Source organism: Paroedura picta, chromosome 7 (assembly GCF_049243985.1).
Source record: "Paroedura picta isolate Pp20150507F chromosome 7, Ppicta_v3.0, whole genome shotgun sequence".
NCBI classification, from domain to species: domain Eukaryota; kingdom Metazoa; phylum Chordata; class Lepidosauria; order Squamata; family Gekkonidae; genus Paroedura; species Paroedura picta.
The window spans coordinates 89,683,341-89,827,519 of NC_135375.1; the positions used below are offsets into that span (position 1 = coordinate 89,683,341).

General features: G+C 44.0%; 1 long non-coding RNA gene across 1 annotated transcript; it reads left to right on the top strand.

The window, feature by feature from the left end:
- The first annotated feature begins 14,747 nt into the window (after positions 1-14,747).
- LOC143841852 (uncharacterized) lies at positions 14,748-97,402 on the top strand. Its single transcript, XR_013232896.1, has 5 exons — positions 14,748-14,835; positions 35,521-35,613; positions 40,057-40,136; positions 41,112-41,246; positions 97,324-97,402. It is a non-coding gene; the product is annotated as an uncharacterized LOC143841852 (long non-coding RNA).
- Positions 97,403-144,179: the final 46,777 nt, after the last annotated feature.

A 144,179-nucleotide genomic window follows, 5' to 3' on the forward strand; every position in this document is an offset into this window, starting at 1 on the left:
CTTTATTTCCAGTATGTTATAGGATTATTTGCAGTATGCTATAGGATTAGATGCAATGGATGAACATGAGTGGTCGGTTGACGCTGGGCACTTCAGCGATTCAATGAACGAGAGCTTCAGCTCATGAAAGCTTATGCTGGAATAAATTCTCTTCATCTTTAAGGTGCCATGGGATACCCATCTTAACATAACACATCCTAACATAACACAGCTATCATCTGGCTTGAATAGTCTGCAGTGCACTTCTCCTGCCACAGCTCTGCTGGTCCTGGAAGAATGGAACCAATAAATGATCTCAACAGGAATGGTTTCAGGATTTGTGGGGCCTGTTGCACCAGAGCCAATTTAAAGATTTGTGGGGCCCTAGTAGAGTACAATTGCAGGGGGAGCAGCCACGGTGAGGGCAGAGGACCCCCCTCCCCCACAGTGGAAAGGGGTGTCTTAAAACAAAAGGGGAGAGAAGAGAGGTTGTGGCCCTAATCCATGGGGGAAGGCATTGTGCGGGACCCCTGGAACTGCAGAGCTCGTAGCTTGTTCTACATGGATAACCTAGCCCTGGATCTAAATTTCTTTTGGTTCTGATGTATCACCAGATTATGTACACAGGGCATGGTCGCTACTCACTATTCAGAGCAGACTTGAAACAAACAGGAATGTGGATATTAGAGTCTGAACTCACAGAATGGTTTCAGGAAGCCATGCTGAGCTTGTGCAAGTCTTCCTAGGATCTGCATGGGGCAGGGAGACATGTCTCTTCCCCACTCAGATCCAGCTGCTCTAAAGCCTTTTGCCTGGCAGCAAAACTTGTTCCTGGGATCTGAGGGTCTGCTGGGCCACGTAGGTCTCCACACAGGATAGGCTTGGTGTCTGCTGGGGACCTTGCTTTGAACTGGGGCCCCTGCAGAGCCTGACATCTGATCCTGCAGGGGGAACTTTGGAAACTGACAGCTCCTGATGCTCCAGCTGATTGCTATAGCTTAATATTCCTGAATTAAAAAAAATTAAATGTGTTTTTATTCTGGGAAGCTGTATTGGTCACCAAGGGAGATTCTCTAAACCAAGTCAAATGCTTTTACCTACCAGGAAACTAGAAAAGGCGGTCAGACCCAACTAAGAAGCAAGTCAAGCAGATTGAGCAGCTAAAACACAGTACAAAATGCATCTATTTATTACAAAATGTACATTGACAGCAGATTAAAACAATATGTAGAACGTAGATAAAAATTAAAATAAAAAAATCCTCGAGGATTCACATCATGGATCTCTTGGTCTGTATCCAGAATGGTTCCAATGTATAAGTTAAATAGAGTTAGAGAGACAATAATTAATACTGATACATAAAACTGCATACAGAGAAGCAAGCCGTATTTAGGATCACATTTCAATCTAGTTGTGATTGTGGTGAATCAATTATCTAAGTGAGTATGAGTATTACTGAGGAATTTGAGAAGGTAAATTCAAACATATAGACAAAGAAGTGCCTAATTTAGCTCAAGGAGTTGAGAGACGTAGTTTTCTGCTGAAGAGCATTTGGAGCAAAGGGCAGTTCTGAGTGATTAAATTGGGTTCAGTGAGTCACAGCTGCAGGCTTTGGAAGCTGAGACTGATGTCCTCGCTAGATGACTCTGAAATCTCTGTTCCAATTTTGCTTCTTCATCAGCAAGCTAAATCCATGATTCTTTGATTTGGGGCCATTTTCTGCTTCCTTGTGCCAGATCTTCCTTGTAAAATGCACACATTTTCAGTAAACAAGAATTAACCATAATATCATCCATCTAATTCTGAACATGGCCTCAATGTGTGGATTAAAAAATCCACACCATGAGACAAGATACAGAAAGTAGACATGTTTCTGTTAATGGGAAAAGACCCCTCTGCTTTATGTAGAAAGCAGGCTAAATCTTCTCTCATGGTTCAGAGGAACCAAAAACTCTTTTGCATGGAGATGAGAAAAGCATATAAATATCCCAGTTGGCAATGTTTATATCACCAACCTGGCCATTTGTCCCCATAGGTTTTCTCAAGGCAAGAGATATTCATACCCCTTTTACTGGATTTAGGATAAGTCTTCTTAGGACTGTATTGTATGTCATAGACTAGGACAGTGATGGAGACCATTTGGTGTAGTGGGTAAGAACAGTGGCCTCTAATCTGGAGATCTGGGTTTGATACCCCTCTCTTCCACGACATGTAGCTGGGTGGGTGACCTCGGGCTAGTCACAGTCCTGTTAGAGCTGTTGTCACAGAGAAGTCCTGTCAGAGTTCTCTCAGCCCCACCTACCTCACAGGGTGTCTGCCGTGGGGAGAGGAAGGGACGGCGATTGTAAGCCACTTCTTCTTTTTCTTCTGATCTCGAGTGTGGTGCCCATGATCACCATAGGGCTCACTGTTATGTTTCCTAGTGTACTCTTATTTTTTCTCAAAAGTTCCTCTTTCCCAAATCAAAGATCCACCTTGGCCAGGGCAGGAAGTGTATAAGCTCCCAAGCAGGAGACTGATAAGTGACTCGGTGTTGTCTTGTGTAACCATTCATCATTCATTACCTAAATGTTTCCAGACAAGAAACAGAATCCTTAACTCATTTTGAGCACAGTGGACAACTGCCTATTAGGAGCCAGCTTGGTATAGTGGTTAAGGGTGGCGACTTCTAATCTGGCGAGCCGGGTTTGATTCCCCACTCCTCCACAGGGAAGGCAATTGGAAGCCACTTTGAGACTCCTTCAGGTAGAGAAAAGCAGGATATAAAAAACAATTATTCTCCTTCATTATGAATATAAAAAATGTCTTTCCCAGAGCTTGTCCATGCACTTTGGGAAGTGTGGAAAAGACGCTACATAAGGCCACAGGACTATCAATAGACTAGTGGCACGAGTCAGTGCTTTAGCTTAGTAAATTCCAGCATGCATAAACTGCAGGTTTATGTACAAGCTGTGACTCAAAAGTCAGTTTCCCTGAGTTGAATGGGATTTATTCCCAAGCAGAGATGTGCTTCAGTGCAGGCTTGTATCTTTCTTTTTGCCTACCTTGTTCTTCTTCCAGGACAGATACGAATGGCACCACCTCTGTGTCTTCACCCCAGTATAGAAGTCTGGTTCACAGTGGTGATAGCTATCTTGGCAAGGAGGCATTTGCTGGAAGGATGCCAATGGTGGCAGGTACTGCCCAGCAGCTGGACAGGTACTTCTCATGGATGCTTCCCAGGGTCTGCCCCCGAAGCTCCAGGAATTTCCCAACTTGGACTTGGCAAACTTAGCACTAAAAAGATTGTTCTATGGGTCATGGAACCCACGTGGGACAAAGCAGGGCAGGAGAGGAAGAGAATGGATGAGACAGCAGGATCTAACCCTTAGATACACCCTTGTATTCTGTATTTTAAGAAACCTGTTCTCCTGCCAGATTCTGTAATACAGCCCTGGGGGAAAAAGGTAAATAATAGTTTGTCACAATGGGTAACGCTGAGACCGCTCAAATGTATAATGGAAACAGTCAGAAATATTCATTAGAGCCACACATATAAAAAGCCATGAGGTAGAAAATGCAGTGTAAACTGCAACTCAATAAACCCTTTTGCCATTGTACTGTGAAGAGACATTTTGATTTAGATTTCATTAATAAATGTTCTCGTGAAACTCAAGGTGTTAGCATGCCAGTCCTTCCACTGCTGGCAACCACACTGCACAGCTGGAGTGAGACATGAAAACTGGGTAACAACTTCATGGGGATGTGCACAAAATAATTTCACAGCCATGATGTGATTGCTGTATTAAGTGAGCTAGAATGGACTGCAGCTTACAGTGCTGTCTTCTACTGCTGTTACCAGGTGGTGGAAATTTGTTGCATTTAGGGATTCCCCAGTGCTACTCTGAATCCTCTTGAATTCCTTTTTAAGGTGACCAGATTTTAACACTGGTAAAGCGGGAAACCATTGACAGGGGGGTTTTTTGATTAAAATTTTGGTCTATATGGAGCAACAAAAAGTTTAATAGAACACATAGAACGCAAAAATAGTATTGTAATATATATTTTTAAATTTCAACATAAGTACAATTTGCCAGGTACCCCTAGATGTCCCTCCAAAAGTGGGACAATCTGGTCACCTTAACATGTCGTGTTTAAAAACAGATTCAAGCATGGGAGAGGCTCAAGTTCTAGTTCCAACATTTTTGACACACAATTTATTTTATTTTATTTTATTTATTCTATTATATTTATTATATAAGACTCACCACCACCACCATTATCTAATCATCAGTTTTTGGACCAAGCAGTGCCCACTGACTTGCATGTGGATTGTACCGTACAAGGGAAATGCTCTGCCTATCCAGATACACCACCCATTGCAATTCATAGGCAATGTTTGGGATTGAATAGTGGGCTCAATAAGGTACGGAGTCGCTCATAAGCGACACATCAGCTCTTTATTGATCGCCAACAACTGTAGCAACCCAACAGCCCACCACCCAAACATATAAACAGTTGAGAGGTCCTCACCAAAGCCTGTGATTGGCTGTAAGCAGAGCCCCCTGACTGGGCGGAAATAACAGCCAATAGCAGATTGGATCCTGCATGCCAGCCAATGTCAAGCAAACATCCCTGAAACCCTAACTGAGATCCCCGCTCCTGGTCTCCATTAGATTGCCTACACAACATTTGGAATATAAACATGTGACAGTATATTAAATAAAGCAATTCATATTTACATAGGTCAACTCTCAGCAAGGCTTTTACATCAAGCGCTAGCAATATACTCTTTGGGTCAAACATTGTGCATCATGTGTTTTTATTTCGGATGTCCCATGTCCAGTTGGGAATTGGACCCAATAGGTCTCCTCTTGTATTGCCAATATGTGCAGTGGTGTATAGTGGTTAGAGTATGGGTAGCATTTGAAAGGTGCAAGTTCCAGTCCCCACTCAGCCATGCAGGCTTGACTTTGGGCCAGTCAACACTTACAGCCTGAGTTACCTCCCAGAGCTTAAGTGAGGATAAAAGGGAAGAGAAAAGAATGATGTCATCCTCTTTGGATCTCTGTTAGGGAGAAAGGTGGGATATAAATTCAATAAACAAATGCTATTAGAAAACATGTTTGATTTATGTCACAAGATTAGGCCCTGTTCCTGGAAACAATGGATCTACAGACTGGATTGGAGGCAGAAGGTTGGATTTTATTTGCCTATTTGGATTGTAGCTGCTAGTTGAACAGCAAAAGGAGCAGCAAAAAGATGAGTGACTGGAATGACCTGGTCACTTGATGGTCCTGAGAGCTGGCAAAGAATTAGGCATGTCAGATAGCTGTGCATGGGGCAATGATGAGGTTCTGAGAAAGGTGATTGCTGAATGGATCCTTCAATTCCTTAAGCCTACAATTAGACTCACCGAGACACTGCTGGAATTTTAAGTGGGGTAGGGGCTGGTAGAATTTTATAGAATCGTAGAATTGGAAGGTACCTCCAGGGTCATCTAGTCCAACCCCCTGAACAATGCAAGAACTCACTACCTGCTCACCCACAGTGACCCCAATTCCATTCCCAAGTTATCCCTCTGCCAAAAGTTGCCAGAATCCAGCCTGGCCTGGAGGAAATTCACCTCCCCACAGCAACAATTAGCAATTCCCTGGGTATGCAAGGAAGGGCCACAAGAGATAATCACAGGTTTATCTTCCTGCCCACCCACTCACAATCTGCCTCAGTTCATAAAATCAGCATTTCTGTCACATGACTATCTAGCCTCTGCTTAAAAACTTCCAAAGAAGGAGAACCCACCTCCTCCTGAGGAAGCTTATTCCACTGAGGAACTGCTCTAAAATTCTTTTGAATTAATTTCATCCCATTGGTTCTGGTCTGACCCTCTGGGGCAACAGAAAAAAACTCTGCTCCATCTTCTATATGACAGCCCCTCAAGTATTTGAAGATGGTTATCATATCACCTTTTAGTTGCCTTCTCTCCAGGCTAAACAGACCAAACTCCCTCAGCCTTTCTTCATACGACTTGGTCTCCAAACCCCTTACCATCTTTGTTGCCCTACTCTGGACATACTCTAGTTTTTCTACATCTTTCTTCACTTTTGGTACCCAAAACTGAACACAGTTCTCCAAGTGAGTTATAATAAGAGTAGAGTAAAGCGGTAACATCACCTCACATGATTTCCTTTAAGTAGACCCATTTAGGCTGCTTCCTTTTTGTTATGCTGGAAGAGCCTTTGGGCTGCTGGAATGTTACTGGAAATCCCATCTTAATTTTACTGTGCACATTATCAGGACCCTCTGGAGAATCTAATCATGGGGCTGAAACACAGAGTTCCCTAATGGAGGTCTCTTCACTGTGATATCAGCATCTTCGCTGAATGGAACAGAACCTCTGGATCTGATCCAATATTTTGTTTGTTCATTCATTTGGGTATTTTTAATAAGGAACCTTTCACCAAGCTTCTCCCTCTAGCGTGCCCAAGAACCAAAAATATGGGATACTTCATAATTGCATGAGAAGAAGCAGTCACACATCGGAAGAGAAAGGATATTGACAAGGATCTAGGTTCTTGGCTAATTATTTTCCTGTGCCATTGGGACTTCTATGTATTTACTTTCTATGGGGCAGAAGTCCTGAATAGTCAGACCAAAAGGTAAAGGTATCCCCTTTTCAAGCACCGGGTCATGTCTGACCCTTGGGGTGAGCGTTTTCATGGCAGACTCAATACGGGGTGGTTTGCCAGTGCCTTCCCCAGTCATTACCGTTTACCCCCCAGCAAGCTGGGTACTCATTTTACCGAGCTCGGAAGGATGGAAGGCTGAGTCGACCTTGAGCCGGCTGCTGGGATTGAACTCCCAGCCTTATGGGCAGAGCTTTCAGACTGCATGTCTGCTGCCTTACCACTCTGCGCCACAAGAGGCTGTAGTCAGACCAAAGCACTAAGAAAAAATATGTGCAACTAAATAACACATCCATTTGAATAGGTATTTAGAAGCTCACTTTGATGTGGAAAATAAACACCTCAGCAAACCACAGTTAATTTGTTAACTAGAGGAGTCCAATATACTGTTTCCTTTTTTTTTTTTTTAAAGATGAAGACCTGTTTGCCAGATTTTGGCTGTCTTAATCCTTTTAACTTTTTGGGGCTGTAGTGAACACCTCTTGATTCCATCTGGGAGCTTGGCCAAAGCACTAAACATTGAAACATTTGCCAATGAGCCTCGTTTAGGGAATGATTTTTATGGGATAGATCATTTCATTGTGTTTGCACTTTATCCAACAGTTTATACGATGGCCTATTGATGCAGCAACCTGCTTTCTGTACCCTGCATGCATGTGTGAATGAGAAAAGCCAGGCCTACTGCGTGTAATACGCTGCCACAGATTTTATTTGCTTGCTGGATGTATCCACTGTGCTTAGATTTTTGCTAGGAGTGTTAAGATGAATCACTTATTCTTCTAGAGAAATTTTTATGTATTTCCAATCTACCCATTGCTGAAATACAGCCATCTTGGCTTGTGTGTAAACTAACTGTGAGTTTTACCATCATCCTAATAGGTCAGAGTCAGTAAAACTGACCAATCATAGAGAAGTAACAGGCTCTTTTGAAAGGAATTGGAAAACATAGTTGAAGTGCCTCTGGAAGGAAACAGCCCCAACTCAGCCTGAATAATACTATAGCATCCTTGTGATAATGCAGGGGTTAATATACAGTCAAAATAGAAAAAAGTCTTGCCTAATAGGAATGGGCACAATCCGTTCTCTTTGGTTCTGTTCGTGGTTCATGGCCTGAACCACAAACCCATATGAACAAGGAGTCTGGTTTGCAAACTGATCTGGTTCATATTGGTTCATGAGTATTTAAAGTTTAATCCTTTCTTTCTGCTCCCTGTGAAAAGCCCCAAGGAGCAGAAAGCAAGGGGCCATTTAAACCTCTGTTTCTGTTCCTCATGGCTTTTTGTTGGGAACAGAAAACAGCGGCTTAAATTTAATCGTTCATTTAATCAACCAGATCAGCTGTTTTTCATGAACAGCAAAAAAAATTCTGCTCTTTGTGAACGATCAAGAATTGCACTGAATTGAGGAAAGCCCCTTACAAGAAAGTGCTGTCTTGGTTCTCAGTAGATCTCACTAAGATCTGCTGGAGATCGTAAATGGGCTATGGTCAGCTAACTTGTATTTCTTCCCTGATTTCCTCCCAAGTGGGTACTTAAAGAGGCTTAATATATAGAAACTCACAATGTAAATAAACGGGGTCACACCTGGTCTCAATAGTTGTAATAGAGGAAGATTAGCCCTGGCAGACAGTTTGGTGCGAGACCCACTGGTCAGAATTCTCTCAGGTTCACCTACCTCATGGGGTAGGGAGAGGAAGGGAAGGCAATTGTGAACTGCTTTGAGACCCCTTGGGGTAGTAAAAAAGTGGGTATAAAAACCAACTCCTCTTCTTATGCTACTGTTCCTAATCTCCTTTTCCTTGTCAGCTGTCTCTTGAGAACTATGTGTCCAATTGTAGGTTTCCAAGGCAGTGTGCCCCAAAATGGGTCTATAGATGAGGTCATCCTTATCATGCATTTCCATCAACATTCCAAAATCTCATTTGAATGCCTTCTGTGATCGGCTTCTTGGTAAAACCCTACTCAGTTTGACAATCTGTGGTGGGGACAAGAGCTGCTTTAATTGTTTGTAACTCTTCATTTTGAAATTGGGGGCTGGCTAAATATGGCATGACCTTGTTTCTTTGTCTGCAGTTGAGCCATGCAGTGGATTCCATCCTTACTCATTATGGTTGAATGGAATGTTGTTAAGACTTCTGCTAGTCTTGGATGGATGGATTTTGAGATGGTTTAAAGAATGGTGGTCTGAAGCTGTGACTGACCCAGTTCTTCCCACAGAATGAAGGAAAAATGCTTATGAATTTGTTTCTGTGTGTGCTTTTTACTATTTTTATAAGTGTGCTGCTTCTTATAATCTCATACCATGGAATTCTGATTTCATTTATAATATTAGGATTAAATTATATCTCCATCCACCATATTCTGCTTGTAAGAATAGAGAGGAACAGGATACCAAATGGACAATATAAGGAATGAAATAGTCAGGTCAAGTCAAATACCTTTATTGGCATAATAGCAAAACATGCATATAAAAGACAAAGCAATTCAAATACCAGATCACTTGCAGAAAATCCCGTGGAGGAATTTTGCAATGCCTTCGGTTACTTGAGGATTCTGATCCAGAGGAATGAAATAGTAAAATGTGATCCCTGTTTTGGGGGGAAATGGGGCGAAAACATTCTCCTGTTCTGAGTGAGAACATGACATGGCTCTCCCTCCAATTTGGTACCGAAGTGTTACCACTTATATGTTTAAAATGTTTATGTCAAGCTTTGCTAGGCAGACTTAAGGCATCTTATGAACAGCCATACAGGCTAGGTGATTACTCATTGGTTGGACCATCTAGCTAACCAGAATCTTCTTTTAAAAATGGATTCAAACTAGAAACTTGCCAAGTGGGCTGAAATTGAGCAAAACAGTTGTTCACAAGGTGATTGTTTATGCAATTGCTTGTGAGGTCAAACAGAGAATAATAGTTCTCTCATTTACAGTTACAGCTTTGTCTGACTCAAGATTATTGTGTGTGCTGTTTGGTCTGGATCATTAAGGGTGTCATGCAGCAAGCTGAGAAGGTCATTAATCTCAAAAAGGACAGATAAGCTTGCTAAGGGAAGGAAGGAGGCTTTGATGGTTTCCATCCTGGAGCAGAGGGTTGCTCTGAGATATTAAAACCAGTGGGGCCAGATCAGTCATAAAGTATCTTTTAAGAACCAGGGAGGAAGTAAGTGATGTGATTACAAAATTGAGGCAATAGTGGTTCCACAGGGTAACCACCACTTCCCCCCATTTATTTATTTATTACAAGATTTCTATGACCACTCCTCTTGGCACAGTCTCAGAGCAGTTTGCAACAAATATAATATCCAGTCATAATATAACCACTCAACATTAACCCATTAAAATATATTGTCACTGTAGCTGCCAGGTTATTGCTTAAACAGCTTCCTACTAGTCCAGGATGGAAGAGAATTATGGAGGAGGGCCCTAACCAGCATTTTGTCAACTCATTGGTCTAAATCAAATATCTGGTAGAAGAGCTCCATTTTCCAAGCCTTTTTGTAGTTCCTGTAAGGCCCGCGGTTCTTCTGGAAACTCATTCCACAAGGTCATGGTCAGGACTGAGAAGGCCTGGTTGAGATCAAGCACATGTCTCTTTGACCAGGGATCATGCCTTGGTCATGCACAGTAAAGGGAGGATGTGCATCTAAGATGTACAAAACTCCCATTGCACACCCTCATACTTGTCATGCGCAGCAAGGCACTCAGGGCAGATGAACAACCTCTCACAGGTATAGCAACACCGAAATTTTAAACTGGACTCTAGCTAGAGCTTTCACTTGCAAAGCTATGCACTAAGAAAAGCATTTTTGGAGAACAATTTGCCTCTTCAGCCTGAAACAATGCACACATTGATGACTATTCCCAAACACATGATTTGTGTGTGAGGAGAGATAACCTGTTATCTGTATCATGAAAATAGCACTTGCTATTGAGTTACTGTAATAACAATATTGATTGGTTGATCAGTTAACAAAAAAAGAAAAGAAAAGCAAGATGGTTAATCAACGGAAAAACCTTTTACTTGGCCGACAGCCCCGCTCTGGGTTGTAATACAGTTCTTTTAAATCTATAAATGCAAACATTAGTGCGCCGCAAAGAGCTTTTTGGAACATTCACTTGAAAATGAAATCCAATTATTAACAATATTTTATTGAACCAAAGGCAAGAGTGCCTTTGCAGACATTTGAATAAAGTAGCTCTCTTCATCCATGAAGTGAGCAGAAACGTTCATGTTGGAAAGGTAGGAAATCACTCCTATTCAGGCTTATAGTTGGCCCTGCTCAGGAAGCTTCCAAATCATGTCAACAATGTAAGGCCAAAATTGAAGAAAGAAATACTTGAAACAGAACCCAATATCTTGAAAATCTGAGCTGTCATGTTTGAAAAGAAAGCTCAGTTTCTTTTCTGCTCTTGCATGGAACTAGTAAGTTGTTGCAGTGAGGGGATGGGGGCTCCTGGTGACCTCATGCTTTGGAGCTCTGTGGGAGAGATGTCAATAATGAATCCATCTCCTCCCTATCTAGTGTAGGAATTTTCTGTGCCCCACTGCCCACATTGCAATGAAAGGCAGGATTACCCAGTGGTTTTACAGATGATAAGGAATTGTTCATGGTAGGAAGTAATCTATTTTTCCTCTTTTGACTGAGGTTGGTTTTTGGTCTAGCTAGGGTAGCTGGTTGCCCTCCTCCCCCTGTGCTCTATCTCCTGCCTCTGCTTAATGCAGCAGCAGGAGCACAAATGGAGGAGATGGTGCCACTCATGGTGGTTGTGCTGCCCTGCTGGGCTGTACCTTCCAGTCATTCAGTTTCCCATAGCAGACTATAGTCTACATCTGGCCCTGATTCCCTCTCCTCGCCTTCCCGCAGTAAGAAGCTTCCCGGGCCGCAAGATTGCGGCCTGGGAAGTTTTTTACTGCGGGGGGAGAGGGAGCAGCGGCCCGGCGCCATGGCCTTCACAGCCTGGCACTGGGCCGCAGCCTGCAGGTTGGGTACCACTGCTCTAGAAGACTATACCGTTTATTTTACATTCCTATTTGAATTAAAATGTCCATTTGATTTGTTTCCATGTATGAATATTCCTTAAAATTTTAGATCTTGAAAGGAGGGCTAACCATCATAAAACTATTGTCTTGCTAGGTATAGAAGGATATTTCCATTGTCAAAGGACAATTTTCCATGTACATACAGACATGTGTATGTATGTGGATTTTCTTTAGACATTTTTATTTTTAGAAAATCAAGTAGAAGGGATTGTATTGCACAATTATATCTATATAAGAATAATTACGGATCACAGAATATATACAACAGGGAGCATTTTCCTCCAACCACCCCTTCATTATAGTTTTTAAAACAATTTCTATAAAAAAGAATAATACTTCTGTTGAGCTACGTTTATATTCAACAGTTTAGATTTCCAATTTTATAACTAATTGTTTTACAACTACATGATCATTTTCATCTTTACAGCATATTCAATATTACATATTTTCCCACTTTTACCTACTCATGATAACTTTTAATAAATAGATAATATATCAGAGTACAGAAATAAAATCTATTATATATTTCATAATGAGAAAGTAGATCTTTCTGCTCAAGATCCACTTCCTTATACATTTATAATCAAGATGCTACATTTAGAACTTATTCTCATTCTGCTTCTAATATCGTAATACAATATATTATTTTTATGTGTGCAAAATGTATTATAATATAATTTTTAAACTGTTTCTTATTCTAGGCTTATCTTCTGCTTGCATAATAAACACACCATCTTTCCTCAAATTGCAAAATTGATTTATTTCACAAATAAATTGTTAATTTTGTCATTACTGCATAATCAGCAAGTTTATTTTTCCATTCTTCTAAACTTGGACAGACATCTGATTTCCATTTTGCTGCATAAGCTTGTTTCTAGTATGGCTGTGGAATCCTCATTGTAGCCTATGCATAATTCCTCCATTTTTATGTATTTCACCTTGTGATAGTAACCTTTTTGCTATGTTTCATAACTTTTAACTGATTTTATTGTGGACAAAGTGAGACTGGGGTTATTTGTTATCTAGTGTGATGTGTATTTTATGTGTGATTGTTTCTTTGGTTGTAGCAGTTTTGGCTTCAACAATTGCTCAAGTCACTAGAGCAGTGGTACCCAACCTTTTTATCACCGGAGACCGGTCAACGCTTGACAATTTAACTCAGGCCCGGGGGGGTAGTCTTTTGCCGAGGGATGTCGCTGCCGCCTGAGCCCCTACTCCCTGACTTCCCGCTGCCCACTGGGGGGTGCTGCCAGCAGCAGCTGTGCAGTGCCACACTCAGTGGGAGCCCCAGCCATGGCGGCCACTGGAGAGCACCAAAGGTGAGCCAGCAGCAGAGTGGCAGAGCAGCCCCCGAGGCAGCAGCCAGGGAGGAGGACGAGGAGGAGCTGAGGCCCGGTACCGACTGATCCACGGCCCGGTACCGGTCTCTGGACCAGGGGTTGGGGACCACTGCACTAGAGTATGGAGGCTCAAGTCACCAGAGTTGCTCATCAGGCATTTTTCCATCTGTGCTAGGCTAAGCTACTAGCATCCTACCTAGCCAGGATTACTTAGCCACCGTCATCCATGTAATGGTCACCTCCAGAAGTGACAACTGGTCTGAAATGCAGCTGTCAGAGGCCTCACCAGAACACCATGGAGGGCTCATACATGCCCTGTACTCAGGCAGCTACATTGGCTTGCATTGAAATACTGGATAAGTTCAAGGTGCTGGTTCTGATCTTTAAGGCCATTTGTGGTCCAGGCCCAGCATAACTGAGGGCCGTTTATCTAAATATACCCCCAAACAGCATTACGCTCAGCCAGCTCCAACAGGCTACTGGTCCCTGGCACAAGAGAGGTCTGCTTGGCCTCAACCAGGACCAGGGCCTTCTTGGTTCTGGCCTGCACATGGTGGAATGAGCTCCCAGAGGAGAAGATGGGCCCTGTCAGAGCTCATTGAATTCCTGCAAGACAGAGTTTCTTCCACTGTACATTTGATTGAGGCAGGCTATAAGTAACATCTAGGGAACCCCGTCCCCCATAACATACTTGGGATTGGAGCAGGAATTATAATGATGCCAACTGCAGTTCTGGGATTATTTTAAATAAGTACATCCATTTTATTGTATCACCGGTTTTTAAATTGTAGTACACAGCCCAGGGATGGCTGTATTGAAAGGGGTGGGTTTATCAATCTAATAAGTAAATCAAATCAATCAATAAACATAAATGAATGACTCATTCATTCATTCATGCTAGCTGTTGTCACCATGTATTCATATATCTCTTCCAAAACTTTTGGTAATTTGTTTGGCAATATACCTAATTACGTATTCTTAGCTTCCATAGGGACTTTAAATTTTAACATATCCTGAATTTCCCTATGGATTTCCTTCATTCCCAACATTCTCCTTTATATTTCCATCTTTTTAAATGTCTTTTGCAGTATCTTTGAAAATGTTTTGCGCCAATTTTCTCTTAACACCTGACTGGTTGTAGACTTAATTTCTTTATATATAAAAAGATTCCCCATGAACTTTTCTAGTTCATGGCCTTGGTTAAATACGCATTTTGAAACGCTTGAGTGCTGTGAATGGAAAAAACAACAACAGCTTAACGATTTCCTATTGGACCAATTCCTATTTAATCGTCTGCCAGCATCACAGTCACAACCTCTTCCTATTGAGTTTTCAGATACAATTCCATGCTTTCAGCAACTGGTCCTTGCCCATCAAAGGAATAGCTTGTTGGGAAATGACATCTTGCTATCAGCTTTTGAATGACATGACAAGTGCTGTGTCTTCATTCTTTGCATTATACGTGCACGGAGGGCACCGAGTGGGTTTTAAGATAAGATTATTAGAGGGGTTTTAAAAAAAATTGCTATCAATGTGTTGAAAAAAGGTCACCAAAATGAGATCTGCAGTTCATTGTAAGAGGCTGCATGCCACAGTGTAGAATCTCAGTTACTAAAAGGAAGTGACAAGGTGACATGGCTTGGCTGATTGCACTTTGCACCAGAAAGGCCTTGGTTAAATATTTAAGACACCCTTGGATGGCCAGGATTCACTTAGAGAACAGTCTGTACAGTAGTGTGCTTTCTCAAGATAAACAGTGTCACGCTGTAAAGAAGAGAAGAGAATAACAACCCCCAGCAAATCATATCTCAGTAAGTTTAGGTGGGTCATTCATCTTTTGAAGATTTATTTTGATTGTATCACACCTTTCTCCTGACAGGGGACTCAACAACATTCACCTGTATTTTATTCTTACAACATCTGTATGAAGTAGGTTTGGCTAAGGTAGGTTAGACTAAGAGTATGTGATGGACTCAAGAATAACACAGCAGGCTTCCATGACAGAGTGGGGATCTGAACCTGTGTCCCTAGATCATAGTTTGACACTCAATATGACCACTCTGCCACATGGGCCATATTTATACTTCCTTTACTTGATCACTACCCACTCATAACTCCACTGAAAACTAGGGATTGGGATGAAATGAAAAATTTGCAAATTGAGCCATTTAACCTCCTGCTTTTTGTTCCCTGCAGCCTTCAGCAATCAGCAAAAATCAGGTTTTAAATGGCTTGCACTTATTTAACTTCATGCTTTCTGCTCCCTATCACTTTTGGCAGGGAGCAGAAAGGAGAGGTTTAAATAGATTGGAGATATTTAATCCCTGCTTTCAGCTCCCCATAAAAAGTGGCAGGGTACAGAAAGCAGGGGTCACAGACTAATATGCTTTGGTTTGAAAACCAACCTCCCGGTTGATATTGGATTGTGGTTCAATGTGGTTCATGCCCATTCCTACTGAGAACTTCCACAGAAATCATTGTATGTGCCTAGTACTGTCAAAAATATAAAGGTGCATTCTGAAGACTAACTTCAGTATGGTACCATAAGCTTCTATGAACAAGAATCCACATTGTTATGGCTGTCTCATAAAGTTTGCCTCATTTAATTTATTAGTCTTTAAGGTGTGGAGTGATGAATGCAGTGTGGAGTGATGAATGCTGATGTAGGGCTAAGAAGACCTAGGTTGCAATCCTTGTTCTTACATAAAACTTTCTGAGCAACTTTGGACCTGTTACTATGTCTTCTCTTGGAAGATGGTTGTGAGAGTAAGGATCAGGTCAGGGGAGCTTATTTGACACCACGGAGGACTGGGCACGAGGAAAACATGCTCCTGGCACTGCTCTGGCAGCTGGGTAGGTGGGCACAGGGCACAGGGCACAGATGGGGCATGGGGGCGTTGGTTATGTTGAGTTGTTGCAGATGAAGTTATGTTGGCCTGGGATGGCAGGCTTTCTTGTATGAATCCGTCACAGCTGGGGAGGTGACAGTTTCAGCATGGGATGGAGCTAGTCTTGGGGAGAGTTCGGTCAGGGGCATGGAACTCCCTATGGTTAGGGGCCTCCACAAGAGGTGGATCGGTGTAAGCAGGGCCGACCCAGCGGGGCAAGGCAAATGGGCTCACAGGACCGGGTGGGCTGGGGTGGGTCCATAGGAGGTCTGCATCTCTTTTTGGCACCCCAGGTGGGTACATCTCCCTTGGATGGGACCCAGTGGCAAGGGAACCAATGTTTCCAGGGGCAGAACCGGGTGGCTCCCAACATGTTGTTGTGGTCAGAGTTCTCTTGGTTAGTTGATCACATATGCAGCCTCCCTCTCCCATGCTGGGCCAACACTCTGTTATGCTAATAAAACTGGTCTTGTTTTAAGCCAACCAAAATGTGTGCACATTGCACTTAGCCCAATATGTCCTCTTACAAGTCAAGGTTTTTTCCCCCATGTAAAAGGATCTTATTTAAGGTACCAAAGTTTTGTCTGTGCTATTATATCTGTAATATAATAAACTGTCTCTTACTTTCCACTATCTTTATAGCCTATAAAAGTAAGATCGATATGGCAGGATAAGGAATGCCTTCCTCATCCCAGCAACTATTCTATGAACATTATTTCAGTAGTTTGGAATATTATGCAAATTAGAATTACAAGTCTCTTTTACTATTTTAAACCCTTTCAAATTTCCTTTCCAGACTTCCCCATGTAGACAGGCCCACCATTAATCACATAAGGAGTGACACCTTAACAGTCCATTGATTTTCTATTCATTTAAGTAGTAAGACTTAGCATTTATAGAGCATGTTTGAATGTTCTATCACCTACATTACCTGGTTCTTATCTTTATAATAGTTCTCTAAGATATGTTACCCTAACTCAGCCAGCTGGGCTGGGAGAAAGAATCCAAGAGAAGGGTGCTGAGAAGATGAGTGGTGTGGAGTTTTGTTTTGTTTTTTTTTGTCTTTACTAAACTACTGGAGAGGATTAACTGAGATTGCTTTGTGGGGTGACAGCGTTTGAAGGTAAGTGGCTGCTTGTAGCGTGCTGGAGAGTGCTGTTGTTGCATTATATGTGGCTGGGGCATTCCTGGAGATTTTGGGGTAGAACCTGGGGAGCAGAGGCGCCACTGTGGGATACAATGTCATAGACTCCTCCCTCCAAAGCAGCCATTTCCCCCCAGGAGAAACTAATTCTAGAGTTGAGATGTAATTCCAGGGGACTCCACCTGGAGGCTGGCACCCCTAGAATATATCTATGGACCAAAGCAATCTTCCCGACACAAATGTGGGCAGAATAGTGCTCCCTGACCAATTCAAAGAGCGTTGAGGAAGTATGACAGTGTAAGGCCTACTGGACTAGGTCAGCCATTTTACTGAATCTTCAGGCCTTGCTGTGGCTTCGCTGGAGTAAAAGATGCTGCAGTTCTGTGCTAAGTCAAGGAAGGAACCTCTTCAAGTTTCACAGTTTTATAGGTGTGTTCTTGGTTAATTATTTTAACTGTTGTTAGCAAGGTTTCTTTCTTTCTTTCTTTCTTTCTTTCTTTCTTTCTTTCTTTCTTTCTTTCTTTCTTTCTTTCTTTCTTTCTTTCTTTCTTTCTTTCTTTCTTTCTTTCTTTCTTTCTTTCTTTCTATCACTTCTGAGGAGGCACAGTGGCCAGAATAGCAGCCATTTTAGGAAATTATTATTTTTATTTTAAATCTGGGTCATTCTTGCTTCAGCTCCCCTGTAAAAAGGGAAACCATTGCAAATGGAATGTTTTGGCATAAAGAAAGATATATCTTTAAAATAGTTATTTATTTTAAAAATGTGTAAAAGGGACAACATTCAAACTTTTCTTTCCTCTCTTAGCTATTATCCCTCTAATAGTTCATGATTTACTCTCCCTCCTCCTCAATTTAGATCACCATTTCACACGTAGTTCTAATTTAAGAGTCTTATTGCTGTTCTTCCATTCCAGTTTATAACAACCTGGCATTTCCACCCTTGGCTCTCAACAGAAAAGTCATAGTCAAAACAGGGAGGTTTCTTAGTGGTGTCCAGGAATGAAAATAAAAGAACTTTAAAACTACTGTGCTCTTCAAAGGCAAACATTATCAAAAAACCAAATGTACCATCAAAGGTCATGATATTGGCATGTATCCATCACAGAAGATTGGAAAAGTGCTTCAAGCAGGCATGTCACCGGGTGATAAGAAATCAAGTCATTGTCTGAAGTCTGATGATGGTTCTCTGCTGGAACTGGGTCAAACCACTCCACAACTTTCCACTTGCCTTCCTGTGTTATTCTCGGTTGGGGCAGCATTCCAGCATTAAACTACCCACAATTCAAACCATGACTTGGGTTAGGGATACAGTAATAGCCCATATCACTTTTATTTGTCTTGTCTGTATGTTCACAATTTGACTCTTTTTGTTCTGTGAATATTTGTTCCTGGTATCCCACATTTGCCTACTTCTTTGACTACATTGGGTACCACTTTGTACTATTGTTTCTATCTATCTATCTACCTACCTACCTACCCATCCATCTCCAGCCAGCCAGCCATCATCTATCATCTATCTTTCATCATTATCATCATCAGTCTGTATCTGTATATATTATAGTAGATATTTGTGTGGTGCATATAAATGCAATTGACACAAAATTAAATTGAATGGGGGGAAAATTGCATAAAAATGCAGCCTCACAAGTTTCATAAGAAAAGAGAGAGTGAAAGAAGAACGTTCAAGTCAAAATATGTTATTCAACATATATTTATAAATGATTTGGATGAGGGATTAGAGGGGATACTTATTAAATGATACTAAACTGGGAGGGGTAGCAAACACAACTGAGAACAGCAACAGAATACAGGATGCTCTTGATAGGCTCAAGAAGTGGGCTAAACCGAATAAAATGAAGTTCAATAGGGACAAATATAAAGGTCTGCATTTAGGTAGGAAAAACCAAATACACCAATATAGGATGGGGGAGACTTGTCTTGGCAGTAGCATGTGCGAAAAGGATCTAGTAGTAGACCATACATTGAACATGAGTCAGCAATGTGACTCAGTGGCTAAAAAGGCAAATGGGATTTTGGACTGTATCAAATGGAGTATCGTGTCCAGATCATGGGAGGTGATGGTACCGCTTTACTCTGATCTGGTTCGGCCTCACTTGGAGTACTGTGTACAGTTTTGGGCACCCCAATTGAAGAGGAATGTTGACCAACTAGAACGTGTCCAGAAGAGGGCAACAAAGATGGTGAGGGGTTTGGAGACCAAGACATATGAAGAAAGGTTGGGGGAGCTTGGTCTGTTTAGCCTGGAGAGGAGATGACTGAGAGGGGATCTGATAACCATCTTCAAGTATTTAAAAGTATGGAAGATGGAGCAGAATTGTTCTCTCTTGTCCCACAGGGACAGACCAGAATGAATGGGATGAAATTAATTCAAAAGAAATTCCATCTAAACATCCTGACAGATGTTCCTGACAGAGCAGTTTGTCAGTGGAACAGGCTTCCTCGGGAGGGGGTGGGTTCTCCATCTTTGGACATTTTTAAACAGAGGCTAGATAGCCATCTGACAGAGAGGCTGATTCTGTGAAGGCAAAGGGGTGGCAGGTTACCGTAAATTAGCAAGAGGGATGTGAGTGTCCTGCATAGTGCAGGGGTTTGGACTAGATGACCCATGAGGCCCCTTCCAACTTTATTATTCTATTATTCTAAAACCCTAGGGTGCAAAGTTCAATAGTGTTCCTATTAAGGTACAGCTGGCTGTGTCACTAAGATAGCAGCTAACTCTCTGACAAGTGTGGTGGATTACAGAGCATAGGCCTTTGTTTAAAACACATAAAAGAATTATCTTGTGTGTTTCGTCAAATAGGACATCCAGGACAAAATAATAGCCCCTATAAAAATCATGTCTGCTGTAATTTTGAGTATTTTTTTTCTTAACATGAAATATTAATTCAGTCTTTGGTATAGATCATATTCCGTACCAGCGGTAGCTGAATAACTGATTAAAAGTATTCATTAAAATATACTTGATTTATTAAGAGCCCTGTATTATTCTTCACATACAATTTTCAACAGTTCTGATCTTGGAAGGATTTGATGTTCTTCTTCTATAACCCGGAACTTACTGAAAAATGTATAGTTGTAGCTCAGCTCAGATAGTGTATAATGCAAACATAGATAAGGTGAAGGTAAAGGTATCCCTTGGGGTGACGCCCTCTAGCATTTTCATGGCAGACTCAATACAGGGTGGTTTGCCAGTCCCTTCCCCAGTCATTACCCATTTTAAAAAGCTACAGAACAAGGTCCAGTGTCACCTTTAAGACCAACAAAATATGCACTGGATATAAGCTTTCATGTGCATGCACACTTCTTTAGGTTATGCTGTAATAATGTAGAATCTTTTGGCATCTTGAAAGCAACAACATTTAGGCAGCAATCCTTAAAAAAAACACTTTTCTGTGAGTGGGCCCCACTTAACAGCCCTGAGTTGGATTCTGAATAAACCTACTAAAGAATGCTCATTGTGAGATAGTTTTTAAATGACTAGTAGATCATTAAGCATTAGATGCCTGCATCTCCACAAAACAGCTGATACTTAAATTATAGCATATGTCACGATCAATGTGTTAGCATGTAGATATCCTGGGACTCTTTGATTAGATCTATGCCAAGGACTTATGAAAATATTATGGCTTTGATTATCACAATTTCCTCAAAAGAATCATGGGAACTGAAGTTTGGTAAGGTCGCTTTTCAAAATCTGTAAGATGCCTCATAGAATCGTGGTTCCAGGGGTTCTGCAAAGAAAGAAAGTGATTAACAATCACTTTATGTAAGCAGTTTACATACATCCCACAGTGACTTTCATTGCTGATCTAAATAAAGTCACATGTTCTTCACTGAGGTCAATGGCTATCAAAGGGTGTAGAGCAGGGGTAGTCAAACTGCGGCCCTCCGGATGTCCATGGACTACAATTCCCAGGAGCCCCTGCCAGCGTTTGCTGGCAGGGGCTCCTGGGAATTGTAGTCCATGGACTTCTGGAGGGCCGCAGTTTGGCTACCCCTGGTGTAGAGGGTATTGAAGGGATCTTCTTCTTCCTAGAACAGCACTGCCTTTTACACCCTTCAGTGCCCATTGACTTCAATGCACTTGGGTATAACTCTGCTTAAAATGGTCAGATAACAGATTTACTATTTGGGGCTTTCAGCTCCATATTCTGGTTTTAGAAGAAAATTGCCCTATTTAGGAGCGATGTGGGAAATAGATTTCTTTATCAACATCCTGCCCCCTCCCATTTCAGTGAAGAATACCTATTTGGACCATTGCCCTTGCATTAAATGAAGCACAACAAATGCAAACTACTATATTAAAATCTCAGATAAAGATCTGCTATGTGCTGTAGAGCCAATCATTTATAAGGATGTCTCAAGTTACTCCCTCCGGCTTAGAATAAATGTGTACACAAAAGAGGGGTGGGTAATTACTTTTATATGAGATTGCTTTGACATTATCATGTCTATCAGCTTTAGATGACTATTATCCTCTGGCAACAAGTAAGTTTCTCTTTTTTTGAAGCCAGACTTCCTTAGCACTAGCACTGAAAAAGTATCTGTGACTTCCTCGAAACTGAGTGCAAGGATTTTGTTATTAAAAATATAACACGCACGGCTTTCAATCTGAAATTTCGATTCAAATGTGGCATCGGAGCTCAAAGATTTATGAACCTGACTTTGATTAATTCAATATACTTTTATTGCTCCTAGTTAGTTAAATTTAAGTTAAACTACCTGTCAGAAAAATCTTATTACTCTTCTTTCGCTCCCCTTTTCATCATCTACTAACTGGGAATTTATTGCTGATGAAAACTTATTCTCTCCTAGTGGCAACTCAGTAGGATGTCTAGAACTTATTGCTAACACCCACTTTTCTCTCCACACTCCCACTAGCGATTATATACGATATGAACAAAATAAATTATGCAAATAGTGCAATTTGCATATTCTACTGGAGTTATTTTTGGCAGAATTTGCCATGTTTAGCAATAGGTGTCAAAGGATGAAGCAAGGCAAAGGAAATTGGGATGGAAATAAACATAGGGAGAGGCATTGTTTCATGATGGGACCAATGTAGACAATTCTATGTGCTCCAAGTTGTGGAGGGCATTTCCTCCCTCCTATGTCTCACAGGTCCCTGAAATCCACCCCTTCCAATATCCTGGTGGGGTCCCCTGTCCTCAAGAACAGAATTTTGAGGGGCATTTCAAGCTGCTATAAGGGTTAGGAGAAAAAAACATGGTTTGTGACCTGAAATGCTTGCAGACATGGAAATTTTAGTGTGGATCCAAACCATGCACACATCTATCATTATGGCCTCTGATCAGAACTTGATTAGTCCCCAATTTTACTGAGCCTGCAGAGAGCCTGAGAATTTTACTGAGGATGGGAAATGGCATGGAGTGGGGTAGAGAAGGATGAAAGAAATTCTGCCTGTACAGCATGTTTGCAAGAGAAAACTTCCAATGAGTGTCGAATGCCAGATCTTTGTGTCATCTGCCAACAAGCTCAAGGATTTTTTAACATACCAAGTAGCCCTGCAAGGCATGAGTCAGTCAGGGATAGCTTGCTATTGGCAGCCTCTGCATATTGACCATGGCATGCCCTTTTGGTTTCCAATCCAAATATTAACCAGGGCCAATATTGCTTACCTTCTAAGATCTGACAAGATCAGGCTAACCTCAGCTACCCAGGCAAGCACATCTTCAAAGGCTCACAAAACAATCTATGCGGGAAATCCGTGTAAGCAGTTCATGGACTGCACAAGAGGTTTTCAGTGTGAGCACAGTGTAAAGCATACAGATAATCTGAGGAGAGTTTGGCTCAGTGTAAACCATCAGGTCAATCACGTTGAGCTGGTGATTGTGTGGGTGTCCCAGTCCTCAAGCTGCTTTACAACACAAGGTAAGAGAACCGGATGGAGGAGAATTGATGTGTTGCTTTGCTTGTTTTACCAGATTCCCCCTTGAAGAATTAACTACTAAGCCTTCCCGTTTTTTGTACCAAAATGCAGCCCAGAACAAATGTGTCCCCTGAAGGATTTCTGTCTCCGAAGTGACATAGCAAACGTGAAATCATTTCGAAAGTACCTTTCTGAATAAATGACACTCTCTCGCACAGGTTTGCTTCCCCGGTGTCGAATTCATCAATTCAGTTCAAGCAGTGAGGTGTCAAAAGCAGATCTGAACTGGCAAATTATGACAAAGTGGGAATTGGCAAGATGAAATACCCTTTTGGAATTAATACATTTCTTCAATGGCTTTCTACAGCGGCTGGCAACTTTGAAGCACTTGGCTTGCATTGTATACATATGATAGACCAGAGCAGAAAAGCAAACAGTGGGAAATAAAAAAGAAGAAGGAGCCCAGAACCATGAAAATTGCTTTGCAAGATTTCTATATCCTGTTTAGGCAAATGAAATGCAAGGGACTGAGTTGGGCAGTGCAGATTATGTTCATCATCTTCTGACACATTCAAATAATAACTGGGCTGGAAGGCAGGCAGAACATCTGATAACTGGCGAGGTCTGGTTTGATAGGCAGGGAAATATGGAGCATTTGAGAGATTCAGTTGCATATAATTTGGCCTTATTTACTGCTGTGCTTTTATGAAAGACTCACTCTTCCTCTCCGTTTTATTACTGTGACAAACAAAATATTTTTTTAAAGGGGAGTGATCGGGAGAGATGGAGAAAAAGTTTACCAAACCCATCCATAGTTCACCAATTCATCTTTCAAAGGAAGACCAAATTGGAATACGTCTTTGGGGAGGGCCAGTATGCTGTCATCTAAATCCCGTTTTGTCTTCTTCTTCCTCTGTATTTATTATCCAGTGTTCCATTGGCCTACTTGTCACCCTGCTTGTGACTGTTTGGCAGATTACCACGTTATTTCCTGGTTACACAGTAGAGTCCAATCGGCTTCTTTGTGCGTGGGCCTTCTTACACAGTCTGATTGAGTTATATTCCCCATAGCCAGCTTTGCTGCATGACGGCTCCGCTCACCAGGAATTTGTTTAAACAGTTAAGCCAGTCGCAAACCATATAAATCAGTCATAAATAAATGTAGCTTTCTAATGAAATCCTACTCTTCAGTGTCCATCTCAGTAGTCCCCAGCAAAGGTAATGACTGTGGGCTTTTCCGCATGCCATAATTTTAGCGTCATACAAACCCTCTGAAGATGCTATATTCCGGCCGCTCCACAAGACATTGCCAACTTTTCCCGTCCAGCCAGCAAACTGCTTGCTATATCTGCCATTTTAAAGTGCGAATTGGTGTTTCATGTTTAAAAATATCAAAGGACTCATGATCCCATAAGGAGTGGCATTCAAAAACCACTATGCATCTATGCGTAGGCATTTAAATGGAGAAGTATTATTTTTAAAAAAATAGCGGGCATTGTGACACCTTTAAAATATGGAGAAAGGGGATTGTCTGGCTAGACTTATTGACAGGCAGAGGAGAGTTGCGTATAAAGCTTGTTGCTCTCTTCCGCCATTTCCAGCAGCACTTGTGGAGGGTGAGAAGCGTGAAAAGGCGGCAGACTACAGCGAGGCAGCAAAAAGGTGAGGAGTGGCTGGGAGGTGCGATAATATTCAGGGCTACGCCTTTCAGCTGGCATAACACGATTTTTACCGATGTGCACAAATATCCTGTCTATCACAACAGGGCCATCAAAAAACCCCAGGGTTTCACGAAACCCTGGTTGAGAAAGCCTGGACTATCAGTTTGAATCTGCTTCTTCTTTATGTATGTGCAGTTTGGTAAAAATCTGATCTAAACCTAGTTGGTAGTCATTTGTGTCTGTTCAGCATGAACTAAACAGACTGCAAGGCGAACAAACCAGTCAGTCCTAGAGGAGATCAGCCCTGACTGCTCTTTAGAAGGCCAGATCCTGAAGATGAAGCTCAAATATTTTGGCCACCTCATGAGAAAGAAGGACTCCCTGGAGAAGAGCCTAATGCTGGGAGCGATTGAGGGCAAAAAAAGAAGGGGACGATAAAGAATGAGGTGGCTGGATGGAGTCACTGAAGCAGTTGGTGCAAGCTTAAATGGACTCCGGAGGCCTGGAAGATCATTGTCCATGGCAGGGGTAGTCAACCTGTGGTCTTCCAGATGCCCATGGACTACAATTCCCATTTGCTGGCAGGGGCTCATGGGAATTTTAGTCCATGGACATCTGGAGGACCACAGGTTGACTACCGCTGGTCCATGGGGTTGCGATGGGTCGGACATGACCTTGCAACTAACAACAACAACATGTATATGTACTGAGCCAAGAGGTTTCAAAGCCAACAGTCCACTTACATATGTACGTATTTAATTGACTTGGTTTATACCCTGCATGGTTCCCCAATGGAGATCCAAAGTGATTTATATTATTTCTCTGTTCTCCATTTTAGCCTCACAACAGCCAGTGTGATGTAGTGGCAGCTTCTAATCTGAGGAGCTGGGTTTGATTCCCTGCTCCTCCTCCATATTTAGCCAGCTGGGTGATCTTGGGCTTGTCACAGCCCTGATAGCACTGTTCTCACAGAGCAGTCCTGTGAGAGCTCTCAGCCTCACCGACCTCACAGGGTGTCTGCTGTGGGGAGAGGAAGGGAAGGGGATTGAAAGTCGCTTTGAGACTCCTTCGGGCAGTGAAAAGCAGGGTATAGAAATCAACTCCTTCTGAGTGTGTGCGGCTGGCCCAAGAGCACCAAGCAAGCTCCCATGGCAGATTATAGATTTGAACTGGCATCTCTTAGATCCTAGTCTGTCATTTTAACTACTATACCACACTGGCTGCTACACGAGGCACCAGAGAGTGACTATAGCCCATGAAAGTCTGTGCTAGCAAAATAGATGTGATAGAGGTTTTTGTTTTGCTTTGTTTCTAAGATGCCACCAGACTCTTTTTCTGTCATATGACAGAGACCCTCTCGATGACTTCCCTATAAAGGCCGTTCAAATGATCTGTGGAACAGCTTCGCGGTTATGTCTCCCCTACCACCTGCGGAGCCTTGGCTAGCGTTGCAACCATTCTTTCTTTTTGGATGGTTTTCCAGAGCTGTGGCTTGTTAACACACTGGCTTGTTTTAGTGCAAAATAGTCCCACTCCTAAAACTCTGGAAGAGGTAGGTTAAAAATAAATATTTTCTTAAACCCTCCCCCCCTGTCTAAGACCAGCTTCTTTTCTGAAGTTGATGTTCTAAATTCTCAAAGACTGCTCTTGAATAGTCCCAAAGAAACCAGCAGGTGGCTGGGAACTAAGTGATTTTAGGGCTGAGCTATAAATGTTTAAGCATAGTTGGCTTTGGATGGGAAGCTGTATTGCCAGCCAACCATTTTCCCTCAGAAAATAAATTTTGCAGCAACACGAAATGACAGAAGAAAGTGTGGTGACTATTTAGAGAGAAAATCACACTCACATGTCACTTTGAAATGAATCTTCCTTCCCCAGCCAGTTTTTAAAACATTTCTCTCTTTTTTTGTTATTACTTATTTACTTTGGTGACTGTATGTGCATCAAACATCCCAGGGTAATCCCAAAGGAGGCCACCAGCTAATTATATGAAAGATGCATGTGAGTGACAGATCTCTTGCCTTCAGTAGGTCTATCCCCCCCCCCCCATTCTTGATTTATTAATCTTTCTGCCACAGAAAATGAAAGACACTAAACTTGGGACAGCCATTTGTTAACAGTACAACTGAAAAATGGTCATCTTCATTGCCCGTAAAGAAGCCCAAAATACAGGTTTTGGGAAGTTCTGTGAACATTTCATGACTGTGTTGAAAAATTTGCTGTGGCAGAATCCCAAAGTGCCCACAAGTTTTAAAAAGTTGGAGAACCTTGTCCTATAGCCTGTGCTCCAGCATGGACAGGCAGAAAACATTTCATTGGATTCCGGTGGCTAATTGAGGCTGATGATGAAAACTGCATTTTAGGAAATAGTAGAAACATCTGTTCCACTTAAGATTTCTGGTAAGGCCTAGGAGGATGAGCTTTTCTCATGGCTTAAGTGCCACTCTGTATTTAACACCCACTCAGGGCGACTGTCCCGCCTGAGTGCCTCCTCCTCCAATCAGCTTTCCTGTCTGTCCAGCAGCCAGCCAATCGCCTTCTGTCCGTGGTGTGGTGGCTGTTGGCACTGGCAGAGCCCAGGGGCCATGCTGGGCCCAGCAGTGTTGGTGGAGCCCAAGAGCCACTGTGGAGTTGGTGAGAAAGCATGGGGGAGGTGGGATTCCTCTCCCATGAGTCTCATGGGTCCACACTTGTATAAATCTACAGCACAGTTCCACATTTACTGTATTGCAGGGGTAGTCAAACTGCGGCCCTCCAGATGTCCATGGACTACAATTCCCAGGAGCCCCCTGCCAGCGAACGCTGGCAGGGGGCTCCAGGGAATTGTAGTCCATGGACATCTGGAGGGCAGCAGTTTGACTACCCCTGCTGTATTGTATGCAATTCCAGATGCCCCAAGGTCTGGACCCTGCGTATATGAGGGACTACCTCTCTGAATATATTCCCCAGAGAGCACTTTGATTGAGCAGGGCCACACTCTTCTGCTGGGCCTGTGTTTGAGGCCAGTTGGATAATTAACATTATATCCAAATCTCAGGCCTCCCTCCACCCCAGTTCGAACTACGAGTCACTTATTGCTTCTGCTGATGCATCAGTGACAATTGTGATTTTTAAATTATTTTAAAGTATCTTAAATTTATATTTGTTATATGTATTGGTCCTATTGAATTTTATATTGTGTCAACTGCCCCGGGATGGTATTACTGAGAGGGGTGGTATATATACCTCCAAATAAACAAAAGACAAAACTCTGCATAATACGTGCTTGCATTTGCACATTGTAGGTATCTGGGATTACATTTTAAATTACATTCCTTCCTCATACTGAATGCTCTTCAGTTCACTTCCACCCTCACAATGGAGCATGTTGACCAACAAGCTGTGTCCCTGCACTGTCAGGATTAACACCGGCTGACATGACATGTGAATGCATCCTCTTGATTCTTGTAGACACTGACCTTCATTCAGCCTAGAGGAAAAGACTTACCAGTATCAATATTTAATAAACATTTAGAAAGCGGGGGGCACAGACCACCAGGGCTCTTGAATATTTTAATGGTTGGACAGGTTGATATGGGAGTAGGCAATCCTGAAGACAGGTTTGGTCACTCACTCACTAGGCTTTTAAGGTCAACAACCCATGCTTTGATTAGGGTCTGGAAATGAATTGAAAGCCAGTGCCACAGCAAACTGGAAGTTCTGTTCAAAGGCAGCCCACATGAAACATATTGCAGTCACCTAATAACAATGAATACAAATAAGAGAAATAGCTCCTTTTCTTTTTGTTTTCCACTTCTGTTTTTAAAATTAGTGTTAGAAAACACCATTAGATAAGGCATTATCACATTTTATTCACTCAGATCAGTTTGCTAAAGTGGTGGAAATTTTTACATGTAAGCCTCCCTTCTCAAACACAGAGTTTCTTGAGGTCTGTTTGTCACAGCCCACAGAAAGCTCGCCGAGAAGTTGACCTTCTGACCCAACAGAGCAAAGTCCCAGAGCATCAGACACTTGATCAAAGTTGGTTTGTTAGAAGGAACATATAGGAACAGGCTTCAATGGAGTTTCATCGCAGCAAGGAAATTGAAGACAATTTGAACACAGGGCCTAAGGGGGTATATATAGGGCCATTCCGCCTGACTTAAATGTAGCCAAAGTCTTACCTTTCGTAAACACTATTAATTTAACGTTCCACATGACGTCGTAAACAAACCGCAAAACCCCCGCCAAACTCCAGGAACAATCGGAATTTTATAGCGCTTAGGGAGAAATCCAGAGAAGTAGATTTCCCCTGAAAAAACCGCTACACTTCTGAGCACAAGCCGAAACCAGGGAGAGACATGTGCGTTCTCAAAATAGCAGGAGAAAGAATGTCCCTCACTCGCTCTCACCCCCGAGCTTCCGGAGACGCGATCACCATTTCCCCCCCTTAAACCAGCGAAAGCAATGAATAAGCGAGGCTTCTCCGGCTGAAGTCTCTCTACATAAGTGCTTAACAATAAAACAAAGCTCCCTTCTGCAATTGTCTTTAAAGTTTCCAAACACAATACCGACCCCTGTTCGACACTGCCCATAATTTTGGCCACAAATCACGCCCATCGGGGGGTTACTTGAAGAGCATGGAAACGATTAAGCGCCAGCTCCTACGCCAACAAAAAAGGTCTTTCTGAGACAATGACTGAACAAATATTTGTTGCGACTGATGTGTTTGGGTTTTAATAAAAAACAGTTTTTAAAGGGAAAGGGGCTTTTTGGGAGCACGAACACAACAGTTCATTGGCTGTTCTGTTTGATTGACGGCCAGGGGAGGGAATAAGCGCAGAAAAATATTGCTTCCTTTGTTGCGATTCCAGCGAGACCGGAAACCTGTGGGGAATGAATAGACCACTACTGGGATTCCACTAGAATTGAAGGTATGTGGAATGATGAAATTCCACTATTAAATATAACGTTTCTGCATATTGCAAACATTTAGCAACATTGGTCATTGTGCAGAATGGCCGATAGGTTTGGGTTCCTGCCCCTAAGATCCAAGCAGGAAACCAAGTTCTCAAGAGAAAGCATTTGAACTCTGAGGTGTGAATATTGGTGCCAGCCAGGCTGGGTTAGCTCCCAAGCTGGCCTTCCACTCCTAGTCACTAAAAGGGTTGTTTAACATTTGAAGGGGGATTACAAAGATTCTGTTTGCTGTTAGTGAGGAGGCAAAGCATAAATAGGAGGGAAGGGAGGGGTGGAGAGGTGGAACCCAACTCCAGCCCTGGACAAACACCCAAGATTGACATGGGGACAGGATACTGTTATTGCAAACTGGTTGTTGAGCTAAATCTGTTTCCATCCATAGTTGTGTAAAAGTTGAGTGTAGATCTTTTTATAACATATCAAACAAAGCCAATAAAAGAAATCTATTTAGAACACTGTGGAAACTAATTGCCAAATTGTTGGAGACTTCTGCAGTTCAAGATTCCTGACAAAATATGGGCAGATCAGCTGAGTCTTGCTAAATTTATTTGATAACTGCCTTCTGTCAGTATTTTGTAGGTTGTATATATCCTGGGCAGTTTCCATACAGGCTGGGGAGAACCATTTTGCTCAGTTAATTATCGTTGCTACTTGAGAAAATTGGATTTAATGGAAAGCCACTAAAATAGTGGAGGACTTATTTATGTCAGGGAGTGTGCCTAATTGAGATAAATAAAAAAAAAACAGGAGTATGGATTGTAACATTGTGGACTCTTGGGAGTCATGCTCATGGACTGTTTTATTATGGTGTTTATGCCATGTTATGGTTGCTTTAATAATTTTATGTTTGCAGAATACCCTGTCATCTTTTCCTATTAAATTGAGCTGACAAGTATTGCAGTATAAAAAAAAAAGATTCTGAATGCTAGATTCCTTTTTTGCCATTGCTGATGCTACACGAGGAAGAAAATTGATCTCTAACTCTGGATTTGTGTCTGTCAGTGTTCTATATGGTTGGCTAGGAATGTCTTCTTAATAATTCGATACAGGCTGGTGGGCAGCCATATCCATGGTTAAGCTGATGACTTGGGTGGATGATCAACCCATTGATATTTCCTTAAATGGGAACTAATGGCTAGGAGATCTCTCCCCCGTCCTGTAATGTAGGGTCGGAGACCAATTTTTTGCACAGGAAATAGTTGTTAAGTTGGTATTTAGAAAAGGGCTCTGAAATTCAGACTGAAAGAAGGGTGAGGTTTTTTTTGCTGTTACATTGACTGGACATTGGCTGGGAGCTAGTGGGGTCTATGATGTTTCTTTAGTGAATCTGAAGTAGAAACAGTATCTGTTCTCTGCTCATGTATTGGTGGCTTGGTGGCTTGAGTCTTGCTTTGCAGGGGGACATTGACCATGCCACAGTAAGGACACTGGCAACCATATCTTTGGCAAAAACCTGGTCACAACTTTATTAAACAGCAGAGCGTTGCATAGCATGGGGCAGAGGATCCAACCCTCTTGTGGTCAGCTGACCACAAGGCAGCCCTCATACATCAGCAGGCCACTGCCACAGGTCCATCCAGTGAGTCCACTGGGATCCCCGGGCACTCTGGCCTGCTGAGTCTGGTGGCTAGTGGTGGAGAACCCAATGGGCATCAGTCTCTGCTGGATTCCCCCAATAACTGGAACTGCAGGACAGCCGTCAAGGCCCTCCTCCTCCATGAGCGGAGGCTGACGGGCTCCACTTACCCGCAGTCTCTTATGGAGGCCCCCTCAGATGGGTAGACCAGCTTGCAGACTTGGTTTATCCCCACAAACGGGACTGCCCCATGCTCCAGACCCACAAGCTGTGACCATCAAGGCAACATCTGACACTCTTTAAAACCATACAGAAAAATGATGAAAACTGGAATGATGGGTGGGAAGCCTGGTTGGGGGAAGAGGGAAAGAGGCAGGGCTCCACCTGCCAGCCTCATAAATAGTCACCTGCCTGGCCCCCTCTCCCAACTCTCCCTTGGTCATGTCCTGTGGGATGCCAGGACTTGGAGTCCAGGACTCCTTGCTGGCCAAGTCCATCAGTGGTGTGGAGTCCCCCATGGCAACAAATGTGCCCTTGAGGTGAATCTTGTTCGTTCTTCTAGTAATAAGCAGCGTAGGTGATGCCATCTTGGAGCTGAGCAGGATGGAGCCACCACTGAACCGTGGGACCCTCTTCTTTCTGCAACTGCAATGAATGCATTGCGTTGTCAAGATGGGGAGGGAACTTACCAAGAGCAGAGAGGGAAGAAGCCTGAAAAAAATGTAACATAACTACATCACCTGGAAGTGATGTAGAATTCAGAACCACAGTTTAAAAATAAGACCTTGAGTTGGGCTCAGCACCCTCCAGCTGAATTCCTATGGCTGCCCTGAGATGCAGAATTGGATTCTCTTTTCCAAAGGAGTCTCTACTACAATGATCTTCTGGTAGCTATTTTGTCCAGAGATGATATTTAATACAATTCAAATGATTTCTGAATTTGGGGCATTCCCCAGTGTTTGGATAAGCTGGTCTGGTAATCAAGTCTCATGTTTCCTCATTGTGCTATTAATTATGTTTTTTTTTTAAAGTTTAGCGAGTCCTGTTTTGAAATTAAACAATGCTGCAGGGATTTAGCTCATTGATGATTTCATTATGGGAGATCTTCAAAGACCCCAAGAGAACCTATAATCTTCACACACTCCGTTTGCCTGATTAAGGCTTCGGCATTTTAATTCACAAATCAGTGAGACCCTAATAGATTTATGGATGTCTCATGTGCATTTCTTCATAGATAAGCGTGGCCTAATTAAGGCACTAGTGTTCTTCTGTAGATGAAATTAAAAGTCTTGCAATGAGAGGGAAAGGTGGCATGCTAGGGACAAGGGAACCACAAATGGGAAGGGGCTGCGTTTCAAATATGTCAAATTATCCAGAATATTTTATCTGGTTTGCATCCTACTTTAAAGCTGGTCCCGTGTATTTCTTTGTATATATAGAGGCAGATTTGATGTATTTTTCCTCCCCAAATAAAGGCAGAGAGACTTCTGATGAACATGTTTAACATTTATTAACTGCAAAGGCAATGTTAAAAAAAATCTTACAAATATGTATTAAACAAAGTGCACTGATATACATTAAAAACATATTAAAAACAACACATATCTAACTGCACGTGCCCAAATAGACCTCAAAAGAACTATTTAACTTTTACAGCTAGAGGCCTTAGAGAAGGAATCCAGACAAGCTTATGACCCCAGGAGCAGCCACCAGGGGAGCAGGAGCTGTATTACCAAGAGGAAGGAGAGTTCGATAAGGCCCCGTGATTCAAAGAAAAAGAAGGGAAGTAGCCATTAGTGCAAACCTATTCTGGTCTCAGGCCTTCTCAGGAGTAGCATTGTGCTCAGGGCTAGGATAAAAGACAGCCAGGAACTAGAAGTGACTCAACAGCAGAGATAGGAGGAGCCGTGGATGAAAGCCTGGGAGAAGAATAGTCAGCAAGTTCTGAAGCCCATGTCCTTCCAGGTTCAAGGACCTTCCAGGTCCATAGGCTGTTCCAGCAGGGACAGCGGGTGAATAGTTATCTCAGGGCCCTACTTTACAGTAAATGGGCAGCAGTGCATGTAGTACAAGGACTCTGGAAGGGATTTTACCCCGGGGAGGAAACCCAGAAACTGGGTTTGAAGTAGACAACAAAGAGTAGGAGTTCAGTTTGGTGAGTGGACCAGCTTCTCTTAGGAGCCAGTTTGGTGTAGTGGTTAGGAGTGCGGACTTCTAATCTGGCATGCCGGGTTTGATTCTGCGCTCCCCCACATGCAACCAGCTGAGTGACCTTGGGCTCGCCACGGCACTGATAAAACTGTTCTGACCGGGCAGTGATATCAGCGCTCTCTCAGCCTCACCCACCCCACAGGGTGTCTGTTGTAGGGAGATGAATGGGAAGGCGACTGTAAGCCGCTTTGAGCCTCCTTTGGGTAGGGAAAAGCGGCATATAAGAACCAACTCTTCTTCTTCTTCTTCTTCTTCTTCTTCTTCTTCTTCTTCTTCTTCTTCTTCTTCTTCTTCTTCTTCTTCTTCTTCTTCTTTCTCTTCTTCTTCTAGGGTGGCTATTTATTAGTTAGTTTATTTAATAATTTGACTTAGTATGATACTATGGGTGATAGTATCAAAGGCCATCAAGATCCAGCGGAACAAGCAGGATCCAGCAGAACAAGCAGGATCACATTCCCCCGGTTTAATTCTTGGTTTAGGACATCAGCCCAGCTGATCAAAGCAGCCTCTGCTCCCAACCGCAGCATAAAGCCAGATGGAAATGGGTCCAAAATTAAAAGCCCATGGAGCTGAGAAACAAGTCCCCTCTCTAGAACCTTGACCAAGAATGGAAGATAGGACAATGGCTGAAAGTTCTCCAGGCCAGGATTAATCTTTCCTTGAGCATAGCTTGTAGAACCCCTGCCATCAAGGATGCATTTAGCCAGTCAGCCAGCCTCCCTCTGGCACCTTTTATCAGCCAGGAAGGCCAAGGGTCAAGAACATGGGTAGTGTGTCTCACCTATCCAAGAATCCTGTCAACATCCTCAGGCTCCACAAGGTGAAAGAGACCCAGGTAAATCAGACAAGCAAGTGCCAAAGAGACATAGTCTGAACATACATCTATTTCTCCACATATATAACACAAAACTACATGATGTTTTTTGAATCAAGCTCATGACTCTGTAATTAGATGGGCAGTGGTTCTCCCGTGTCTCAGATGGAGGTGTTTCACATTGCCTGATCCTTTCAACTTGAGATGCTGCTGGGGATTGAACCTAGGACTTTCTGTTTGTAAAGCAAATGCTCTGCTACAAAGTTATGGCCTTTCTCCACCTTCTACATCTCATTAAGAAGGGGCCCGAGAAGCAGCAGCAAATATGCTTCTATGGTGCCCTTGCATTGAAACGCATGGGACTAGAGATGGGAACAGTGTTCCAAACAATGGAATAATAGAACGGGCTCTCCCACCCCATTCAGTGTACCTCTCTGAAAATGTTATCCCCTTTAAAAAGTGTTTTCCATTTGTTGCAATATTCACAGCAGAAAAGGCAGGCGGTGAAGGAAAGAGGGCTCAGTTGTTGTCACTGGTGTTTGTTGTAAGCCCTCATGCATTTTAAATGGAAGTTCTCGTTGCCCGGCAGCAGCTATAACCACACTGGTGTGCTGTCATGTTCAGACTGAATTAAATAATGCAGTGTCATGTCCTTGAAGACCACACAAGAAAATAACACTGGGCCTTGCAACTGTGTGAGAACATTAAAAAACAAACAAACACCAAAGAGGCGTTGGGGAATGACATGTGCTAGTGAACCAGAGAAAACACAGGGATGATTATACTTTAATTGGCACGCTGAGCTAAATGTGGCATTTGACTGCATAATGGGTCTTGAACTAGGGTCTCTAGCAGATGCCAGTTTTCTTTGTTGAGCTGGTCATTTGCCAAAGGTGAAAGTGACTTGTGGACTTTTTACTGCATCTCCCCCAGGGGAGGTGAACCGGGGGGGGGGGGGGAATAGCAGATGACCACTCAGTAGGGGTGAGGAAAGACATGGGATCAATAGGATTACACCTTAATTTATAAAGTGGTTGATTCTAGCTTGGTTTCCCAGTCTGAATAGGGTCTTGCTGGCTGTTGAATAAACAAAACCTGCTATTCATCAAAGAAAGAAATGCCAGCCTACGTAATTCTCCCCATTCCCTTGTGCAGCAACATGCTAGAACAAACATATTTGAACCAAATAAAGAATATGCCTCTGATTTGTAATCCACTGATTAATTTTTTTTCACTCACTTTAATCAATTAAGCCACCAATTTACGCTTATAGTAAGTAGAATCCATATTTTTGCAGACCAGTTTTCAAATAATGTATATTATTATTCCCAGTTTCTTCTCTCTTGCTTCGTTGTGGGCAATTTATCAACAGAATGTCAAAGGATGCAGGACAGGCCTCATGAGACCCTCTGTGGTTAGGCTGGGGTGAGTACACCATGATTCAAATCTCATTGAGTTACCAACCTCCAAGTGGTCCTGGATATTCCCAGAATTACATCTGCTCTCCAGAGTTCAGATCAGTTCTCCTAGAGCAAATGCATACTTTGGAGGGTGGCATATATACCTTGCTGAGGTCTTCCCCTTCTCCAAACTCCACCCTCTCCAACCCCAAGTCTCTGGAACTTCCCAGTCCAGAGTTGTCAACTCTAGACTTGAAGTTCTTTGGTTGATATTGTGCTAGTCATTGAGTGTGTGTGTGTGGGGGGGGGGCGGTGTTCGCATGTCTCTGGACTTCTGTGAGGTGGCTTGTGGTAGTTTATACTCTGGTATTCTTATCCAAGAAGGCAGACACTCAGGTATTTTTTTACATGGAGAGATGATTGTGTGGTTAATTAAGTTTGCAATTTGAGAAGGGAGGAATGCTTTTCTCTTCTGTATTCACACTCTATCTTCTCTGTATGTGCATGTGCGTAGAGTGGAATGCTACACTGCCCCCAGTCCCCATCCCAAGCAGCCCTTTCCTTCAAGGGAAGTGATCTTTGTGGTCTGGAGAGGAGCTGTCATTCCAGGGGCTCCCCAAGACCCACCTGGAGGCTGGCATCCCTGATCCTCCCTGGGGGACAGTGCCATAGAGACCACCCCACCCAAGCAGCCCTTTCCTCCAGTAGAACTGATTTCTGCAGTCTGGAGAGGAACTTTCATTCTGGGGGCAACTTATTGATGCTAAATATTATAAACCAATTAGTTATCAATGTCTTGATTATAAAATGAAGGTAATTAGAATAGTTATCCATGAAGGACTTGGTATGGGATTCCTTACCATTTATGCTGAACCCTGTGGAAAATGGCTGGGAGAAAGTGTATACCATAGGCATGGGGCTTGTCTCTTCAGGCTGTTCCACTGAATGCCCGCTAACCCCACCAGGAGGAACAATCAGAACCTGCAAGTCAGTACTGGGGCATTTCCGCACCTGTTAAATGTGGTGAAATGCTTACCTTATGTAGTCATTATATTCCAGCCCCTCCATATGACGTCACCAGCATCCAGTGTCTAAGCAGTAGCCAGCTGGCTACATCCTCCATTTCAAAGCGCTAGTTGGGGAATCACATAAAATGGTTTCACCAACCTATTTAGCTCTAGCTACCAGAGAGCAACCAGCAGAGGAAAGTTATGGAGGCTAAAACGTGCTAAAGGTGCCTGCCTCATCTCGCCCTCACACTTGTCTCCCTCTCCCTTATTCCTGGGGACAGGAATTTCTTTTTTAAAATGGCTAACTTCCCGGAGCAACAAATAGGTGGACAAGCATGCAGGCAATGACATAAATAAAATATTTTTTTCCGAAGTTGTAACACAAAGCAAGCCTCTCAAAAGTCCCCCCTCCCCCAAAAAATCAGGAAGGATATTAGTTTTTAAATGTCTCAAAGGACTCACGATCCCATAAGGGGTAGCATTCAAAAAGCACTATACATCTATGATTCTATGCATAGGTGTTGCAACAGAGAAGTATGCATTTAAAAAAGAAATAGCGGGCATCGTGGGACTTTTAAAATATGGAGCAAGGGGATTGGTTGCCTACATTGATTGACAGGTGGAAGTGCAACACGTATAAGGTACGTTGCTCTCTTCCGCCATTGCCAGCAGCAGTTGAGGAGGGTGAGACGGGCAAAAAGGTGCAGACAGAGACAAGACAGCAGAAAAGATGAGGAGGGGCTCAGAAGTGCATAAAATTTTTAGTGCTTTGCATTTCAGCTGGCATAACGTTTTTTTAAGTGATGTGCGGAAATGCCCTTGGTCTGAGTTGTATCCTGCATAGAATACTCCTATTGAACAAGTGAATCAGCTGACCTTGACCAGTTTCCTTCCCTGCCTGTCCACAAATAAGCTGCCGTATCTGACCAACAGCTTTTCTAGGCCTTATTGTCTACATATTGACTGGCAGATGCGCTCAAAGATCTCAAATAGTGGCCTGGCAAGCCTCACGTGGGTGGGCATCCCAAAGCTGAGGTGCCACCACTGAAAATATCCTTTCTCATATCTATAGGTAGGGCACAGAGAACTGGGCTTGGCAGGCAGATCTTAACACACCAGCTGCCCATCAGTCTCCAAGGATGTCTTTTTCCATCTCTGCTTACCTGAGATTTCTTTAAACATAGGGAGTAAATAATTAGGGTTGCCAGCCCCAGCTTGGGAAATAGCTGGAGATTTTGGGAGTGAAGCCTGAGGATGGTGGGGTTTGGGGAGGGAAGCTTCTTCAGTGAGGCCTACTGCTATAGAGCCTACCTTCCAAAGGGGCCATTTTCTCCAGGTGAACTGATCTCTGTCACCTGGAGATAAGAGGCAATAATGGGAGCTCTCCAGCTACCACCTGGAGGTTAGCAACTCTAGATATGGAAAATGGGATCTTCTGCAGGCAAAGCAAGGGTGCTACTACTATGGTTCTCTGGAGAGGTTAAAAGATAGAGCGCCAGAGAGATGCTTCTCTCCTTTCGCCTTTCAAATTCCCTTCCTCGCCTCTTGAAGCTTCAGTGTGCCAATACCTGATAAGTGGCAGCAGGAGGTTAATGGGGGATCATTATTGCTGACATGCGGCATAACCCATTCATATGGAAGGCAAATTGGAAAGAGCACTCTGGCATCTGGAGCACAAGTGATTTGCCCTCTGGATCTTGCACAAGCTAGTCCAGTGACACCCAGCATGCTGGAGTTATTAGAGTTGCACATCTTAAATAATATAATAGTGATATTTATAGTTATGTTCGTGATCCTCACCAGCAGATTTAAGTAACATTGTTGTGGGATAAATACGTATGCAAATGTTTTTAGGGTATGTTCATCAGTGCATCTTGGAGTAGCAAATGTCACAATTCCCAACCACTGTTTTAAATACTGGAAACTTAGACATATGCATAAAGAACCAAAAGTACTTTATTGGCGTATAAAGCTGTGTTAGGCAAATTACTATTGCCGATGAAGAACATTTCAAAATACAGCATCTAGTGTGTTTCATCTTCGTTATAGAGATTTTGGTCAGACTGCTAAATTTTGGAGCCAATTAAGATTTTTCCCCTATGAAGAGCTCAGTTTTTGCATTTGGAAATTACTATTGCTGATGAAGGACATTTCAAATCACAGCATTTACCGTTGGTGTTTCTGATATGGTACCAGTGAATCACTATTTATGTTCAAAATTATAGTATTTATTGTTAAACAGCTACCATTGTGTTTAAATACACATTTATACCAAAAAAATGAAGCAAATACAGAGTTTGTATTAGGAAATGCTTCCACAGTAGCTGCATTTTGCTTATTCTCTGTATTTGTCGCTACTGTGGCTCTATTGACTTCACTGTATCAATATAACGCAGTTTGGACACATGGGACTGCCCATATCTTACTTCTTCCCTCAAATACGGTGTATGCTATTTACCTGGATTCTAGGCTGCTGCTGAGGCCAGCCTTGTTCTCGTTGTGTCACATGAACACATAAAGCCATCCTATACTAAGTTGAACCATAGGTCTGCCATGGTCGGTATTGTCTGGTACCACTAGCAGGGACTCTCTAGGAAAGCCTTTCTCAACTTTTTTTCCATTGAGAGACCCCTGAAACATTCTCCAGGCTTCGAGAAACCCCAGAAGTGGTGCAATCATGCAACATATGGTAGGGAAGCATAGCTGTGTAGACGCCCACCTGTGGCCCCTCCTTTTCCCACCCCTTTCAGGCCCATCATTGGCCGGGAGGGAGGGGGGTCAGCATGGCCAAATACACTCATATCACCCGAGAAACATTTTAACATTATATATATATATATATATATATATATATATATATATATATATATATATATATATATATATATATATATATATAATTAATTCCCACCCATTTGGGAAACTCTTCCAGGGCCTTTAGAGTCTCAGGAGGAGCCCCCCCCCATCATTGTTCCTTTTTCGTTTTTTACTGATGAGGCCAGGGGTTCAAGCAGGAGGTCTCTCACTTAGCCATGCCCCCCCTCCTGGTGACTGATGTGGTACTTATTCTGCTGAAAAGGCCAAAACAGACTTCAGTGTAGGGTTCCTTGAACCCTAATTGTCCATTCCTAATGGATAATGGACCATATGGTTTCTTAATTGCACAATGCATTTACACTTTGAAAAGTAGAGGACGCTTGGCCGGCTCCGGACAGGAGGTAGCATCTCAAGGGGTTCTTCTTTGGCTTCAAAGTCTAATCAAAGTTTCTCAGCACCAGATGCTCAGACGACACGCTGAAAGATGAGGTGAACTCTGAGTCCCCCTCTGCGAGGCCTCTTGGTGCTCTGGAAAGGCCACGTTCGTTTGGAAGCTAAACAGACAAAATGCACAGAGACCAATTAGCAGGAAAAGTTAATAATGCAATACATCAAAGATTAACTATTTCTTTCTGGCACAGGAGGGAGATAAATCTTTTAGGTCATCAAACCGAGTCAAGAGTTGAAAATGCAGATGACCTCCACAAGACAGCTGCAGCAGGTATGGATTCATATCCCTCCCCCCAAAGAAAAACCTCAGGGCGAAATACCAATGGATTAGGCTGGGATTCTAGAATATTTATGTTCTGTCAATCTATGCTGAAGTACATAGGAGGGGCCCTTTTAGTTGAGCAGGAAGTGTGAATCTCCAGCAGGAGTGGACACAAGTAAACCGTTTGATTGCAAATTAAAAGAAAGTTATCTGATCCCATGAAGGAATGTCCATATATGACTCGTGTGTTATAAATATTTATTTATTTATTATTATTTATTTATTACATTTATATACCACCCTCCACCAAGGCTCAGGGTGGTTTACATTAAACAGAGATAACTGTACAAATAACTCAGTAGATAATAACATAATAATAACTATAACATTATGAACAATAGAACGTTGGGGAGAACAATAACTCAGTGCTTACTGATGGCCCAGTGGGTTGGGTGAGCCTGCAATGCTGGTTGGAAGAGGGAATGCTAAGGAGGACTGGTTGGAAGCCGTGGTACTGGTCAACCTCAACCAAATGCCTGGTGGAGGAGCTCCCTTTTGCAGGCCCTGCGGAATTGTTTGAGTTCCGTCATATGAAGAATAGGTTTTGATACCCCACTTTTCTCTGCCCAAAGGAGTCTCAAAGTGGCTTGCAATCGCCTTCCCTTCCTCTCCCCACAATAGGGACCCAGTGACAGAGACTGAGAGAGCCATGAGAGAACTGTCACTGGCCTAAGGCCACCCATCTGACTGCCTGTGGAAGAGCAGGGATTGAACCATGGATCTCCAGATTGGAGGCCACTGCTCCAAACCCCTACACCACACTGTATTTTGCTTCCATAAAAAAGGAGAGCAATCAAGCCCACAATGCAGGCTAGACCCAGCAAAACAGACACACACACAAGCCCAAAATTCAGTGAACTGTCATTTTGCATAGTGCCTCTTGAAACTGTTCAATCCTGCTTCATGAAGCTCTTTCATTTACAGGGAAATATGCCCTGGCTGGGGAAATGGCATGAGATTCCTGACAAATACTGCCTGGGAGGCAGCTGCAGGGAAGACAAAGGCTAGACCCAAGGGAGCACAATCACAATGCCATCCTTCTCTTCCTTGCAGCATTTTGTGAGTGTTGTGTGCTAAACTGGTTTAGTGGGAAAGACAGTGTCTTTGACATGGCTACTGGTTATCAATACATTTTCAGGTGACTGGAGCAGTAGTACAGGACAACTGTTATGCCGTACTGGCTGAGACTGGGGAGACCCAGATTCTACTCCACGTCTTAATGCTTAAGTTTGCTGGGTAATCCTGGGCTGCTCAGAATGTCCTCCCTTGATGGGTTGTTGTGAAGATGAAAGGGAGGGAGATGACAGTCACATGTGCTGTCACAGGTCTGCCAGCTCTGGGTTGAGAAATACCAGGAGATTTTGGAGGTAAATCCAGGAGTGGGTAGGGTTTGAGGCAGGGAGGGACCTCAATGGGGTATAATGCTAAGGAGTCTACCCTCCACTTTCTCCAAGGGAACTGATCTCTGTTGCCTGGAGATGTGTAATAACTCCATGGGATCCCCAGATCCCACCTGGAGACTGGCCTCCTTAGCTGTCATGAGCTCCTTGTGGAAAGACAGGATACCAAATGTAAGAGATTAACTATTCATCTGTAGTTTCTATTTATACATGCATGTATTTCTCTTTAATATGTTTATACCTTGCCTTTCCCATATCTCAGTTAGGCTTACTAAGTACAGCAAAGAAATGCACACAAAAAGCCCTCGCCAATGGAGACGTTTGAAGGGAGCCCATTTCAAAGGGTGATACTGGAAGGGGAAAGCACAGACTGTCAATGATGCCAGAGACAAGGACATGGCCCTTGACTGTGTCCAGTCATTTAAATCTGTGGTCCTCCAGATGTTCATGGACTACAATTCCCAGGAGCCCCTGCCACCAAATTGTAGTCCATGGACATCTGGAGGGCCACAGGTTGACTACCCCTGATTTAAATGATGGGGAAAAGATTCCTTTTGATCAGGTGTGGAACACTTCTCTTATCACTGGGCAAACATCAGGAGATGCCTCTATTCTGGAATCAGAGCTGGGCCATGAAGATGACAATACTGACTTTAAGAATGCAATACTGCTGCTAAACACAGATCAGGGGACAATGGCAGGCAACAGAATACAAGTGATTCTGTTTTGAAAGAAGCGTCTAAGGGTTACTGGATTTTCTGCTCCTCTTGGGTCTGTTCAGATTGAGATTCAGGATGGTATAGTACAGGATTTCTCAGCAAGAGTTTCATGAAACCCTGGGGTTTCTGTACCATAAATAAAGCTGGACAGGGATGGTGGGAGGTGTTGGAACTCATTGCCTACATCAGTGGTCCCCAACCTTTTTTAGGCTGGGGACCGGCAGGGCAACTGCCCCGTCCGCGCATCGTGCATGCATGGCCGCACCCACGCATCGCACATCGCGCATGCACAGCCAAAATTGTGCATGTACGAAAGTGCCGCGCATGCGCGATTTCGGCCGCACATGCCGCATGTGCGCATGCGCGGCCTGGCCGCAGCCCTGATTCCCTCTCCCCCCTTCCAGCAGTAAGAAGCTTCCCGGGCCGCAAGCTTGCGGCCTGGGAAGTTTTTTACTGTGGGGGGGGGCGGGGAGAGGGAACCACGGCCCGACACCGGGCTGCGGCCCGCAGGTTGGGGACCACTGGCCTACATGATTTGGCTCAAGGGGAGTCACCAATCAGGCACGGGGTGACCCACCCCTAACTGCCTCCACCTCCCTGATTGGCCCTCAGGGTGGGCACTTGACCCCCAGAGGACCAAACAGATAAGTGATGCCTCTTCCCTGACTGCCTCCCTCTCCACTTTTCAGCTGCATGAAGAGGTGGCAGGCTGGTAAGGTGGCTCCCAGAATGAGCAGCCCTGCTGTGGTCTCCCCTGGCCTCGGGTGAGCTGCCCAGGTGGTGGGAAGGGAGGCAAGGAGCCCTCACAAGGGCTCACACTTGCCTGAGCTCAAGCCTGCCCCAAGCAGCCTCGCCACAGCTTTGCCAGTCCTTGATGGAGCTGCCCGGGTAGGGGTGGAGGGAGAGAAGCAGCCCCTGCCTGAGGTCATGCCTTGGCTAGGCCCTGTCAGGACTTAGCAGAGCTGGCATGGGGGGGCAGGGAATCCCCGCCCGAACCTGCACACACCCCAAGCAGCCTCGCTGCACCTTGCCACGCCATGTTGTATTTTTGGTACAATGGACTTTTATGCTAGTGTGTGCACACACACACGGTATGTTAAACTTTTATCGGGTGATATGGCCATATATGATCATGTTGACCTACCCCTCCCCCCAAATGGCCAATGATGGGCTTGAAGGGGGTGGGGAGGGGGAGCATGTACCCTGGGTGGGCATGTACACAGCTATGCTTCCCAGCCATATTCTGCACCTTCGTGCCACTTCTGGGGTTTCTTAAAGCCTGAAGAATGTTTCAGGGGGTTCTCAGTGGTAAAACTCAAGAAAAGCCAAGCTAGTGGTTAGAATCTCAGACTAGGATCCAGGAGACCCAAATCGCCTGATCTACTTCACAGCATTGTAGTGATAAAATGGAAGAGAGGAGCATGGTGTAAGCCATTTTGAATTTCCACTGAGGAGAAGAGCTGGGTCTATGTTAATAAAGGCAGGATGCTTTTCCCCATCTCAGAGCTGTGCAAACTGTACTCCTATTTCTCCCCATCTACATGATCTATTTCCCACACTGGTCTGCATTCAGATTGATATCTGAGGTACTCTCTCCATGGTACAAATCCATTCCCTTTGTTATTTTCCTAGAGGAAAATGTATACCAGATATCTGCAGTACCTTTCTATCAATACACAACACAGCACTTATATATATATATTGGAGCTGGTGAGATTTCCCTGAGGATTACAGAATTCCCCTCGCTCAAGTTCTCTGTGTGTTTACCAGAATAACAGCAGCCCTGTTAAATGATACATCAGGCATCTAATGAAAAGGAGACTTTATAAAAACATACATATATTCTGAGCACAATTCTCTGCACTGGTGCTTAGCTTTAAAGGTCTAAACAGCTGGGCGATAGGGTACCACCCTCCTAGTTGAGATTTTTTTTACCTCAAGCCATTGTCTCTGAACCCCCACCAATGGAGATGAGTCAGGCGGCACCAGTGAGACACAAACAAGGTTATTGGGTTCCTATAGGGGCCTGTGGATTAGCTATCCTGGTTCCTGTTTCTAGGCTGTGTTCTGGAGTCCAGAGGAGGGAAGAATGATAAATTGCCCTTGGACGATGCTAGTCTGCTTTTTCCCCTATAAGGTTCCTGCAGAGAAGCTCCCCCAAGAAGTGATGTCATGGTAGGGCCTGACAGTGCATCTCCCAGCGCCCTGCTGAACACCCATCAGTCGCCAGCCAGTGAAGCCTTTTAAAGTATCTCCTGTTTCCATGATGTAGCTGGCACCTCCCAAGAGAAGGCTTTCTTACTGTGGAAACCTATTTTTTGGAATACTATCCCTGTCAACAAGAGATCTCAAAACCTTTTGATCTTGTTGGCACTTTTAGAATTTTGAGCAGAAATGGTGAATCCCGCAACAAAATGGAGTGGGAACAATCATAAAACTACTGCCATGGAGAGTCAATTAGAGAATGCTCAGTGGTTCCAAGCAGGGGTGGACTAGGAGGGGAAAACTGTGCCAGGAAAGGGGGACTGTTTCGGCCCTGCCCCTGCCCCCTTGTGCTGAGTTTGGGAAGACAAAATTACTACCTCCTTTGACTTGTGTGGGGCTTAGGGCATGCTGGGTGTTGGCCCCCTTGCTCTGTGGCAGTAAAGTACTACCTCCCTCACACAATGAGGAGTTCAGATAGACCAGGCTTAGCCCTGCTGTTTCTGGACTTAGCCCAGGTGGAGAGAATTACTGGACCACGAGGAGACATCTAAGTGCTCATAATGACTCCTCCCCATTTCCAAATAAGATTTCCTGGGACAGCTTTTTCCAAATGGAACTCTCAAAAGAACCAAAGGTGATACCTCAGAGTCTTCTGAAGGACCTCCTGCACCAGTGATATGGAGGGAATCCAAGAGAGGTTCTTCGCTTTGGGAAAGAGGCACTTTGGAGAAGAAACAAGTGGGCATCAGAACATACATCAGCTGGGAGAATCAATGGTTGCTAATCTACTGACATCCAAGTGCCAGCTCAGAACATAGAGTTTTAACCCAACTTTTAGCTGGTTATCTAGTATCTTTTATAAATACCAACCCTACCACTGTGTATCTACAAAGCTGTTTGGCATCCATTTGTGGCAGACAGCAAACATGGCAGAAGTTCAGTTCATCACAACCAATGAACATACCTATTGAACATTTGCTGCAAAGTTCATGGCATCATTGCAGAAACTGAGATTTGTTACTTATCACCTCCTGCCTGAGCTATTTGAATGGAAATTAGTAGCAGGCATGAAGTGTCTATTAAAGCTTGGCATTCCTGCATAACCCTAAATACTTTAGACAAAGAAATCCCATCTTGTAATACACCCAGCCTTGCCCTGTTGTCTGCTCCCAAGGCATGCACACCCTGTGCTTTTCTAGGTCATCTGCTGGAGATGTCCAAGCCTCCAGCAGATCATCTGACCATTTGTATGTGTCAGATGATATTTAGGTAGGTCATCTGTCTACATGGTTGCATCAGGATGGAAAATCAGTTCAGCTTTACATGATGCAACAACAAATGCCAGGAACCTTCTGCAGCCAGCTTCTCATTAACATTTGCAATAATATCCAGAAGAACGAAAATACTCTAGTGAGCAACTTTGCCTGCCTTGGTGGCTGAGTTCACTTACTGAACCATCTGGGTCTCTTTTCCTCCTGCATTTTCATCCATGCTTTCTTAGTACCTTGGGAACATTCTGCTCTGTGCTTCGGGCAATTTAGATCCCTGATAAAATTCATGACAGCTTGCCAGATAGGGCTCCTTAGGGGAGCTTAAACTTTTGATTAGGGATGAATGAATGTCCCCTATTTTTCTTTCTTTTTTGTATTCCTCTGCATCTTTCTCAGCTGTGTTCATTTGTTTGTACGGTATACACATGCCATGTGGTTTTACATACAAACCATAAAGTGTACATTTATGTGTATAACATATGTCAAGTACTGATTTGTTGATGTGCCAATAATGCTGAAAATGTGCACAATGAGTAGTTTGGTGAGAGCCAACAGAGAATAGCACAGTTTGCAAAAGAACAAAACAAAATCAAAATGGGGATTATCAGTTCAGAATGGCAGGGATTCAAACTTTGGTGTAAAAAGTAATGGAACCTGGGGATTCAAGCTGGATTCTGCTATATTAATAAGGATATAATGCATTCATAATGTCTAAAGAGCAATCATTCTGTTCTGGATTACTCTAGTCAGGTCTGATTCAGATATAGGTATGCGCTTAAGCGGCCCTAGGCCATATTGGTTCATTTAACTCCTAGCTAGAGGCACACTTCAATAACATTTTAGGTCTGTTAAGGTACACTAGTAATGCCATAATAAGACACTCTCTGCCTCCATTTTATGCCGTTATTAAAATATAACTATTGCATTGTTAACATGGACTAAATAAACAGAAAATAACCTTTGTGAATCCATAAAAGTATTTTACTACACAGATGAGCAGGTCACAGGCAAGGAGCCCCTTCTGAGAAGCAGCTCTTAATCTGTTCAGTTTCCCATATTTATAGGATTTTAAAATAGGATTTTAGCAGAAATCTTTTGAGAATTGCTGTTACCTCACAGCAACCGGAGAGTTTTGGAAGCCTATTTGCTCTTCCACCTGGTGCTGTCTGGAGCCACCCATGTGGGGGAAGGGAAACCACTAGTCTGCTGACCTGATGCCATTCGCCATTTACAGGATTAGCCTTGTTATGGGTTACACCTGTGCGTCTGTGCCACGTGTGACAAATAGATCAGGTAACATAAGATCAGTAGACCTTTTTTAAAACCTGGGGATTGGGAGGTATAATGGCATGAGGCATTGGGAGTCTCCCAGATATTTTCCATCATTTAAATAGTTGTGTGCTTCATTTGTTTTTTGTTAGTTGCCTAAATTATTCTTCTGGATAAAAACCACATATATTTATTTCAATTTGGTTCATTTGAGAGTTAAAGGGACAACCTGGGTAAACACTGGATACCCCTCTCACTAGCTAAATTTCCCAGTCAAATATCTAAATTGAGTGACAAAATGACTGTTGCTACCACCTCATTACCAGTGAGGGCCCCATCACATAAGAAGTCTCTGTACTATGAGAGCCAGCGTGGTGTAGTTGTTAAGAGTGGCGGCTTTTAATCTGGCGAGCCAGGTTTGATTCCCTGCTCCTCCACATGCAGCCAGTTGGGTGACCTTGGGCCAGTCGCAGCCCTGATCATGTTGTTCTCACAGAACAGTCCTGTCAGAAGCTCTCTCAGCCTCACCTACGTCACAGGGTATCCCAGGGGTAGTCAAACTGCAGCCCTCCAGATGTCCATGGACTACAGTTCACAGGAGCCCCTGCCAGCGAATGCTGGCAGGGGCTCCTGGGAATTGTAGTCCATGGACATATGGAGGGCCGCAGTTTGACTACCCCTGGGGTATCCGTTGTGGGGGGAGGAAGGAATTTCACTTGCCAGATTCTTCCAGCTCCAGCTGAGCTGCAGTGGGCAGTAGCAGTGGGAGGACAGCAGATCTTCCACCATAAGCAGGAACCTAGTTAAGACAAATCCCATCCCATACATTCAGTTGAAAGCAAAGGGCTCTGTTTTATTTCTGAAGCGGCATAAATCATGGCAACTGGCCTGCTGCCCCAGCCCAGCCCCCAGGCCCTGCACATTCCCCACCTCCTCAACACATGCTTGGAGCAGGACTCTGTGTCAGTGGATTTTTTTTTTTTGAGGGGGAGGGGGTTGAATTGGGGGAGTTTCAGTTCCGCTGCACCCTTTTAGCTTTTCAATCTGAAAAAGGCATCTTGTGCTTCTGTGACCAATTCTCCTGAGAACTCCCCCTCAGTGAAATGCTAGTAATACTCCAATGATATTTACAAAAGGTCAGATTGCTTCAACTGTGAAGCTAGAGTTGCTGAGTCCCAGTAACAGCCTGCAGTCACGGTGAAGAATTTAAGTTTTGATTCTGCTTTATTTTGTGTGGTGTTTGTCTCGTGTTGCATCCCCCTTGACTACTTGGCTGTGCAGCTGGCTGGGTAAGAATTTTGTATTACCCATCGCTGGCATCCAAAGGGAGGGGGCTTTCAGTCCTTTTAGACACTTCTCTGGGGGCAAGCAAGGCTGGCTTTGTGCTAAATTTCAGTAGGACCTCACCCTGGCATCTGGTCCAGTGTTTTATGCCTTCTGCCCTAGGATCTATGAAGTGGAATGCGATGAGGTCCCCTGAGCAGATGCAGAGTACATTTCTTTCACCGTGAGTAATTCCAGAGCTCTCCCTCATCAGGGATCTGAAGGGAGGGCACATGGGGTGGAATTTATGTGTGGCTCCAGCTGCCCATCTGTCTGCATCAAATTGCACTGCTTTGGATCTGCCTCCCGCATGGCTGCATCAGATGCCTTTTGCAGGAATGAGACGTGGTCCTTTTGGCGCCATCCTGTCACCCCACTGCATGCAGGCCTAAAGATGGCTGCCTCTTCGGCTGCCCCTGGCAACTCCCCCCACCCCATTTCAAAATGGGAAATCGTTTAAACTGAAAGGGATGTAATCTGAGCTAAGAACCTACAATTTGCCAGGCTCTCCAAAGTAATCAAAGCTTCTTGGGAAGGGGGAAATTGTGGCTGTGAACACAGGCCAGGAAGATGTGAGATCTTAAAAGGCCCAAAGCTGGGAATTATCATGAGGAGGAGTTAGGGTTGCCAACTCTGGATTATAAAATTTCTGGAGATTTGAAGGAGGGCAGAGTTTGGGAAGGGACCCCAGTGAGGTATAATGCCCTAGAGTTCACCCCCCCCCCCAAAGCATCCATTTCCAGCAGAGGAACTTATGTGAATCATTGTTTTATTGAATTCATACACTATGTAAACTGCTCCAGGACAGGCAACCCAAAGTGGCAGTATATCTATTCATACATCTATCAATCTATCTATCAATCCATCAATCAATCAGTCTCTATAATCTGGAGATCAGGTGTATTATCAGGCAATCTCCAGGTCTCACCTGGAAGTTGGCAGTCCCATGAGGATGGGAATCAGGTTTGTATAGGCCTGTTTCCATTTTCCCCCAAGTCTCGGAAATTTAGAGACAGACTTCATTAATTCACTGAAGAAAAAAAAACAGAGTATATATCATTTATTCCCTTATGTTCTCCCCTTTGGGCTCCTGAAGTAACATATAATGCCAAAATATAGCAGTACATCGGGGGTGGGGGGTGGGAATATACAGGAGTGGGGGGAAATCAATTTTTTTTCCTGCATCGGATTGCTTTTTAATGTTCAAATTAAAGGGAGTGATCTTACAATTGCATCTTGGCATTCTCTCTTATGCAATGCATTGGGGGCATTTTCCTCTTCCCAAACACTGATGAGGCTTGAGGAGATGGGCGGGTCTTTGCAGAGGATTGAGCAGCATCTGACCCAGGCTCAAGGATCAAGGACCATGTTTTGGCAAGTCCTGCCAGACACTTTGGGTAACAGTCTTCTCTGCTGAGGCACATGCTGTCCAGTCAAAATCAGTGTCTATCTAGTCACCATATGTAGAATTTCCTTGCAATTGCAGGCCTAATTTTAAGCATTTCTCTACGTTACTGGCAGCAGTTCATAGGTGTAGGCCTTCAGTCCTCCCCAAACATCCAATGACTGGGGGATGGGGGGGTAAATTCTAGATCCAGAACAGGCGGGCTGTAATGATACAAAATCCACCATCAGGGCTGCCACTTCCTCCAGTCCAAAGGAACTCATTTCCACAGAATGGAGATCATTTGAAATTCCAGGTTAAGAAAAAAACCCAGCACTCTATGTGCGGCCCATATCTTTGGATACAGTAAAGCAAAATCATGAAAGAAGTCTTCTTGATTTCCTGGACAAGGAAATATTAAATCATTAAATTTTCTAGCTTTGCCATTGGAAAAAACCTTTGGTGAAACGCGGCCGTACCAGAACCTTGTCCTGCATTGTTTGGCGGATATATCTGTGCGGCATTGCCTGTTGGAAACATTTTTCTCTGAATAATTTATTCTGGATTATTTTCATTCCATATCAAGATTTAAGCAGAAAATAAACAAGACTTGTTTTATTATTCATGCTTTATGCTTTATTGTAGAACCAGATATTGGCCACGCACAACTCGCTGGTTCTTTTCTGTCACATACTGGGCCTTTTCGCACAGGGATCTTTGTTGCAAATTGTTTGCGGAATGAAAAATCGCCATTTAAAATAGTGGAATTCGTCGTTATGCATACCTGCCTTTGTAGTGGAATCAGTTGCGTTTTTTAGCGTTTCCCACAGGCTTCCGGTCTCGGCAGAAATCGCTAGAAAGGAAGCGCTATTGCCAAGCTCGTCCCGCCCCTGGCCGTCAAGCAGCCAATGGGCAGCCGTTAGCATGCTCCCAAACAGCCCCTTTCCCTTTAAGGAAGGTTTTTTAAAAAAAAAAAAACGACCCATAGCAACGAATCTAGGTAGATTCGTTGCTACGGAGAGACCCATCCAGCTGCCTAATGTGAGCTGTCGTTTGATTGTATGATCGTTTGCACGCTGCCTCGAGTGATAAAAAAAAAATCCCCCCCCCTCTCACGGGCCCCATTTTCAGCTGAATTTATTTGTAAAAAATAAAGGGACTTTATTTCAGCAAACGGGCTTTTCAGTGGTTTGTGCTTAGTGACTAAAGGTGAAGGACTGAAGCCAGGGAAGCCTCTAAACAGAAAGAGGCTCGCCGGTGCGTTTATCCCCGCTCGCTCGGAGAAAAAAAAATGGCGATCGCTTCACCGGAAGTTTGGAGGAGAGAGCCAGGGGGAGGGACTTTGAAGAACCAGCAACAATGGTAACGCACAGGTCTTTAGCGCTACTGTTGCAGATTGGTTGCAGGAGTGTATCGCTATCCGGAGGGTGAATCCACTTTTCTGGATTCCCCTGAAAGCGCCACAACGAAGCGCTTTTTGCTGATTGGTTTCAGGATTGTTGCAGATTGTCTACGACGTTGTGGGTTATGGCAAATTAGTAGCGTTTCCAAATAGCAACCATTCTGCTACTTTGAAGCCGTGTGAAATGGCCCACTGTTTTCAGGCACTCCTATTATCCTGTCTACCTGGAGGTTGGCAACCCTACTCTCTTTCACTGCAATGAGGTCTTACCGACATAGGATTGTCAACCTCCAGGGACTGTCTGGGAATCTCCTGTATTTTCAACTGATCTCCAGACAGCAGAGGTCAGTTCCCTTCAAGAAAACGGCGGCTTTGGAGGGTGGACTCTATGGCTTTAGACTCTGCTGCGATCCCTTCCCAACCTCTGCCCTCCCCAGACTCTGTTCCTAAATCTCCAGAAACTTCCCAATGCTGGCAACCTTTTCCCCTTGACCTTTGAATCACTCCCCTGCCCAGGACAAGTCTTAGGTACTTGCAACTAGGGTGTGTGCAAATATATATATACTTTTTTCCCCAGTTCAGGTCTATTTAACATGAACAAATTTTAGTATTTGGGACATTTCAATTTGGGGGGGGGGGTCCACTAAAAACCCGCAAAGGATTTTTCAAAAAACCCAGCCTGACCATGGGGTTGGCTTGGCCTCTTCTGCAGTGCGGTTTAAATTGGGCTGCAGGAGAAGCTGCCTGCAGGATCGGCATGTGGTGGGGAGGTCTCTTGCCACCACATGAAGATTTGTAATAGCTGATTGGTATAGCTGAATAGCCCTGCATAAAAGCTACAATATTCCACTTTTATTCGGGTTTAGCTACACCAGTGGCCAATCAGATCACAGAATCTGTAATTGGCTTAAATACCCCTCCCCCCAAAAAAATACCGTGTGTGTGTGTTTTGACTCAGTTAAGCCGAATGCACACCTCTACATGCAACAGGACAGAGACAAATTCTTTGCCTGGATCTTACAAGCTAACAGCCACCTTCCCACAATTCCTGATTTGTCAGGCAAAGACTGAATCTTCCCACATTTCCTTTTGTGGGGGGTGGAGTGGTGGAGGAATTCATTGATGGGTATAAATCAGCGGGGAATTAAACTCAGTGGGACTTAGCTATAGAATTGTTCTTCCAAGCAAAAGTCTAGAGACTTTATTTCATGTTCTGTGGACTTCTTTTAGTCCTCATTTGGATTTTTGTTCTAAATGATACAGAGGAGTGGCATTCTAATGGAACTTTAAAAGGCACAAGAATGAAGTCCTGGCAGGATAGAAATCCATTGGTAGTCTCTTAAGCAATCTCTGTTCTTATAGATATACATGGCAAGAAAGAGAACATTGTCTTATTCTAAGACCTCCCTGGTTGATGCTAGGGCAGTACAAATTAACATTTCTTGGCAGGAACAGGGACAGCGAGCTGCCTGTGCACAGGATGGATTTGGGGAGGGCTTAAAGCCTGGTGGCAGAAGGACACATGCCTTGCATGAGAAAGTTCTCAAATTCAAGTTCATGGCATCTACAAACTCAAGTAACATGGCCTGAAAAGACCACTGCCTCAGGCACTGTGGGAGAGAAGCGCCAATGGTCTGTCCCAGGGCAGTTTTACAAGGTTCATCATCAGGCCTTTGAAACAGTCTCTGCAGGGTCTACTTAATTTTAATCAGGTTATGGTTAATAATTTGCTGACAGTTCCTCTGGTAAGGAAAAGAAGCAATAAAACTCTGTGAGCATTTTATACATGTCCTCTTTTATTACACTGCTGTTTCATGCACATTCTGGAAAGGCAAGCTGCTACATTCGCTTTTTAGGAACATTCACTCGTTCCTCCAAGCTGCCGCCACCAATGCTCCCGGGTCATCTGAGAAACTGTACTTTGTACCTGTTGCCCAAACCAACTAAGATGCTACCTAAGCTCCCAAGTGGGGGTGGGGAGCAGTTAAACCATTCCTAATGCATCATTTTCCTGGCCTGAACTGACCTTACAAATTATTTACCAGCTTGGCTCCTGTGGTGCTCATATATAACAGTGATATTCGCTCAGTGGCTCAGGAGCCACATGTAGCTCTTTCACATGCCTCTTCCGCATGCCACTTATAGCTCTCCTGAGCACTGCTCCCCCAAAATGATCCATGTTTCTGGAAAGTGGGCATGGCCCTTGCACAGTGGCGCTTGTGGCGGGACGATGGTTCCCACCTTGAAGCAGCTGCTACCAGAGAAATGGTTACGGAGAGCCTTCCTAAGGTGCAAATGTCATGCCAAGGATAGCTGTTTTTTTTGACAGTCATTGAGAAGGTGGCTTTCTGTAAGCCATGGACTGGGTGCCATTACATGAGCATAAGGGGAAGAGCATATGGCTAACTGTAGAGGAGATAATTGTTCTGGCATCTGGATTCAGAAATACAGGAGTCAGCCATATCTCAAATATGGCATTCTTTAACATAGTTTTCATGGCTACCACCATGTCCTGGCAACAAGTATTATAATGAATTTCTTGTGGATGGTAGGATCAGCCTGACTGCTTGTGAAACTGTGGCAGTGGCTTGAAGAAAGCCGTTAAGGGTGGCTGAGTGGAGAAGTATTGTCTTCTTGCCCACTCAGCCAGCTTCTGACTCCCTGATGATTAGTACTGCAGGAAGATGGAGATCATGGGTATGCATGTTTGGCTTATTGCATGGCCTTTATAAATGGCTGGGAGGTGACTGGGAAGTTTCCTGTCATAGCCTGTTGCAAGTGGAAGCCCAGAGGAGGAAGAGGACGCAGGTGCTGTCACATTCTGTTTAAGCAGCTGAGCTGTATGTGTGTACTCACTAGTAGTATCAAGTTGTCATTGCTGAGGTTTCAGGGGATTCTGAGTCATGAGCTCTTTGTTTAATCTGGGCTCCTGCCTGCTTCCTTCTTCTTCAGGAAGAGAAATTCTTCTGCTAGTGAGGAGGAAGCAATCCTACATTAAGGCTGAGCTCTCTCCATCTGCTAATGTGTGGGCATGTAGTCCACTTGCAAGCTCAGCCAAAAAGGCTTGCAATGTGTTGCATTTGTAACTATTCTTTAAGCTTTCGTAAGGATACTGAAGCAGATGAATATGGTATATATTCGTAAATAATCCTTCCTAGTAAAGAGTTCTCTCTTTTAAACACCAAAGTGCTGTGAGTCTGGATCTGTGCCTCATCCACAGAGGTAGCTAATAACTAATAACAACATACTTTCAAAATGCTCCACAGCTCTATTTCTCTGGAAGGACTGGCCACCACTCCAGTAGTAGAACCCAGGGGCACCAAGTGGCTAGGCAAAAAATCCAGGATGAGTGGGGAGAAATAAAAGGTAACTCCATTAACAATGAAACTGTTGGCCCCTGCTGGTGGCTGTAGTAATGGTCATAAGCATAGATGGTGGCATTGAAAGGGGATTAAAGTGATTCAAGGAGGATGGGTTTATTGGTGGCTACTAGAAGTGGTGACTAAAGTGAACTTATACATTCAGAGGCAGCAGACCTCTGAATATCTGTGATGTGAGGCCATACCAGGGGAAGGTCTTGGTCTCTATGCCCTGTTTTTTTGCCCTATGGGGCCACTGTGTGAGATAGGATGCTGGATTAGATGGTCTACTGGTCTGAAGCTCTACTCTAGTACACATCTACCCTCAAAATGTCTCAATGATAATAATTGAAATAGCACATCAGGTAACATGGGGTAAGTGGCAGAATGTTGATTAGGTCATTTCGCACATGGTCTTTAGGAGCCCATATCTTGAATACACTGAATAAAGGTCAAAATAACCTGAATCAATATCAGTACACACAAGGACATTTGTTAAAACAGAAGAAACGATGGTGCTTCAGTCATGCTGATGAATAGAAAAGTCAGCAGCATCTTGCCCAGAATCATTCCTGTAGCAAAGTGAAGAGAAATATCTTAGCAATTCAGAGTTGGTTTGTCCAGAATCACTGGCAACAAACAAATAAGGTCAAGTGCTTTCAGGTTTGTGATCTTCTCCAGATGTTCCAAAGTCCAGCCAGGAAAAATCTTCTGATACTGAAGGTACACCTATTTTTTTTTTCTGAATTAAAACTCGAGGTGTGCTTCATGGTGACCATTTTAAGATTTTCTTTTAGAACACATAAATGCCAGAATAGCCTCTTTCTGGCCCCATGTGTCGTGGTGTGAGTCACTGTTTGAGCAGCTCTCTGATACAACAGGCACAGCAGCCAACTCCATGGGTGGTTAATGCCATTCCTTGTCTACAAAGGGACTGAATTAATTCTTAACAGGGCTCTCCTATGCAGACTTGCACCAGGCTAAGCTTGCTGAAATCAATTGAATTAGACTGGAATAACTCTGCATAAGACAACCCTGCAAGCCCAAGCAGAGATGAGGCAGCATTATCCATTCTCAGCAGAAGAGGTTTGAAAAGAGGCATTGCAATGAATCCTGCAGAGACCCAGCAGGTAGCCTCTTATGTTGCCAAGCAATTTAGGCCTTAATCATTTGAATTTGTTTCTCTTAGCATAAAATTTGGGGCTCCCCCCCCCCAGCTTTCTCTAGCTCAGGTGTTGTTTCCAAAAATAGTATGAAAAATTCAGCCATGGCGGCTCCGTCACTCATGACAGCCAAGCCAGTGGAGGGCACGTACAATTGAGAGGTATTGGCCTGATGGAAAAGGTAAATGTCAAAAGTAACCATTTCCTCACTTGTTGTTTTCTATGGCCCCATTGACTCACAGCATTATTAGAATGGGAGATTCTTCCCTGCAGTAAGATCTAAACCACTGAAGAATATGTATGAACATCAAAAGAACACAGCCAGGCCAAATTGTGAAGGTCTTTCTCAGCTGATTATCACCCAACTGGGAAAATGGTTTATAGTAGCGGCCCCCAACCCCCAGTCCATCAGTCCGTAGATCAGTCGGTACCGGGCCGTGGCTTCTCCTCCTCCTCCTCCTCCCTGGCTGTTGCCTTGGGGGCTGCCCTGCCACTGTGCCACCAGCTCACCTTTGGTGTTCTTCGGCGGCCGCCATGGCTGGGGCATGGCACTGTGCAGCTGCTGCTGGCAGTGCCCCCCAGCGGGTAGCAGGAAGTCAGGGGCGCCAGCGGGAAAGCAAGTGGAGCAGGGGCTCAGGTGGTGGTGTCCCTCGGCAAAAGACTACCCCCCCCCACCGGGCCTCAGTAAAATTGTCAAGCATAGATCGGTCTCCTGTGATAAAAAGGTTGGGGACCACTGGTTTATAGGATCATCACCTAGAATTAGTTGCTGCTAAAAGTAATTAGTGGACATTGGTACATGCACCAGTGAACAGTGGTGAATAGTACAAAAGTGCCAACTCACTGTAAGTCTGCAAGAGGAAAATGAATGGGCCACTGGATAATGGCAGGAGTTAATTGTAAATAATAACAGGCAAAAAATGCTATCACGAACTCCAAACAGCCTGCATTCTGGGTGAGCATCCCTTTTCTATCTTTGAAAACCGTTGAGAGACTTTATTTTGGTGTGCACAAAATATCTCATTGCACTAAAGTGTTTGCCTCCTCTCTGACAATTTCCACCCAAGTCACCAAACTTACCTTTTTAGCAGGGGACTGAAAAATGTGATCGTGCCCTAAATACTTCTGGGTTTTCTTCTATTTTTGTTTCTTTTATTTTTTACACTTTTGTTCAGTTTTATCCTTCACTTCTTCCCGTATCCTAAACTCTAAGTTATCTAGAGCGTTTAATTCCTTTTAAACTCCTAACTGAGCCAAATTGAAAGTGGTAAACGGCTCAGACATCGCTTAGTGCTTTGAATATTTCATGCATTGTTCTCTAAATAAATCCCTTGTACATGGGATCTTTCTGATGTGCTGGCTTGTCATCAGTGTGCATCCATCCATCCGATGAAACCTCTGTCCCTGACAGTTCTGTCCTGTACAGAGTTATCCAGTCTAAGTCCATCAATGGGGAAGGCACTGGCAAACCACCCTGTATTGAGTCTGCCATGAAAACGCTAGAGGGCATCACCCCAAGGGTCAGACATGACCCGGTGCTTGCACAGGGGATACCTTTACCTTTACCTTAAGTCCATCAGATTATAAATATTTACAGTGGAGTAATTTTTCCACAGGATTGTATTGTGGTTAATGGAGTTGCTAGAATGGAGTGGAATGTTCACAAACATTCCTGCTGCTTAGTCAAGAAGGTTCATAGAACGTCTGCAATCCTGTTTCTGTGGATTTGGGAAATATTGTTTTACCAGATTTAAAATTTTATGGACTCTAGGGACAGAAGTAGCTTTGAGGGTCTGTCTGAACTCTGTGAACAAGTCCCAGGCCAGGAGGTAGGAATGTTAAAATACAGGGAACTTATTTCTGTAGAATGTTAAGGATAAAAAGGAACAGGGTTGTGGACAACATCTGGGTAATTTTAGGCAGTTTTCATTGCGTTGTTCATTTTACATATTGTTTCTATTTCATTGCTCTCTAATTTCATAATCTAGTTTTGTTATATTGTTTTATGTATTATATCGTTCCTATCACATTGTTTTTAAAGGCATACTCCACCTTGAGACAGGTAGGCTACAAATGGAGTATGTAAATAATTAATGAAGAAGACATCTTCTCCCTCTTTCTCTCTCTTTGCTATCAAATCACAGCTGACTGTAGGGTTTTCAAGGCAAGAGGTGATTTGCTATTGCCTGCTTCTGTATAGTCACCCTGGATTTCCTTGGTGCCCCCCCCCATCCAAATACTGGCCAGGGCCAACCCTGCTTAACTTCTGATGGTATTGAGCTATACTGGACTATCCAGGTCTGAACCTTCCTCTCTAGGATTGCAGTTTAATCATATACTTTCTCTTTAGGATAAACTACAGATTGCTGTTAATTCCCTAACACACTCCCCATCCTTCACTTCTGACAACTTTGATGTAAACCAATGTGATCTTAGGTCCAACTGTATAATAGTTGATCTTAGGTCAACCATAGAAAGAACCAATTCCTGAATCATGAATGAACTAGATTTTAAGCCCATTTTATATTAGAATAAAATGGGCGCTAGCTACTGTCCCTGGGGACAGCGCTTGGTGGCTGGCAAGGGTGGGAGAAGATGGCAAAGGCTCCTGCGGGCCCGGGAACGGCGCAGGGCGGCTCGGCCGCCCTGCGCCCTCCCCGGGCGCGCAGAAGCCATTCTCCCCTCCCAGCCCTCCAACTGCAAAGGCTTCTGCGCGCCCGGGAAGGGCGCAGGGCGGCTCGGCCGCCCTGCGCCCTCCCCGGGCGCGCAGAAGCCATTCTCCCCTCCCAGCCCCCCAACTGCAAAGGCTTCTGCGCGCCCGGGAAGGGCGCAGGGCGGCTCGGCCGCCCTGCGCCCTTCCCGGGCGCGCAGAAGCCATTCTCCCCTCCCAGCCCCCCAACTGCAAAGGCTTCTGCGCGCCCGGGAAGGGCGCAGGGCGGCTCGGCCGCCCTGCGCCCTCCCCGGGCGCGCAGAAGCCATTCTCCCCTCCCACCCCCCCAACTGCAAAGGCTTCTGCGCGCCCGGGAAGGGCGCAGGGCGGCTCGGCCGCCCTGCGCCCTCCCCGGGCGCGCAGAAGCCATTCTCCCCTCCCAGCCCCCCAACTGCAAAGGCTTCTGCGCGCCCGGGAAGGGCGCAGGGCGGCTCGGCCGCCCTGCGCCCTCCCCGGGCGCGCAGAAGCCATTCTCCCCTCCTACCCCCCCAGCGGCAAAGGCTTCTGAGCGCCCGGGAACGGCGCAGGGCGGCTCAGCAAGCCGCCCTGCGCCGTCCCCGGGCCCGCAGAATCCTTTGTACTCCCCCAGTTGGGGGAAGGCACAGGGAGCCGCAGGCCTACCTTCCCTTTCGGCGGCCAGCAGAGTAATGGCCGCCGTGCAGGGAAGGGTAGCCCTCGTCGGGGATGGGGCGGGTTGGGAGGCGCTTCGCGCCTCCCTATTGGCTGTAGTCCAGGCAAACAGCCAATCAGCAGCCGCGTTGTGCGCGGCTGCTGATTGACAGTTTGGGGCTGGACTGACAAGCGGAGGGCCCAATCGGGAGGCGCTTCACGCCTCCCGATTGGGCCCTCCACTTGTCAGTCCAGGGGAAGGGGCCTATTGGCACCCTTCCTCATCCCGGACAGGGCCCGCCCTCAGGGCCCTTACTGTTTTATTTCTTCCGCTCCGCTAGGAGCGGTTAAAGATATGGGAATGTCAATTCAGTAATTATCTAACTAGGAAACTATGGTATGCTGATCTCCTATAAACCAGCCTCAAATGGTGCTTGGTTATTCTGCTGAGATGAAATGCAAATCATGGTTGAATGTAATGGCAAACTATGATTTGTTGTAAACAAACAAACAAACAAAAAATGAGGTGAGTGCTTGCAAGTCCAAGGCTCATTGACATAGCACCAAACAACACTTGGGTGTTACATTTGAACTGAACCTTTGGACTGATCCATCCATTCATTCTTGGCAAAGGAGAATTACCTGTAAAGCAATCTTTTCCTACCCTGGAATAGTCCAATTGAGCTCTGTGGGTCCTTGTATATTTGTGCTAGAGCTAACAGAATGTAGGTTGTATAGAAATAGTCATATACTGGTAAGTATGCCACCAGTATTTGGAGTGAACTCTGCCATTAGAATCAGTCCTTGAGGAGAAGACTATTAAGAGTAATATTCTCTGGAGAGCTGTTATTTGGGGCTGATGAATATTTATTTAACAAAGGCAAAGTGGTTGTTGATATCCTTTATATATATATAAGAAAAGAAGCAGCAAAAGCTGATTTGAAACACAAATGACTTTTGGGTTGACATTTTCTTGCATTTCCTGCAAAGTGAGCCATGGGAGGATGATGGATAGGCTACCTTTGTGTACACAGTTTAACCGGATGCTGAAGACAGGATGCTGACCTCCAGTGACACCAAAGGACATTTAAATTAATGATGAATGGAAACCATTGTGTTTGACAGAGATCAATATGCTGTACACATATCCAGAGCTCAATTTTTATTAAAAACATAATCACATTCTCCTCTGGTGACTTCTTAGGGATTCTAAACTCTCCGAGAAAGGCCAGGCATCGAAGTTTGAGCTGAATAATATATTTCTTCTAAAGAATATCTTTATCAGTCCCTTTAAAACTGGCATTATTGCTTAGTTGAGAAACCAAATGTACAAATTGAGCTGAGCCCCTTGGATTATTGTATTCTTTGCAAAATGCAGACAGAATGTGTGGAAAGCATTTACAGTAAACAGTGGTATTATGGAAAAGTCCATGGGATCATAAAATACCCTTGTAAATAACCGCTTTTATCTTAATGTATTCATGAAATTGCTTGATGACATTCTTATGGTGATGCCATTATGCTGGGACCACATTAAGAAAAATGCATAAGGTGTTGCATTTAATGGCTTCCTTTGTCATTTAGAGAAATAATGCTCCAGCACTTATTGAAAAGTTTTACTTCCTGGCAGATGCGTTATTTTGGAAAAGTGAACTACAATGCAATAAAAATTGCTTTGGGTATTTTTTTTTGCAGGGGTTATGATTGTAGCATAATTTGGGGGATGATGGAGACACTAAAAACTATTACAAGCTTTTGTGTCTGGATTCAGACAAGCAGGATTTTTCTATTAATGTTTATTTCAGGATTTTAAAAAATCGGAATTAGATATTCAAGCCATAACCCAGCCAAGTTAAGCACCTTCAAGTACCAGTAAATTCTGGTGAGAGCTTTACACTGTAAATTTATGCAGAGTTAACCCAGTCTAATCCCATTGAAATAAAGGGCTTTAGATTGAGGTACGTAACTCTGTATAGGACTGGACTGTAAATCTCTCTTCAGAACACAACAGGTCTTTACATGCTGTAATAACACTGATCGTTGGTCAACATGTAGAAGAAGAGTTGGTTCTTATATGACACTTTACCTGAAGGAGTCTCAAAGCAGCTTCTAATTGGCTTCCCTTTCCTCTCCCCACAACAGATACCCTGTGAGGTGGGTGAGGCTAAGAGAGCCCTGATCCTACTGCTCTGTTAGAACAACTGCTCAAGGTCACCCCAAGGTCACCCAACGGGTTGCATGTGGGGGAGCGCAGAATCAAACCCGGCTCACCAGATTAGAAACTGGCGCTCCTAATCACTACACCAAGCTGGTTTGTTTTTAGTATATTTTTGCTAATATGTTTAATTAAGGTTATACTTTAAAAAGAGGGGCCAGATTTTGTATCTTTTTTGTAGAGTGTCCATAGTATTTCCCAATCAGTTGGCTATTTTCTTGTATTTTGTTGAGATTTTTGGTTTATTTGATTGATTAAAAATCCAACTTGGACAGTGTTGAGAATATGATGATAGTCAAACAGTTTCCTTTCTGTTCTTAAAGGTATTAATGGAACTCTGAGTTCCACAGGACCTGCAAAACAGAGCTCTTCTGCCAGGCGTTCGGTTGAGGCCAGATGGGAGCACTGGGGTATTTGATCTGATCCATCACCCCCCCCCCACGCTCCTACAGTGCTAGGAGCCTGATCTTTCCAGATGGTTATATATATTCTATCTATATTAAAATTGATGCCCGGAGTACAGGAATAGATCTCTTAAGATATTTTATATTTTGTATTTGTATGTGCACAAATTGTTTTATCAGGATATTTTTAACTGATAACTGATTTTTAACTGTTGTTTTGTCTTGTTTTTGTGAACTGCTGCAAGCCAGTTCTCTGGAAGTGGCGGTATAAAAATACAATGATAAATAAATAAATTAATAAAACCCTCCAGTCCCCAGAATGAACCATGGCTCTCTGCCCACTCTCTACAATATAGAGGCAAGTAGAGAGCAAGGTTCCATAAAAGCTGACCAAGTTGGCGGGAGTGAGAAGCAGAGGAAGAGCTCACAGAGCCCCAACTTTGCCCTGATTGACTCTGCCAGTCACCTGCCTCTTCTGGTTATATCAAGTAGCCCCTTGAGTGATGGTGGTAGGACAATCCCAGGCTCCTCTGTGGCTGTAGGGATGCAGGGAGTAAGTCACTGGGACCCAAATCCCAGAGTCCTGTGTTTGAGACATCAGGCATTTACAGTGTTCTTCTAATCAGTATTAGGACAGGTAAAATCTTTCTGAAGAAGGCTAGCAGTTCATTTTTGCTTGTTCAGTTTGTCTTGCATTAACCAGCAGAGCAATCGGTGTTGTATTCCTCTTTGTCTAACTTGCCTTTCCAAAATTCAGAATGTCAGGAGAAATAAAGATGACACATCTCTGTTAATGAGGCACCTTCTGATTCAAGTTCAAGTCACACACAACCACATGGGCAAGAGGATTTTGATCAAAGGTCTTTGTTAATCCTTGTTCCTCATCTGGCTGTGACATCGCAATGTTAAGTGGAGGTTAAGTGCTGTCATTAGCCAATGACATTGACAGGCACATGCTTTACAACCCTCCGTGCATTCCTTAAGCCCAGGAGTGATCTATGGTGGAGCTGTAAATAACACTGAATGTGCAACCTCAGAATTGGTTGCAGCATGACAGAGAATGACAAATGAAGATGAACTCCTGGCCACTTAGCATTTACAGCAACTGTAATCTTTTTGCCCACAATAGAATGATTTTGTCCCTTTCAAGCGTACGTTCAGAGTTCCCTGAAATTAGAATTAAATTTGACCTAAACCAGCAATTTGATGATGCAGAGTGGGAACGAGGTCATCTCCTTCTGAAAATAATGAGCCTAACTCAGTGCTTATTGAAAATATCAGTTAAGAATTTAAGAGCCCTGATGAATCAGCCCTGTGGTCCATCTAATCCAGCAACATCCTGTTTCACAGTGGCCAGCTGGTTCTTCTGAAGGACCAACATGAGGATATGGAGGTTAAAACCTTCCCCTGATGATGTCTCTTGGATCTGGGATTCAGAGGTTTAGTTCTCCTCAGTTGATATGGCTATTGCCCTTGATAGAACGATCCTCCATGAATCTATTTAATCCCATTTTAAAGCTATTTATTCTGGTGGCAGTGAATTCCACATTTTAATCACTTTCTGCGACTGCTTTCCATTTTGATTAGTGGGGTATGGATCACTTCCATTGATTGATTGTTGGGTTGATTACAGCATTGCTGTTCTACTTTTCTGTCCAAATGGATCCAAAACAGCTTACAGAAACTTCCAGACACATAATGATATTAACAATATAATTGGAATTAAGAAAATATATTTGGGTGGAATGACCCAGGAAACCCATGACCACCAGATTGTTCTGCCCTCCAAGGTGTTTAGGCACCCAAGAATGGTCCCAAGACTCGGCCAGTTAATGCCCAGGTTTTCTGGCTTGCCTGACCCTTGGAAGGCTTTTCTTCTCTCACTTCTCCTTTGGTACCTTGCCACCAACTTGCAAGTGGTCCTATTGACCTGGGAGCACCACTCTGCTCAGCCCTCCAAGGCAGGGGTAGTCAAACTGCGGCCCTCCAGATGTCCATGGACTACAATTCCCATGAGATTCATGGGAGTCCATGGACATCTGGAGGGCCACAGTTTGACTACCCCTGCTCCAAGGCATCCAGGCACCCAGCAACCCTCCCAAGTCTCCACCTGTTGATGTTCCAGTTGCTCAGCTTGTCTGATCCCTGGAGGGGGCTTTCCCGCTCTCATTTCTCCTTCCTCCAATCCCAGGCTCTTTCTTTGGAGGAATGGCCAGGAAGACTCCTGAGGCTGGAGAAAGGCTTCAGGACTTTGCTCAGTGGAGAGGTAAGATAGGTGAATATCATAACTTCCTGGAAGCCTGCTCTGAAAAAAGTACCATATATAAATAAAGACATAGAAAGATGAAATCATGTACTTGTTTGTATGAAAAGCCATCAAGTCCAAAGTAGACAATACTATATGCAGTTCTGTGACCCCTAAAAACATGAAAGGCAGGCATTCTTTTGTGGGAGGAAGTAGCAGAGGAATGATTAACCTTCCCCATGCATTGCTCCTCTGAATATTCCTTTCTCACAAGCACCTTTCCCCATAATGCAGCAAAAACTCAAATTTGAGTACTCTACTTGGCTAAAAAAAAAATCTGACAAAAAGGGTTGTTTGGGAGAAATAGCAGGTAAAGGGCATGTTATACACACCTTCCTTAACATCTCTCCAAAAGTACATTCCTTCAATCACATTTCCTTGTTTCTCACTGACGTAGGTCTCTCTGAATGTTTTGGTTGATTGTAGTGAATGGCCTATCACTATCGTTGTGCTAAAACAGCTGTGGTATGGAAGTCACAGCTTTCATGAAAGGACTGTAACGTGCCCCTAATGTCTGCAGATGTTTACTGAATGAGCAATTCACTGATAGAAGGTAAGGTTGAAAATTGTGCAGACTAGAGAAGGTGCATGAAAAGGAGAGCACCCCTTTGACTAGTGAGAGAACAGAGAGGGGCAGATGACAGCAGAGGCTTCCTGTTTCTAGAAACAAAGGGGAGCTGAGCCTGCACAGGGAGTTCTCAGGGGGTGTGCACAGGTGGATCTCAGGGTCTTAGGACGTCCATTTGCCATCACTGTGCTCTGCTCATACTTTTGTAAATAAAACAATTATTACGAAGAAACCACCAGGGCTTCTCTCTGAGAAAGGAAGGTAAATATGTGACATCGCCTCTGGAACCTCTTACCAATCAGAAGTGAGGAGCACATATCCATACTGCAGTGCCAGCCTATGCCTGCTAATGATAGCAGAAACATGATAGTGGTTGGACAGATACTTATCATGGATGCTTTAGCTGAACCTGCATTGAGCAGGAGGTTGGACTTGATGGCCTGGATGACCTCTTCCAACTCTATGAATCTATGATTCTAATATTCATTGACTTTCTTTTTATAGACCCCATATTTCGAACTGAGTAAAAAATGGTTAGCAATATTGAGTCTGGTTCCTGCATGAATTAAGGGAGATTGTTTTCTTCAACTGAGAAGAATAGTTTGGGAAGGATTTTCCCATTTTTATTCAGGAATCTGGAGCATCTGTAGGTTTGGCTCATGTTTTGCTCACCAGAACAAATTCAATGGGCTGTTTGGCTGTTCATGAGCCACACAAGCCTGTTTGATGGGTTTGCTTTCCTCTTACTCAACTAGTACTGCACAATGCAAACAGCATCACTTCATGATGGCTGATAATGAAATGGTGAACACACGGACAGGACTGCTTAAGATGTTGAGCTTACACTCTTACTTGTCCACCACATAGACTATCGGGAGGCTATTTTTGCCAGCTTTGAAACTCTGCATTATACAACCTGTTGAATTGATAGAGATTTTCCAGGGAATCTGATTTACACTTGAAATATCTCAGATTCAATTGGAAAAGGATATGGAAAAAAGGAGAAAATTGATTCCCCCACCCCTCCCTTCTGTTGCTTAACAAATATATACAGAATGCTGGACATAAAATCAATGGGCATGTTTACAATACCTCATCAGTCGTAATTGCCGTGTAACAGTATGACACATTTCAATACTTTTAGGGTGTTTTCCAATTCCCACTGAATATTTTCTTGACTACATCAACATTCAATCAACATTATTAAACCTTGTAACCTTTTCCAGAGGAATTGAATGAGCAAACATCTTTTTTAAAATAGTAGGTGAGTGTGTCCTTTATCAGGGGGCAAATCAAGATTAAGTTCCCAATCAAGAATTCAACAAGTATTCTGATGATAAATGTACCAAAGCTACAAAGACTTAAGTGCTTATTTTGCTGGAAGGACAGACCCATGTAAGGTCTTTGGTTATGGGGAGCTGTATCCTTTGTTTTGAGTTTTTAACCAAGGGCAGAATCAGAGGCACTTCTAGCAAGGGAGGGAATTTTGTAATATCTCTTCTAACTGAGTGGGATCTAGACTGAGATTTTGCTCCCTCCTCTATTACAAATATTTTAGTCCAGGCATAGCCAGAGGCACAAGCTTGAGTGAGCTGGATAGATCCAAGATCATCCCAGGATGCTGGAGAATTGGATTGTATATATAGTTTTTGTTCTGGTTGTTAGGTTGAATCGAGGTTGTGTGTGTGCATGCGTGAAATTCCTGAAGTGGGAGGGAAAACACCTAAATAAATTAGAGCTGCTTGATGCACCGAGAGCTCATAGATTTAATTCATTGTTTATTTCTCTCAGATTTATATCTCGCTCCCTCACCCCTGAACAGGACTCAAGGCAGCTAACAACATATAAAATACATCCAATGAAATAGCACAATAAATAAACTTTAAAAAATATTAAATGATTGAAATCTATCCTGGTAAAAATCTATCCACTGTCTGGTAAGGTTGAGTGCATGGATGGTGAAAACACAGTGGGAGCATAATTTGCCAGCTGCCTGGTGGATCACAATCACCCAAAGGACCATCTGAAGAAAAGTGACCTTGCATGCCCTGTAGAACTTAGGGAGGTCCCACAAAGCAGCTGGTTCCATAGGACTAGGGCTGCTGGTGGTATGATTTAAGGGCATGGTCCAGGAGCTCCTTAATGTGCTGATGTGATATAAAAATTATTTCAGCATGTTGGAGATGTTGGGAGTGACGCTCTGTTCTCATGGCCACTCCTCCCTCACCTAAAACTTGTGGAGCTTCCATTTGTAGCTTGGGTGCCTGTACATTCTGCCCCCTAAAAATTGCAAAGCCATTGTTGGTTTGCGATTCCATAAGTCTCAGGTATGTGTGTGGGGGAGTAGACACAATGTTGGTAGGTGGCCGAGTGCAAATGGAGGCGGGTTTGTAAGGATTTCCTCCAATTTCTTGTACCCTTGTAGCAAGGAGAGAAGTGTCAACCGAGGGATCCCCAGGTCCTACCTGGAGTCTGGCCACTCTACACAGGACAGGAGGCACTACTGAGAAGGCCATCATCCTTCTTGATCAAAGGTGGACAGTTCATGGACCAGGGGCTCTCAATAAATTCCAAGATGAAGATTGATTGATTCCAATTTATATCCTGCTTGTGGTGGGTCACAATAATCTCCCAACATTAAAATCCCCAAAAAACAATAGTAAAACCCTCTATGTAAAACCTCAACCCTTGATGGTAAAAAACAAGATCAGACAAGATGAAGAGGATCAGGCTGGGAGAGGTGATCTTTTAGGGTGTCAGGCCATTTAGAGCTGTAATTTAAGCATCAACACTTTGAATTAGCACTGGAAATTAATTAGGAGCTATTGCAGCTACTGTAGGATAAGTGTTATATGTGCTGACTGGGACATTCCTGTGAGCAACCTGACAGCTGTGTTCTGAACCACTTGCAGTTTCCAAAGTGTCTTCAAAGGTAGTTCTGCATAGATTATATTACAGTTGTCCAGTCTTCAGGTGATCGTTGTGTGAATTACTTTGGTAAGGTCCACTGAGAGAGATAGTAAGGTCCACTGAGAGTCAGTTGGCAGGTCTGGAATAGATAGTAAAACATAGTCTTTGTCACCAAGTACCACATTTGTCCCTGGAGAGCAAAGAATCGAGCCACACCCCAGGACTCCTGACAGAATTGACCGTGGACTCTATGAAGGATCAGTAGAAGTGGCCACCCCAGTGTTCTGAGCTTACAAGGCCACATGATCTCTACGTTAGATGGATTTAGCTTCAACCAATTGTCACCTATCAATATTCTGTCACTGCATCGAGGCAGAAAACCAAGACACTTGGTCATCCCTCAAATAAGAGGTAGAGCTTTGTGTCATCTAAATATCAATGGCACTCCAAATCATCTGATGCTCTTTACCAGAGGGCACATATAGATATGTTAAATAATACTGAGGAGATAATTGACACTTGGAGAGCTCCACTAATTATAGTCCATGGTGACAGCTTCTCTCCACCCACAATTACCTTCTGGGATAGACCCTGGAAAAATGGGGAGAACCAGCCCTTATCCCCAGGGAGGCTAGGTGGTTGACCACGATCAAGTGGACTACTGTGTCAAGGGATTCAACAGAATCAGTAGAGCTGACCCATCTATGTCAAGGTGTAAATGGAGATCATCAACCAGAATGACTGGAGACTTCTTAGTCCCAAACCCTGGCTGGAAGTCAGACTGGAAGGAATCTAAGGTAAATGTCTCATCCAGAATTTCTGGAGCTGCTCAGCAACTGCTCATTCAATCACCTTTCCCAGGAATGAAAAATTAACACTGGGTGGTAATTGGCCAGGTCCTTCTCATCTAACAATGACTTTTTTTAGGTGGGATGTCACCACTTCCTCCTTGAGGGAGTTAGGGAAAAAACCCTTGGAGAGTGAAAGGCATAATCTCTCCCAAGGCTCCTCCTACAACTTCCCCGGGGACTTTCATCAACCAGAGAGGCTAGAAAACCAAGAAGCACAACCCTGTCAACTCCAACCTCGGAGAGTAGGTTGAAGGAGTCCAGAAATGGACCCAATCATGCAGAAAGAGCCTCAGGATTTATATTGACTCCAACTCTAACAGGCAAATCTTGGAGGAGCAGCAATACTTTATCTGAATGTCACAAATGTGTCACAGCTTATAGCCAATTTTATTATTTGCTTTGGGGCCACCAAGGGGGTGGCCAGTGGCCCAATAAACAATTGAGCTAGATATGATAGAGCAGATGCAATGGAAGCAAAGTGCCTTCACTGCCTTTTCTTAGGCCTTCAAGTGGGTTCTATATAAAGTGTTCTTGCTGCTTTGCAATGAGTTTGCCTCCAGTGCAGCTCTAACCATCTAAGACCCCTTTTTGCCATCCTTAGTTCATCTGCATAGTAAGAAAGCACTTGGGGGGGGGCAATTGGGTCAATAACCTCCTGAAAGCCCGAATTCCAGGTCTCGGTGTGTTCATTGAGAGAGCCCCCAGCAGAGCCAGACAAATCCCACTGACTAGATCCATGAGTCCCTGTGGGCAAACAAAAATAAGCTCGCTGCCCCTGAAGAAGGAAGAGGCAAATCTCAAGCCAGCCTTCACAAGGCACTGGTTCACAAGGTGCCGCTGAATCTCAGTCAATCCAGATCAGCTTCAAGGTATGACATTAACTGCTAGGTGTGGAGCATGAAGCTATTGCACAGGTTGGCATTTGCATAGCATCTGCAAAATATCTCCCCTTCCCTCCCACTTCTGTCTGCATTTGGGATATATACCTCCCAAATGAAGTTACCATTACAGGCACCAGGCAAAAAACCACCACAAAAGTTTGTCACAATACATTTGCTGGGCTTTAAAGTGCAACACAACCCTTTGCCGTCTCTTCCCTGACTCCTACATCTCTCTCTGTCTACATCCCACTAGCAAAGCAACAAAAGAAGTGACAAAGGATAAAAAGGGGGGCTGCTTTATGACAGAATTGTTTAGCTAGCATCCTAAGAATGGCCATCAACCAAAGCAGACTGTGTATGTGAATAACCTCTCTCTGCGATGGCACATCCTTACTCAGGATGAAAAACCGCATGACTCCGGTTTAGTTTGCATTGGATTAATGGCCTGTTTTCATTCTTCCAGCCTGGCCTGTCGGGCATTTGTGGGAAGGGCTGTGCTACCTGAGACAAGAGTCCCTCTGCTTGCTGGGGTTGCTGGGGCAAGATGTGTGCCCTGTTAATGAATTTCCAATAAAGATTGCTTGTCATTCACATTCTGGTTCTACATTTTCACTGAGAATTCTTTCTTTTTTCCTCCCCTCTGGAGTTTCAGTCAGAGGATAAAGAATAAAAAATTCAAGCGTTCTTCCCAGCTAGTCGTTTGCATTTTAACACCCCGAGAAAGCATTCTGATGAGAGTGAGTGGCAAGAGGTCCTGTCCATCATTCCAAAAATGATTGGGCTTGCCAAGGGGTTTCCCACCAGGGAACCCGCCAGATCTGCTGAAAAATGCAGAGCGATAGAGTTATGAGCGTCCCCAACCAGGAGCAGCCATGTCTTTGCGTGGGAAAACATTTCTAAAAAGAAAAGGGTTTTTTTTGCCAGCATGTTGGGCTGTTATAATCCAATGCTACACGAACAGGAGAAACTAGAGCTGCTGTCGGTACTGAATAGCCTCTCTAGGTCGACTACTTCTCCCACCTGTTGGCAAAGTTTGAATATGTGAAGGCAGGAAGCACCAAGCTGCCTAAAGAGAATCAAACAGTTTTATATGGAAGAGAGAGCTTTGCATAGAAAGACAGGAGAGTCCACAGTTTTGCTATCTGTCGTCTGCAGTCATCCTGTCTATTGTTCTGGAGACAAGATGCGGGGAAGTGTGCTCAAGGGAACAGGAAGTCCCCCCCCCCGGGCCAATCAAGAGACTGGTAGGAGTGTATTTGAACAATCCCTGCAAGTTCTTACTTCAACTATGCTAAATATGCATCTCCTCCAATGCCCTCTGCAGGATATTCTTTTTATGCTGTCGAATCATGTATACCAGTGGTCCCCAACCTTTTCTAGGCTGCGGACCAGAGGCGGCGGGAAGGGCGATCACCCGGCTGCGCATGCTGTGCATGCGCGGCACTCCCACGCATGTGTGGCTGGGTCATGTATGCACGTTTGTGCTATGTGCGGCCGCAAACGCACATGTGCATCCCGGACACGCATGTGCGCATGTGCGGGAGTGCTGTGAATGCGCGTTTGCAGCTGCGCATGGCGCAAATGCACATGCGCGGCTCGCGCGCGGCCCTGTGGAGGCTGGGAGCCGCGGCCCAGTGCCAGCGCCTTCGTTGGGGACCACCGATGTACACTACGTATCTTGTTTATTCCGACACCACCCAACAGCAGAAGTGAAGCCAGGAGGAGGGAATGTAGACTGAGCATGTGGGGTAGAAAGACCAGATGGGTGCGGCTGTGGGGAAGCCAGAATCAATAGAACAGGGTTTCTTGACCAGGATTTCATGAAACCCTGGGATTTCTTGATGGCCCTGGAAGGGCTTCCTGAATGGGTGGCAGTTAATTAATTTTTATATTTTTTTAAAAAAAATTGTTAAACATTTATCGGGCGATATGACCATACATGGCCATGTCAATCCCCCCCTCTCCAAATGGCCAGTGACGGACCTGAAGGGGGTGGGAAGGGAAAGGGCCATGGGAGGGTGCATTCCACAGCTCTGCTTCCCAACCTTACTATGCACCATAATGCCACAAAGCCTGAAGAAAGTTTCAGGGGTTTCTCAACAGTAAAAAACTTGAGAAAGGCTGTGGTAGATGAAGGAACGAAAGGCCAGCTGAGCATGGGGAAAGTGGACCTACAGGAAGGAGAAGAAAGAAAAAATAGAGATGTATATTATTTATTTCTCCACAGCGGGGACCCAAGGCAGTTTACGCTGTTCTCTCTTTCATTTTCTTCTCACAACAACCCTGTGATGTAGGTTAGGCTGAGAGTGTTTGTGTGGCCTGAGGTCACCCAGCAAGCTGCTATGCTGGAGCAGGGCTTAGGTAAGGTTAATTTATTAAATTTAAACAAATAAAATGTTTTTTTATTATGTATATTATACAATATTGATATGCCCGCCTTTTGCTTGAAAGCCATAATATCATAACAGTCTGACGAACCTCAGAACAACAGCTATTAAAGCATTAAAAAACAGTCTTATGCCCTCTTCAGAGCATCATTCTCACTTTGCTCAAACAGCGCCCCCCCCCCACCACTCCAGGGAATAATTCTGTTTTGAAGTTTGGCTGGAAATTCTAGATGGGTATGAGCCACATACCCTTGACCTCTTCCAGGGGGTTGTTCCAGAGGTAGGGGGTATCCGCTGAAAAGCAGATTTTGTGAACAGGAGTGTCTTGCATTCACACAGAGGTATAGAGTACAATCCAATCCAAAGGAAAGGAAAATGAGATTCCTTATATATGCAGAGTCTTACAGCAAGACATTATAGATTCAAGTGGGTTGCCATGTTTTCAGAATTTCAGAAACAGACTGGAAAGGGAGATTGCTGGACACTCAGGACAATGGAACCCCCAGGGCTTAACAGAGATATTGGATGCTTATCTCATTATACATGCTAAATTACTTAATTCTTGTTTATATTCAGAATTAAACTTTGTTGGTCTGAAAGGTGCCACTGCACTCAAACTTAGTTCTCACATCTGTTTACAGTTTGTACTAGTAGCATGCTCATTTGCTGCTATTCACAGGTCTTCCCAACTACTTTAATCTAAACCTAGCTATATTTACCATTCAGTTCCTTATACGTCTTGACCCTTCCTGGCAACTAACCGTTCTTCCACCTATATTTAACGGTTAAGGAAGTTTTGTTTCAATGGATCTGAAGAAGCGCACATGCATACAGAAGCGTAATTCCTCCGAATTAAACTTATTTGGTCTTAAAGATGCCACTGGCCTCAAACCTTGTTCAGTTTGGAATAACAGTCATCGATACTAACATTAGGAAAGCGAGAGGTTAATTTTAGGTGGTGCCTCAGCCATAAAATGCAGTTACCTCTGACAATGTCAAGGGCTGTTTGAGATATATCTTGCAGCCCATTTTTCAATTGGAGTGGCCCCTTTAGGTTGCTCTATAAATGGATGGCTGCTTCAAAGACCGTTTCCCATAATAGAATCCCTTCCATTTCAATCAGCCACGATCATCACACAGCCTTCATCTGTATTAAGAAACTTCATTGGTGTATTTCTACTGAGCAGTGATTTGTGAGCAAGCCTTTTGATACCGGACAAGCTACATTTGGAAATGGCAACACCATTCAGAATTGCAATATTTCAACTGTCAGTTTAAACACCTTCATTTATCACCGGGGGGGGGGGGGAGTGGGATACGCAATTCATTAAAAGTGGTTTAAGGATTTGCTATCATTGAGAAAATAAATCTACACTGGAGATTCAATAAAATTGCATTTAATTCACTTGTGCATAATGAAAGGCAGCCCACAAGACTGCATCAAATTCAGGCATATGGTTGGAACCAAGTGAATGGAGGGAAAATTTGGAATGCTAATGAGGATCATCGGTTCTTGGATAAATCTCCACTAGTCATTGTTAACCACAGATTAGATTAATCCATAGACAGATTGGCCATTGGGCCACTGGAAAAAGTTTTGATGGCAAATGCTGCTAAGTACAGAGGTACAAAATCATACAAAAATGCGGCTGGTGCACATCACATCACAGGAATGATTGGCCAGAGAGAAAATAAGGTTTGAATCCAGGGGCCCCTGTAAGACCAACAAAGTTTCATTCAAGGTATAAGGTTTCATTTGCATGCACGCTCCTTCACATACAATGACATGGAAATTACCAGTCTATACATAGGCATACAGCATAATGAAGGAGAAGAGAGTTTTGTTTTAATTCCCTACTTTTCACTACCCAAAGGAGTCTCAAAGTGCCTTACAAACATCTTTCCCTTCCCCTTCCCACAGCAGAAACACTGTGAGGTAGGTGGAGCTGACTTGGGGGTGCTCAGATGTGAAAAGATGGTGCTGGAAGGTGATTGGAAGTCAATGCCACATGACTTTGATTGACAAGCCCAAATGGGAAGGGGGAATAGCGGGAAGTCCGGACAGGACCAATAACCAGGCGGCAGTGCAGTTTTGGGACCTCTGTGCAGTAAAGGTCCCTGTGAAAACTACATTAAGAGAACCGTAGCTAGCCCCAGCTGGCTGCGTGTGGAGGAGAAGCAGGGAATCAAACCTGGTTCTCCAGACTAGAGTCTGCTGCTCTTTAACTACTACATCATGCTAGATCTTCTTAAAAGGAGATGTTAAGTGATTCAAGGCCCAAATAGGAATAATGGACTTACTTTATATGATTACCGCTTGTTTGGGTTTAATTCCAGGATGGGGTGGGGGCATAGTGAAGGAAATAAATAGGTCAGAATTAGAGCTTGATGGGCAGATTGATTAATTCTGGGTATAAGTTTCCATGTGCCTCCACACTTCTTCAGATATATCACAACAGGACTTCCCATCTCCATTTCCATCGGAGACTAGTGGGCAGATGTATCCTTTATTGTGGAATGCGGAAAGTAATGAACTGCCATTACATCCCATCTGTCTCCTCTCAAGCATAGAGGCATCCTTATAACATCTTCTTCTTTGACGAGGAGTGGCTGGCTGTGCGGACCTATCTCCCGTGTGTCCAGACCAGAGAAATACATGCCAATCTTTCGTTCCAAACGACATAACATTTTACTATTCATTATGTTCTCCTGCTTCAGACCAGCTTGGCTACCCACCTGGATCTATCTTCAGTGAGAAAATAACGATTGTGAGCAATTCAGTGTCTGAAAGTTAGATTTACCCCCCAAATGGAATAATTAATAAGAAATGTGTCCCAAGCAGAAGGCAAGCATATTCCCATTATGTTACATTCTGGCAGGAGACCAGAGCATCTATGGCTATTATTTATAACAAGTTAACAACCTGTCTGGACAGCTCCTGAGATGGCAACAATGGGTTAAGCTCCAGCCCTGCTTAGATTGACCTGAGGTGACAAGCTGCTATGTAAAACCATTTCAAGTGTAGGCACAGTGTTATGAAGATATACGGCTGAGCAATAAGTGTGGGGACAGCCATGATAAATACCAGCACCGGGCCATTAAAAAGGGGGATAATATTTACTGTTGTGTTATTTTGTGTCCGACAGACTCTGTGTTTCTTCCCCTGTAAACATTACGTTTTATTACTATTAGCAGTCTCACTTGAAGAGGCTACCATAATCTAGTGGGGAAACATTTTGAAATTCATAACCGCTGAAAAATAGATGAGCAATGTCTATTTTTAAGCTGTAAATTGCCTCGGTTGAAACAAGGGAACGGGAGTCACACACAGACAAGTGGCCGCAGTGGATAGAAACTGCTAAGTGGAATTTGCGCCACAGAAATTTTGCCTGAGGTGAATATAGGGGGTTTCTCCACAGAGAAAACAAAGTGGCATTTTGAGGGAATAAAAACATAATTTTAATTATTACTGTGGAAGCCCCCCCCCCTACACACACACACACACACACACAAGATTTCTGCACATTTCTAGTTGGGGTTTCATCCAAAGTTAAATTCAAAGAAAATCTAGCACTTACAACTGAATTTCATGAACTTGCCGCTCTGAATCTGTAATGCCCATTTTAGTTTCAGGTCTTGGCCATTTTCGATTTTGTTGAGCCATTTTTAAAAGTTCAGTCACAGATCCCCAGTGGAGCAGCCATCAATGTGTTCCTTGGTGCCCATGAGGCTGAGAGAGCAAATTGGGTGTAGTGGTTAGGAGTGTGGACTCCTAATTAGGTGAGCCGGGTTTGATTCCCTGCTCCCCCACATGCAGCCAGCTGGGTGACCTTGGGTTCATCACACCGCTGATAAAGCTGTTCTCACCCAGCAGTAATATCAGGGCTCTCTCAGCCTCCCCTCCCTCACAGGGTGTCTGTTGTGGGGAGAGGAAAGGGAAGGAGATTGTAAGTCGCTTTGAGACTCCTTTGGGTAGAGAAAAGCGGCATATAAGAACCACCTTGTCTTCTTCTTCTTCTGCCTCAAAGTGGAAACCACTCATTAATTTCCTTTACATAATTGAAGTAAGATCTGAGGAGACCTCATCTCTAGTTCTGTAAGAAGCTCTCATTTGGGACCAACCACCTCTGGCATGGAAAGACACCTTTTTCTTTTAATGTAAATATCCTCATGATATTTTGCTAGCAACTGAACATGAGTAGTGTTTTGAGTGCTTTTTCATCTGTGTGCTTGGCATCATTTATGTACTTACTCTATTATTTATTTAATTTGTAGTCTGCCTTTCTTGCTGATCTAGGGATGTGCACCTCAGCACGGCTGGGATGAAAAACCTCCAAGGCATAGCTGCCTAGGAGAGAAATCACAGTAAGCCAGGCGCCCCATGGGCAACAGAGTTGAGGCAGGCTCTCTGAATCACGATTTGGACCTGCCTCAGGAGCCTTGGCTGCCTTGGACCTGGCTCAGAGGCCTCGGATCCGGCAGTTTAAAACTTAAAGGGAAATGCTTACCTTGGCTGTAGGAGCCCAGCCAATCATTGCAAAGCATTTTGCATTTGCAAAATGTATGCTGAGGTCTGGAGCTTGCTCTACTTTCTTGCTACAAGGTAGGTGAGGAAAGGGGGAGGAGTTAGCCTCAAGAGAGGCTTGTTTTGGCGTGAACATGTTTCCTGGCCAATCATAGAAAGTTTTTCCTTCGTGAATATATTCTGTGTTTGGCCCGGAGAATGTATAAGGCTAGAGGACCCTTACCTGCCTCCTATTACTGATTGCTGCCTTCTGGCCTCTGCTGCTCTGGTAGAGACTAGACGTTTACAGTCAGACTCCCAGAGAGTGTGCTGGCCAAGCCTTGCTGTGTGACTGCCTTGCTGCTGCTGTGCTGAACACTGGAGAATCATTGCTTCGCTGGAGAAGACATCAACGGTTTGACTGAGGGACTCTGGGGCCATTCCGCACAACTTAAATGTAGCAGAAGTCTTACCTTTGCTAAACGCTACTAATTCAAGGTTCTGCATGACGTCACACACAATCTGCAACACTCCTACAACACTCCCGGGAAATCGGGAAAAGTGGATTCTCCCTGAGAAAACCGCTACACTTCTGCGCACAAGCTGCAACACATCAGCGAAAGGCATGTGCATTCTCAATGTAGCAGTAGAAAGAAAGTCCCTCCCCCGCTCTTGCCGCCGAACTTCCGGCGAAGCGATCGCCATTTTCCCCCCTTAGACGAGGAAAGCAACGAACGAGCGAAGCTTCTCAGAGGCTTTTCTGGCTAAAGTCCCTCCACAGAAGCGATTAAAAGTTAAACAAAGCTCCCTACTGCAAGTGTCTTTAAAGTTCCCAAGCACAATACAGCCCTTGTTCGACACTGCCCATAATTTCGGCTATAAATCTTGCCCATGGGGGGGGGGGATTTTTCTTTTTTAACTTGAGGAGCCTGTAAACGATTAAGCGCCAGCTCCTACACCTGCGGAAAAGGTATTTCTGATACATTGAAGGAACAAATATGTGTTGCTACATATGTTTTCGGGTTTTTAAAAAAGAGTTCTTAAAGGGAAACATGAACACGACAGTTAATTGGCTATTAAGGGGTGGGAGGAAGCATGGACAAATATCACCTCTCCTATTGCGATTTTGGCAAGACCGGAAACTTGTGCGTTAAGAGAACAGCGCTAGTGGGAGAGCCTTTTTTCGCTAGAACCGGCTGTGTGCGTTACTGCGATCTGCCGCTTTTGCCTGCAGCGCTTTTCAATAGCACACAGATTTAGCCACGTTGCCCTTTGTGCGGAATGGCCCCTGATTTTGTTTTCCTCTTGCCTTCACTTTTCTTCTTCCTTTTCTTAATCACTTCCTCCAAATTCTTTTGGTTTCTGTGGGTGGGGTGGGGTTTGGGGTGTTTTGAGATTCACTGTTTTTTATTATTATTATTATTTCTCCTAAGGACATCTAACCTTTCTTTTTCAGAAATTTGCTAGGAGCCCCAAACTGTGTGGCAAATCATACACTTGTCACAGAACTTGGCCAACAGAGTCTAGAAGCCCGGGCTTGGTTTCAGTCCTTTAATTACTGGTTAAAAATTCATTTCCATGCTGAAATGGGTAGTTTGTTAATTAATCTTTTGAGTGACCCTTATTATTTCAGCTGGCTGGGCAAAATGTCAAAGAAACTTCAAATTATGGGTCTGGACATCTCAACCCTTAGCATGCAAGATGAAAGGACGATATTAAAACTAATATCACAGAGACTAGAAGATCAGGATACCCAGATTCTGGGCTCCTCTAACAACAGTGTATGTTCTCCCCACTTCTGGGATATTCCCTTAACTTACAAATCCATGCCCATGTATCTCCAAATTTTGGAGACACACCAGTTAAGAAGAGCATTTTTAGTAGCTCGCTTAAACATCTTTCCTTCAAATGTCACCCGAGGTAGATTTTTGAAGATCCCTCCTCAGAAGAGATACTGTTTACATGGATGCAGTGTCTCTGACACATTGTACCATATACTTCTGGTGTGTCCTAAGTTTGATGTATATCGTTGCCCGTTAGCTAATTATCTGAAGAAATTGAAATTCAGTTGTGTTCATGAGAAACACTGGATTAAAATGATATTAAATGTGAGGGACTCAGCAATTATTATAAAAGTAGCAAAGTTTTTACTGGCAATTTTAAATGAAAATCTTTTACGATGGATTTTACATCTGGAACTGTTTGAAATTTTCGTTTTATGCTTTGCAATTTTATGCCAATAAAGGTACTCTGAATCTGAATCTATTTCTCCTAGTGTTTCTTTCTTCTTCTTCTTTTAGGGGCAGTTTGGCTTTTCTTCTTGTGGTTCTTTTAAAAGTAGATTTTTAAAGTAGCCTTTCTGTGTTGTTTTTGCGGTGGGGGTAGCAGGCAGCCCACCTTTGGGTGGGTGGCTTGCTGCCCTACTGCTGTTACTCCTGTTTTGTTCTGGGCGTGGTGGGTACGGCTTGTGTTGGATGGTTCTGGTTCTGCCACTGTTGTTCCAGTTTGATAGTTGCGCTTGTTGTGGGTTGCCAACTTTGCGGACTGTTGTTCCCTGAGTTAGTTGACTGCTGTTCTGAATTTGGTTTGCTGCTGTTCTGTGGCCTGCTTTAGTTGCTTTTTACAGTTCTGGAGTGCCTGTGCCACTTTTGTTGTAGTTAGAGTTGTCCATTCTCCCAAGTTGGTAGTTGTTGTGCTTGTTGTAGTAAGTTGCCAACTTGTTGTTCTGGCTTGGTTTGCTGGCCTGGGGGCACTGTTTCATATGAGCAGCACGGTATAGGAGCCAGGGGTCATGAAGAGAGTGCTTGACTGAGTGCTTGGTCCAGTGGTGAAAGGCAGCAGCCTGTGACCCACAGATTCCCTACCCCAGTGTTCAAGCTGGGAGGTTTTTTGTAACTGCTGGCAGAGCTGTTCTCACAGAGCAGTTCTGTCAGAGCTCTCTCATGGTGTCTGGCATGAGGAGAGGAAGGGAAAGGTGATTGTAACCATCTTTGAGACTCCTTTCGGTAGTGAAAAGTGGGGTACAAAAACCAGCAGGTAGTCTTCCTCTTGAATTTTCTGCATTTGTTGGGGGGGGGGGGAGGAGGCTGGATGGGAGAGCCTGTGATGATGGGAGCATGGATTAAGCAATTAGGCCACCCTGAGCTCCTCCACTGGAGGACAGTAGGGTCGGTTCATGCAAGAATCCTGCTGAGGAGGAGGGCGGTGTTGAGGTGACACTCTCCTTTTGCTTTCTGAGGCTTCCCCAGGGCTAGTGGGTTGTATATTGGTATGGATTTGTCACGCCCCCTCCCTTTGATGTGTGCCTCCAGGTCCCCCCTGGAGGCTGGCATCCCTCGATCACTAGTGGTCCTAGTGGTTCTGTGAAATTTCCCCACACACACCATTGCCAGGCATCCCCCTCCTCTCCAGGGGAACCCAGGTGAGCTGAGAGTGGGCTTCAGTGGGTCTCCAGTTCTCACCCAAGAATTGCTTTGGCAACCAGCCACAGCTGTCCCCTGCAGCTCTGGCATGCAATGTCCCCTTTCCCCAGGGGAGGTGATTGGAATGGGAAGGAACTGCTCTGCATGAAGGTGAGCAGCATATCCTTTTTATTCCCATCATCTCCTGGCTGGAGGGTGGCATCTGCATGCTCACCCTGAGTGTGAGAGTGCATCCCTCCCTGCCTTGAATAGATCTTTGTTGGTCTTAAAGGTGCCACTGGACTCTGATTTTGTTTTGTTGTGCTGCTTCAGACCCACACAGCTACCCACTTGAGTCTGCTTTGGGATTGTTCGGGATTCCGCCATCTCCGTGGCCTCGGAGGTTTCAGGGTAGCTTCGGGAGCCTCTTCCCTAACTTCCTCCCAAGTTTCAAAAATATTGGATCAGGGGGTCCCATTCTAGGGGCTCCCCATCCTCTCCCCATTATATCCAATGGTGAGAAAAGACACCATTGGAAGTAATGGGCCCATTATGTCCTGTGGTGTTTTCTCACCATAGGATATAATGGGAGAGGATGGGGGCAGCCTCTTTGGGAGCCCCTGGAATTGAACCCCCTGGCCCAATCTTTTTGAAACTTGGGGGAGAGTCAGAGAAGAGCCTCCCGAAGGTACTCTGAAAGTTTTGAGCCTTTAACTTTAAGGCCACGAAAAAGGGGGAAACCTGAAAATCCCCATTATAGTCAATGGCACCTTTAACTATAATAGGCTCCAAAGCTCCTCTTTGGCTTCTCCGGAGCCAGATCAAGGCGGCTCTCTCGGAGCCCAAGGTGGGCCGGATTTAAAGGTAAGCGCTATTAGCCACTGTTGGTACATGTTCACAAAGTACTGACTTGCTTATACTATATGGCCCTAGGCCACCATGGAAATATTATTTCCTTTAATATCATCTGTCTTTTAAGTGCCTGTCCTGCTGTGGTGCCTATGTGCTTCATCAGTCAGTAGCATCAGCAATGTCAATGCATGCTCAAAACTCCAGCCGGTGTTCGATCCCCAGGCAGTGCATTTCTCCCTCCACCTTTCTCTGAGGATTCTGCTACGATGTGTGAACAAACTGCGAGTTGACCTTAGGAGTGTTTGCACATCACTGCATTCAACGCTACCCTGCTCTCCTTTTAAGACCAGAAAGGTGCTCTTGTGATAAATATTACATTTGTAAAATGGTGTGAACCCGGCTCCCGATAATAAGTCGTTAGGTTGCATTCTGTTCTTTTCCCCATACAGCTTATCCTGGAAACTAAAAACAAACCTGTGGTGCCAGAAATGACGGCTGGAGCGCAATTTCTGCACCAATGCCAAGTTCCTCATTTCATAGCAATTTAGAATGTAACACCTAAAGAACGCCCCCTCACTACCAGCTGCAGCATGGAGATGGGAGCAAGGTTCAAGTGGGGAAGCAGCCAAGAAAGTTGTTAGATTTCGTAAATTAATCCCCTCCCCCTCAAAGGCACTGATGTAGAATCAGTCTCACACCAATAATTTTCTGCCTGTTTGGCTCATCTGAATGTTTATTAGAATGGATTCAAACATGTAAAAAGAAAAAAAAAGATACCTTCCTTTCTGGACTGTACCATGTCAGATTGGAGGTGAACAATAATGTTTACCACAGAAGAAGAAGAAGAAGAAGAAGAAGAAGAAAGAAGAGTGGGTTTTTATACCCCACTTTTCTCTACCCAGAGGAATCACAAAGTGGTTTACCATCATCTTCCCTTCCTCTCCCCACAACAGATATCCTGTGTGGTAGGCAAGGTTAAGAGAGCTCTGAAAGAACTGCTCTACAAGAAGAGCTCTAACAGAACACTGACTAACCCAAGGTCACCCACCTGGCTGCATGTGGAGGAATGGGGTATCAAACCCAGTTCTACAGATTAGCAGCTGCCACTCTTAGCCACTACACCAAGCTGGCTGTATTGAAGATCTGTTTTAAAAGTTGTTTTGGTGGCAGTTGCCACCCCAGTGTTGGTTCTACCCTGCCTCTTACTCCTGTTTCCAAGGATAGGACTCAGATAGGACTGCTCTGTGAGAACAGCTCTAACAGGACTGTGACTAACTCAGGATCACCCAGCTGGCTGCATGTGGAGGAGTGGGGAATCAAACCTGGCTCTCCAAATTCAAGGTTGCCACCAAGGTGGCTCTGATTGACTGGAGTTTGATGGACTGCTGGGAACTGGGATATGAATCTAGAGAGTTCTCAAGAAACTAAGATCCTAGGGTTGGCTTTGCATATGCAGTTCTTATAAAATCATAATGCGTTTTGCAATAAAGTAACATCTCCCCAGCTTTGGACTCAGGATGAGAAAAGGCTTCTGGCTTTTACAACTTCAGTCATGTCATTAAATTCCAAAGAGATGTCTTGGCTCTCTCTTTGGTTTAGAATCAACAGCAAGTGTGTCGCATCCTTAATTTGATAATGCAATAAGTTTCCATGGGATTGCTTTCCATCCTTGATGAAAGAACAAAGAAAATGTAGGTCACACATTTGTTTAACCTACTTTGGATTTATGTAAGGTAGCATACTTCCTACTCCAATCTAATTTTAGCACATCTAAAAGATGTATTAACTCATGGCATGACAGTGTTAAAATATCATCAGCCGTCACACTTCTGCTGCTATGTGGAATTACACTTGAGACCACCGAGAACACAGGAGAGTTGCAGAAACAAAAACTTGAACACAAAGAGCCCCTTCAAAGGTGATTTTCTGTACCTTTCATTGTAATTATTTTCTCGCCCTCTCTTGGATTCTAGAGGCACAAAAAGGGCAACAAGACTTCTATTTTTCAATCAATTCAAAACATCTTGATTGAAGATGGAGCAGAGGAAAACAGAGGGATGAAGAAAACTAAAGTATATAGTTTAAGAGTTCAGGTTGTTCAAAGGCAAATTGTGCTCAGAATGCCCAGAAAATTATTCTGTAGGAGACCAGTTCTGTTGGCTGGTATGAGAGATGACCTCTCAACATGTTCATTGACTGTGAGTGGATTGACCCTGGTTGCCAGGTTACCCTTCTAGTGTTGGTACAGCATGATGGTCAACTGATCACCACCGCTCCTTGCAAAGGCATCCAGACTACCACTTACTGATAGTTTTTCCCTGTTTTTTCTTACTTTACCTCTGTAAACCCTTTGAACTGTAGTCCTCATGGTGCAGGAAACTTCACCTGGACACAGAGGCTCAGAATGTCAAAATAGTATCTGAGATATCCACCATCTTATTTTATTGGCTGGCTAGTCATTTTACTTGTCTGGGTGACTCCTGCCATTGCTTAGGAGCAAGCAGCAGGTGCATACTAAGGGTGGGAAAGAGAAAGAAGACTGGGGATTTTTTTATGTGTGTGAATACTCAACCCAGGAATTCTCAGCCAGGGTTTCATGAAACCATGGCATTATTGACGGCCCTGGAAGCATTTCCTGAATGGGTGGGAGTTAATTATTATTATATACTAGAGGCAGAGCCCGTTGTACCCAGGAATGCAATGGGTGCTAGGATGCATACCTGCACTGTGGCCTTCCTGGGGACTGGCTACATGGCAAAAGCTTCTGCCCACCCTTGAGCTCCTGAGGCCCCGCCTCTGAACCTTAAGGAACATTCCTGATCTAGGGGTCACTAACTAACTTCCAGTTGTGGCCTGGAAATCTCCTGGAATTGGACTATAGAGATCAGCTCCAGGGGAAAAAATGGTTGTTTGGGGACTTTACAATAACAACTCATCATCAGGCTGCTGGAGATGAAAGGGCTGCTTGGGAGGGGGAACTCTGTGGAAGAGGGGCTGTAGGATGGAAGAAGTTGGTACCTGGGGATTTGCTGGAATTGCAGGCCATTTCCAGCCTACAGAGATCAGTCCCCCTGGAAAAAAGCCCTGGCTCTGGATCCCATGGAGGTGCTGGTAGGCCAGGCTCCAGGTGGGAAACAAAGAAAAATGCTGGGTAACAGCAATTGCTAATAACAATAAAAATCAAATAATTCATAAACTTGTAACAGTTTCTTCCATATTTCCAAAATTTGCTTAAGGAACTGAAAACCTTTCAGTCAGTATGTTCTTCAGTTCAGTTCAATAACAGAGTAATTCAAAAACAGTTGTATGTTACAATCAAACATGAAAACATTGTTTGGAAAAGAAGTTTCAGAGGGATCTAAATTACTGCCTCTATGTCAGCTTTTCTCAACTTTTTTACCATTGAGAAACCCCTGAAATATTCTTAAGGCTTTGAGAAAACCCAGAAGTGGGATCTCCAGGTCTTCCAAGTTGAAAGAGACCCAGAGACCAGGGCAACTTACTGGCAGCATGGCAACTCTGCTTTCATCCAGCAAACATCTTACTGGCAGGAAATTGGAGGCAAAGAACAAATCTCATATTAGGTTTTGAGGCCCATGACTTACTCATGAGTAAACATTCCCAGGATAGATGCTTTTCTTGGCTGCCTGCACACACTTTGACCTGATTGGTACTCATTGGCAGAGTGTGATTTGAACTGATTGGCTCTCACTCATGAGTAAATATTCCCAGGGCAGAGGCTTTTCCTGGCTTCCCTGTGTCCCAGAGGGATGACAGGGGGCTATTTCTGGGCTTTTCACAGCCTCCCCTCCAGACGGAATGCAGAGGCTGCAACAGGTGGCTTGCTCCCCATTCCATTTCCTCCACTTTAAAATTGGCATGGAGGACATGACAACTTACTGGCAGCAGGGCATGCTCTGAGGCTAGTTCCTCTTCCACCCAGAAAACTTCTGAAACTGGCAGGAAGTTGGAGAGCTGGCTCCTTATTAGCCTTTCCTGGCTTAGAGCTCCCTCCTGATTGGGGCTAAACTACCAGAGCTGAGGGCCCTCATGATAGGGGCTAAACTATCCTGGCTAAAGACCATGACTTACTCATGAGTAAACATTCCCAGAGCAGAGGTCATGATTTAACTCATGAGTGCTGTCTGCACATAATTTAACCTGATTGGTCCTCATTGGCCGAATGCAATTTAAACTGGTTGACCCTCACTCATGAATAAATATTCCACGGTAGAGGCTATCTGCACACAATTTGACCTGATTACTTTTTGCATTAGGGGACTGGTAATTTGGAGAAGAAACAAATGGTGCCAAGAAATACATTTAAGATCACTGATTTATATTTTCAGCAATGGTTTCAGTCCTTGGCTTTACCCTGTTCGCTTTGTAGATTCTTTTGTTAATTGTACACATTGTAAAGTTTTCCTTCCTAATATATACGGCATTTGTATGTATAGCACGTCATTTAAATGGGTGTAATGCTTGCACAACAACAATTTACCAATGCATTAAACACTGAGGAATGTGTAAGTATTGTGGGGAAAATTCAGTAAACAACATAAAAATAAAAAATCCCGATGTAAATTCACACGGGACAGAAGTGAAATCAAAATGGAGGATTTTCTCATTGAAAGAGTAGAAATGAGTAATTTGAAATTATACTTAATGGGGAACTAGCCCGATCATTTTTTAAAATTCCAGACATATAATTCAAATCAGGCTTTCTCAACCAGGGTCTTGTGAAATGCTCAACAGCCTAAAATAATATTCCTAAAACCGTCTTTAGGCAAGAAGAGTTTTAGTAAAACAGAACCCATTTATAAAAAGTGAGTTATAAAAAGTTAGGGTCTAGCACTTAAAAGAGAGTAAGATAGATGCTGAGAGATCCTCAGGGGGAAGACATACCTAAGGTGAAATGCCAACACAAAAAATGCCCCTTTCTAGTCCCTGACCTACCTTACCTCTGCAGGTTGGAGACTGTGGATGACTATTTAATAGGGTTGCCAGCCTCCAGGTGGTGACTGGAGATCTCCTGGGATTACAACTGACCTCCAGGTGACAGAGATCAGTTCCCTGTGGAGAAAATGGCCATCTTGGAAGGTGGGTTCCATGACATTATACCACACTGAAATCTCTCCCCACCCCAAACTCTGCCCTCCTCAGCCTCCACTCCCCAGATCTTCAGGTATTTCCCAGCCTAGAGCTGGAAACTACTATTTGGAAAGCTCATCTCTGGCCACATGGACATTGGATATTTTCTTTAAGCCTGTGGTTCAGTTCTTGGCCTCTGCTGCTCCCAGGGCCCAGATCAAGCTGCAGTTTTACTAGTCCCAAAAAAAGTCTCCAGCTAACTCCCATTCCCGTATTAAAAAGAAAAGAAAAAGCTCACTCTGTTCCCATAAGGAATTGGAATATAGACAACTTTCATTCCATTCATAGGAGAGCTGATAAAATGCATTTCATCTAAGTTTTTGACTGGGGCTGAAACATCAACACAGCAGCTATATAAATCCTCTTCTTTTGAAAATCATTAGTTTTGCTCTCGGTATTCAACACAGCATAACACAACGGCACAACAAACACTCGGGGAAATAAGTAGTATCTCTTTTTCTCAGCTGTTGTCAAAACAGCTTTTGTGGCAGCCAGCACTTTCTCTTACATGGCAGGTCCTGATCAATTGTTTTGGATCCGATGAGACATTATTGGCATAATGTTTCATCCCTCAGTAGTGATTGGCTGTCATTTGTATTGATCTGAAGATGCATTCTGTCGTCTATACAATCAAGTTTTCCGCCTGCTTCTCTTTTCTTCATAAATGTACTTGGAGATAACTGAGGTTTCAGAATTCTCTGGGCTACACTTGCACCAGAAGCAGACTGAAAAATGCTGAGAGTCAGAGATAAGGTTGCTAGCTCTGGGATTAAAATACCTGGAGATATTTTTTTGGGGGGGGTGGGAAGAGACTGGTCATGGCAGGGATTGAAGACGAGTGGGACTTCTACAGTATTTATGTTTCAAAACAGCCATTTTTTTTCTAGAGGAAATTATCTTGGTCATCTGGAGATCAAGTGTAATAGCAGGAGGTCTCCAGGTAAAACCTGGAGGTTGGCAACTCTAGTATAGAAAAGACTACCATTTTGGAATATTGATGGGGACTGCCAATTCTGTGAATGTCTCCTCAGTTCAAAAACAAAACATATCTACCAGTGTTTTTTTAGCCCAGTCCCCTCTCTACTTTATTTATTTCATTATTTAAAACATTTAAAATTTGCCTTATATTCTTGTAAGGGAGATAGTTCGCAACACAAGGACAAGTTGCAAAAACACAAAACACAAGTCTAAGTAACAAATTTCTTTTTTTAAAAAATGTACCAACTGAAAATACACAGAATTTTAAATGTTCAACTGACACATTAAAAAGCTCACAGAATTAAAAACAACAGAAAACATCCAAAGTAGTTTTGAAAAGCCACTCAGAATCTTTTTTAAAGACACTGCCTAATCTGCCTAAACAGTTTTCACTCCCCAAATGCTGCCTGGAATAAAACTGCCTTAAGTGTCTTCCTAAATGTACAGAGTGATTTTCAGTACAATCTTAAGAGCACTTTCTCGGTACAATCCTAAAAGCCTCCTACTTCTGCATAGTCCTGTTTAGGACTGCTTCCTTTAAAATGTAATTCCTCCTCCAATCTGAAACATTACTGTTCATCTCAGGCTTCTGTCATTCCCATTTCGTTCTGCTGCCTTCAAGCACGTCTCAGTTGGGAGGTAGCCGGGGGAGGGGGAGACTTTTACTAATCCCACCCCCAATTCTGATCCCCCCCCCCATGATGTTACTTGGGTCTCCTGGCCCTGTGGAGCAACACTTTGATGGATATTTTGAGCTTCAGCAGAAGAAATGTTTTAGAAGACTTGAGTGGGCTGGGGGGCTGAACCTGATCCACGCCCACATTTAGTCATCTATATATTTTAATAACACCATATGCCATCAACAATGTATCTTACGGGTTTAAAAATAATCCTTCTCGTATCAGTCTGAATCTCAGCCAAAGAAAGAGCACTGTGAGAGGGAAAATGCCATGAACTTCTTCAATGAGAGAATTTGGGTAAATGTTTTATTTGTGTATGAAAGGAAACAGTTCCTCCCCACCTCTCTTTCCTTCACATCTAGGCTGAGTGTGTAACAGACCCAAAGGCACACAGTGTGCTTCGTGGCCAAGTGGGGATTTGAACTCTGGTCTCCACAATCTTTTGCAGCTGTTGAATTTAGTGGACCCCTCCTTCCTCGTTCACCAGCAAGACAGGCTGGCTGAATTCAATCTCACGTAGAACTCTGGGTTTTCAAGAAAAGGTTTTGAAAGCCTCCCATTATATTAACAATAGAGAGAAATGAGGTCCCAAAATAAATCACAGTAAAGTGTCTTAAGTGATTTCACATATCCCTTATTAAGAAAATCAGTGTGGATTTTATGTTCCCCCCTTCCATTGTAACTGCCATAACCATCTAGTACTCTCTTGCTGAGGAAATCACCCATGACAATATAATTTCAGTGCAAAGGTGGAACATACCTGTCCAAACTTTTCTACGCTGTGTGAGTAGGCTCATGCATGAAAATGAAATATTGCCAGTTGCACTGTACTGTACTGTACTTTACTGATTGAGTATGTGGCATGTAACCCAGGAAACAGGATCCAAAGCATGCCCAGCTGAGCTGGTTGATACAAAAACGGCTCCCTGATCAAGACTGGTGAATTGACCAAAAGCCAGACTGGCAGGTGTTTGAGCACCCCTAAAACCAATGCATGGCCCTCCTGGGGGCAGGGTTACTGTGGTGCCCATCAGGAAGGAGATGCTATTGTGTGGGGCTGAGCTGTTGCTCAGCCAATGAATAGTAAGCTGATGAAGGATACTGTAAGCCACATTCCTCATACAGATGTTTGCCACATGTGGCCTTCAAACTGGCTGTGAAGGGGTCCCTCTTTTTTTTGCCCCTCATGTTGTTGTAGGTGGCATGAACCTTGCTAGTTCTTGCTAAAACATAGATCGGGCTAATTGGGAATCCCATCATTCGCTTGCGTGACCAGGAGAAGACTTTCTTGGTGCTGAGGAAAAGCGAGTAAGTTTAGTTATTTGCTTCATTAATACCCAACATTTCTCTCCAGTGGGTAAAGGAAGGTGGTGCAATCCCCCATCTTCTCACGTGTCCATGTGAAAAGCAGAAAGAATATGTTTGGAAAATGGTGAGCTCAACTGTGCAAGGGCTGGTATCCCAAAATGGAAGGGGAAACCATTACTCTCATGGCCCTTTGCAAAATTGTGCATGTGCCCCCCCCCACACACACCGTAGAACTACATATATCAGTGTAAATCAATGGAAATCATGAATGGGAAAAGCAAAAGTTTAGATTCCTTTCCCCAGCAACTGATGTTGGCTTTGATTTGGTGTCTGTGCAAAGAAGTAGACTTGGGAAGCACAGAAAACTGCCATCAGGCTGTATAAGACAATAAGCATGCAGGAAAGTCAATCATGCATGTGTGCCATTGCACTAGACATGCAGCCACTCAGGGAATGGTCAAACAGATATTCAATAAATTGGTGGCATCACTGCAGCTGGCAATAAAACCAAGTGGGAGCTTGGGCATCATTATAGATTATGTGCTCTGACCTGACTGCCCCATGCTGACCCAGTCTCCTCACATCTTGGCAGCTCAGCTGGGTCTGCCCTGGCTAGAATTTGGATGGGAGACTCTCAAGGAAGCCCAAGGCTAGTATGCAGAGACAGGGAATGGCAAAGCACCTCCAAACATCTCTTGCCTTGAAAACGCTGTGGTTGTCAGAGATAATGACAGCCCTCCCCACCACAATAGATGATGATGACCTTGGTTATGCAGTGCCTCCACCACCCTGCAGCTGACCCGGTAGGTCCTGAAAATGATCCACATTGGGTCATTTTTCACCAGCAACCATTTTTTTCAAATTATGGCCCTGTGACGTGAGATTTTTAGAGACCTCATAGGCCAACACTTTCTGATAAAATCTTAGGAGTTAAAAGGGCAATGATCTGTTGGCAGAGTTTGAATATGCAAAAGAGAGCAGAATGCCAGGATGCTAAAAGAATAAAATTGTTTTATTGATGAAGAGAAACAACTGGGGGGGGGGGAGGGTGAGAGAGAGAGAGAGAGAGAGAGAAGCTGAACTATCTATCTGTTGTCTGCAGTTATTCTGTCTGTTCAACAACACTTCTGGAGAGAAGCTGCTCTTTTCAGAAAGCCTCTGTTGACCCAATTAGGACACTGGAAGAGATAATTTGAAAACCGTTAGGAATTTCTTTTTAGGGATGCCAGTTCCCAGTTAGGAACTGGGGATCCAAACCAAAGAGATCAGTTCCCGTGGAGAAAATGGCTATTTTGGAGGGTGGAGTCCATAGCATTATTTTCTGCTATCCCTCCCTGCTGTAAATCCCGCCCACTCCAAGCTCCACCCCCAAAGTCTGCAGGTAGTTCTCAACCCAGAACTGGCAACCCTCTATCCTACCCATGCTAAATATGCATCTCCTTCTGTGCTGGCCAGATAGCTGTTGGGACAGAGTACTTAGTTCTAAGAAAGAGGGAAGGAATGCTGGGATTTATAGTCAGCTCTTCCTTCTGATCCCTGAATGCTATTGGAGGATCAGCCCCATTTCCTGGCTAATTGCCAGGGTGCAAATTCCTACCCCTTTCCCGTTTAGCTCTTTGTTAGAGGTTAGACAGCCAGCAGAAGAGACAAGCACCGGACCAGACAAGACCACACAAAACTGCAAACCTATTGGAATAATCCAGCAATCATATAACTCATTGTGATGGATAAAACTGATTAAATAAGTCTGATCTGTGTTGGACGCTTCTCTGTGAAGAGAGCCGCCTGCAGGCTTTTGAATCAGAATACCTCCAATGCCCTCTGCAGGACACCCTTCAGTTATGTCCAATCTGGCACACTGCAGATCCTGCATATTCTAACATGCAATTTCTTCCATGATTCATTCTAGTCTAGCTTGTTGCCATCAAAGGGCTTAGCCTGGGGTAACTCTGGACAGCATTGCACCGTTGATCGTCTCATGCATCGGAGCACTGGGACAAGCCTTTCGTGGGATTATTCGCCAACAAAGAATAAGGCCTGAGATTTGCTTTCTGATTTATTGAGCGCATTTTCCCCTTCTCTTAAAGGTGCCAAAGGCTGTGAGCCAGAGAAATGTTTTTAGTATGAAGACATTAGTGAAGCAAACGAAGGTGAAATTGAAGCAACCAAAAAAAAAAGAATGTAAAGTTCATGCAAAGTGCAAATTCATATAGAAACATATTTGTCAATAATGTAAATGCTCAGATCTGAGCCACAGTTTTAAAAACGCACACCATTTGTTTCAGTTCCAGAACGAATGCATATGCAATCGACTGTGAAATTGCCCTTATCTTATATTTTAACCTTGAAAATAGGCTACCTGCCACAAGAATAAATTATCATATGAAAGGTTTTGGGAGCAAACATCTATGGAAAGAAATATACATTGAGTCTCATCTTGTTTTAAAAAGGAGAAATGGTAGTCCTGTTCACATGTTACTGTGAATGCAAATACATCCTGCTTCAACATGCATATGTAGAAACACGGAAACAAAGAGCTGGAACGAACTCCAGGGGTCATCTGGTCCAACCCCTGCATAATACAGGAAATTCACATACATTTGACTATAAACAGCTGATGTCCATTCACTTTACAAATGAAACCAGGGACCAGACAATGAACAAATGTGGTCATTCAATTAGACATTGAGCTGTACATGAGCTGAACATAACTTGAGAATCACTGCATGCACATACAAAGAACATTCACATGTGCACTGCACATGACCTGTAAGTGCTTTCTCTGTAACTATGAACCGGGCTAAACAGCAGAGATCTTCTGTCATATGAATGGAGACAACCAGTTTATTGTATGGGAAGTGTGGGGAAAATGTGCTCCTTTCTTCTGTGTGTGCCCTAGCACGGCAATATAGACTACTGGAGCTGGTGTTGTAATATTCTGTGCTTGTTGCTCCATTCCTTGTTATTGCCTTGTTCCGCGGATACGTGGTGCACCAATTTACCTAGGGAGTATACCTAACTTCTTCTATCCTCCATATGTTAAGAGCAGCACAATATGGTAGGAAGGGCCATTCTTGAGTGGTCGTGAATGATAATCCCAGGGCACTCCCATGCATTATGAATCTTTCCACCGGGTGCACTTCTGAATCATTTTAGTCACAGAGTTCTGGGTCTTTCCTCACAGATGTAGGTAGTTTGATTGCAAGTTAAAATATGCCTCTCTTGGCTGCACTTTGAATTGTCCTTGCACATCCTCTAGACACATTCTTTCTTTGAGTAGTTTTGATCCTGCTCTAAAGGGTGCCTCCCTTGTTCATGAATGCGCACATGTACCACCTGCACATAATGGGAAAATGTGAGAAGGAGACAGTTTAATTTCCACATAAAAAGTAAGTGTACTTGTACCACTAGATTTATTTCAAATGCTATGATTAAAGGCTGAACAAATGTGCAGGGGTTAGCAAAGACTCTCCTCACTTAGCATGCCCTTTGGTCTATAGTCCTTCCTGGTTGTACAGTTCTTGCAGCAGAAGCTTCTTTGTTTTGTTTCATGTGGATTTATGGTTCAGTTGCTGTTGCTACCACACATTTGGCTGCTCAACCCGTAATTCTTCTGTAAAACCTGAGAACATGTCAGAAATATAGGGATTTCCGTTGTATAATTATATCCTGTGTGAAATAAAGATGTGAAAGATGAAGGTTTTTATACCTCGCTTTTCCCTACTGCAAGGATTCTCTAGAGTGGCTTACAATATCCCCTCTTTCTCTCTCCACAAGAGTCACCTTGTGAGGTATGTGGGGCTGAGAGACTTCTGCAAGACCTGTGACTGGGCCAAGGTGACCGGGCAGGCTTCCTGTGGAGGAGCGGAGGGATAAAACCCGGTTCTCCAGATTAAAGGCTGCCGCAGTTGTGTGCCAACTGCTCCCCAGTCCTTCCTAAAATAAAGTAATCCTACTTACAGGATTATATGTACGTGCATCTTTTGACACATAAGATCCTGTACACACAGGTCATTGGAACTGCTTTGCCTGTAATTATACCAGTCATACGGCTCCAGAGAAACTCATTTTAATTGCTTAACCACTACATTAAGTGAAATATTACAGCAGTGCAAATTATGCCAATTTTCCTACTTAGTGAACTAAATAAATTCATTTAGAATTAAACCTGATATCCATTCACGTCAGGTTTTTCATTACTCCTCTTATTTTGCCACAGCAGGATCATACGCTAAAAGTCGCTTGGTTCTAAAATAATCTTTTAAACTCCCCCCTCCCTCCCCGTTGGATTGAAGTTCCTTCCAAACTTTGCCGCACCATGCCAAAGAGGCTTGAAAGAGCTATCTCAAGTCTTTCCCTTGAAGCAAGCTATTGAACACCTGCCTCGTAGCATTAAATGTGTCATCAATCATCCCCGGTGTACGTTAGACTCTGGAGCATCTTCTGGACATCTTGATGGGAGAAAGGAGGAGATTGGAAATGATAAGACTGGGATAGAATTAATTCTGCCCCCCCCCAAAAAAAAACACCCCTGTAATGAATAGAGATGTTCAGAACTGTTCTGCAGATTGTTGCCCAATGCACTTCCAATTGGTATCCAGATGTTTACTTTGAACACAAGAACTCTCCATGTTTTTTGTTTCAAATTTGTCTTTACTCAAAGTTTGTGTCCATTACAAAATAGGCAAAATGTCCCTGCAGAACTTCATGCCTCTGAGTTAAATTTCTTTTACATTGTGTCAACATTTCTGAAGATTTTTTTGAGCAGAGTTGAAGCAAAGTGCTGTGATAACTCTATGGCTGAGATGCAGACAGATCTGCTGGTTATTCCTGTTATAGGGAATATAATTAGAAATAATCTCCCCAACAAGGCACCTACATTCCCCCCCTTCCGAGTGGTTTTCTTAAATCAGTAATGAACAATGTCAATATATTTCGATGTAATTGCCTAATTATGTTTGACTAGTATCAAAGCTCAGTTTTAAAATGGGCTTTGAAAGGGGCAGCAGGCAGGAGGGCATGAGAGGGTGGCTGTGGCTTCCTTTGGCCCACAAAGCAGGCTACAGGGAGTGGAAGCCCCCCACCAGCAGCAACAACAAGGCTTTGTGGCCCGCAGGGAGGCTGCAACCCCCCCCCCCCCTTCCCCGGCTCCCTCCCAGCAGAAGCGTACCTGTGGGCCATAAAGCCCAGTTGCTGCCTCTCTCCTTGTGGGCGACATTGGAGTCTGCAGCCACAGGGCTTCTAGCAGACAAGGAGGGAGGGCGGGAGCTGGAGGGGGAGGACCAATCAAGGTGGACCTGGACGGACAGGGCCCCGGACAGTCTCCTCCCAGGAGGCTGTTTCCAAAATATATTAGGGAGTGAAATAGTGTTAAGGATGAGTCATAGGAGATGAATGAGGTGTGAAGAAATCACTAAGAAAAAAGGAACAAATGTGATTTTGCATAAGGAGAAATAGAGAATCCAACATACTACCAGTTGGCTTCTGGATCAAATTCAAGGTGCTGGTCTTAATTTTAAAGCCCTAAAAGAGCGAGCTTGCTGTAGTGGTTAAGAGCAGCAGCCTCTAATCTGGAGAGCAAGGATTGATTCCCTACTACTCCACATGCAGGCAGCTGGGTGACCTAGGGCCAGTCACAGTTCCCTCAGAATTCTCTCAAATCATTTATTTGGACACCTCTCCCCCCCCCCCCCATTGCCTGCGTTCTTCATCATGCAATGTTTTGGCGGCCGTCAGCCCTTAAGTGGCTTGCTTCTCTTCCACCAGAGCAAGGGCCCAGAGCAAGGGCCTCTGTCAGAGGATTCGCATGGCCTGTAAGACCTTCTATGATTCTATATCTACATCTAGGAATACATCTAATGAAAGAGAATTACATGTTGATCAGGCAACAAACAATACTTTCTGTCATCTGTCCTAAATCTGTCCCAGTGAATTTCATAGTTACCCCAGCAAACTAGCAGGCCTTGAATCAGGCATTGTGTCTGTCTGACCATTCTTGCTTCCACCAGATCATTTTCCTGTTGGGTTGTTGGATGCCACTATGTTTTTGCATAGAAGTTTTATATTGTTGTTTTTAAATTGTTATATGATATATATATTATTCTTAGTGGTTTTAATATTGTTTATTGAGTTGCATTTTACTTGTAAGCCATCCCCGGGCCTTGTTCGTAAAGGGAGTGGTGGGGGTCTACATTCGATTAAATAAATAAAACTGGTTTTCGTTTTATGAACTCTAGCAACCAGCTCCAATAACATTCAGTCACACTCCCCTGTGATCAGGAAACATAAACTAATATACAAATCAGAATCAATATGACCCAGGTTTAGTTCCCATTCCAAAGATGTGTCCAAATAAATGATTTTGCCCTATCATGATTTCAGTTTGCCATTTAGAAGCTTTCAGACAATAACCATGAATTGTACACTTTAGAACTCCATTTTAATGGACTGGAGCCTCTGAGTCAAACCATAGTTGAGTTCAGCAGGTGTGCTCTGCAGGCTGACGAAAAGATGTTTTTGGACCACTAGGTCTGGGGTAGTCAAACTTGTGGTCCTCCAGATGGCCATGGACTACAATTCCCATCAGCCCCTGCCAGCGTCTGCTGACAGGGGCTCATGGGAATTGCAGTCCATGAACATCTGGAGGACCACAGGTTGACTACCCCTGCACTAGGTTGTAATCTGGTAGGAAATAAGCACTAGGAGCACCTGATACACATTCTTGTCACATTATTGTGATTACAGAAGGAGGAATTCTGTCAGAGCTGCATTTGCATTTTTTAAAAGAGAGGTTTTATTGCTTTTTCAATATATGCGCATAAGGATAAAGGATATCATTTTCTCCACCAAGTCAGCTGAAGGGTAAAATGTTTATCCCTCAAAACAATGAGGCAAATATACCGATCCAGCAAAAAAAAAAAAAAAAAAAACCCTCTTCAACACTTTACTAGAAATAGGGAGAAAAAAAGTTATACCATTCTGCAAAATACTCCCCCCCAAAAAAGAAAGAAAGAAAGAAAATGCCTGGGAAGGAGAGATAATTTCTAGCTACAGTAGGAAAGAAAGTATGGGTAGATATGAGACAGGGCATGTGAAAGATAGTGGGGTTTAATGGTCTCAATATATGTGCATCTGGATAAAGGAGATCATAAGAACATGAGAACGTAAGACAAGCCCTGCTGGTTCAGGCCAGTTGTCAATCTAGTCCAGTATCCTGTCTCACAAAGAGGCCAGCCAGTTCCTCTGAAGGGCACAGAGGCAAGACCTTCCCCTGAAGTAGCCTGCTGGTTCTAGGGTTCAGAGGATTAGTGCCTCTGAATGTGAAGACATCCATCCCTCCATCACCATGGCTAGTATCCACTGACAGACCTCTTGTTGGGGAGGAGGGCTATCAAGTCATGGCTGATTTATGTTGACCCCATAAGGCAGCTTTTCTCAATGTTTTTACTGTTGAGAAACCTCTGAAACTTTCTTCAAGCATTGAGAAACCCCAGAAGTACTGCAATCGTGCAGAATATTGTTGGGAAGCATCGCTGTGCACATGCCCAACCAGGGCTTCCTTCCCTTCTCGCCCCTCCATGCCCATTACTGGCCATTTTTGGAGGAGGGGGCAGGTCAACATGACCACATATGGTTATATCTCCTTATAAATGTTTAACAAATACACACACACACACACACACACACATACATATTAATTAACTCCCACCCATTCAGGAAATCCTTCCAGAGCCAACAAGAAACCCCAGGGTTTCATGAAACCCTGGTTGAGAAAGCATGGGGTTTTCTGGGCAAGAGACATTCAGAGGAGGTTTGTCATTGCCTGTCTCTGAATCACAGCCCTGGTATTACTTAAAAGTCTGCAATCCAACTATTAGCCAGGGACGTCCCAGCATAGCTTCTGAGATCTGATAAGATTGGACTAGTCCAAGCTATCTAGGTCAGGGGTATTATACTTATCCTCCATTAATCTATCTAACCCCCCTTTTAAAACTTTATTCCTGTGGCCATCAGTACATACTCTGACAGTAAATTCCATGCTTTAATTACCTTTAACCACTCTCAGATGAGCCTATCTCATAGGATGATAAAAGTACAGGGGAGAGTTCCTTAGCCAGAAGATAAAAATGAATTAGTGTATCATTGAACCGTTGCTGAGAACATTTAAAATGGGTAATGTACTAAACCACCCTTTTATTTTTTGTCTCTGTTGTCTTTTAGCGTCCTTTGCCATTCCTAAGACCTTTTCCCCAGCAGAAAACATGGGATTCGTTGGACCTAACCTTTCAATTTAGTCTAGAGGGAGGGCTCCCAGGACAATGTGAGGAACCTGCAAAAGAATTGGAGGATGGAGAAATGGGTGTGGATGAAGTAATTGGAAGTAAGGTTGTTGATGTCACAACATTACTTCCAAGTACAACCTTGAAGTGACAATAGGTACCTCTAAGAATGACCAGAAACATCTACAGTAAAACTCTATGGTTTACTTTAGGATTTATGGACATTCCTAGAGCTACCCATTGTAACTTCAAGGCTGTACCTGAAAGCTACATGCCAGTACTGAGGCTGACAACGTTTTATTTTTCTCCCCTGCCACCAACTGGAACGGCAACAGGCTAGAGCAAAGATTGGACACCCTTATCTGCAAAAGACTTAGAAAAGTTGAGGAGAGAGAGGGGAAAGGAACTTTACACTTTGGAATGAATTTATTATTGCGGCTGCTCCACAGGAGTCTTGCCAGATCGTGAAACTCCAAATGTATCTCAAATTTCACTGGACAAATGTTATGACAATTCCAAAACAGGTCAAATTATTTATTGTACAATCCAAGATCATCAGAAAATAACATCCATACAAATGTTAAATCTAAGACAGAGTGATACTAATATGTCAAATTAACCCAAAATTCAAATCCATTTGCCTCACAGGTGGCAGACAATTGTACAATGCTCTATGGAAAATGCTGGGAGCGATCGAGGGCAAAAGAAGAAGGGGACGACAGAGAATGAGGTGACTGGATGGAGTCACTGAAGCAGTAGGTGCAAACTTAAAAGGATTCTGGGGAATGGCAGAGGACAGGAAGGCCTGGAGGATCATTGTCCATGGGGTCGCGATGGGTCGGACACGACTTTGCAACTAACAACAACAACTATGGAAAATGTGTGTGTGTGTGTGTAGGGGAGACCAAGCTCCCTCACAGAGCTTATGTGAGGTGGAAACCATCTGGAGTGGACCTTATGGGAACCACCCTCCCCCAGATCGCTATTTTTCTATAAAAAGAAGAGGGACTCCTTCCATTGAAATTTCCGAAGCAAATCCCTCCAAATTCACTTCAGAGTGTATTTCAGATTACATTCAGTGGCAAGTTAGAGATGCTGAAGAAAGAGCCACGGGAAACAGTATCTAGCAAAATAAGAGCCCCAAAGAAAACTGAGTAGTTAAAAAGATAGTAAACCATTGGATGTTCCTCAGATATCCAGACTGGGAGATTATAAAGAATGATTTTTGTCAGTGGCAGCAACAGTTCAGTTCATCCTCTGGGCAGTGAATCTACAATGATTCATTGTGACATTGGACTAGAACTGTGGAGCTGTGGTATTCCTGCTATCAATCAACTGGAACAAATTCTGACAAAAAACTTGTACATACGAGATCTTTCTAACGGTGTCTTAAACTTTAGGCTTTATATCATATTGATCAATTATGCATGGGGTGGAAAGGCAGGGCTGGTGGCGGCATGGCACTGGGGCTAATCCCTGCATATGCATGATGTCGTGGCCATTCTGGCCCCCTCCTGGCCCTGGCCTGAATCAGGGCCTCAGATGGCTCCTCCTCCACACCTATGGTATCCCTTCAAGGACACAAAACACCCCATTCAGGTTTGTGCTGCTGCAGAGCCGAATGGGGCGTTTCTATACTCCCACAATGGTGGGATAGTGGTGGGACCCCAGCGCTCGTCTGCCACCACCTTGAGGCATGGCAGAACTTTCCCATCCTGGAGTTGCGCATGAGTATGCACAAATCCAAGATGGACTGTGTGCCTTGCTGCTAGGATGCATAACCGGTTATTGGGGATCAAGTGCTATAGGACTGGCGATTGGGAATGTAATGTAATTTAGTGTCTTCCACTCTGAAACGTTAACCCAATTTCTCTCAAGTAGTAATTTCCTACTGACATTATATTGAGTTTTTGTTTCACCTGTGGAAGAAGGTGATGAATTTGTCACCAGGATACTATTTTGATGGCATGCCATGGCAAATGTTTTCCACCCCAAAATATCACCCTTACATATGTTGATCTACACACATGCATACTAGAATCACCATCATCATCATCATCATCATCATCATCATCATCATCATCATCATCATCATCATCATTTTTTCCCACCGCTATCAGCAAACTGTCTCACAGTGGGTTACATAGAAAAACCCTCACATATAATACAATTGTAATACCCCATTAAAATTACATACCCCGGCAGCAAAAAAAACCCATACTCCAGCCATCGCACAACTCCCTCTTTCTCGGTGTCATCGTAGGAGAATCCACAGATGCCAGCAATCTACCACAAGATGATTCTCTGGCCTAGTGGTTATCTCCTGGAAGAGCACTTTTGATCTTCCATGACCCAACCTCAACCGTAGACCTTGTGGAAGAGCTCTGTTTTACAGGCCCTGCAGAATGTATACTGCTCCTACAGGGCCCTCAGCTCTTCTGGGAGTTCATTCCACCAGGTTGGGGCCAGAACCAAAAGAGCTATGGCCCTGGTCAAGGCCAGGCGAGCTTCCTGGGTTCCAGGAACCACTAACTAGTTGGTACCCGTGGAGCATAAAACCCTCCACAAATCTCCCTCACCATGGGCATTATCCTCCAATCTCCAGGAATTTCACAGACTGCCAGAATGCCACAGAAGTTGGCAACCCCATATGTGGAGTTGGCTTACTTTGCCTAAGGCAGAATGGATTGATGCAATGAGAGACAACCTTTGCCACCCTTCCAGGAGAGAGACCCATTCCTAGTGACACAGAGAATTGGGTTGCATTCTGCTCCCGACTAGGGCTGGGTGCTTCGGTGTCCCTTCGTGCTTGAAGCAGCCAGCACCGCGCCGCTTCGGGCACGAAAGGCCACTTTGGACACCAAAGCACCCAACCCTACTCCTGGCTTTTCTTTCTGCATGGCTGCAGCACAGAATTTCCTATTTCTGCTCTTAGTTCCCATCAGAAGCTTTTGTCTGTGTTGTGAAACTCCAGGATTTATGCTCCTCATCTTGCCTGACAGTTTACTTGCTTTAAGGTGTAAGTGGGGGGGGGGTCTCATTTCATCTTCCAGACAGGGAAACTCATCCCTTCACAGGAGTCTAAAAAAGGGAGGGAAAGTTCCCACGAAGGCCATTTCCCATCAAAACAATGATGACAAATCCCTTTCAGGTCTGTCAGGGAGGTCTCGCTCTCTCCTCTGCACGAAGGGATCAGCCGGCCTCCGAAAACGGTATCAGTGACCTCCTGTGCTCCAATAATGTAAAAAATGTCCTCTACATCCTGAAGTGAGGCAGCTGGTTACAAAATAGCCACAGTCCATCCCCGCTGCTGACAGGGCTTGTTACTCGGCTGATTTGTCTGTCAAAGGCACTTCCAAACAGCAGGGCTGTAGCGTCCAGGTGCCGGCAAAGGATTTAAAGCATTTAGCAAAAGCAAAAAACAAAACGCAGTGCACTTTGTACATAGGAGAGACTTGCGGCTAGTTTGGACAAGGCCTTTTCTTTGACTTGAGTGCCATACTGGTCATCGTTGGCTGGACTGGGCCAGTGGAAGAAGCAAAAGGTGCAGCTGCTCAGGGCAGAGGAGAGGACAAATTCCAGGGGTCTCAAGCGGACAAAAGCCTCAAGGGCGTATTCAGTCTCCACCTCATCCCAAACTTTGGGAGAAGATGGGACAAATTGTGGGGAACAATCTCCTCAATAATTTCCCACTTGCATTTCGATTTTGTTCTGTTTTCAGTGTTAGAAAATGGGGGGAAGGGTAGACGTCTTTCTCCTCATTTCAGAGCTAGACAGGGTTACCAGTCCTGGCTTGGGAAATTAATGAAGATTGAAGAATGGAACCTGAAGGACCTCAGCAGGGAAAAATGCCACAGAGTCCAGCCTCCGAAACAGCCATCTTCGCAGCTGTGATTCAAAGAGTCAGTGAATTACAGCTGTGTAATTTTGGATGTGTTTGTATGATGATCTTGGATTGTAATAAAGCAACTGATCGATTCAAGGAGTCCCCAGGCCCCACCATGAGGTGAGAACTGATCTCTGTGGTCTGGAGATCAGTTCTGCTATATAAAAGCCTGGGCGAAAAGAAACGCTTTACCATTGGGCTTCAAACAGTATACATTTTTGTCATAATTTTTTATTACTAAGTTTTAATAATCTATTCACTGCCTTATATATGTATATCAATATATTTATACTGGAGTGGTGTGCATTGGCAAGCATGTACTGTATTTTATCGCTTTTGTATTGTCCTAGTTTCACAAACCATAGTAAATACATAGGTACATAGATACATAGGTACATAGATACATACATACATACATACATACATACATACATACATACATACATACATACATACATACATACACTCGGTGCATTGATGATGGCTGAGGCCCCACCTGCACAATCACTGTGGTGGCTGTGTCCAGTTTCCACCCACCCATGTGTTTGCTGCATCAGTGCCCTGTTGGTGGCCAAGGCAGCTGCCTGTTCATGCCTGCCTACAACTGCTGCTGTGGCTATTCACCCCATTTGTATAGTCATCACAGCAGTGGCTCATGACAGCTGCTTCATGGTCCATGGCTCTGGGGATTGTTGGTGGCAGCTTTAATTTGTCCTCTATGAGAGATCTCTCTTGTTTGGCACTGGGGTTGTCCCAACTGTTGTTGGTTTTGGTAGTGGGGATGGGAGTGATTCTGGGGCTCCATCCTGTGGAGACACAGACACTGTGACTGTCCCAGTTGAAAAGATGGTAAGGTGGGTGCCAGCTAGGGATGACAGTCACTAGATAGGACCTGGGGACCTGGGGACCAGCTGGAATGACAAGTAAGTGACCTCCCACTGGTAGTTTTAGTTGTGCATCACTACTGGGTAGAGCAGTGGGATGGAGAGGGGGGTGCAGATAGGCTTAATTCTTCTAGCACAATGCCACTTTCTGTACAGAAGTGACACTATTGCATTGGGGGCATTGGGACAGACTTCCAGGACTCCCCCTTTGTTCTAGTTGCCCATAGAGTTTATGGAAGAGTCTAGAAGGCCACGCCGATGCACTGCCAATGACAATGATGCAATGGGGTGCACTGGAAGTGACGTTGTGGCATCAGGACAATATCTGCTTGCATGTCCCTCCCTTTCATCTTCTGGTAATTTGGCAGCATTGGGCTGGCAACCCTATGCCTCACGCAAGTCCTCTTGCCCCCTGCCAGCCTACAGAATCAGAAAATGATAATGTTCGAACCCGTCTTGGCATCAAGGTCTGCAGAGCTGCTTGGGATTGTGCCATATGCTCCACAGTTTGGGCTGAGCAGAATAGAGCCATTGTTTATTTGATCAAGACCTTCTGGGACGAACCCAAGCGTTTCCATTTATCCCCAGTCAATGGAGCAGGAGGCATGCAAGTGTTATCTGGCACCTACGCTAGGTCTCTCTCATCTCATTCTTTGCTTCCTTAGTATAAATTCTCAGGACGTATAATTAGACTTGACTGATAAGGAAATGGGGAAGCACATTTATAAATAGCAGAAGGGAACAGTGAGTGAACTAAATTACAGTGAGACACCATAGACACAATTACAGAAACACCCGGCCCTTGTTAATAACCGTCTCGAACAATTTGCATGGCTGAATTAGGAGCGCCCAAGTCAATGAATCTCCTGGAAAGACTAGCGGATGCAGCAAGAGGTGCTGTTCCGTTTGCAGAAACGGTTTGCGGTATTGATCCAGATGCTGAGCGCTATTGACGGAAAGCTAATGAGCATTTGCCATTGCAGGTGCATTCCGCCCGAACGAAACTGCTGGTTCGTTGTGATCCCGAAGAAGCCATGAACTGCAAAGATAGATCTGGACCTTTTGTTTTTAAGCTTCATAGCTGGGAAACAACTTGCTTGGAAGTGAATAGATTGCTATCATTGATTGACAACTGGTCTTTCTGAATATATCCTGCATGAACTGCACACTGTCAAATCTACATAGAAGTCAAATGTGCTTTTCTAGCATATCATTTTTCCATGTGTGTGAGGTCGATAAACCTAGATGGGTGACTGAATCTGGGGCTATCTGTTTGCTAAGGAAAGGGTGAAAATCAGGAATTAACTGTTATATTAATCAGCTAAAGAATCAGGTGATTAATCAGTATGACTGATTATGTGTTCATTTTAAATCCACATATTTGTTCATTTTTAATACACTTTTGGTTCTTGTACAGGAGATTTAAAGGACGGTATTAATTATTCTGCTACTTCTAGCAAGTTTTTTCTTTTGCATATCAAAAGGTCAATTTAGGCCCTGACTGATTTCAGATTTGTCAACTGGTTAATCAGATTTTTGTAGTTAAAAAAATGGATTGACAGATAGGGATGAGCAGATATCCATGTGTTATAATTCATATGCTGCTTAAATATGTCTGCCACCAGATGTTAAAACATCTTAGCTGTGATTGATCAGCCTTGATCTCCCAGATCCTTCTCCCAGCATTCTAAGCACTGTGTTATACTGGTTGGAGGACAGTCTTTTATTTCTCCTATGTTTTTGTGAACTACAACTGAATTCGAAGGGACTGATTGGCTGTTCTGGCAAAGAATTATCATATGGCTGTATTTGGATGTGTGACACAGTTTACTAATTTAACAGAATTGATTTTTGCTTTATATTCCCACTGTCATGATAGTAGTTCATAGTCTGAGGAAGAATGCTTGCACTCGAAAACTCATGCCTTGAATAAATCTTTGTTGGTCTTAAAGGTGCCACTGGACTCTGATGTTATTGTTCTTCTATGTGAGTTAGCTGCTGAATCAAGTCATCATTGGAACCTCTGATTCAGTTGCTTCACTGTCTGAGATACACCAGGAATGTACATGATACTGGCCTTCTTGGTAGTGACACCTACTTTGTTTTTTCTTTATTGAGTAGGGAGCTGGACCAGTTGGCCTAAAACACTTCTTCCAGATCAGGGGCTCCAAGACCTAAACTCAGAATTCCTTCCCTTAGGAGAACTGTCAGTCTTCTGCATTGGTTTGATTTCTTAGCTGAGTAAGAGTTTTGCCCTATTTCCTTCTTCTTGCTGGTGCATTTGCTTCCCTGTCACAATTGCTTTCATGTATTTTTTAAAAATTGCCTTTATTTGTTATGAACTATTAAAAACTCACCATTTATACCCCCTTCATTTTAAGATACAGTGTCATCAAACTAAGCTGGAAAATTAGATCCTCAGTCATGTAAGGGAACACTCAGATCTGACCATTATAAGAGCAACCGGTAGTCTGAGTAAACATGATCAAGAGAAAGAGGACAGGGACCAATCAATAAATCTGCATGCAGTTTTTTCTACTGAGTAGGGCTACACTGACGTTGGTCTTTTAAAAGTATTGTTTACACACTTGAATTTCTTATCCCTTGTAGTTCATACAGGGGAAAAAAACATGTATTTTCTGTTTTGTGAGAGTCATCTTGGTGTAGTGGTTAGGAGTGGCAGCTCCTAATCTGGAGAGCCAGGACTGATTCTCCACTCCTCCACATGTAGCCAGCTAGGGGACCTTGGGCTAATCATACTCCTGATAGAGCTCTCCTCACAGAGGACAGAAAGGTGGGCAGAGGTTTGAGTTGGCAGAAAGGACAAGAGAAGCTGAAGTCAGAGCAAGTCGGATGGGAGCAAGAAATGGAATCTATAACTGTATTTCCTCCTTCTGTAAGTTCTGGCAGAAGCTCCTCTTATATACCTCCTGAAAATACACCAATAATTTGCTTAACCAATTGATAGAACGTTTTGAAACAATCCAATAATCTAGCAAACTAACCAGTTAATGATGCAAGGCAACCCTGGCGTTATGTTTTGTGGAGAACATCTGAAGGGAACTCACTATAGAGAGGCAACAGCCCACCAAAGAGTTGCGCCTCCCAATGGGCCACATATCTGAGTAGGTGTGCACATTTTCATGAAAGCGAGCGAGTGGCACACTGCATCATTATGAAACGCACAGCTGCCAGAAAGCCATCCCAAATGTTGACGGGCGCGGTGGGATTGATGCCGTGTGACAGCTCTGTTACTGCACCTGTATCCTCATGCACTCATAACGGACAGGTGAGCAGTTAGTCTTGCATTCTATTGATTGATCCCAGTTGTTGAGGTTTATTTCAGCTTTCCGGATTCTGGATTTCCTTCCCTTTATTCTCTCATCTTCCATGCTCATGCATGGTGTCTACCACTTACTGTTACCGCTGTCAGCTGCCACTGCTTTTGTATAGAAGAACAGCTTCCCCTTCTGAGCCAATTGTCACAGCTGTGACTAATACGCTGTCTGGTGAACCTCCAATCTTTCTAAATGAGCCCTTTCCCATAGCCTTCTGACAAATGGATCTAAGCAGGCAGGCGATGCACAGTCCTTTTTTTCCCATTTGCACCAGGCATTTCTCACTAGATGACGGTGAGGTCGATCAGATGATATTCTATGTCAGAACCCCTGTCTATCAGATGTTCTACCAACATTGCCTGATAAGGACGAGCTGTTCTTTAATATGTCTGCAGAGCTGGAATCTAGCCATTCATTCTGAGCTATGGCTTTATTTGTGTGAACTGTGCATTCCTTTACTCCCATATGCTCCCAAAGAGTTCAGGGTAGCTACTAGGTGGTCTGATACACAAAACCTGGCAGGACCTCAACCTAGAAGTTTTCTGAATAACTTGACCAACGTTCTTACATTTCTATGTTTTCTAGAAGTGGAGTGAATTTAATCTTTCTCTACAGGGTTTTTGTTTTTTGTAGAGAATATGACCTGGGTGTGTGATTATTTGGTATTGGTCATGTTCTGCTTCAGCATTTCATAAATCTTAATAAGTCAGTATTTGATTGGACCCTGAAATGTAAGAATGGACTTTTGATGTTATATGATAACTGCCATAATGTAGCAGTCAACACCTGCTATTCAGGGTGGGCTATACAAATGAAGTAGTAGTAGTAATTGTTATTATCTGGCATTTGCAAATCAGTGTTTGACTTTACCTGAGAATATCAATAGTTAGGTAAACTGAACATTTGAATCTGGTGGCACCTTTAAAACAAACACGTTTTATTCTAGGTATAAGCTTTGGTGTGCATGAGCAGTTCTTCAGATACATTGAGATGTATTAGATTTGTATATGATTTCTAGTACCGTGTTATTGGGCTACTTCAAAATGTTCATTATATTCACATTCCAGTGAGATAAATATGTACTGGATGCATTGTAAATTCCAGAAATTAGATGTAGGATGCAAAGAAAAGGCATTAGGATGCAAAGAAAAGGCATTTAATTCATGACTGAGAGTTCCTATTTATTTAACCATGTGCACTATGATAATAGAAACTTTGCCAAAATAATGGTCATTATATAATAGCATTCCTGACGTGAATGTATTTTCAAAACGCATAATTAACACAGTGATTATGTAGCATGCAGTCAATAAATTGACTTGCATTTAACTAATTAATTGATTACCTCATTAAAATTTTACAGTATGCCTCAGTAAACTCTCCTTGACTAACAGGACAGTCCTGTGGTATTTAAAGTGGGACATGCCACTTACTGACCTATCAGAACATTGTAAAACATTTTTCCCCATTGCAGAATATTTTCTTCTAGCTAACTTTTCCAGAAATTCCATCAGATACTAGAGAAAGTTTTCCCTTTCCTAGGCTATCCTCAAGCTAACATATATTCAATTCTAGTCAGGACAGGAGCTGTGAAATGTGTCCTTGAAGAAAGCTCTTTGAGGACTTCCTACCTAAAACTGGCCACTCAAAGATCCGTCAAAAGAGGTTTATTCTTTTTAAAAAGTACAAAATAGAACTGCAAGAACATGTGGATTGGAGGGACTTCCAGAGGCAAAGGATCACTAGACAAAATCAGATGCACTTTACAAGCACATGCAAGAACACATGCTAAGTCAAACTAGTGAAGCCCGCTATAATTAGCAGTGGCTCTTCTGGGTCTCTTCTGGAGAGCCTCTTGTGGCGCAGAGTGGTAAGCAGCAGAAATGCTGTCTGAAGCTCTGCCTATGAGGCTGGGAGTTTGATCCCAGCAGCCGGCTCAAGGTTGACTCATTCTTCCATTCTTCCGAGGTCGGTAAAATGAGTATCCAGCTTGCTGGGGGGTAAAACGGTAATGACTGGGGAAGGCACTGGCAAACCACCCTGTATTGAGTCTGCCAAGAAAACGCTGGAGGGCGTCACGCCAAGGGTCAGACATGACTCGATGCTTGCACAGGAGATACCTTTACCTTCTGGGTCTCAGACAAAGCCATTCACATCACCTTCTACCTGTTAAAGGTAGGTGCCAGGGACTGAACCTGGGATTTCAAAGCGGATGTTTTACCACTGAGCCACACCCCCCCCCCATCCATTTATTTATTACTGGATTTATAACCTATCCCTATCAGACCTGTCAATGTGTATCCACTGCAATTTGCATCCCTTCTGCACATGTAAGATAATTCACTTTTGGTGGGCTTCAGTGTGCGTTTGCAGCTTCTAAAGTGCATTGAAAGTGTATTATCTCTGGTGTGCCGAATAGGGCCACATTGTTACTACTATTGATTAATTCAGTAATTGCCGTCCGGGGTGACTTGCGAGGGAAGTAGCACTATTCTCATTTATACTAGTTGGAAATATGAATTGACAACAGACTATTCAACAACTGGTTGTAACAGAGAATTCTACATCTTGGTCTCATCCCAAATTAAACGGATCTGCTATAATAGTTCAGAGCTGTATGTCTTATAAATGAATCTGCCCTGTAGTAATTATCATGGACAGTGTCCAACACATTAATGATGGTCTCTCAGACATAATATTCTGGGATTTTAATGCACTGTCTTGATAATAGTTCAAGATATAGCATGTTGCCAAATGCCTTTGGTGTAATAACAATACAAATTCAGTTGTTTTATCTCTATGACATGGTTTCCTATCAGCTCATTAACATGCTGACCCAGGAGTCTGGAGGGACGTTGGCTCAAAAATGTGTATGATCTTTTTTTCTGTAGCATAATATGTGATCTTCTTTTGTCACATGATTTGGTCATGCTACAAACACTACATATATTATTAGCAGCATTGAGGGCCATTTTGCACGGCTTCAAAATAGCACAATGGTTGCTAATTGGAAACGCTACTAATTTGCCATAACCCACGACGTCGTAGACAATCTGCAACAATCCTGAAACCGACCCGCAAAAAGCGCTTCGTTGTAGCGCTTTCAGGGGAATCCAGAAAAGTGGATTCACCCTCCGGATAGCGATACACTCCTGCAACCAATCTGTAACAATAGCGCTAAAGACCTGTGCGTTACCATTGTTGCGGGTTCTTCAAAGTCCCTCCTCCTGAGCCTGTCCTCCAAACTTCCGGCAAAGCGATCGCCATTTTTTTTTCTCCGAGCGAGCGGGGATAAACGCACCAGCGAGCGTCTTTCTGTTTAGAGGCTTCCCTGGCTTCAGTCCTTCACCTTTAGTCACTAAGCACAAACCACATAAAAGCCCGTTTGCTGAAATAAAGTCCCTTTGTTTTTTACACATTAATTCAGCCGAAAATCGGGCCCGTGAGAGGGGGGGGGATTTTTTTTTTATCACTCGAGGCAGCGTGCCAACGATCATACAATCAAACGACAGCTCACATTAGGCAGCTGGATGGGTCTCTCCGTTGCAACGAATCTACCTAGATTCGTTGCTATGGGTCTGTTTTTTTTTTTAAAAAACCTTTCTTAAAGGGAAAGGGGCTGTTTGGGAGCATGCTAACGGCTGCCCATTGGCTGCTTGACGGCCAGGGGCGGGACGAGCTTGGCAATAGCGCTTCCTTTCTAGCGATTTCTGCCGAGACCGGAAGCCTGTGGGAAACGCTAAAAAACGCAACTGATTCCACTACAAAGGCAGGTATGCATAACGACGAATTCCACTATTTTAAATGGCGATTTTTCATTCCGCAAACAATTTGCAACAAAGATCCCCGTGCGAAAAGGCCCTCAGAATGTCCACCAAGCAGTCAGAATGGCCCAGGCTGGCCCAAGCTCTCTAGGACTTGGAATCTAAGCCAGGTTCGCCTAGGCTAGTACTTGAATAAGATACCCCCAGGAAGACAGTGGTTGCTCCATGGAAGGCAATGCCGAAATACAGCTGTTCGTGTCATATTTTCAACCTCCTGGGGGGATTGCTGCTAAGTCAGTTGCAACTTCATTATTTGAAACGCCCAATTGTAAATAGGATATAAAATGGCAAAGGTATCCCCTGTGCAAGCACCGAGTCATGTCTGACCCTTGGGGTGACGCCCTCTAGCGTTTTCATGGCAGACTCAATACAGGGTGGTTCGCCAGTGCCTTCCCCAGTCATTACCGTTTACCCCCCAGCAAGCTGGGTACTCATTTTACCGACCTCGGAAGGATGGAAGGCTGAGTCAAACTTGAGCCGGCTGCTGGGATCGAACTCCCAACCTCATGGACAGACAGCTTCAGACAGCATGTCAATGCCTTACCACTCTGCACCACAAGAGGCTCTGAAATAGGATATAGAAGACCTCAATTTGGCCAGTGGATGAATCTTCATTGAAAACATACAAAATGTGCAATTTAGAGCATTTGAGGGTTCAGGTCAAAGCTGATATCTAGCCGCTTTGGAGTCCATGCAGGGCTTTGGTATTCATGGGGAGCTTTTGTTTGTATAGAGGCTTCCTTCTGTGAGCGAGGTAGCAATGAATGAGTACACTGAGATGGAAAATGTTACAATGCGCTCTACTGACTAGTCATTTTCTGTGGAATATTTTTGGGTAGTCCCATGAAGGGGACGGGGGGAAGACTGCCAATGAGAAATATAGGATTTACACACTCATCTCAAATTAAAATCCAGTTCTGCCCTGTATAGCTGTTTATTTATTTATAGAAAGAGAGCCAGCTTGGTATGGTGGTTAAGAATCGTGGCCTCTAACTTGGAGAACCAGATTTGATTCCCCACTCCTCCATCTGCAGCCTGCTGTGTGACCATGGACCAGTCATAGATCTTTCAGAGCTCTCTCAGGGTGTTTTTTGTGGGGAGAGGAAGGGAAGATGATTGTGAGCCACTTTGAGACTCCTTCAGGTAGTAAAAAAGTAGGGTACAAAAATCAGTTCTTCTAATTATTATTTAGCCACTTTTACTCTGGGAGCTGGAAATGACTTAAACATGCTAAAATACAATAAAGAAGCCAAGTCATGTTTAAGCAAACAAACAGGGGGGGGGGGGAGAACACAGGGACACATGCTCTGTGGTGCCAGCCAAGTTGGTACTCTTCCTCCCACTTCAGATGTAGGGATGCTCAAACATTCTCCAGCCTGGCTCACATCCTGTTCATAGGTTCTAGGGGTAGTCAAACTGCGGCCCTCCAGATGTCCATGGACTGCAATTCCAATGAGCCCCAGCGGCAGGGGCTCATGGGAATTGCAGTCCATGGACATCTGGAGGGCTGCAGTTTGACTACCCCTGGGTTATGCCCTGGGAGTTGATTTTTTGAGGACCAGTCCAACTCTTTATTGACCTGTTGATGGGCCATTGTTTCATCATATTCCTTCCTAACTATGCAGAACAGTGCAGCCGGCTTCTTGAGCACACATGTTCTCACACACACTCCGACTGAATTCTACTACCTCCTCCTCCCTCCTTGCTGCATAACTTCCATTCAGAGGGCAGTTGTTAATTAGACAATGAAATCGGTCACAAGTCATATAACTTGTCCATAAACAAATGCCATGTCTCCGTAAAAGCGTTCATTTAAGGATGCCCCAGTGAGGTTAAGAGCTGCCGATCAGATCAAACTGGCGTAGCATCTTTGTGCACGCACAGTTCTGCAAAAAAAAACCAATGCAAACCCATTCAGCAAGCACGTGCCGCTATTCAGGACTGGCTGAACAGGCTCGGGGGGGGGGGGGTCCACTCACATCTGACAAATACTTTCAAACACAGTAAGTGCAACTGTTGAACATATTAAGTGGAGACATTCTCAACATCAGAATAATTTCTGAATACTCAGAGATTCCCACCTCCTGCTTCTGCCTCCTGCTCCCAGGCACCACATGCTCTTAGAAACCAGTTGATCTCTCTCCTTTGCTCAACCGATGATCAGCTGTTCAGCAACTTCTCACTTCCAGAGCCTTCCTCTTTGATGGCTCCCAGCTGGCAGACTTGCTAGGCCACCCTCTAAGGACCCTCTAGCAGTTATCCTTTGGCGCCCCCCTCTGGTCCAGTTCTGGCTTAAGAAAGTTTTAAAAGACCTGGTGTGGCAAATGTTCGGCTACAGGTTCTACATACCTGGTAGGTGTACCAGTTCCCTCCTGTCTTGCCCGTCGGAAATGTAACTTGAAAAGGCCTCAGTGACTGAGTGAAGACCAAATAGTATTTCTACGGAGCCCTGTAGCAACATCTTTTTCCTTAACCAGTTCTCTTGCTGATTATGTATGAACCGTGAGTTCATGCTCTCTTCAGCTGTCAGTGAATTCTGTTTGCTCAAAGTTACTTTCATCTTGGACATTTAACTGAAACCATTACAGCAAAGTTAGAATAATGCTTTTTTAATAGACGTTAAGAGTTAAGATTAGCCTTCTTATCTTGCTTTATCAGATGTAACTCATGTGCACCTGCTGATTGGCTTAGTTGCCTGCCTTGATTATCTCATGCTTACTTAAGAACCAATAACTTATCAAGATAGTAATCACATGATTAAGATAGAAGAGATTTAGAATAAGATAAGAACGATATATTTCTATAAATATACATTATCATGGCCAGACCTCTCTGGCTGGAAGTCTCAGAAGATTAGGCTCTCTCTCTCTCTCTCTCTCTCTCTCTCTCTCTCTCTGTGGCCTTATTTGATCATTTTAAAAAAGTGAAAACCTGAAACCTGGTTAGCTTTTAAAATATTAGATAAAAGTATGATTAAGCAGTGTTAGGAACCTTGATAATTTTGACACTTTTTTTGACAGTACTTGTCAGTCCAAAGCTTTTAAATGTTTTTGGTCTGGCCAGTTACTGTTCAAGAACTCACAGCTTATTTGTTTGTATTATCAGGTTCCTTTCCTTTGTTATTAGGCTTGTATGACCAAAGGTCTTCAGCATAGAAACAATAGATCACAGCAGGTGAAATATCCCAGAACATGCCAGAACAGACACAAGAAAAATACAGGGCAACAACAGTATATGTATCTCTCTAAAGTCTAAAAACTCAGTGGATAAAATAAATGAGTAGACATCTACATTTCTCATATGGTCAGCAGGATAAGACTTATTTTAGCAGTTTTTCAAAGAGACTGCTATTGTCAGGTATTTTGCAGCAAACTGAGTTATTTCTGGATCACAGTCCGCTAACAATAAAGATACCACTCAGGGCTCAGCAGGAAGTTGATATCTAGTCAGAATATGGGTAATCCAAAGAGTCCTGGGGACAGCCCATTGATCCCAGAACAGGAGGCGGTCTACAGACTCTATTGCACCAGATACACAGCCACAGAAGTGGTCTGAGAATGGAGTTTTCATGAATAGTCCTCTCAGTTCTGCTGTCGGCAGGATATTTAGTCTGGCAAGCATAAAAGCACGCCTGTGTCTAGGGATTATGAAAAGTTTCAAATATGAGGGAACGATCACAGAGGGAGGAATCCTTAGTGTGAAAGTGGAACATACACTCCTTGTCCATATTAGTGGGATAGCATGGTTAAGGTGGTGTAGTGGTTAGGAGTGGTGGCTTCTAATCTGGAAAGACAAGTTTGATTCCCACTCCCTCACATGCAGCCAGTTGAGTGGCCTTGGGCTTGTCACAGCCCTCATAGTGCTGTTCTGAGCAAGCAGTCCTGTCAGAAGCTCTTTCAGCCTCATCTGCCAAACAAGGTATCTGTTGTGGGGTGAGGAAGGGAAGGTGATTGTAAGCCATTTTGATACTCCTTTGGGCGATGGAAAGTGGGGTATAAAAAGCAACTCTTCTTCAAAGTCTATCACCCTTATCCTGATCAGCTTCAGGAGACAGAATTTAGTAGATAAATCCTTGCTACTAAATAGACGAAGTCCTTTCATAACTGTGATTGTGTGAACATGTTTGGGAAGCATAGCTGTGCACATGCCCACCTAAGGCTCCTCCCCTCCCCACCCCCTGCAGGCCCATCATTGGTCATTGAGGGGGTCAACATATATGGGTCATAAAAAGGTAAAGGTAAAGGTATCCCCTGTGCAAGCACCGAGTCATGTCTGACCCTTGGGGTGATGCCCTCTAGCGTTTTCTTGGCAGACTCAATACGGGGTGGTTTGCCAGTGCCTTCCCCAGTCATGACCGTTTACCCCCCAGCAAGCTGCGGACTCATTTTACTGACCTCGGAAGGATGGAAGGCTGAGTCAACCTTGAGCCGGCTGCTGGGATTGAACTCCCAGACTCATGGGCAAAGCTTTCAGATGGCTGCCTTACCACTCTGCGCCACAAGAGGCTCTTATATGGGACATATCACTCAATAAAAGTTTAACCACTTTTAAATATATATAAAAATTAATTAACTGCCACTCATTCAGTAAACCCTTCCATGTCTGTCAAGAAACCCCAGGGTTTCCTGAAACCCTGGCTGAGAAAGCCTGCTCTAAAGTGTAGGGAAAATAGCAGATAGGTTGGTGTGTACCTTAAAACTTATATATCTTCATGAAAAAGAGCAGTGTATGTATCACAGGCAGCTCAGTCCACAGTTGAAAACATAAACGAAATCAGTGTTTTGAATAATATGTGGGGTGCTCCTAGCAGTTTTCCAAATAAGTGTTTTTTAACACACAGTTTGTGCCATAACAGGTTACCATGTGCTTTGGGGCAATAAAATTAATATTGTAATTATGCGCACGCATAGCTCAGCTAAGCCACTGTACTAAAACAAGTGATTTATGGTGTGGATATTCTGCTCTTTCCCTCTTTTGACCCCTATCTCTCCTGTAGATTGTGCAGTAGCCAAGAATAGCCAGTCATGGTTAAACTAGACCTTTCAGCATCTGCTGTCAAATGGCATATATATTTCAGAAGCAAAGCCCAACAGTTAATTCAAATGACTTTTACTTTAGGTCAGACAGAAGCCTTCTGGTATCCCAAATGGCTTTTTATTTACCACTAGATCATTGAACTGACAGTCAAAAGTGACATGTCCAGTTTGGTCAGCTTACGAATTCCCAGATCATCTGGTAGAAAAGGGCACTATTGCCAAAGCCAAATACTGTTAAAGTCTGCTGAGACCCAGAAGGGCCAGACTCCATTTCCTTTCCCCAGCTTGTTCTTAGCCACAGCTTCAACATGACAGCTGCAACCTGAGTCACGTCTTGCCTTCCTCTCTCTCACCCCATTGTGTTGTTGATTGAGTGGCTGGCAGAGACTAGAAGTTTCTAGGCAAGCTCCATTTTCTCTCACCTCTGACTCATGCTAGGCCAATCTGCCAGAGGAAATCACTTCCCCCACCTCTGTAGTGAGACCCATTGAAACATCATGGTTCCCTTTTATGTAGACCCATTAATGCCCATCTCCAGACCTGGCTACGCCATTTCTCAACTCCTACCCGTGGAAAACTCCATCATGTACCCACCATGTCCCTATCACGCCCCTATCATGAGCTCAGCATGACCTCCCTCCCCAAAACCTACAAAAACTCTGGCTTTGCCAAGCCAAAGTGTACATCTGATCCGGATCCATTCAGAACACCCTTCACGCTGCTGTTTGGTAGTGTCATTCTTTGCTCTCCAGGACTGGTAAATATACTGATTACAATGCTTTCTCCCCTTTTATTTTCCTATCATTTGACTATTAGTGTGCCAGATATGTTGTTGTTGTTGTTAGGTGCGAAGTCATGTCTGACCCTCGCAACCCCATGGACAATGATCCTCCAGGCCTTCCTGTCCTCTGCCATTCCCCGGAGTCCATTTAAGTTTGCACCTACTGCTTCAGTGACTCCATCCAGCCACCTCATTCTCTGTCATCCCCTTCTTCTTTTGCCCTCAATCACTCCCAGCATCGAGGGCAAAAGACCTGCCAGATATATGTTTATCTATTTCTTTTATTATTTTCTTTCCAATAAAGATTATTATTTTACTATAACTACTTGTTGTCTGCCTTAAGTTCCAAAGGGTGTAATTGCCTCATAAACACTGGCAAACAATCCATTCACATTACCAAACCTCTCACAAAACAATTCTTCACTGCACATAGACACATGTCTTGGACACATGTGTGTTTCTGGTAACTTCTTTCTCACCCCCCCCCCTGAACAACTTAGTGTAATCTGCAAATTTAGCCCCTTCACTGCTTACTCCCAACTCTAAATCATTAATCAACAAATTAAAAAGCATCATACCTAGTACTTAACTCTGTAGTCCCCGACTGCTTACCCTCTTCCACTGTGAAAACTGCCCATTTATAATCACTCTTTGTTTCCTGTTAAGTAACCATTTTTTAATTCACAAGAGGATTTATCCTCTTATCCCATGATTATTGAATTTACTGAGGAACATTTGATGAGGCACTTTATCACAAAATTTCTGGAAATCTAAATAAATAACATATACTGGATCACGTTTGTTCACCCCATCAAAGAACTCTAAAAGGTTAGTGAGACAATATCATCCCTTACAGAATCCATATTCGTTCTTCCTCAATAGCTTTTGTTCACCAATGTACCCAATGATTCTATGTTTAATAATGGATTTCACCATTTTACCTGTTATCAATGTTAGACTGTCCAGCCTGTAATTTCCTGGATCTCCTCTAAAACCTTTTTGTTTTAAAGATGAGGGTTACATTAGCTACCTTCTAGTCCTCAGGAATGGAGGCAGATGTAGTGATAGATTGCATATTTTGTCAAAAGATACACAAGTTCACAGTCTTGTAGGGCATTTTCATGAAAAAATATTTGTAACACGAGAAAAATTCAGATATTTTTGAATCATGCATGTCTAAAAGCATTGCTACTTGAGTCCAAGTGTAATCGGTGCTGAGAGCTGGTCTCTATTTGCATGAGTAGATTGCGTGATCATAGCTGCAGCCTCTACCCCACACCTGGTCTTATAGAATCATAGAATCATAGAGTTGGAAGGGGCCATACAGGCCATCTAGTCCAACCCCCTGCTCAACGCAGGATCAGCCCTAAGCATCCTAAAGCATCCAAGAAAAGTGTGTATCCAACCTTTGCTTGAAGACTTCCAGTGAGGGGGAGCTCACCAACTCCTTAGGCAGCCTATTCCACTGCTGAACTACTCTGTGAAAATATTTTCCCTGATATCTAGCCTATATCGTTGTACTTGTAGTTTAAACCTATTACTGTGTGTCCTCTCCTCTGCAGCCAATGGAAACAGCATCCTGCCCTCCTTCAAATGACAAGCTTTCAAATACTTAAAGAGGGCTATCATGTCCCCTCTCAGCCTCCTTTTCTCCAGGCTGAACATTCCCAAGTCCCTCAACCTATCTTCATAGGGCTTGGACCCTTGGCCCCAGATCATCCTCGTTGCTCTCCTCTGTACCCTTTCAATTTTATCTACATCCTTCTTGAAGTGAGGCCTCCAGAACTGCACACAGTACTCCACGTGTGGTCTGACCAGTGCCGTATACAATGGGACTGTGACATATTGTGATTTTGATGTGATGTCCCTGTTGATACAGCCCAAAATGGCATTCGCCTTTTTTACCGCTGCATCACACTGCCTGCTCATGTTTAGTTTACAATCCACAAGTACCCCAAGGTCTTGTTCACACACAGTGTTACCTAGAAGCATATCCCCCATCCAGTAGGCATGCTTTTCATTTTTCTGACCCAGATGTAGAACTTTACATTTATCTTTATTAAATTGCATCTTGTTCTCATTTGCCCATTTTTCCATTGTGTTCAGATCTCGTTGAACTCTGTCTCTATCTTCTGGAGTATTTGCCAGTCCTCCCAATTTGGAGTCATCTGCAAACTTAATGAGCAGTCCCTCCACCCCCTCATCTAGATATTTAGATATCTAGATATCCCCCTCATCTTCTGCTGCTATTTTTAAAAGAGACATACTATATAGTCATGATAATATTTTCCTGGAAGTGAACACCAATGAGTAGATCTAAGTAGGATTCTGAGTAGACCTGTTTAGGATTGCTGCTATGTTTAAAGGAGGGAGGAGTCGATTTGAGATTTTTAGTTTAATTTACTACTTATATGTCTTTGTGTGGCTTCTGTGTCTGCCCATGTACCCAGCTATCTTTGAAATAAGGTCTAACCTAGATGCCACTGGCTATGCACTGCATACACTGGTAGAATTAATCTGACTTTGTAGGGACAAAGAGAGGATGAACTGCAAGAAAATCCATGTTGGGCAAGGAGGTCACTTTAGTTATTCAGTCATGACCACAGAGGCTACACATCTTTTCTCCTGTCCACGAGAAAATATAGTTGCGAAAAGTACCCCTTCTCCATTAACTGATAAAATACAGTTTATGAGCTGTGCAGGAGCCAAAGCAGCCATATACTGCAACATAAATTTGGGTGAAATGAATAGCCTCACAATGACAGCATCATAACAACAAAACAAAATGAAGCCACTTATCAGATATTGAAAACAATAAGCAGTGAATGACTGACTCCCTTTATTTTGCTCTGAATTTCTAAGAAGCACCTGGTTACTACACAAACATTTACTGTAATAATAGAAAACAATCTCATGGCCCCTGAAAGACTAACTCTTTTGTGGCATAAATTTCCATTGGCCACAGGCCACTTCGTCAGTTCTGTCCCCTGGAATTACAGGTCATCTCCAGACTAAAGAGATCAGCTCCCCTAGAGAAAATGGCTGCTTGGAAGGGTGGACTCCATAGTGTTACACTTCAGTAGGGTCCCTTCCCATCCTGAATTCCACTCACTTTGCTCCACCTGCAAAGACTTCAGGTACTTCCCAACCCAGAGCTGGCAACCCTAAACATGATCACCTAATTGTATAGATAGTGTGTTCATATGTTTCCATAGTGACAGATTTTTGAAGGTCAGCCGTGTTTGTCATTTACAGAAAACAAAACAAGAGTCTTCTGTAACTTTGAATGTGTTGGGACATCTCCTAGTTGAACGTGTGTGTGTGTGTGTGTGTTTGTGTTTGTGTATGTTGGGGGGGGGGGTCCTCTCATCATTAGATATGCCTACCCTTCTGAAAAATAGCAGATAATCCTTATGATTTAGGTCATGGTCATGAAGACCAGAGCTCCAGAGTACACATCTTCATGCATATTCCTTCCTGTGATCATTGACGAATGGAAGGATCAAAGAAGTTTCATACAAGTAAAAGGCCATGAAATTTCCATGCGAAAATTTAGAACTGTTGGCTTCATACTGAAGGAACACAAATTCCTCAGCGTATATTTTGTTTTACTGGTTAATATGCTTTAGAGCTTCTTACGGTGTCTTCCCAGGTGAGAGCTCTTTTTTTCTTGTGCCAAGAAGTCAAAAATCAATGCCAGAATCCCAGAGAAGGAATTAATTTGTCAAAAGAGCTTGCTTGCTTTGGTGCCAACTTCTTGATTAGCTGATGAATGTCAAAGCAGGGCTGCAGTAAAGGGGCTACTTTGGGAAACTTGTCTACAAGGGGAGGAGAGAGTCAACTTTAAATCAGGATGCAGGATATTGATGGTGTCAATTTTCAGAATACAAGAGGAAAAATTAAATGTTTTCAGATTTCCTGAATACATTGACAGTTCTTACAGTTACTTGAAATGAATGGACACAGCCCCTCTCTTACCCGTTATGTTGCTTGTTGTATTGTTTAAGAGCTTTCCTGAACCACGATCCCCATAAGAGGTCATAATATCTCATGGGAATTTGGATTTAATGGAACTCTTGCTAATGTCTGAAGACTAAATGCTTGCGTCTGTAGTACTGATGGAATGCCCTTTCAGATCTATCATGTTAACATATTTATGACTTCATGCTGGGTCTTATCAATGTTCCATTGAAGCTAGGCCTATTCTATTTATTGTTGTTACAATTGAAATATGCAAGATAGAATAAGCTGTTTAAAAGGATAAAATTGTTTCATTAAGAAGAGAAAGACACATTGCATAGAAAGAGGAGAGAGGAGAGAGAAAGAGAGATTCCTAAATGTCTAACTGGTCTGTTCTGCGTTTATTCTATCTGTTATGGAGGCACGCAAGGAGGAAGAGTACTCAAAGGAGCCCAAAGTCTAAAAGGAGCCCATCAGGATTTAGGAGGAGACTATTTGAAAAGTATTGAGAAGTTCCTAACCTAGCTATGCTAAATGCACATATCGTCCAATGCCCCCATAGGATATTCTTCATATCCTTTTGAATCATGCACACTACAGTTCTTGCATTTTCCAACATTTATGACCTCCCGTCAAATTGTACGCAGCCATCCATCCATGTTTTGTGTCCTTACAAGTGCTTGACCATATCTCTCCTGCCTCTGTTTTCTCAGTTCAGGGCAAGTAGCAAAAGAACAGGAAAGTGAAGCCCTTGGAGGAAAACCATGTGTGGCTTGTGGTCTCCATTTCACTCAGAGTAATCCTAATCAGGTCTCCTCCGAGTGCTACTCGGAGCTATTCAGTGGGGCTTACTCAAAAGAAGGGGTGCTTAGGGTAGCGCTATAATTTACCCCAGTGCATCCCTGTATGACAAAGGAAAGGCAAAACAAACAGTTTAAATAGCAAATCATGTGTTTGCCCATCAGCGAGGAGATAGGTATCAGGCTTGCCAGAAAACGTTTGGTTATTGCTCTTCAAATCCGGGGAATATAATGCAACTAATTGTATTGCCTCCATTTATTTAATAAAAACTGCTGTTGGCTGCCATCCTGAGGAGGTTTCAGACATTTCAAAACTTCTACACAGAAGTCACATCCATGATGGAAATAACAGGAAATCCATAGGAAGATTGCATCAGTCAGTCAAACTTTATTACAGTCGTTCAGACCAAGTTATATATAAACAGAAACATAAGAGCCCAAAACAGTACGGTCATTGAATGTGATACTGTTAAAACAAATCCTAAAATAAAACTTAAAACTATATTGCATTATACTCAGGGGTAGTCAAACTGCGGCCCTCCAGATGTCCATGGACTACAATTCCCAGGAGCCCCTGCCAGCAAATGCTGGCAGGGGCTCATGGGAATGGTAGTCCATGGACATCTGGAGGGCCGCAGCTTGACTACCTACCCCTGCTTAGAGCATTGGATTTTTATGGCAGCAGCATCAGTTCAGACCGTCCCCTATTTCATGCCATTCCAATCCGGGAAACTGGTGGAAGGTGTTAAAGAGGGTGTGGGGAGGGGGGCTGGTTTGAAACGGTGCTTTTATTGGAAACCACCATGAGCCCATTTTGGAGAGGGGTGATATAGAAATAAAAGGAAGGCATAAATGCATGAATGGATGGATTCATTGCTCTGCTTGCTCAGGCCAAAATGCAGACTATGTTGGAGATCCAAAACCAGATTTTCTGATTTTTCTTAACCTTGAAAAGCAAGTGATGTATCTGTCTTTTGACATCCCTGTTGTGCTATTTGCAGCTCAAGAGGCCTGATTCAATCAAGAGAACAGTATGAGGAGAAAGAACTGAGCCCCTCTTTCCCAACATGAGGGTCCTGATCCAAATTGTGTAACTGCAGCTGCTTTTTAGAGTGGGGGAGGGGGAAGCCATGTCTAGAGTCATGGCTCTGTGGGCCATTGGTTGCACGCACATATCTCTTGCACCTCTATAATGTTACACACAACAAGTTTTGCATGGGGTTCCTGTAATTTGTAGTGAGTTTGCAACATATGCAGCAATACCTGAATTCATAAATAAATATGATATTGATTGGAAAGTTTTCAAATTTTTAATATATCATTTAAATTTTTATTGCTTATGCAAAAAAACAAAACAAAACACCAACTTTGGAAAAAAAAAGATGTGTAAATATCCTTCTGGGGCTAAAATCTGGAGAGTGTTCAATATTTTATTATCTCTTTCTGAAGAGACGGTTTGTCAAATCTTTCCAGGAGGCAACGGTGAGCCTTTAAATATTTTACACCCCGGTGCTTGTACATCTTTGTCCTTGTCTCCAATGTTTTGGAGACTGAGATCCAGTCTCTCTGATAGGAGAGGGACTTGAGAACGAGCAGTCTGGTGAGGTTTGCCTTGTTCCACCCACTTGAGCTAATGATAATGTACAAATTTATGGTTCTGATGAGGGATCCCAGCGTGCACCCTGTCCTTTCATCCGAACGTTTTCCTTCCGTTGTAGTGCAGTGGGAACAAAAATGCCCTCCCTTCATTACGGTAAAGACAGATGCCAAGCTTTTGAGCACATTACAAATGGAACACAAAATAAATTCTTTACACGGCAGGAAAGGAAGGTAGTGGAACAGATGCAATCACAACAAACGGCGAAGGCATTGGGGGAAAGGAGAGGCATCCCGTCAAGCTAACAAGCAACCTAGAGTGCAATATTAAAGATGTTTCAGGGGATAAAAATGAGGCTTTGGCTCGGAATGCGCTTATCAACTACTTGGCAAGGTAAGCCAGGTGCTTTTGAGCATAAGTTAAAGGCATTTTTTTTCCCTGTCAGGGATCAAAACAAGTGGAATTAATGATAAAATCATCATTAAAGAGCTCCGAAGACAGAAAATTTGGTGGTGTAGTAGAGTCTGGAAGTTTTGCAGTGCTGGCCTAACTATTAAATGTTAATGGACTAAGAAAGGTTTATGCTGTTGGGCTGTGGACACAGATGCCTATGTTCAAATCTCTGTTCAGCTGTGAAGCTCACAGGGTAACCTTTGGCCAGTCACTCAGGGCTCGATGATGCACGAATGGGGTTTTTGTGTGTTTAGATTTCATACTCATGTGAATGAGGAGGGGATTCTAATTGAACTCTGGTGGTAGTGATAAGACTTCTCCTGGACAATTTTCCTGATCCAAAATGGCTCCTTGAAGCCAACACCGGGGCAAGGATGCCAGAGTATCTGATCAGAATCAGCCAGTGTACACGTGTGATTTTTATTTCTAAAAACCCGAGAGCTCCGTTCACAGTGCTGCCAGCATCTTGCCTAGGTTCTTCCTCAGCCTAAGCCACCTCACTGAGTTAACAATAAGAGTCAAGTACAGCCAAGCAGGGTAAAATTATAATAGAGTAAAATAAGCTAATATTATAGACTAAAATACAGTAAAATCAACTGATTAAAACATCTTAATTCTAGCTTGATAAACCACCTCACTGAGTAGTGAGAACGAGAGAGGAACATGAATGCATCCTAAACTGCTTGGAGGAAGGTCAGGATTGAAAAGTGATATAATTCCGTCATGTTTCACAGTTGATTGTTGTTGTCAAAAAGAGGTGTCTCATTCCAGTCCCCGAGCAGCAGAATATTTCAGGAGTGACCTGGGCCTATTCTGCACACAATAGATAATGCACTTTCAATGCGCTTTAGAAGTAGATTTTCCTGTTCTGCACAGGAAAATCCAGCTGCCAAAGCACATTGAAAATGCATTATCCTGTGTGTGCAGAGTAGACACAGTTGCAGTGTCTATTTCTTTGTACTGGGAGAACATCCCTCAGTTGTGGCATCTTTGTAGTATCTGTAAATATTCAAACAGTACGTTGGAAGGAGCAGGCAGTATTATTGGTTGTCTTGCATCAGATTTCCCAAAAAAACAACAGATGCACCCCAGGATACCAGTGTGAGAGCCAACATGGCGTAGTGGATAAGAGTGGTGGACTCTAATCTGGAAAATCCACTCCTCCACATGCAACCAGCTGGGTGACCTTGGGCTAGTCACAGTTCTCATAGGGCTGTTCTCACAGAGCATTTTTTTCCTCAGCCTCATCTGCCTCACAGGTTGTCTGTTGTGGGGGAGAGCTTTGGGACTCCTTCATGTAGTGAAAAGTGGGGTATTAAAAAAACCAGCTCTTCTTCTTTGCCTTTCTTTGCAGGGGTTTTTTTTGGTGGTCTCCCTTCCCAGTACTGACCCCAAGGAGATCTGGCTGTGCCATACCTCAGTCCCTCAGTATTTTTACATTAGGTGAAAATCAATGGCAATTCTATTTTCACATAGAGCCGTTCAGAATTCAGATCAGATGCCTCTCTGCAAGAGACTTCCAGGATCAGATAGCAAAATAAGCTTCAAATCTCTCTAGTTACATGAAACAAAGTCAGGAATGTTTTTATTACCATGTTAATATCAGTGGCTTCTAAGCAGTGGAGATCAAAGCAGCTGCCGGGAACGACTCAGCTAGTTTCATTGACATAAGTAAACACACATTTTGATTTAATAAATCAGAAGTGGGGGGTGGGGGGCATTCATGAAGGGCCACCATGTCCCTGGAACAGTTAAAATTATTCTGCCTGACTTTCAAATGCACCTATTCAGTGGGATTGTTTAGCAATAGGCATGGTGATGCACTTTGAAAGAAAACGACTCCCCCTGTGTTGCAGATTCATTGTCATATGCTAATTGTGTCAACGTGCTACCAATTAACCTTTCCCTAATGCTCCCGAGGCAATGATTGATGGAGCCGCACATCTTGGAGACTGACTCGCATTTGCGCTAGTCCAGCCGGAAGCACGGATTGCAAAGGATGTCTGCAGAACACGCTATTCGGTCTTGTACCAGTGGAGGGAGGGGGGGGGCAGAATATCAAAAGTCAAGAGATGATTTGGAAACTGAACTTGGGGGCTGGTCATTGGATTTAGAGTAAGATGATCTGACTCAGATAACAAGCAGTGTACCGGACCAGATAATGTTACGCATGAACTCACAATCTCCCTTTTTTGCTTGACTAGCCACTGTCGTTATCAGAGCATTAATACTACTGATACAGGGTTTCAGATAAAGGACCAAACATTGGTTACAAAGGGACAGGGAACTGAAGCAACAAAATGGCTCTGTCCAGCTAGGAGCCATGCACAAAGGTCAATAAATAAATAGATGCCAGTGCCTATGTACAACTGGGTGTTGCCTGTGGCTCCTTTCCCCTCAAGCTGTCAGGCCTGTACATGCAGAGGAGATTTGAATCTGGGTCTCACGGATCCTTGTCTAACCACTGCACCGCCTTGGATCTATCTCAACCTGACTGAGCCTGTGACTCATCTTACTTGCTCAGATGTGATAGATCTCCAGTGGAGCTTGAGGAATCATGGCCGTAAGGAAGGGACTGCTGGTGTGTCATGGGCCTAGACCAATATAGGAAAATAGGCGCCACAAACCAAATGACTACCACTGCATCTTGTTGGTGAGGGACTTGGAAAAGAAGGAGAAGAGCTGCGTTTTTTTGTACCTTGCTTTTTAATACCAGGTGTCTCAAAGCAGCTCACAATCACCCTCTCTTCCTCTCACCACAGCTGACATTCTGTGAAGTAGGTGAGTCTGAGAGAGTTCTGAGAGAACTGTGACTGGCCCAAGGTCACTCAGCTGGCTACATGTGGAGGAGCAGGGAATCAAACCTCTCTAGGTTAGAGCCCACTCATAACCATATTTGGAGGGAGGGGGAGTGAAAGTTCCTTTGCTTTCCTCCCTTTCTCCTTGGAACCTGTCATGCCCACTGAAACATTCAGGGAGATTAAACCGTTCCTCTGCAGAAAACATTCTGCCAATACTTATTAAGCAATGAAAGCAATGTGCTAGGATCACATGTGGGCTGGTTTGACTGCTGCTGCTAAACCTGAAAAGATGTATTCCAGATATGAGGAAGCAACCCGCTGTTTTAATTTGTCTTGCTTTGTGGCTTTGCACGAGCAGAGGGAGAAGGTATTGTAGGGCAAGTAGCAACCTACACAACACTGTGCAAAATGAATCCCTATCGAGTGCATCTTTAGCCCTCCCTTCCTTCAAGGAGTTCAGGAAAGGAGACACGGTTCTCCTTCCATTTTTATCTCCTGCAGTAGGTTGGGCCAAGAGAGGATGATCCTAACCCCCTCCTTCTGTGTCCCCTTAGCTTGACCACGCTATAGTCAGAGATGATCAATGCCCCGACCTCTATAAGGATGCTGTTGACGTTGAATAGCCCCACCGTTTTGATTTGATCATCCTCATTTCATCTTTGCTTCCTCCATGAGCTTTGCTGTCCAGACATTTTCTTTTTGCTCCAGCCATTCTCCCATTCAGTATAGTCAACATTTAATGAGATTTTCAGCTGTGGGACAGGGACATAAAATAAAACATGAGATAGAAGTACCTTAAAATGTGTTAGGATGCTATAAAATAAAGAACAGCAGCAAAGCTAACATTCAAAACAACAATAACAACAACCCCCCCCCCCCTGCTCTCAAACTAGAATCAAATCCCTGTTCCACCACAAATCTTGGGGCCAGTCAGTCTTTCTCAGCTTAATCCACCTCACAGGGCGCCAGGGGGAAAGCAAGTGGAGCAGGGGCTCAGGCGGCAGCGACGTCCCTCGGCAAAAGACTACCCCCCCCCCGGGCCTCAATAAAATTGTCAAGTGTTGACCAGTCCCCAGTGATAAAAAGGTTGGGGACCACTGGTGTACACAATCCTGAGTCCCTTGGAGGAAAAGCAGAGTTAAAAAAAACTAAATTAAACATGAGCATTTGTATTTCACTAGTTGCCCTATCAATGGCATTTTGCTTTCTCCCCAGAGTACCCTCAGAAAGAGAAAAAAAATAGTTTGGGGAAGGATGAAATGTTTAGCACTTAGCTGCTGTTTGATCTTCTCTGAAAACTGTCCTCACTTTCTCCACCCTTCTGGGATTCCAGATGGGTGTTTTCCAAATCAACAGAACTGGCAAGGTTTGAAGGAGGGGGGGGGGGGAGTTGTTAGGAGAAGAGTCAGATGAGAAAAGAAGACTGCAGGGAAAGGGGTAAGGGCACCAGATTTCCCCAGCTGACAGGGCTTCCTGAGGGACTGGAGCATCACTGCCTGCAACCACCTGCAAAGGGTGGGGGCTGCCATGCTTCAAGGTGTGCCCAGGGAACCCGAACCACTGAAAGGCCTTTGCCACATGCAAGAAATACCAATGGGGAAGAACTAAAGGGCCCAGCATCAGGAATGCTTCCTGTTGCCTAAGCAGCAAGCACTTTCCTCAGCAGCCCCTTTCCGGTTTGCTTCTCTTTAACAGTACGGTCACACTGTTTCTTTTATGGATTCTGCCCTGGAGGAAGACCCAGACTTGAAATGCACATGACTCACTCCTTGGACAATAAGCCAATCACACTCCCCTGCAGCTTTCAGCAATTCAATCACTTGAATGATGACAGGAGGTAGCTGTCAAGACTCTTAATATAAGCAAGGCCAGTACCTGAATTTGATGAGGTCAAGGCATTTGCCAGGACACTGGAACCAAGAGCCAGGGCCCATCACAGTCCATCAAGGTGTGTGCTTGGCATGGGGCCACGCAGGTGAAAGACAGTGTTGTCAGAATATAGTTAAAGGGGCACTACCTGATGATGCATGTCTCGGCAGCAGAGGGCTCGGACCCTGGCATCTCCAGTTGAAGAGATTCAGGCAACTTGTGCTAAGAAGGGCTTCCTTGCAAGAGATCCTCACAGTCAGGATCAGACCCTACTTGACTATTCTCCTTGGCTTGCTGCCTGAGGTCTTGTAGGGCATTGGGCCAGTGGATCGAGCACCTGCCCAAGGTTGGCAGCATTCTCCTTTATTCTTTGGCTCCATTTGGTTTGTCAGCTGCTCTGGGTCCTTATTGGAGCTTCTGAGCCTAAGAGGAGGGCTGTATATAAATGTAATGCATCAATAAGCCACCCACTAGGGGTCTGATAAAGCAGGTTCATACAAGGTCCCTGAAAATTTGGAGCTAGGCTCATATGTTTCCTTGTTCTTCTCAGGCGGTGGGAAGTACTATCAAGTCACAGGCAACTTATGGCAGCCCCTCAAGGGAAGAGAAGAACAGAGGCAGTGGCCTGGTCTCTGCAGAGCAGCCTTGAACATCTTGGGTGGTCTCCCATCCAAGAACTAACCAGGGGCAACCCAGCTTAGCTTCCAAGATGAGACTAGCCTGGGCCACCTAGATCAGGCCTTTCTTCTCTAAATTTCCTTTTATGATCACGTAACAAAAATGATTGCCACTCCCTTTCCCATTAAAGGTCAAGCAGAAAACCAAAGTTTCCTCCTTGCTGTACAAAATAATAGTCACAAAACAAATTTACAGGAGGCGTAAAGTCACTTTGTGCATAGCTTAATACAACCACAGACAGAACTATACATTTTGAAGGACAATGCACCATTAGGAAGTCTCTTCTCGTTTGTGGCATCCTTTCAACAATGATGAGAGGCAGGTGCTTCTTAACACCAGCCACATATAAGGCTGCAGCCCTGGCAACTTTGACTCGGTAGGTTAACTGTAATATCAGGGCATTACTTATATAGTGATTTCAAGATGGGTAACATTCACTGGAAATGCAGCCTGACCTACAGACACTTCAAAACCTTTGAAGGTAATACCATGGTTTTAAAGCAGAATTCAAGCCTTTCTTAGTATCTAATACATTTTTATCCCCTGCTTCCTCCAAAGAGTTCAAGGCAATACCCATTAGTGTCTCTTTGCCATTTTGTTCACACAACAACCATGAAAAGTAAGATGTGACTGGCCCAAGGTCAGCCAGTGAGCTCAGGGAAAGGGGAAGCAATGTCTGTAGAGGACCCATATAATCAACGCAATGCTTTTTTATTGTGATAGAGACAAGGTGGAAAATGTAAATATGGAATTGGCAGTGAAGTCAGGTTGCACAACAGCTGCAGGCTTCAGATAGGGATGATCTGAGTTGTTTTTTTTTCTTACACAGAAGCCCCAGCATGTAGTTTATCTAGCTTATCTCTAAATCCAGCTCTGTGTGAGCTACATGTTGGCATCTGAACCCAAATTCCCTGGAGCATCTTCTCACTCACTAAGCGCTATACTCTCTGGACTTTACAGCAAGTCCTGAAGTTGGGGCCTGAAAGATGCCACAGGTGGGGATGGGAGTTCAACCTGTGAGCCACCATCAAATTGTAGCTATGATTAGCCAAATTACAAAGCAACTGTCTGGACAGTCATAAGCTAGAATGGGTCATGTGGGGTATCCTGACTTCTGTGAAGATATTTAGATCAGCTTTGCTCACTGGCTTAAGCAACATGGAACTGGTGCCTTCAGCTCTGCTATAGTGTATTGTTTTTCCTCTGCTATTGCAGAGTGGTAAAGTATCTTCTCTGTATGCTGGGGCTCAATCCCCAGCAGCTGCCAGGTTCAATCCGGCAGCAGTTTTCCAGTGTCCTGAGCACAGGTCTTCTACATCACTTCCTCTCTGATCCTTTTAGCTGGAGATACCAGGGATGGAACCTGAGGACTTCGATGCATGAAGCAGAAGTTCTGCCACTGAGACAGGCTCCCTCCCTGTCAACACACAGAGAGGGAGAGCAGGCTCCGGGGTGCTGTTCCCATCTCTCACCTTGTCAGCACTATCCCTATGCACAGAAGATGCATTTATATGTGGAAGCTCCTCCCATTGATTGGGGGGGGGACACTGCTTTGGAATGATCCTGATCACGGTGAGAGAGCTTACATGCACACGATACCTGTTCGTGTTTGCACAGTGCTCAGGGCTGGAGCACTTACATTATTTGTAATCTGCCTTTCTCACAGGGACTCGAGGCAGATTACACACCACCCCAAAAATCAACAAAATGGGATATATAATAATAATAATAATAATAATAATAATAATAATAATAATAATAATAATAATAATAATAATAATGTGTTGGTTTTAATATACTGCTCCACCCTGCACACAAGCTTGGGGTAACTCACGATATGTATTACACATACATCATCTATAAAACCACAGAGAACATTATTAAAACCTTATGATGTTCCCTTCCGTCTGTTCAGTTAATCGACCCACCTCCTGGTCTGTCCCACAGACAGCATGCTCTTTCAATCAGGCTCCCACTTGGTGGCAGGAAACCCGGCAATGGAGGGAGAGAGGCGTGTGCATTTCACTGGGTGCTAGTTTGTTCTGGCCTCAACTTAAGGTTTGGTGGAAGAGTGCCATTTTGCAGGCCTTGCAGAACTTAAGTAGTTCCATCAGATCCTGACTCTCAACTGGCATCTCATTCCACCAGTGGGCACCACAGTCTCAATCATTTATCCAAGTAAGTTTGTGAAGCCTTTTCCGCAGTGCAACCCTTTTACCTGTGCAGAGAAGCCCGGTTCAGTTTTGTGCCGATGGTGGAGGTCAGGAGAGGGGCAAGTTTCCTGACCGCCTCAGGCAGACCATTCCACTAAACTGGGAGCCACAACGGAGAACACCACAGCTGCTCTCTGCAGGTGTTCTGGAGCTGTGCGAGTCAGCATCATGCGTTTCCACAGGTTTAGCGTTTCCACAATGTTCAGCGAAAGGAGCTCACTCTGACTCCCCGAGGCTTCCCCACTGGCACAACATTGTTAATGAATTACCGGAGAACTTCCCTGCGATCCTTTCTTTTAATCCACCGGGGAGAAACGCACGAGAGGAGACTCGGTCAATTGGCATGCACGGGTTAAGCCAAGTGTAACTACAGCAAATAAAAGAGCAGGGAAAGTAAATGAAATTTAGAGTGAATCAGGGTTGGAAGCCGTCAGGAGCTGGAGCAAAAAGCTATCATTAGAGCGCATGCTGGGGACATCTCCTGCAAATCGCCAAATGCAGCCTGAAGTCAGCAGGCAGCAGCAGAATTCCCGCTGAAGGGAGATGAGAGCACAGAAATACAGATTAGATGTAACTGCCAGGCCGGAAGGAATAGCTGCACGTCTCCGAGGGGAGAGCATGAGCTGGAGCTCGCGCTGGTGAGCTCCAAGGGATGATGTGGGCGGAGAGGAAGACCTGGAGGGATGAGGTACACCAGCCTGACAGCTCTGTCTTAGGAAAATAAGCAAATGAGGGTGCTGAGACAGAAAACAAATGCCATTGTTCAGAACCTGCAGTTGCCTGGCTGAGATCGCTGCTCTGTCTCCTCAGTGGACTATATCTGACGCTCTTCAGGAACCAGGGCCATGAGGTAAATTGAGGCAACTGCCTCAGCTGGACTCAGCAGATTTTCAATCATGTAGAATATCATTTGCGTTTCCTGCTTCAGGCATCAAAATGTCTTCAGCCAAAACTGGGTTTTGCCATTGGTTACCTCAGGTTTCATTCACGTATCCTGTTATTCAAAATTCGAATCCAGTAGCACCTTAACGATCAATACACTTTTCCAGGGTATAAGCATTCATGCATCAATGCTTACTTTATCAAATACAAATAAGAATGAAGATATGTACGCCCATATATATCAAAGTCAGAAGGTGGGAAGAAGAAGAAGAAGAGTTTGTTCTTATATGCCGCTTTTCCATACCCGAAGGAGGCTCAAAGCAGCTTACAGTCGCCTTCCCATTCCTCTCCCCACAACAGAGACCCTGTGAGGTGGGTGAGGCTGAGAGAGCCCTGATATCATTGCTCGGTCAGAACAGCTTTATTAGTGCCGTGGTAAGCCCAAGGTCACCCAGCTGGCTGCATGTGGGGGAGTGCAGAATCCAACCCGGCATGCCAGATTAGAAGTCCTCACTCCTAACCACTACACCAAACAGGCTCTCAGGGGTATCTGGAGTAAAGATGCAAAGGTACAATGCAAATTGAAATTGGTTTTATTAGAACAGGTTTTCTCAACAGGGATTTCATCAAATCCTGGGGTTTCTTGGCAGCCTTGGAAGGGTTTCACTGGTTATGTGGGAGTTAAGTTTTATATTAATATCAGGAAATAGTTATATATTTAGATAGATAGATAGATAGATAGATAGATAGATAGATAGATAGATAGATAGATAGATAGATAGATAGATAGATAGATAGATAGATAGATAGATAGATAGATAGATAGATAGATAGATAGATAGATAGATAGATAGATAGATAGATAGATAGATAGATAGATAGATAGATAGATAGATGTGTGTGTGTATTACTACCAGAACGGCCAATAATGGACCTGGATTGGGTAGAAAGTGGAAGGGCCCCAAGCATAAAAATAACTTCCTGGGGGATGTCAGGGAGGTGGAGTCTGCTGAAAGCACTGATAAAAGTGTTCTGACTGAGCAGTAATATGAGGGCTTTCTTAGTCAAGCCTACTACACAGAGCTTGGAGAGGAAAGGGAATGGAAAGGAAGGCAATTGTAAGCTGATTTGAGACTCTGGGTAGAGAAAAGCGGCATATAAGAACCTACTCTTCCTCTTCTTCTATCTCACAGGGTGTCTGTTTTGGGGAGAGGGAAGGGAAGGTGATTGTAAGCCACTTTGAGATTCCTTCTGGTAGAGAAAAGCAGACTCTGTTATGTGGGTTCCGACAGGGGGTTGTTCTCTCCCCAGTGTTATTTAGCTTCTACATGTGCCCCCCCCCCCCACCCAGCTGGCCTGGAGTTTCTGTCTGGGTTGTCAGTACACTGGAGACACACAGCTATTTCTGTTGCTGGATGACCATCTACCTACACCCTCAGATTCTCTGGCCAAATGTTTGGAAGCCGTGGTGGACTGGCTCAAACATAGATGGAGGAAGTCAAATCCAGCTAAAATGGAGGGTTTCTGGCTAGGCTGGCATGCCACAGTGAGGTTGTGCAACTCCCAGTTCTTGATGGGATCCAAATGACACATTGAATTACTGTCAAGCTTGGGTGTGATTCTGGATGACTCCTCATCTGTGGAAGCCCAGATCACAAATGTCACTTACCAGGCATTTTTCCATTTTCACCAGGCACAACAACTTGCACCCTACCTGCCTGCATCTGGCCTAGCCACCATGATCCATACAATGGTCACTTCCAGACTACTGTAACTCACTCCGTGAAAGGCTGCCCTTGAAATTGTTCCAGAAACTTCAACTGTTCCAGAATGAAGCTGCTCGGGTCCTTATTGGAACATAATGGAGGGCATGTATTCAATCTGTGCTCTCACAGCTGCACTGGCTCCACATTGATGACTGGGTCAGGTTCAAGGTTTTTGTATTAACTTTTAAGGCCCTAAACAGTCCGGGACCATCGTATCTGCGGGACTTTTTCTTCCACTGATCCAGTGATCAGAATTTGCTCAGTGTACCTGGCCACAAAGAGGTAAGGTTGGCTTCAACCAGGGCCAGGGCCTTTTCAGCCCTGGCCCCTGCCTGGTGGAATGCTCTGCCTAATGAGATCAGGGCCTGAATCAGTTCCGCAGAGCCTGTAAAATGGAGCTGTTTCCCCAGGCCTATGATTGAAGTCTAGAAATAACATCAAGTATGCTGGCCTCCCTACCTAACCCCCCCACCCCCGATTAGTCAAACTCTCCAAGAGACCCTCCCCCCCTCCTGTTCAGTTCAGTTCAGTTCAGTTCAATGAGGAGGAGGCTTGTTGGCATATTGGTTTTTAATATTTTAAACTTAAATTTTAAAGACTATAATTTTGATTGCATCTATATTCTAATTTATATTGTTTTGGATTGTACTGAAGCTTGTTACGATCCACCCTGAGCCACTAGGAAAGGGAAAAATTAAATTTAAACTAAAGAAGTCAGCGGTGGGTGACTTGGTGGAATTTTTCACCACCACCAGTTCTGGTTCAGCTGCAGTCCAAGAAACATTCTTGAGTTTTCTCTGAAACGTCCCTGTTCCTCTGTGTTTCTTGAGAGATCCCTATGAGAACAGACATATCCAGGATTAAAAAGTCCAGCAAAGGTCGCCAAGGAGTCACATTGCAGGACGCCTTTTTAATAGAAGGGATTATGGTTGCAGCCCCATTGGGTGATCCAATTTGATGCCATGGTGGCGCCTGCCAACTTCAAAATCAAATCTGATTTTCCCTCCTCTGTGAGATTTCATGCATTGTGCTCTGTCTTCCCCCACCAACCTTTTCAGTGTTCTGTTTCTCCCAAATATCGAATAACGACAGTCAGTGCAAGAGCCGAGAAAGTTACTAAAGCTTCCTTCTGCCTTCCTGCAAACATGCCTTGGGAATAATGGTTAATTACAGCCCGTGTATTTGCAAACCCTTGAATGTCAATCACTATTGCACACATTGGCTTCGTCATTAATGTTAAAGCGCTGATCTTTGCTTGGCATTAAGAGGAAATCAGCTTTTAATACCAAGCCTCCAGGTTCGCTTTAAAAAAGAGTGCATGCTTTTGTCGAAAGCGGCTTAAAATCTCCACCGATTAAACAGGCATTAATCTGTTTGGTATATTTCCCACAAGTGCTTTCCCTAAGAAGGCTGTTGAATCATTCAGCTGACCCATATTTTTTATGCAAGGCTCTGCTCAGGACAAAGAGCATAGAAATGGCCGTCTTAGTCTTAATATCAGGTATGATATCAACATGATGCCCAGGGATGACATAGAGATGGAAGCCACATTTCCTTATACACCCTTGCAAATAAAATCCAAAGCATTTTGAATGGAACAGAAAAGAACAGGGAACTTTAGGTCACTCTATCAACTGACTTGGCCAGAGTCACAGATCACCATGGTAGCCATTTTAGGACAAGCCTTGCTCCCAGGACAACCATTTTGTAGCCCATTGTCCTTTCCCCAATATTTAAGGTTTCTGCTGTGGGTCGGGAAATTCCTGGAGCCATTTTCTACAGGGGAATCTGATCCCTGAAGTCTGGAGACTATTAGTCATTTCAGGGGATCTCCAGACACCTCCAGGAGGTTGGCAATCCTACCAACATTCCAGAAATGGCCCACAGCGTCAGCAGGTTCGAGACCTGCTGGCACACTGTTTATCATTACTATTTCAGGGTTATAAAGGGATTTTGTACAATTGGGCAGCTGCTAGTGCATTTGATGCTCAGTAAATGGACCAGTTAGCAGCTTTTGTTCGAAACCACCTTGTAGTACACATTAAATTCCTCCCAACCCTAAAGGCGGATTTAATAGGGGGGGCAGCATGGCACAGAGGCTAAAACTCTGGAGGGAATGCAAAATGGAAAGCTGCGGGTTTGAGTTCTGGAGTCGGAGAAAACTGGGTTGATTGACTTACAGGTAGGAAATCAGCTTTGCTAGTCAGAGCTCAAGCTGTTTTCCTTAGCACCTTTGTGGATGATATGAGCAAGACTCCTGAGTCTGAGTCCATTCTCTGTGTGTTTAATGGCTGGATCATAATACAAATGGGATAAGAAGGCACGCCCATCACTTAACCTTTTTTCCCCTTTGATTTTTTTTTTTAATGATGCACTGTGTGATTTTATAAATGTACTTCTATATAGGTCCATTATTCCAGAAGTTTAAATCAATAATTGCTAGGTCAGCCACTTAGCTCTCGTGGATGCTTCTAATTCTTTATAACCATCTAGATTTCATTAATCATATTGCATAGAAACATTATCGGCAAAAAAAAGAAAAATCTTCGGACGTGACTCGTCCCTTATCATTCACATGCAGAGGCCTCATATATGCCCTCTCTCAAAAAACATGCAGCCACAAAAGAAGTTCTAATACTCATGTGCCTCTGGTCTGGCATGGTAAGGCAATTATGCCCCACTTACACTACCTACCCAATGAGGTCAAGAAAAAGACTGACAAAGGCCAAAGGATACCAAGGGAAAACTTGTTGGAAGACTTGGCAGGTACAGACTGGGAAGTGTAAAGGGACCTGGAGCAAGCCCAGCTGAGGGGCCATTGTGGTGCTGCAAGCCAGTGCTGCACAGGACACCCTGCTCAATAGTACAAACACACACACACAAATGAATCAACAATTAGGACTATAATTTATTGTAATTAGAGTTGCCAGCTCTAGGTTGGGAAATACCAGGAGACTCCTGGTGAAGCCAGGAGTGGGAAGGATTCAGGGCAGAGACAGACTTCAGCGTATAGCACTATGGAATCTACCCATCAAAGCAGCCATTTTCTCAACTGATCTCTGTCACCTGGAGATGAGGTATATAATTCCAGGGTATTCCCAGGTCCCACCTGAGAACTGGCATTCCTAATTGTAATAGAAACTAATTTTAAGGTCTAGGAAAGGATCCAAATACAAGGGGGGGGGGAAATAAAATGGAGATTATCAAGGTAAATCTTATCTTCACCAACTTCTCCACTAGCTGCTTTCCAGTTTCACCCATTTTCTGATCAAAATCTCATAAAGCATTCAAGGAATAGAACTGTATATGCCTGTATCACTTTATTATTGTTATCGTGCACGATTGGCGAGTGTCAGATTACAATGGAGTGAAAGCACCAAGGGGATCTGAAAATCTGTCCTGGATGCAATCCTTGTAGCTACAACATTTGTAATAGAGATAATTGTATATTTTGCAAAGTGAGTAGAAGCTTGACTGGTTTTGAACAGCTGATATTTCAGACCCTTGCAGATTCAAAAGGAGTCATTTCTGTGATCTAGATTGATATCTCAGGCATGGCTAAATGAATCCAGAGACATAAATGAGTAAAAGTGTTGGGCACAGTCATATACATAAACTGGATGCAAATCTGGTCTGCTTCACTCAGTATCAGTCAAATAGAATTGAATTGCAAGGTTATAAATGATAAGTGTTTCAGAGCAGTGGTCCCCAACCTTTTTATCACCAGGGACTGATCAACACTTGACAATTTTACTGAGGCCCGGGGGGGGGGGGTAGTCTTTTGATGAGGGACGTTGCCACCACTGCCTGAGCCCCTGCTCCACTTGTTTTCCCCCTGGCGCCCCTGACTTTCTGCCGCCTGCTGGGGGGCACTGCCTGCAGCAACTGTACAGTGCCATGCAGTGCTATGCCGAGGGGGAGCTCCAGCTGGAGAGCACCAAAGGTGAGCCGGCGGCAGAGTGGCAGGGCAGCCCCCAAGGCAGCAGACGGGGAGGAGGATGAGGAGGAGCTGCGGCCTGGTACCGACTGATCTACGGACCGGGACTGGTCTCAGGACTGTTTAAGAGGACAGCCAGATTCCAAACTTTTACTCTTAGACTCAGGCCTGGAGTTCCTTTTCAGGACTTTATCTAGGTTTCCCAATGCTGGAAATTTCTGAGGATTTAGGGGTGGCACATGGGAAGGCAGAGTTCAGAGCTCCAGGTCCCATTTTGAGGTAAGCATAGGCTGAGAATGTACGGTTGATAGCTCCCAGTTAGGAAATTCCTGAAGAGTTTGGTGGTAGAGCTGGGAGAGTTCATTATTCACGAAGGAGAGGGAGCTCAAAAGAGTATAATGCCATCCAGTCCCCCCACCAAAGCAACAGTTAGAAAAAAGAGAGAAGGTAAGATTCTTAGTATACCGAATCTTGAGGTTACCACCGACTTCTTTTTTAAAATACTTTAGCCAGATAAGAAATACACTACCTTGGTTCAAAGCCACGTCTTGAATAAATGTTTGAAATTATATTCATGGATGTTTACAATTTTTTTATTCTTAATTTTTTGAATTGGTGCTCCATCTTCCTAACTTTTTACAAATAGTAATGCTCAGATGTTCTGACCCATCAAGGTCAGGGGGTTGGTTTATTATCTTACAAGTCATTTTCCTTTCCTATTTCAATTATTGGAAAAGATATTACATTGCTAACGATCTCTTGGGAACTTTGAAAAATCTCTCTCTCTGCTTTGCCTTTGTACCCTGAATTACAGGGAGGGTGAAATAGTATGGGTGCCATGTCATAAAGAGACCTGTCTTTGGGTCTCCCATTTGTTTTTACTTTCATCAAAGCTATTGCATTCCGAAATTTGTCCCACTGTGATAAAATTATATAGTATTTATATGCCCATAAGCATTAGGCTCTCAGAATTCCTTCCTTAGAAATGTCTGTTAGAAATAATGGAAACTTGCCCCATCGGTCAAAAAATCCTGTAGCCATGTTCAATTTGTCCCCCTCTGACTAGATGATTAGTGGCTGGGGACGGGGCGGGGGGCACTCCCTGCTCCACTGGGATGTCTAGCAATGCTACAGATTCAGATTCAATGTTTTGGTACCAACTTTTAAAGCCCTGTGTTGTCTGGGTCCTGAGGGAATGTGTCTCTCAATATGTTCCCTGGAGAGCATTGCGGTCTGCAAATACCAACTTTCTGGTGATCCCTGACCTCAAAGATGTCTGCCAGGCCTTGAGCAGAGCCAGGGCCTTTTCACCTCTTGCTCCACCATGGTGGAATGAGTTGCCAGTTAAAACATGGGCCCTGGTGGAGTTGTCAAAATTCTGCTGAGCCTGCATGATGGCATTCTTCTACCAGACCTGTCATTGAAGATCTTATGGGGCTTCTTCTTCTCCCTGCCCTCCGCATGACATGAGACATAAGGTGGCAGAAATAATTGAGACCAGGGATTCTCAGGCAGGAGACCATGGACTTCTGGGGGTTCGTGGCCTCCCCCCCCCAGCCTAAATGGACTTAGCCACAAGCTAGGGAACTGGCTTGGTGGGTAGGCCATGGTTGTAAAAATCAAAGGAAGAACAGTTGGTATGGGGGATCCGGTCTGTCTTCTCAGCTCCTGCCATTCTTTCTAGCCTACATGTAGTAGTACTACTACTAGTAGTAGTAAAGGTAGGGAGAGGAAGTGAAGGAAGGGTGAAGGGTGCAGATGGTTATGCCACTTCTGATAGGCATGGCATGGAGGCATCTGACATCACTTCCAGGGGTCCTATATACCTGAAAATTTATTTCAGGGGCTCCTCCATGGTCAAATTAGGCTTTGTTTTAATTGTGTTATTATATTTGGGGACAGGCAGTGTATAAATCAAATTATAAATAAAATATATTTTAATGAATAAATAATGAGAATACTAGTGGATGAGACCAGAGTCCTCTCTGTTCAGTTTGCTTATGAAGCAGTCCCTGCTGACACTATGCCCTGTGTGTGCACAATTCTCAGATTCACGGATCTGAAACAAAAATCTCACCATCTGCAAAAGGGACATCTTCATGGTGTGCCCTGGTCTAAGAATTCTAGACAAGTATAGATGGGAATTGGCTACTTCCTACCAGGCTAGGGTTGCTAGACTGGTACCTCTGGCAGGGGACTGCTCAAACCGTTAGGCTCTCGCTGACGACATACTGAAATCACCAATGATGTGCTAATGTCACTTCCATAGAATGTTGCTCAACTGCTACAACATCCCCAGTGACAGGCTGCTGTCTCACAGGTAATTATGTCAGTGCATTGGGACATAGGCCATCACTTCACTTTTTCAGCTTGGCAGCAGGAAGAGACTGCTTGGATGGAAACCTAGTAAAGCAACATCAGCCCTTGTGATTGGCAGGCATTTTGAAACTTCTGAATAGGCCAGGCATGGTAAAAGTATTATGAGATTGGTTTTCCTTTCCTAGTATATTCTGCTTTCTGCACTTCAGTGTCCCAGTCTCAAGCCAGTTTGGTGTAGTGGTTAGGAGTGCAGACTTCTAATCTGGCGATCTGGGTTGGTTTCCCTGCTCCCCCATGTGCAACCAGTGGATGACCTTGGGCTCGCCACAGCCCTGATAAATCTGCTCTGACCGAGCAGTAATGTCAGGGCTCTCTCAGCCTCACCTACCTCACAGGGTGTCTGTTGTGGGGAGAGGAAAGGGAAGGCAATTGTAAGCCTCTTTGAGACTCCTTTGGGTAGAGAAAAGCGGCATATAAGAATCAACTCTTCTTCTTCTTCTTCCTCTTCTTCTTCTTCGGATGTTGACCTCTAGGGCCATAAACTGGAGACTGTTCCTTCTAGATCTGAATGTAAGTGAGGCCATCCATAACCTTGTACTGACCTTTAGGCTGTTGTACTTTCCTGTTCACCACTGGGTAGCTTTTGTTGGAAACAGAACGTTGGACTATAAGTACCATTCGTCCAGTTCAGCAAGGTTAGGCTTCCTGGCTGAGATCAGCACCTCTGAAATGTGGCATTCAGGAAAGAAGGTCTATCATAACATCCTCATGACTGTGTCACTACTAAATATGAAGCACTGCCTGCTAACTTCAGGTGCTCCAGGCTTAATGCTGAAATTTGAGCATTTCCCCTCAGAAGTGTTACTCATCCATGTGTTTTTCAGTGCCCTGCTTATCAGAAGACACTCTTTCTGGTGCCTATTATTTATGAACTATTTAATCGGTTTTGTGCTTGCACTTGCCCACCAGGGAATTCCAGATGATGCAGTAAAGATTAGTAATCATCATCGCTCAGGGCAGCCATGCGGCTGAGCTTGACCTTTTGATTTTAACAGTGGAAAAAATCTCTCAACTCTGTGCTGCAGTCATTCTGCAGCATTTCATCAGAGGCGGACGGAAGGAATTCTGACCCTATACTCCACTCAAAATATCACATTAAAGGAAAACCAGATCAGATGGTATCATTTACTTGGAGATTTAAAGATATACATGGAAGCGATGGTCTCACATTATGGAATATGCATTCTGGAATCCCCACCCAGATGTGAGCTCTGAGTTCTCCTCAGTTCCCATGCATGTAGTGTCCCATTCAAATCAAGACCATCATGCACATGGAGAAGGGGGATTAATCTTCTCTCTGGTCCCCTTTCTGATCTGAAACAGCTCTAGGGGTATTATTTATAAACTGGGGAAACCCAAGTATAACATAGAAAATGTAAGGGATTCCTCAAATTGTTTCACATTGAGAAAATGACAGAAGGAACAGCTGTGGTCTTGATCCAAATTCACAACACGGGGGAACTGAAGAGAACCCATGACTTTAACCCTGACTTTGACACTGGATGAAGACCCAGTATCAATTTATGCATTCAGTTTGTGAATTAGCCTTTTCCAAGTAAATGTTCAGGGCAGCCTAAGGGCTGGTTGACCACAGATATATGTTGGTATACATTATTTGTTTATGTGTTCTTAGCCTTAGCATTTTTAATATAGAGTGAGGAATGGATTATAAATATGGTTCATACATTCATAGCTCAGTCCGTTATTACTGTTAGCTTAGGATTGTGTCACTTGATGGCTGCTGGTCTGCATGGGCCACCACCTGGGCTACCACACGTAACAATACAGTAGATAGAGCTCTCTGATTTACTTGTACCACCTGGAAAGTATAATCTTTTCAGTGGAGTCAGTTCACACACTTAGCTGCTGGTCTTCAGGTGTGCAGTGATCAAGGTTGGGGAAAAGTGATGCACATACATATCTGAATCAGTCTCAGATGACCAGCATGTGAAAACTGATGCCACTGACACATATACTTAAGGTAATCTATGTGTTCCTTCTAAGGAGCCTGTTCCCACATACAAGTCAGCAGTAAAGTTGCAGTCACAATCAAGTAATAATCATGCATGCTTGAACCAGCACTTACATCTGAGAATATCAACGACTTGTTAATAAACCAGGGTCTTGGTAGTGGTTACTTGGAAAGTCTAAAACAGCCTTTCTCAACTTCTTAACCATTGAGAAAACCCTGAAGCAAGAAGGAAGAGATGATGTTGGATGAAAGCTGGGGGTGGGGGAGACTTTGTGGCTGCTTTGAACCTATTTCAGTTGTTATCTGGATGGCTCAGGTGAGCCCAATCTCATTAGATCTTAGAAGCTAAGCAAGGTTGGCCATGATGCATATTTGCATGGGAGACCACCTTGAAATACCAGGGTTGCTACACAGAGACAGTCAATGGGCAAACTACTTCTGAATGTCTCTTGCTTTGAAAACCCTCTGGGATTGCCATGTTTCCTGTAATTTGACAGTTCTTTCTACCACCAACCCCTTCTACCATTAGAAATCCAATGATGACTTCCCCATCATCTTCTCTAGGTTGGCCTTGAACTATCCATATTGTGGGACTACTGCAGCAATTCTACTTCACTTAAAGAAAACAACAACCTTTAATCTGCCAATCGGAATCCTGTGTGCTCTCAGGATTAACATTCAACGCAGAAAATCCCCACATTTTAATTAAAAACCCAGCAGGGAGATGAAGCACAAATATACCATACAACATCTCCCCTCAGAAGGTTCAGACTAAGAGTCAACTGACTGGGGAATTAGATAAGACACTGACATGAAAAAAACAACTGCGATATGAATATTAATTACAAGTTAATGAATGGCTTTGCAGACTTACTGTGAAATCCTAAACAGGGTAAAACCCTTCTCATTGATGTCGGCGAGTTTAGAAGGTTATAACTCTATTTAGGATTGAACTGTAAATCTTCAAAATGGAGTTTTGTCACATTCAAAAAATATGAACTCTGATCATGCTCTGATCAGCCGCACATCATGAAATGTGCTAATAGTCTAATTGCTCTGACCCCACCTGCAGCCAAACAGCCATGCCCTAAGACCTGGGGCGTGCCCATTCAAACAAGTTTCTATAGTACCACCCATCAAAATCACATTTTATTGAGCACCTGATAAGCTGTTGTAAATGACATTGTTGGGTCTGTGCACTTTTTGAACCTTCTGCCAACCTGGTCTCAGTGGGAACCTTTAGATTTGCGTCAACATTTTCTATTGGTGAAATTTACTGGCAACTTTGGGGTGTGTGAAGTGTTTTCGGAAAATGTCTCCAGACGTATCCAAGCTCTTTTGGGCTCTCTCGAAATCCTTCAGGGTTTTGCCTGAGAAGGACGAGTGAACCTTTGTGTCTGATCTGAACTAGTTTGAAAGTATCATCTGAACACCGCCCGTGGCGCCACGGGCGCCACGGACTAAATAAAAGAGTAAGGCGTTCTGGGGCGGGATGTGTCCGGGATGAGGAAGGGTCCGGATTGGACCCTTCCTCATGACAGACAATCGGAGGGAACAATCGGCAGGCGCGAAGCGCCTGCCGATTGCTCCCTCTGATTCCCAGCCCCAGCAACTGCGAGCCGCGCGCAGCGCGGCTCGCAGTTGCTCCTGGCCTGACGCCCGAGGGAACCCACGCAGGCCGCAACCCCCGCGCACCACCCCCTCGCCCCCAACTTACAATGGTCTCCGCCGTCCTCGCAGCCGCTCCCGGCCAACAAGGTTCCAGGAAGAAACAGTCCACCAGCGGCCCTGCCAGCAAGCGGCCCGATGTGCGGGCGCGGCTCGCGGGCGCGGCCCGGGCGCGGCTCGCGGGCGCGGCCCGGGCGCGGCTCGCGGGCGCGGCCCGGGCGCGGCTCGCGGGCGCGGCCCGGGCGCGGCGCGCGGGCGCGGCCCGGGCGCGGCGCGCGGGCGCGGCCCGGGCGCGGCGCGCGGGCGCGGCCCGGGCGCGGCGCGCGGGCGCGGCCCGGGCGCGGCCCGCGGGCGCGGCCCGGGCGCGGCTCGCGGGCGCGGCCCGGGCGCGGCCCGAGCCGGTCCCCAGCAGACTGACGGCGGTCCCCAGCAGACTGACGGCGGTCCCCAAGGTCAGTTTCTAGCGCCCGCTGTATTCGGCATACAGCGGGCTTAATTACTAGTTGTTTCTATAGAATAACAGTCGCGGGAAAGAATCCCACAGGGAGCCCGATAATTTCCACACAACCTCTGAGGAAGCTTTAAGTGAGAGACTCCTGCGGTTCCCCGGCTGGCATTTCAAACTCTCTGAACTGCTCATGGGAATTTCCGTTAAAAGGGTTTACTCAAGGAACCCACATGAGCCTCTTGTGGCGCAGAGTGGTAAGGCAGCCGTCTGACAGCTTTGCCCATAAGGCTGGGAGTTCAATCCCAGCAGCCGGCTCAAGGTTGACTCAGCCTTCCATCCTTCCGAGGTCGGTAAAATGAGTACCCAGCTTGCTGGGGGGTAAACGGTAATGACTGGGGAAGGCACTGGCAAACCACCCCGTATTGAGTCTGCCAAGAAAACGCTAGAGGGCGTCACCCCAAGGGTCAGACATGACTCGGTGCTTGCACAGGGGATACCTTTACCTTTACCTTTACAAGGAACCCACACACAACAGAATTCAATCCTTCCCTTCCTAACTAATGAGTCTGAGGGCAGAGGTTCAGACTATTTTTTCATAAACTCATTTTAAACGCTGACAGAAATTCTCCGTTCTGGTGACTAAGGGTTCTGCTTCAAACTACCCCTAGTTTTGAAGAGAGAAAACACCCTGATGCCACTTCTTGGGACTTGAATTGCTTTTTAAATGGGACTGAAGGTTAGTGCAAATAATTTGGCACATGATTTACATACATTTACTTTTAATTAAAGCCCTGCCTTCACAGCCACTTGAAGAGGAAAACACGGCTAGTTATGCCAGTTTAATCAATGGATAGTCTCAAATAGATCATGCATGTGACCTAATTAGGACTTCTCTTCAGCCATATCTAGAGGTGATATCCATCTTTTAGAATACCTCCTCTATGGAATCTTATCTTGACATTCATATGAAAATTAGCCCAGGGAAGAATGCCAGTAATAACTTCTTAATCCCTTACTCGGGTGATATGAAGATAATGCATTGCTATCTACACATGATCTCGCTTAAAACTAGCAACACTAACAACATTATATAAGCAGTCAGCTTGTCATAATATTTTCTGCTTACTCCTTCAAAGTAGCTAAGCAGCAGCATTTTCTTCCCAAATCCCACTAGTTGTGTAGTGGTTAAGAGCAGTGGCCTCTAATCTGGGGAGCCAGGTTTGATTCCCTACACGCAGCCAGCTGGGTGACCTTGGGCTAGACCCAATTCTCTCAGGAATCTCTCAGCCTCACCTGCCTGACGGGGTGTCTGTTGTGGGGAGGGGAAGGGAAGGTGATTATAAGCCGCATTGAGACTCCTTCGATTAATTAAAAGTGGGGTATAAAAACCAACTCTTCTTCTTCATGACCAGCCTAATCGTGCTTCTGTATTGATGAGAAGTAGTTTCTGGACCTGGGCCAAATCAAGGGCTGGCTGTAAGGAAAGGACTAATACCAACTCTGCAGCTCACCGCAGAGGTCACAAGGCAGGAGAAGCAGAGCTGGGGCAAAGGGAAGAGAAGAAACAGTGCCAGTGCAGCACAGCACTTGATGCTGTCAAGAGGGTCTGGGAGAAGGGTGGGTGGGGAGCAGGCAAGAAGAGGAGCAAGCTGCTGTCAAACCTCCTTTTTCTTGAATCTCAAGCTGTTGTGATTGTCTGGTGGGGGTGATGATGGGGAAGCAGGGCCTTGAGCATCTCACAGTTTCCCTCAGAATTCCAGTGAAGTTCCATATTTAGCTTAACATTGCCATTTAGAGAAAACACCAGGGAAAGTTAAAAAAGTGTAAGGTCCACTTAAGACATTGCCTCCTTTGGGCGATATTACCCTCTGTTGTCCATAAAGGTGACTGATTCCTGCCTCATGACATTGTTTGATGTCTCTTGGGAAAACCACAAAGTCATGACAACACAACATGTAGTAAAGGTAAAGGTATCCCCTGTGCAAGCACCGGGTCATATCTTAGGGTGACGCCCTCTAGCGTTTTCATGGCAGACTCACTACGGGGTGGTTTGCCAGTGCCTTCCCCAGTCATTACCGTTTACCCTCCAGCAAGCTGGGTACTCATTTTACCGACCTTGGAAGGATGGAAGGCTGAGTCAACCTTGAGCCGGCTGCTGGGATCGAACTCCCAGCCTCATGGGCAGATAGCTTCAGACAGCATTTCTGCTGCCTTACCACTCTGCGCCACAAGAGGCTCTACAACATGTGGTAGGCATTCCTAAATATGTTACGGCAGAATGAGAATTCAGTTTGATGATGCTAGCAGCCAGGGTAGTATAGGGGATAGACGG